Source organism: Nothoprocta perdicaria, unplaced genomic scaffold (assembly GCF_003342845.1).
Source record: "Nothoprocta perdicaria isolate Ctin4 unplaced genomic scaffold, notPer1 scaffold_25, whole genome shotgun sequence".
Taxonomy (NCBI): Eukaryota; Metazoa; Chordata; class Aves; order Tinamiformes; family Tinamidae; genus Nothoprocta; species Nothoprocta perdicaria.
The window spans coordinates 4,100,214-4,207,195 of NW_020455477.1; the positions used below are offsets into that span (position 1 = coordinate 4,100,214).

At 37.4% G+C, this 106,982-nt stretch overlaps 1 protein-coding gene across 1 annotated transcript; it reads right to left on the bottom strand.

Annotated features, from left to right (window-relative positions):
- Positions 1-15,635: 15,635 nt before the first annotated feature.
- DNER (delta/notch like EGF repeat containing) lies at positions 15,636-105,265 on the bottom strand. Its single transcript, XM_026040075.1, has 13 exons — positions 105,011-105,265; positions 69,288-69,584; positions 63,361-63,455; positions 60,805-60,971; positions 52,533-52,678; positions 45,926-46,079; positions 41,198-41,311; positions 35,844-36,068; positions 26,671-26,793; positions 24,598-24,711; positions 23,373-23,504; positions 18,508-18,754; positions 15,636-16,577 (listed from the first exon to the last, which is right to left on the bottom strand). The coding sequence occupies exons 1-13, from the start codon at positions 105,263-105,265 to the stop codon at positions 16,466-16,468; spliced, it is 2,181 nt and encodes a 726-aa protein (XP_025895860.1). The 3' UTR covers positions 15,636-16,465.
- Positions 105,266-106,982: the final 1,717 nt, after the last annotated feature.

The window sequence follows — 106,982 nt, forward strand, 5'->3', positions numbered from 1 at the left end:
GGGGCCCGGGCAGCGCCGCTCGCCCTCCACGTGCGGTAGCGCCGGCCCCGCTGCCCGTCCCTTACCGCTGCCCTCTGCCACACGCAAGCGAAGACCACGGGAAGGGTTGTGCTCACCGCTCGGGAAGCAGAGCCGGGGTCTCCGTGCTTCTGCTCAGCGAGAGGACTCCGTGTAGAAGCACCCTGAAAAGCAGGAGCAGCAGGTTAAAGTCTGTTGCCTGCAGTTGATGTGTTTGTTTCCAAAAACTGACTTCAAAAATTTGCCTTCCACCATCTGATGGCAATCCTGTCTGCATCCCACAGAGCTCGCCCCTGGGTGTTCCCTCAGAGAGGTGCCAGTGGAGGCTCAGCCTCTCCTGAGCCTGCTCGGGGCGGTGCTGCAGGCGGGGAGGGCTGCTCTGCCAGCACAGGGCGAGCTGCTGGCCGAGCGAGGAGTACGGGGGCTGGGGGTTTCGAAACGTAGAGCACCAAATGAGCGGTCTCTTGGTTTGGCCTTCAAAAGTTGAGAGATAGGGACTCCAGAAGTGACTAACTTGCTGTGGGGTGGGAGCCGCGTCCCAAGAGCAGCAGAAAGGCCGGCAGCAGGAGGGCCCTGCTCCGCCATTCCTGAAACACCAAGGGTATCGGCACCTCGGCTCTTCGTACGGCCACCTCATCCATGAGGAGCGGAGCTGTGGGGCTGCACGCAGCCCTCCCCATGGTCACTCACAGACGCCCTACTGAGCCAGAGTATCCTGTCCCTATTTTTTCCTGGAAAGGTATCCCTGGAAGAGGTGAGCGGGGACAGTGTGTGCGCACAGGCGCCGCTCAGCGCAGGGAGCCGGACACAGCCGTGGCTCCGGAAACCTTCCATGGAGCGTGGGCAAGCGACTTTGTGTTGTAATCTTAATAAAATGAGGTCATTTGTACTTAGACTTGCTAATGTTTTCATCTGAGCACAATTTTTTTTATTGGGTATCTGGGCCTTTCCACATTAGGTAAGTTATGCACCCAGCCAGCAAATCTTTTGCCTTTTCTTAAATAAATAGCGTGAATTCATATTTCCAGGATGTACTGTGTTCCAGAATGTCCTTCTAAGAAGATATAGACATTTTTCTATTAATTTTCCTTTTACTGTGCCAACTTCTGGAGTTTTTTTTCTTGTAAATGAGTTAGTATTAAGATAATTCTTTCCAAAGACTGTCCAATATTACATAGGTTAGTCACACGTCCCTCAGTCTCCTTCCATTTCTAAGAGGAGTATTTGATGCAATAGGACCAATTACACTTTTATTAACAAAGTAAATTTGAAATGCTTCCAGTGACTTCAGGATATTTACCTCTTTTTAAAGCTCTTAATTAGTCTTCCTTTTGGATCATCTAATATAATGTGTTTATAGTAACATCTTTTCACGGTGACTCCTCTGCATTTAAAAGCAAAAATAAACTTCCTTTTTTCATGTAGATATTGCCTTTTTAATTAACTAAAATTGTCTAATTGTGAGACACCAATGAATTATTAAACTTAACAAGCTCCATTTAGTTTACAGGCATTACTATGGCTCACTGAAAAATATTGCTACAAGAATCATTCTGCTGCTTAAATGCCTCTTCCCCAAATATTGTGCAGACTTCACAGGTTCCACTTCCAAGATCCTTATTTTGATTATGCAAGTTTGCAAAGTGCACACATGGGTCATTAAACACTTTTTTGTTAAGAACTCCATTTCCCTTAGTTTCGCTTTTGCAGAAGAGTTGCCTCTAGCAAACCCCCTACTCTAGGGGAATGGAGTAGCTAATTTAGTGTTCTATAAAGTGCGTTAATTAATAGCACACTTCCAAAATCTAAACCTGCTTATTACTTAGAAAGGGGTCACCCCAAGCAAACACAGCATAAAGGAAGGGTGTCAGATATGTCTTAATTTGCTGATACCTTTCTGAAACAGTTTGGTCCCTTTGCAACCCAAAATAGAATATAAAATACAGTAAGGAGTTCAAAATATTTTGTATTAGAATATCATTATATTTTAAGGTGCAAGTTAACAATGTGGGATGTTTGGCATTTAGTAGACGCATTTGCATCTAAAGATCTGGCTGTTTATCCTATGGCTGTGAACTGCCTAGAGCACAGTTGCTATTAAAGCAGCAATTTGACAGCTAAGATGTTTCATTCAAATAACAGCAAAATGCACACTACATATTTCCAAAGGTTCTTGGTTTCCTTTCAGTATTGCGTTTTGGTAAATTGAAAAAGAAATTTATTCAGCTACTTGCTTTCTCTATAATCCCAACAGAGTAGTACCATCTATTTTTAGGTAGTTGTATTTATACTGATTATTTGGATGCCTTGGGATGATTCTGTAGATTTGAGAGCACAGTTTCACCAAAGCTAGTTAAGCTGAGCCCAATTCTGCTAGCTTGTGTCTGACTCAGTAGCCTCTTTACAGGTATTTTAAGAAGGAATAGGGAGCTGCTATAAACCTGAAGCAATGCAGTGCTAATGATTTGTGAAATTGATACAGCAGTGGGTATCCCTGGGCACACGGATAACTCAGACTCTGGTGGAGGATATTCTGCAGTCTAGACGAGCTGGGCTTGCAGGATATAGTGATGTCCTGATTGCAAGCTGGTTTGTGAAGTTCTTGCTAGGGTTACTATAATAAACAGGTATTCTTAATGGCCTGTTTTGGTGTCAAGAGTGATTTAATTTATGTTTATCTCATCTGTGGTCACTATCCTGCTGTTTTCATTAAGTGCCAAAATAGCTACTTCACCCAAAACTATCTTGGAAGATGATTTCAAAGCTGTCTTGATTTATAAATGAATACAATTATATAAGTAGATTTAGTGAACAAGGAGTGACCACACTTACATGATGACTTTTTTTCCTTCTCGTCTCTTGCTGCCATCTTCAGAAAGGAAGGTACCTGCTCTCACTTTCTACTGGCACCATGCTGGTCCTACTCACAGCAGCAGCACAAAGAGAAGAATAACAGAAATTACAGTAGTCAACAAATGCAGCATGGAGTACACCAGAGAGGTTCTGTGATATTTAAAAGGCTCCAGCAGTGCTGTGCAGGACAAATGCACAATAATGACGAGTGCAGTGCATCTCTTGCCCAGTGCTCCCATCACCCAGTTCAGGCAGGTCCCTTTTCACCCATGATATGCTGGGGATGGAGCACAGCAGGGGCTTCCACCTCTGGGGAAATGCTGCATCGGCCTCCCGAAGCCACCAACCTACTCAAACCACAGCAATAGTATCTCTGGGTTGTGCCAGGTCCCTCAGCCTCACATGTGCCCCCATGACAATGACATTTCACAGATACTTTCTAGGGGCAAAGTTTGCTTGTACACACTCAAAGAAGTTCAAGACCAGCTCTTAAAATACCAGTAAATTTTATCAGCAGCAGAAAATACCAGAGGCAAAATCTGGTAGGTCGACACTTACCAAGTGCTGACATCTTTGTCCTCTCCCACGACCTGAAGAAGTTGCAATATGTGCTGTTAAGACCCCTTTCAGCTCTGTGGATCCATGATTTTCATATCTTTTGTTTTCTTTTGTGTGGATTACTTCTGATAACTACTAAATACTTATCTATGAAACTTCTCCACAATGATATTCTCCACAAATACCCCACAGCAGTTTTACAGCAAGATAAATCTTTACAGCTCCTGTCCATGATTCTACTATTAGTTGCACAGATGAGACTCTATGAATTTCATTTGAATATCTTCTGATTTTTAGTGACATAAGCAAGAAGAGAATTGTGTATATACTTAAAGTGTTTCTAGGAAGAACACTGAAATCAATGGAATTATAAGAAAGAATAAATAATCAGGTGATAAACACACATTCTGGGAATTTTATACACACTAGTCATTCCCTTATACTTAAGAAAATTGTCCAAGAAAAAAAGCATTTAACACTCTGTGATCAATCCTGTTGTTTGTAGAGCATCATTTCAGCACGAAAGCTTTGGCAATCTGTCATCTAGATTTCACAATATTCTGCTTTATCTGTGAAAATAGAAAGTTTACCAGGAAGTACACTTCCTATTGCAGTGCTCTGGCCCCACTGGTTACTCATAGGCACAAGGAGGGGGAATGACCTATGCAACCACTGTGCAGATGTTCACCCTTCCCTCACTGGAGCAGAGGGACATGAAGCGAGGGGACAGTCAGAGCTGCTCAAAGACCACTGGACATATTCATGAACACAAAGTTTCTTTCATAGCTAAAATAGAGGTAATTTCAGCATTACACCACAGAGATCGGGGTAGAGGGTGCAGCAGGATGTGACACAATAACACCAATATTTGGTAAATGCAACTTCACTTTCTGCCTCCACCAAGTGGTGCCAATAAAACTGCCACAAAGGTCTGACTGTGCCAGAGTGCACCAAGGAGCAGAAAATCCGACACGGTAGGACAAGGATACAGTAACACCTGCCTCGCAAGGACTGCAGATGAAAGGGTGTGAGACAGGAACCAGGGAAGTCTCTGAGGATGAAGCTGTGCTCCAAGACCCTTGAGACCTGGTCAAGGTGGAATGTTGGGTACATCACAGAGGTCATTCATACAGATTCACAAACTGGCCAGAGCAGCCTGAGGAGGTCCCCGCTGTTTAACAAGATCTGAGGCCCCCTGAGCTTGTGGGTACCAGCATGAAGGCAGAGCAGCCATGACGGTATGAAGCTGAGTCCATGAACATTTCACACAAGGTTTTACCAAGTTTTTAAAGGTGAACTCCATAAAGATGTAAAATCTCTTCATTCCTAGAATAAGCAAAAATGCCTAACAGAAAATTTGTTAGCCTCAAATGTACTTTAGTTTCTGCTTCTCTTTCATCATGAAGAGCTCCACATTACTTGTAACACAGCTACGGTCATGTGCTTTGCTGGCTGAATGAGAGTATTTGTGGCACCTCGGGGGACTTATTTCAAGCTAAAAGCAAGAGGCTGGTGACACAGTCTGCTGCATGGCGGGCAAATGGATTCAATGAATCCATCACCCAAAATGACAGTGTCATGTGGCCAAAGTATGTTTTGTTGAAGTAACATATCGCAGTGTAATGTGATTTACTCATCCATTATGAGAGGCTGGATTTGCATTTTTTTTTAAGTAATAAAAATAGGCTTCTTAAGGTATTTTAAGAGTTGTATGCTTTCCTCTTTGGGATATAAAAAAAGGAATACAGAAATGCCTCCTCATGCAAGGGAAAGGGATTTGCCAGGTATAGCAGCAGAATATTAAGCAGAAAATTGCACTCATAAATCACCCCTGACATTGAAGTCTGAGGAAGAAGGATGCAAATCAGAGGCAACACATAAAGGAGAGACAATGAATTCTCAGAAACCTCAAGGCTGAGCTGCTTCCGAATGAAGAGTGCATTTAACTGTTAATTCGAAGCCTTATATTTCCGTGTTTGTGATTTCTGCCCTTCTTGAAAGGCATTGCCAGGTGGAAAGAGAGAATATTTTTATGCAAAATCAGGGTTTCTTGAGAAACAATTGAAAAACATGAGCAGAGTCCGCCCTGCTGTCAGTTTGTGGCCATAGGGAGCTTTTTTTTTTCTTCCCCCTTGTGTGCAGGAGTGCCCTAATAACAAAATGGGAAAATGTTAGCCAATTTGTATAGAAATTTTATACTGTATTTCATAAATGTTTAAAATATCATCAAAGCATCAGAGTATTTACCATTCAATAATCTATTTCAAGTGAAACCTTTCAAAATTAAGCAACATCTATCAATAAGTATATCACAGCTGTGAGACATTTTAATTTAAACCTAACATGCTTTAAATCTTGCATGTATTAAAATATAATAACTCTTCAAAGTTACCGGGAATTAAGGTATGTCCACTGAATCATAAAACTTCCTCCCCTCCCCCCGCCAGGGGAAATTATGCAGTGGTGGTGAAAGATGAAGGCAACCTGATAACTTCACACCTAAGTCAGTGTTTCAGAAATCTCCTCTGGGTTTATCTTTATCTTGTGCAGGGAATGTGGGGAATAGGGAAGGGGGGAAAGCAGCATACTGAATAGTAGAGATAAAATTATCTGGCCATGTCTTTTATATGTAAAACAATTTTAGATTCAAATTTATGGCAAGACAAAAAATAATAGGCACAGGTGAAAATAGATCAGTCCTTACTTACATTAGGTTTTGCCAGGCTTTTTGACAGATCAGTTCTATGACATGCAATTGCCAAAGGGAAAAACAACTGATACATATGTTCACAGTAAAATAATAGGAGGTATTGGTGTCATGTTCAGACCACAAATAAGGCATCATGAATATCACATATTACATAAAAAATTCTTGAAAGAAATTATTCCACATCTTGATGGTCATGACTGCATGCCTTGTTCACATGACAGATACAATACAGCAAGCCAAATCATTACAGGCTGCTCCACAGAACAGAAACAAACACCATACAGTAAGACCTACAGTCAAGAAGGTTTCATCATGCCAGTAGCAATTGCAGATCCCTGCAGCCTGTGCATGTGTTGCATTGCCCCCTTGCAGTACAGCTATTCCCCATGGGACATGGTTCCCCCTTCCCAGGGGTGTGCAGAAAACCTACATTGCCATGGGAAAGGACCTGTCTGCTCTCTCCTCAGGAACTCAAATTTTGCAGTGCACATGTGACTCCTGAGTAGCTTTGAGGCCACCCACTTCTCTCTTCACTGCAAGTCTGCATCCTCAGAGTGGATTGAGGCACATGTTAAAATCAGTCCTCTATGAAGCAATGAGGTCTACAGCATATAGGAGAGTAACATTTCAGAGCCTACCACACACACATGCCTGGTGGCGCAGGCAGACTACGACCCAGCAACAGCTGCAGTAGCCAGGCAAGTGGAAAAGAAGGACCAACCTGGTTTCTTTCTGCTGGCCAGCCTGTCTCTCCTTTCTGATAGAGGACAAGAATGCTATCTGTCACATTCCCAGGGACATCCGTGACAGAAATGAGAAAGCCTGGGCCAAGCAATATCCAAAGGGAATGCTCAAATCCAACCCTACATGCAAGAGCACGGCCCAGCATCATAAAGCAGCAGCCACCTCACACCTCCTCCTGCCTACTCAGCCACATTACACCCATGGATACTACAGCCTCACCTCAGGTGCCTCTTTTGAAGGGTCTAGTTGAACCTGGTCTGGCCTTGAACTTGGTCTAGGTACCTGAGAGAAAAAAATACACTCCTCCTCGTTGATTTTCACAAATTAACAAGAATGAATTCACTGCCTGAAATGAAAGAAGGCTTTACTAAAACAAACCAAGATGATCACTTTTAAGCAAAAACTTCTATAGTGGTCAAGTATATATTTACATATGTGAGTGTATATATACATATTATATATATGTACACATAGACATATACATTCATACGTTTACATATGTAACTCTGAGAGCTGGATAAAATGCAGTTACAAGACCTACCATCAACTCTTTTTTTTTTTTTTTTTTTTTTTTTTGCTATGCCCATATTTGCATTATGCCTCAAAAGAGTATCATGTACTCTCTGGGCTGAAGCTGCTGGTAGATAAAATCTTCGTATTCCTGTTCCAGCTCTCCTTTGGGATTGCTATAGAACAGGTTTACCCTGTTGGAATTCCAAAATATTAAGCAGCAGCTTAATATTTTTTATCTCCCTGTATCCTGCAAGCAGCTGAGTTGGAACATATGAGAAAGGAGATCTGTTGTGGCTTTTCCTTCTTTTGTACCCACTGCAGTGAGGTCAGGGTATCCTACGCAGTCACTTAGGTAGTTTTACCTTTGACACATCTGTTACATCCATAGCCTCCTATATCAGTGAAGAAAACAGACATGGGTGGATATTTATTTTGTTTAATCCTTTTGTCATTTGAGTTGTGTTTTAAACTTTAACAAAAAAAAAAAAATAGATGTGCTCTATCTAGCTCAACACTATAGAAAATAAGCTGAGTTTTAGGAGAATGAAGAAACTATACATTGGAAACATTTTTTCCAACAGGAGCCAAAGTTAACCTCATGAAAAGTGGCTAGAGCAAATGGAGCTTCGTGATGCCTGAAATTGGTCTCTTGGCCCTAATATTCATTACCAAACTGTTTTCTTGAGGCTTGTAGGTGGTCAGGTGGTCTTCACTTCACAAGCTCAAGGGCATAAGATATAATTAACAAAAGTAATTGCAAGTAAATACACTACTATATTTCAATTCTTTCAATATTAGAGTGTATGCTAAATCATCGGATTGGCCCCCTTTTTTTTAAAACAGCCTTCCTGGATGGTGTGTTAACCAATTGCACAATGGCAGAGAGCCTAAGCAAAGAGCATGAAACGGTCAGCAGCAGAGGTCTGTGGGAAGATTGCCTCGGCATTCAGAGACATGTTGATCATACTCTTCACACTGAACATGATTTTCTTGTTAGAAATTTCACATGTACTAAAACAGTTTATGTAGGAAGTTTGGGGAAATTTTGTTTTACAATCATGGACATATAAGAGGGCTTTCACGAAGAGACTTCAGAACATTTTAAAGACATCCATTAAGTTCTGAGGTTCAAAAAAAGGCACATTTAGTTACACGTAATTTGAATTTAGAGTAAATTGCTACCCTGTGAATCTAAGAACTGTGCTGACAGTCACTTAGCAGGTCAGTAGGAGACTCACAATTAGAACTTGAGAATCTCTTGTGATCTCCTCCTCCTGCTGCTGTAGAGCAACACTTGCAAAGCTGCTGCTTCATTTGCAAATGGTTTTTACTCAAAATATGGAAGTGTTCCAAGATACCAGTCTGGTATCTGAGGAGTGAGGCTCCCCTTCTCCCTTTCTTGTGGATAAATTCCCATGTCACATCCATATGGTCTGACTATATTCCACTTACTGCTTTCATGTTGCATCGGAATCATCTTGTCCTGATGTTCTGACATAAACACGTCATATCCTTGTTATTATTAGAAGCTGTAGATACTTTCTTCCCAGGAAGAGCTCCAGGCAGTCCTGATTTTATATTTTTATGTCAAACATCCCAAATGGGGCAGAAATGCAACTACGCCAAAAAGCTGAAACTTTTTAACAGAGAAACAAAAGGAAAAGAAAGAAAAAAAAAACAAAGCAAAAAGCTTGAGGCCCCAAGCAGGACGTTCCTGTAGGCTACAGATCACTACTGCTGTTAAAGCATCAGTTCCTGCAACATTCAGGCACTGAACACTACAAGTCCTATTAAGTAGTGTGATGATGAGATACTACTGCCCAGATGCAATCCTGGATGCAATGTTCCACTGAAAGAAGCAATTGTGGTAAGAAAGAAGAAGAGATTTAGGTGAGCAAAGACCTATAGAGATAGGTGCATCAGGAGAGAGTCACAGGTTCATGCTCATCTGCCTTGGCAAAAAGATTCACAGCCAGGGAGTCTTCACTGACTTCATTTTATCTGTTTTTCTTGCTTGTCTTCATTTTTGTATCAACAGATGCAGTTTCTCTGTAAGATGCTCATGTCCTAGAATGGCAAGGTGGGAGATAACAGTATAAACAATAGGAGAATAAAGAGGATGATTAGCTTCCTTCAGGACAGATGAATCAATGTCCACTCCAACTGTTATGACTACAAGTGAGAGTCTAGTATTTCACTGCCAAACTAATTGTAATTGCAGCTAGTACCTGCCAAAATCACTTAAGCTGCATAAGCTCTTTTCTCTCTCCACACAGCAGCTACACATATTTAACTCAGGCAACTTTCATCTGTCTCGTAGACTCAGGTTTCAGTCAGATTTAATTCAGAATAGTTCAAATCCACAAAAGTCAATAAAAAGCTGTGTGAATAAAACATTCTCACTGACTGACATGTATGATCACATGCATCATACACCAATTTGCTCACACAGGAAACCAGAAGGTCTGCCGTAGAATGAGTCCAAGGTGTAAGATACTGCCAATCCAGGTGACTGTCCTTCTGCACAGCACTCCCAGGAGGATGTCACAGTCAGCTTCATAAGACCTCTCTGTTTTGCTGCAAGCAGCTACCTCTCAAGGAAATGAACCAACACACACATAAACAAAACAAAATAAAAAATGAGGCTGAAGGGCATTTGCTCAAGGAGACAGCATTAACTGCAGACTGATAAATAGATCTTGATCTGTGGGACACTAGCAAGAAGTCCAGGGTCAGTGAGCTAAAGCAGATTGTTTCCTTTAGACTCTTTCTGACCTGATCTGTTATTGAAGCAAACACAGCAGACCAGCTTATTTTCCTAAATTATTAACTTTGCTGCCTTTTCTGTTCAGCACATCAGATAAAGAAGTTTATTGAGTTAGCTTATTTATTTACATTCCTTTGCCAAAGATCTCACCAAACAAAGCCTATTTGATGATTTATTCTTTCCTAAAGAGGAAGCTTATTTACAGTAATCGCCTTATCATAAACTCCTGAAAAGAAGGATTTAGAACTGGAATTCATAATAACAGAACAATCTGACTTTTCCAGAGAGGTCATTTTTGCTAATCATTTTGCACTGAGCTCAGATGGGGCTGGATGTGGCATAGCCACTCTGAAATATTGTTTGTTTTCACTGGTTGATGCTCTTCCCCCTCAGAAGAAGTTACTTTTACCTAACTGGAGCTCTTCCAAATGCTGACACTGAAAGAAAGGATACAAGGGATTCAAAGCCTGGTTCCCGCAGAAGGTGCTCAATAGGACAGAAGTTGTCCAAGCATTCCAGTAAGCAGAAGGGAAAGAGGCAGGTATTGCAATGACAATTTCTTCTGAGCAAGCCCTCTCTAGTATGGATACAATAGACTGAGAAGGAGCTTAGCGGGGGCCTAATAAGAGCTCCTTGTAGTCTACTCATCCTCCTAAGTGTAACAATCTGGCAGCAGCAGAATTCAGTTTGCTCTGACTTCAGACTTGGGTCAGTGCAATCTCTCTGATGAGAGATTTAAGGTGGACATGAAGATGGCTCAGAGCCAAATTTGTCTCAGGCCATCGCTTCTCCCACCACATTCTACAACTACATAGTGTTTGCAGATGTTCAGTCAAAGGTCTTGGGAAACAGAAGACAGACGTGCTGAAGAAAGGACAAGAACAGGTCATGGAAAAGATCATCTTGATGGACAGCGTATGCCTCTGTCTACTGCAGGGTAGAGGCCTGCTCTGCAAAAATTGAACTCAAAATGGAAGGGAATCTCAGAGAAATTTCTTACAGGGAAAGATTTAGCAACAGGATAGGACAAAATTTTCCCTCATAACCCAAGGAAGGAGGAGCTATTTAATTCCACAGCCATCCTCTCATAGAACAATTTTCAGTGATGTTGAACTTACTCCTCATAAAACATCTATTATCATCAAAATAGAAACTATACCTCTTCATATATGTGACATCTGTTCAAGTGTTTCTCAGTAAAGACTTGTCAGAGAAAAGCTGTGGTTTCTAGAAATCAAGCTAAGACAGTCACAGCAGTGCTATGACTGAAGTTTCACTCTAAGAAGCTTTACTGAAGCAAGCAGTGTTTACCCATATTAAATATCTCTGGTCAGATTTTCCTTTGTTTTTGGAGACAGAGACATCCCAGTTTTCCCCAAGGATATCACAAATACCAGCTCCAGATTCCCACTACTTTCAAAGGGATTGAACATGTAGAGACTTGTGCCATTTGAATCAGCAAGTACCTAGATTTTATTCAGCTTAAACACCTTTTTACTTCTCTCTTTCTGTAGTTAGCTGCATGTGCAGCAAAGGGAACAACAGCAAAACCAGACTTGTAGTATTGGTGCAGGATTTCACCCAGACATGGATTCACAGTGCACCTGGTTAATCATGGCAGGGGGTGCCTCAGATCTCCTTCCAAATGCTCATAAATCACCCGTGCCTCCCCCTGTGCTCCCCCTGCTTCCCTGGCCATTAGCTTCCATCTGAGCCTATCATTTGATTAATCTGGGAATAGAAACAATGAATGCTGAGAATAGGGAGAGCTCACGCAGCCTCCTGCTGGATGCTTCCCTGAGCTCCCAGCTGGTTCAGAATCACTTCCCCAAACCTTTCACTCTTTGTCTGCTTCACCAGCACAGCAGCAGGGCTCCTGCTGCCTGATATTTGTAGCACAGAAAGGAGAAGTGCCCGTGGCCCTCGCGCTCCGCGTGCCTCGCTCAGACAGCGGCGCTGCTGCTGCCGCCTGCCCTGGCCTGGCTGTCACTGCAGGCCCGGACACAGGGACACGTCAGGATTTTCCGTACTGGCTCTCTCAGTGGACAGTGGTGCTTTGCTTGGCAGCCTTCTCCAGGGCCAACATTGTATCGTTGCCAGGCCACAGCGCTGAGGGAGCAGCGCGTCGCGCGCTGTGGGGAAGCGGGTACCCCCTCATCAGGGCGGCCCTGCTTTATTCACACGCTAGCTGGACCCATCCACACTGGAGCTTTTCACCATGTATTTGGAAGAAAAAGAAGTTTGTTAGCACCAAGGGAGAATGGAGTTCCTGCTTCTAACCCTTGTACAAGGTCTGCTACTACAAGCAGGCCAAACCACTGGGGAAGCACGGGTGGCAGGCTGCTCTCTCCCAAACAAGCACCCAAGTCAGGCAGACCTCACCTGAGGCACCCACATTGCCTAATGTGGGGTATGTACATGGCTTTAGGCAGCACAGGTTTTCTAGCTCTCATGCTCAACTGTTCCCTTTGGCCTTCTCTTGTGTATAAGCACCATACCAGCCCAACCTCATGGAAAGGGAGGCTGTCTTCCTCCTTTACATCATCTTTTTCCTGATTTGATATAAATAATGCCATTTTTCTGTTAACATGTGTATCACAAATGTGAGCTATAGCTGCATGTTCCACAGCAGCTCGAGAAGCAGGCAAGAACAGATACCTGTGCCAGGTTTACAGAGACCCCGGCCTGGTGTTCCCCAGCAAGAATGGGGCCAGGAGAGGCCAAACCTGGCAGGTCATGTCATAAGCGCTGCAAGGGAACAGCAGGTCCGGAGGCTCAGTCCAGGCACAGGAGGAGCTGGATGCTCTTAGCACTTGGCCAGGGAGAAGAGCACATACAACCACCTCTTTTTACACCTGATTTGCAGCAAGAAACATGTATTTGCAGCAAGAAACATACCATCTGGTAATAATATACCAGATGGTATTTGCTATACAGCTCTATTTGCTCCCTATATAGAACAAATGCACTCTGATTTAGGAAGAACATATGAAAAAAATGGTGTTCTTTGTCTGCCTTCACATTTATCCTCAGAAAGGCATGATGTAGCATATAAGGAGAATAACTGACTTGTTCTAGCAGCTTCGCAGCTGGGATTAAAAACTCAGGATGGGTTTTGTGCCCTCCAGGTCTAAGGGGCAGTCCATCTGGCAGGCAGCGTGGTGCCTCACAGATATCTCTGAAGCGCACAGATCCAGGCACAGCGCGTGCACAACATGCTGTCAGAGCTCAATAAAATAAATTGAAAGGAGCAAAAGTAATTTTCAAAGCACAATTCACAGGAAGCACAGGATGATTTACAGAAGCTAGAGGCTCCAAGCTGACAGGAAAATAGCTCCTCACAAATTACTTATCTTTCCGGTCAGTCACTTGAGAGAAATATAGAATGGTTAAGAATTGCTACTAAGGTGTGATTTGTATGCAGAAGGGCTACTGCTCACAGCAACAGCTCTCTTGCAAAATATGAACTATGAACATGTATATGTTTTCTAGAAAAATAGAGTGCTTGTTTCTATATTTTGTATAGGTTTAGAGCTTTTCAAAGATAAGCATTTTACCACTAAAAGGGTTAAAACATTTGAAAAATGAGTATTTCTTTTCTATCTAATTACCAAATCAGCTATAGCTCAAATGTATTTGCCCCTGTTCCACATATGAAATACGAAAAAGAAAAGAGGGTAATAGCTTTTTTTCTGACAGCAGTACTCTGTCAAGGGTCTTAAAATACACCTGTACCTGGAAGTCACCATAAACAAAAGTTTCCGTACCACAGATAAAGAAGTGACTTTGTTCCCATAGAAGGAAAAAAAAAAAAAAAAAGTGTATCGGGGTGTTAAACTAGTCAGCCACCAGAGTTGCCAGCACAAATTCTACCTTAGCAAATTGTGTCTTAGGAATGGAAAGGTGGCTTCTTCCAGCTTCTTTCTAGCTTTTTTTATTGTCTCAGATAAACTACAGATTACTACTGACCAGTAGTAATCAGATAAGCATCCATAGTTTAAACTTAAAAACTTAAACCTAAAAAGTTTAAACTTCGGCCCATTTCTTCTGTTCTTATTCTCCTGACATTTTCGAGAACCAAAATGTAACCTTACAATGAAATTTACATTTTAACAACATTAACAACTTAAAAAAAGAGATTCAACCTCTGTGACTATAACAAGAAGCAGTAATAGCAAACAAAATCAAGAGTAACATACCTGACGTGCTCTGTCCTCCTATGCAGTAAAGTCAGTGGAACTGCCTTCTCAGTTCCTTCCATTGTATTTGTCTTTAGTGGCTGATACAAGATCTGGAGATGTTGAATTGGCCCCAGAAGGGAAGGATTTCTGAAACAGCTGGTCTAGCCTTCAAATGCTATCTTGATAACCAGAGGGTTATCTTGATAACCAGAGGTTACCAATAACCAGAGTCTGGGTTTCCCAAGGGACATCCTTGCTCTGCCTGGAAATGTTGTCTGTGTGAAATATGAACATTTTGGACACATTCCAAGATCTCCCAACATTAAGAGATCAACCCAAGTTTAGCCTTTCACCACTTACCAATCTCTAATATAACAGTACTGACCACAGCACCATGCAACAGTATCTGCAGGAAAAACAAAGAAATAAAATAGAATCTATAGCAAAATTCATCTATAACGTGCAGTTTTGAGCATCCCAAGAGCAGGCATTTTTGAAAAAAATTAAATAAGACCTACTCATATCACCACAATATCTGTGACAGAACCTTGCTCTAACTTACAGCCCAGATTTGCATTCAAATCCATTCAGGAACAGGCTGGAGTTCATATATACTGGACTGCAGGACTGCATCTTCATTCCTGTGCTGTATTTGTCTCATTTTCGAAAGATTATCAAGAGTCTCACTTCTGAGAAAACATAAAATAATGCATATTTGTTTCTAGGTTCCATGTTCCACTATACCCTTCACCTCAAAATGAGGATCAGCTTTAGAGCTAACCAGACTACAGGTTTCACTGCAAGTCATTCTAAGCTAAAGCAAATAGGGACTTGAGCCTGTTCTCCACTTCCTTGAGCTCTATGTTAGAGAACAGCAGTCTGTCTTCTTCCCTTGCTTTAAGCTTGTTTAAGCTTCTGAAAGCTTAAACAGTTAAATGACTTCACCAAAACTTCACATAGTTCTCTTTTCCAAGCTAACTGTAGTCACAGTAACCTGTCTTGTCAATTACGTCTTAACAGCTATAGTATCTTCTTTAGGCATTATTTATATATAGCAGATTATATACTCAGTTTCTTTCAAATTTATAGACAACATTGCAATTTCAAATGAAGGAAAACAAAAAGAAGAGCTGCAATCTTCACTTGATAACATTTATTAAATATTTTTTTAAATGAGCGAGAATTTTAAGAAGCCAATAAGCAATCAAATACAGCCACAAAAAGAAAAACCCATACTGATTGTAAATAAAGAAGCACTATGAGAAATACACAATATTTAATGAAACTATACTGTACATTAACAACCTTTGGGAAACAAACAATTCAAACTAAATGCTTAGTTTACTCACAATATAAAAAACTTGAACCTTTAAAGAAAAATATAGATTCAGTCCAATTGTAGGATCCAATCCCATGTCCACTGAATTCAATGGAAGTTTTCTCATTGATTTCAATGTTTAGTGGATCATGCCATTACTTTGCCTGAAGAGGCACTTCAATTATTATACAAGGCTCAACTTGAATACTATTACAAAAATATCAAACATCAACTCAAAAGTATGTTTCAGCAACTTCCAGGAAACAATGCAGAAATAAGTTATCTATCCATGCACGGAATAAGGCAAAAGCTAATTCATTCAGATTAGGAATAATAAATTTTACTAGTTTCTTTTTCACAACACAAACATTTTAGACTTCTTTTTAATTAATGGATATATTATGTATCATATTATGCTTCACATTTTTCCTACCTCTACTGAGAAAGCTGGCACTGACATGTCAAAGAACTCTTCATTAATTACTGTTTTCTGTTCTGTAACAACCACAAGAAACTCATCATCTGGGTTTAGTAATAGTGTCTACCAAGAAAAAAGCACACACTATCGTAAGCTTATAGTTTATAGAGCTCAAGGTACATTAAAATGTAATCCATGAAGTTCACAAATTCTGTTTTAAAATATTGTTCCAAACTAAAAGCTGCAGAAAATTGGTTCTTAAATATTCTACAGAAAATTCTGAAGCATCTAACATTTTAAATTGCTTAGGCTTTCTTCTTAAAAATATTTAAATTAGGTTAGTAGCCCATCCTTTTGAAAAATAATCCAAAAAAGATACACTAGATTACAAATCTTTTGTTTTAATCAGTGTAACCAAAGGTTTGTCATCTGGGCTGTAATCTTCATAAGCAATTGGGGTTGCATCATACATTGCAGGTCGAGACTTCTTGCCAAATCTGGAAACAAAAGAAAGCTTTGGTGACAAAGAAGTATGAATGAGTGAATAACCCACTCAGTTACAGTGTGCTTCTGTAAAGAAACCTAGAGAACTTAAGTAAATTCTAAATTACACTGCAACATGCCAGATGGACAAAAGCTTACATACTTGAACTGGAATGTCCAAAATATGTGGATATCAGATGAAAATACTACTAGTAAAGAGACAGATCCCATAATCAAATCTACAGGAATTCTGCAACTGAATTCATCAATACCAGAACCTTTGAAGATTGTGGAAGTCAAGAGGGAAACTGATAGTTTCAAGGAGACCAGTATTTTATTTTAGAGATCACCTCAAGTCACAAACAAATAACAGAGAGACATGCCATGTTTATATTTGAAAATGCAACAATAGTGTGGAGAATTGAGTTGCAACCTGCAGATAAAACATGGAAAAATAAATTTGAAGTCTTCTCAGTTGATATCCACTCAAGGAGCACTATCATCATGCTGCTTTCTATTTGCAACATTGATGATATTAATAGCAGTTGGGATATTCCAATGCCTCATAAAGATACTAATCCGGTAAAGTTAAGAGTTAAGAAGAGTTAAGGTTAGAAGGGATCTCTAGAGATCATCTAGTCCAACCCTCGTGCTCAAGCAGGGACACCTACAGCATGTGGCACAGGGTGGCATCCAAGCAAGTTTTGAAGTTCTCCAAATCACTCTTTATCCTCACCCTACTCCCTCTCAGTAGATATTCAGGAGAATATATGGCAAGGTCACTTACAGTTTGACTTTGTGTATCTTGGACATATCAAAATACTGCTTAAGACAAATGTTGCAAAAACTGAAAATAATTCAAACAATTAAAAAGGAAAAATCAAACAGCAGTACTTTGTAGTGGACCTACATCTTGTCCATCCCCCTGCACATGCAGGGTCATCTAAAGCATGTGGCACAGGATTGCATCCAAGCGGAGTCAATACTGTGATGTTACTTGAAAGAAAAATAATGGGAAAGAAAGAAATGAAGAGAGAGAGAAATGATGAGAGAAACAAGTAATTCCAAGAGGAATTGTACTGGGTTAGTTTAGTCTAGGCCAGCAGAAATATAATTTTTTTTTTTTTTTTAAAAAAGAGGGAAGCTGATATATGCAATTACTAGTAACGGAGTGCTGATTAGTTATTCTCCAAATCAACTTATTAACTACCGTAAAGAAAGAAACAGTCTCTTTTAGCAAAGGAAAAATAGGTTGGATATCAGCAAAGAACTTTCTAAATGCATTCAAATCCTCTGGATGCTTTTCAAGACAATTGTTATTGAGGAGTTGGGTATAATTAATGTTATATCAGCTCAATGGACTGCAATTGAGCTCTTAAACCCCTTCCAGTCTACTTTTGTATTATTCTGACACCTGATGCCCAGGCTTGCTAGTGCTCTACTGAATTTAAACATTAATAGATTAGCATCTCTAGGAAAGAACAATCCCCATTTGAAGGTGAGCAAGGGCATAGAAAAAGTGATTTGAAAAGAATCTCATTGAATAGGTTGGTAAATTAATTCCAAATTCAGCAATTGCCTTTGCTATCAATTAAATACTCATGTAAACTAGTTAAAGAATATATAAGATAAAAAATATAAGATAAAGAATATATAAAATAGAGAATATCTCAAAAATGTAAGATATTTCAGGCTGAAGACTGCACCTTTCCCTCTTCACCAGTCACCCCAAATAAATTCAGAATAATTCCCACTGTCCCTGAGGAGGAGTGCTGAATTATCACTCTTCACTGAGAACAGAATGGGGATCAAAAAGCACAAGGAGCAATGATGTCCTTCCACAGAGAAGCAGGTGATCCTGTCAACAGCTAAATGCACTAAGCATGGACTGAAATTACATATCATAATAGACATTTTAGTTATATTACCATTCCCGCAACAAACCTGGCATGTCGGATAGAAGCAATTGCACTACTGAATTCACTGTCAATGCTTCTACAGTTGTAAAACTCTTCATAGGCTGGTCTGGAAGAGCCTTGATACTCTATACGGCTGATGCGACATATGCCCACAATCAGGATGATCAGCATCAGCACGAAGGCGACACAGAGAGCCCCGATGATGATGTACAGGGAGTGACGGGGCATATTCGTTAGACTCTCTGCCATATGCCCAGACTTCCACTGCAAATCTGCCAATGAGAAATACAAAGTTATCATTAATTAGTACTCTACATCTACCCAGCTGATAAAATTATTTTGGGATGTGTCAATATTTCTGCAATGACTTCTGAAACTCAGGATACGCAACTAACTTTTTCAGGCCTTGCTACGACTATGTTGCCATGCCTGGCGTGCAGCAGTTTGTACAACTATTCTGATGCTTCACCAATCTGTTCTATAGCTTTTTAAGGTGAGATGGGAACACTTGTGTAGCTTGATTTCCTATACTACTCAAATCATAGTGTGCCATCTAGTTACTCTTGCATTATATTTCACTGAAGGATAGGCATGACACTTCTCAAGAAATCTATTACATTTTGCACTAACACATTCCCACTTTACTCCTTCACAAGGATCATGTATACATTTCACTCTTTGAATAGTGTGTAATCAGACTTGACGGGTTTCAGTTTTAGAGAATGTTTGGACATAAGAATCCTTCTATTTAAAAAGAAAACTCAATAAAAATTCTCCTGTTTTCTTTCTTCTAAGGTCTATAGTGCCTTGGAGAATACAGAAAGGCAGATGCACAACCCCATGGAGAATCAGTACTTCAAGGATAAGACGGTCATGTCACAAGGTGCTGCAATACTGAACCCACTGGAGTCTTCCCTCAAGCAAAACTCCTCTGAGACTTCTCAAAGGGAACCTTAAAGGAAAGCTAATCTGAGAGAGGATTCTTGCGTTTCTTGCAAACCCTCTTAAAATATATTGCTGGTTGAGAAAGTTATTTGTAGCAGGTGACTGTTTCTTTTTCAAACAGACTTCTGCTTTTCACCGTCTTAGAAGCTTCCTCTTCTTCATGGCAAACCCAGTCTGGAACAAGGCTGTCTGGAACAGGGCTGTCACACACGCTCTGGGGATGTTCAGATTTTCTTAGAAGCCACCTCTCAGGGATTTTGGTGATGAGAGGTAACTGATTTAAACACTGTAACCAAAAGCTCAGTGGCATCTGTGGATAGAATCTCCACTTATGACAGAAATATAGATTATAGGTAGAAAAAAAATCTTTTTTTTAGAGGAAAGTTGGAACAACATGTAGGACAAACAAGGGCACAACTTGAGAAAATGGTTGCTCTTTGTTCATAATAGCAAAAGGCTGTCCTGGAGAACCTGGGACTTGTGCTTGCTCTTAGTCTGTAAATACGAGTGGAGTACAGGACTGCTTCTTTGTGATTTCTTCTTCAGAGATCAATAAAGTTTTGATTAGCCTGAATCATTCCGCAGTTTAATGTTCCTGAAGGGCTGTTGCTGCAGTTTGCTCGATGTGCAGAAAGGGAGCGAGTGCAGCTGTGCTGGGCCTGTTTGGAGGGGATGCTATTTTTGTTCTGCAGCACATTAGTCACACACAGTAGTTTGTCAGGTTGTCAGACCAGGCCAAATTCAGAGCTAAGGTACGGAGATATATGGCATGGCAGTTCTGTTGCACACTCCATGCCTTAAGTCAATGAACAATAAGGATATAAGGAATTTCCTCACTTGTCTTGCCCAGATAACAACATAAAGATTAACAGCTTATACTTCAAAAATTAAAAAGGATATATGACAGTTCAAATTTACAGCGCTCTCAGTTGTCATAGTAATGCTAATAAAATTAACTAAGAATTAGATTTCATTGAGCACCACACAGTTTGCACTGCAAACAAATCAATATCTGTAATAACAGCTCCTGAGTAACAGCATACCTCGGCTAATCTTGCTAAATATATTAACAGGCAGTTAATAGGCAAAGGTAATGATATTAACAAATAGCCATCAGACATTAAAGAACTTATATGAGATGTTTTATAAAGATTTTTGCATTGAACAGTCTGTTATCTTTTTGGTCAAACGCATTTCATTTTAAAAAGATAGTTCTCCTTATAATAAGGGTTGATCAAATCCTACTGTTACTAGTTAAAATTGCTAACCCTGAAAAGGACTAAAGATGACAGATGATTTAATAAATATCAAAGTTCTTTGCCAGGAAAATTAAATCCACCTCTTGACTATAAAGAGCTCTTGACAAGAAACTAAAGAGTACAGTTTGAAGGATAACTCTGAATCTGGTTACAGCAGTCCCTTCCAGCTGATCAAGCAGATCACTAGCGAAAAATGGGAACTACCAAGAATAGGATTTCTCCAAAAAAGGACTAAGTACCAGTCTCCTTTACAGTAATAACAACAACAACAAAAAGATAAAGATAAAATATGATCGGTTTAGTCCCTTGTCTCTGTAATACAAGCCTGCCTGCCCCTATTTTGGGCAGTCTGAAGCTTAGTTCAGCATGTCTTTTTCCAGTATTCAGAAGGATGGCTGAAGACAAAGGAAGCCACAGTGCTTCAATTTAAATTTTCAATATATTACAAATCATTATACACAAATTGCTGAAGCAATATGATGGAGAGATGAACAGATGAACATGAAGAGATTCAGTCAGTGAACTGAACAAAAATGCACTGCACCGTTGACTTAACTTCAATGAGCTCAGTCGTGCTGCACCTATTTATAAAGGAGCTGGATACGGCCTTTCTATTTCTGTAGGCATGATCAGAATTGGATTTGGATCAGCCGGTCAGTTCTCAGCTCAGAGAAATAAGTAAGCAAAAGAACTTCCCATGGATACGGAGCTCTCTCAAAAAAATCCGAAGATCAAAATGCTTTCAAATCCCTCCTGCAAAGTGATTTCTTTGGAAATTAATCCTTTTCTATTTGCATAATCCTTTATCTACCTGTTAGAAGCCAAGCTCTCTAGGAAAAGCTTCCATAGCTTTGGGTATAATCCACAGCATTGATTACAGAGCTGCATTTCTGTACTTATATCTGACTATTGTGAAGTACCATGGTAGTCCATAAGCAATACACCACGCTTTGGCAATTTGACATTAGTAGCAAGGGAATGCACAACATCTGCTGATGTTCAGCTTTTTGAAGAAACTACAGGTAACCCTTAAATTTTAAGTGTAATTGTTTTTTTCAAAATAAGCTTCAAAATAAGTGTCAAAAATATTTTTTCCTTGAAAAATATTTTTTCAATTCTGTTAACTAACTGAAAATTGAAAATATATTTTCAATTCTGTAAACCAATTCAAGAAAGAATTTTGGAGATTTTTTTTTTTATATTGCTACTAGTGTGTGTATGCGTGTGTGTGTGTGTATATATATATATATATAAACATTTATTAGAGCATACATGCATTTTAATAGATAGCTTATTTGGTAGAAAAAAACCCCATCATTTCAACCTCTTCAATAGGGAGCAGTTGACATGCACAATACTGTAGCATCTCTTTTCCAAAAAAAGGTCTAATATTTTTGGCTAAGGATCAGCCTTGCAGTTATCAATGCCATCTGACATTCAGATAATTCCCTGCCTTCTGTTGCAGCAGCCACAAGATAAAAGAGCAAATCGGTCAGAAGATGTAAAACAGCAAGCACCAAGCGCTGCTGTTTCTCCCTATCATCCTAACGCACACTGTGTTCATCTCACCATTGCCCATGTGTTCACGTGTCTCTTATTATGTAGCCGTGGTGCAAAGAGCCAAGCTTCGAGTGACACTAGAGCATGAGGGCCAGGAAGGGATCCCAGAACGTGTCACCGATTGCGTGGGGCACCTCTGCAGGGCTCACTAGGCAAGCCAAGCCTCTCGGCTCCTTTTGGTACCTGCCTGTTCTCTCATGTAACAAAGACATAACTGCTGCTACATGTAGGTGCCCCAGGAAGTATGTTCCAGGGATCGTTATTGTATTCTCAATGAATTAAAGTCCTCTCTCTGTCAGCCCACTATTTATTAGATAAGGAAGGCAGAGATGCAGTGCCTTGCTGATTAACCTGGAAGTGCATTTTTCAGGCATCACTAACAGCCTTAATGGCAAAAACTCATCTGGGCGCTGTAGAGCATGAACAATATAGTATATGTAGCATAACAATACAGTATATATAGCATACATAGAATATGCAGCATCATGGTCCTGAGACTTAAGCAGCATGCAAGGCAGCAGTGCGTGCCCTTTGCAGAGACAACAAAAGGGGAGCACCACCATCCCCTCTGGCCTAGCTAGCAATGCTATTCTGCAGTCCTCACGTTTGGCAACAGACTTTCATTCAATAGATTCCCAATGAAAGAGGATTTTTCACAGTAGGCTGGAGGCAGCTTATTCCTCCATGTAGAAACACTAACAGGACTACAGGTACTCAAAAGTCAATACAAGTCTGTCTATTAGTACCACGCTTATAGTGCTTACCCAAGGCAAGTGTAAAATAAATGTTGAGGCTTAAGGTCACTTCCAAAGAAAGGAAATTATTAGTGCCCAACTGTGAAATTGCTTGTCTGAAAATCTGGTCCAACACTCCTCAAAGCAGGTCACCAGAAACAGAAGTTTTTACTTACAAATCCTTTCAAAATATTATGGCATTAGCTAAAAATTCATTTAGCAGAATTTCAATAATTTACAGAAGATTCAGGATATCTGTGCACATAGATACTAGGAGACAACAATACATTTCTTTGCTATAACTTCTTATATGCAAAACTTTTAGGAGTTTTTATGACAACTAACAATACAAATATAAAAAAAAATGTATATATAAAGTTCTATAAACTTACGTATTTCGCAGTTTGCGCCAACCCACCCATGTGGACAGTGACAGGTATAACCATTGGGCTGATCTATGCAAGTCCCAGCATGGTGACATGGGTTGCTGTCACAGTCATTTACATCAATTTCACATTCTTCACCTTATATCAGGAAAAAATAAAATGAAAAAAATCTTCCTTAGAGTAGCTGAATTTGATCAGGTATGCTACCAATGTCAATCAATGTCATTTGATTTTCTTCTAACTGCATGATACCTTACAGCTCAATAACATCTTCATTCTCAGGATATCAAAGTTATTTCTTGAAGTGGTTAAAGAATAAGTACCACAGAGCCTCCAAGAAGGATCTTCATTCAACCATGCAGAAACAAAATCTGAAGTCTCAGCGACTTGACTAACCTCATTCAAATTGCCTCTCATTGCTTTAATCATAAACATGTTTGTTTCTCTAAGACAAATGGGATGTAACAATTTACCATGTATATTCTGAAGTGTATACAATAATTACAATTATAATGTAGATAGTCTGTAATGCAGAGAAACAGACATGGTACCAAAGAACGCCAAATCTTTTTTTTAAATTGCACTTCAATTAGCACAGAACTAAAAGCATCATTTTATCTTCAAAACAGTTATGGACAGATTCATCTATTGCTATCACACTGGATATTCCGTTATATGACTAACAAAGCACCAGGTTGTAAATTATCTTGACAGCAGATATTTGGATTATACCAATCATGTCAGTTTAAATACAAGGCAAAAGGATTTAACAGGCTGCTTCCTATTACTCTAAAAGTGTAAATTGATTTATAACAAGCACTTAAAGGCTTTCAGCAATTACATATTAAGGTAACAGAATGAGTTCTTTCCTCAGCTCAGAGTAACTACTAGGTCAAGGTTAACATTTTCCAGTTTCAATAGTGTCCAATTAGTATACTGGCTTACCTGGCAGTGTTCAAAGTGTTATTTTTAAAATGCAATCTCGTCTCAAGCAAAAATGCCACAAAGAATATTCAATAGGTGTTAGCTTAGTGAATTCTCTTTAGTAACAGATACTTGCTGCAAAATTTTGAAGTTCAAAACAGTTGTAACATCAATGATTTCTTGCTCCCACAGGACTGGTTATAATTCCGTAATGTTTGAATTAATTTATTTTCTTGAACAAATGCTATTTGGCATCTGGACACAATGAATAACAATTAAACATTCTGTGTAATTTACAATTACTTACCTGCATATCCAGGTGAACAAATGCAAGTAGCATTTAGACCTTCACTGTCACAAGTGCCACCATTCTGACAGTTGATGTTAACACAAGGATCTTTGTATAATTCACAATGCCTTCCTGAAAAGGTAAAATTAATAACTGCTGTGAACATTAACCATGCTGACAGCCTGAAATCAGTGTTTGCAATGTCTTAATTCCACCTGGATGACAGCAACGATGTGCACCATCAAAGCCCGACCGTCTCTGGTGACGCTCATCAAATGACAATTAAGATACTGAAGTCAGTGAGGTTAGTCTTTGTAAATCAGTGCTGTTTTAAGTCATATATGTAATGGTTGTTGAATTTTAACATACACACCACTCCTCATGCCCTCACCCACCAAGGCTTTGGGACAAAAGAGGTAGAAAGTTAGGACAGCTTCTGCTCTTTAACAAGACCTGGTGGACCACCTAGGGAAAAACAGTGGTATAGCAAAGCACAAGCTGATCAGCTAACTTTTCAATAGGATTTAAACAGTAATTGTCCTCATTAATAAATTTATGTAATGAATTTTAATAATGTAAATAAGCCTTTCATTGACTTTTCAGGAAACTGAGAAGAAATATTGTTTGATAAGACAATAAAAAGAGAAATCAATTTATTCAAATTTAGAGCAAAAAATGAACACTTGGGTCAGGTAGCTTCAAGCCCCTGTCTTTGATGTCTCATTTTCACATGTAAGCTACATGAATTCATTAGTGTTGCTTTGCAGAAGATAGGATAATCTGGGATACAGAATCAAAAGCACAGCAGATTGCCACCTGGGGATGGGGAAGGAAGATCTAATGTCACAGTTTCATGCATCATTTTTCCTGGTATAGAGGGACTGCAGAGGACTGCAGAGAGGGGAGGTCTGTGTTGGTACTGCTAAAACTGAAGCCTTTAGTACTGCCCGCACAGTAACATTGAGCCGAGGCCTGGAGCTCTATTCATCCCCGCAAGTCAGCACTGGAAGCGTGGAGCAAAGAGGGTGCCCTAATGGGCATGTGGTGCAAAAGGCTTGCAGGAGCAGCTGCCCTGCTGGCATCCGAGGTAGAATGAGCTCCTTGTAAGTCGGGTGCTGCACACGCAGTGCCTTCACTTGCACATACGGGAGGGTGAGAACGGAACAAATTCATAACATTATGGTTAAGGGCTCTTTAAAATGTCATGAAAAGCTGAGGGTCATTTCCTCACTGGTCTGCTGGAAGGATGGGACTGCTCTTTATCTGCTGTCAGAGAGCAGTGCAATCACCAGCAAGAAATGCATATTTAGCCTCAAGCAGCTGCTAACTAAGCATCACTTCTCAACCCAGATAAGTGTTTAATCTTAATGAGAAAATGCCTGGGTAACATTCCTTAAAACATAGTCATTCCATGTAAAAAGAAATTAGAAATATATATGAGTGTATATATATATATATATAAATTATATATATGTGTATACACATGAAAATTATGTGTGTGTGTGTACATATATAAAATATATAACAGCAATATCAGAGTTATTTTTAAAATCTCCTCAGCAAAATTCAGACAAAATAACACAATATTTTACCCTCCAAAGCAACATACCACAGAAAGGTGAAATAGGTTACTCAAACCGAAAAAAAAGAAATCTACTGCAAGATAAATAATTTTGTACAGTAAAATATGTGACTCTTTTCCTTTATTTTACAAATTCTAAAAGCAGATTCTGTTATAACATAAGAATGGATTCTGTTAACATGGGAGAACAGTCCCAAAACGACTACTTTTTCACATTCTAATATGTCTTTAAAACAACTCAAAAAGATGTGTCTAAGAACAGAGAAAAGCCATTTATCCTCTTAAAAGGCCATATATTTCTCACAGGAGCAACTACCTATACAGACCAGCTAAATCTGAACTTCTCACTTGAATAAAGATTTTGAAATCAAGATTGACTTTTCTTTCCTTTTACTTATGAAGATGGGTTATTACCACAGTGGAGGGTACTGCATGTCTTTGTAACAGAACCTACGATAAAAAAAAATTGCAGAAAAATTCCAAAAGTTGGAGGGAAGACCACATTTTACCTTCATATTCAGCAAGGCATGTGCATTCATAGCTATTGACAAGGTCTCTACAGGTAGCTCCATTTTGGCAGGGGGTAGAAAGACATTCATTATATTCCTCTTCACAGTAAAGGCCATGGTAACCTAAAGAATATGAAGAGGAAACACAACATGCTATGAATCACTTCACAGTAACAGCCCTCAATTAAATCCCTATAGATTGTAGGCAGATGTTTGCTAATCGAAATATACTGTGCAGATATGCGCAGACGTCAAGGACATCTGCTCCTTAGCTAAAATTACCAAAAACCAAACAAAAAAACACAAGGGAGCACAATGTACTGAAAGTTCTCAGTCACATCCAATGTGGTAAACAGCAGCGAGGCTGGAAGCCAAGAGGCAGATGACCAAGGCCACGAGTAGCAGTGTAAATTATCGCACTCTGTAAAATGGAATAATCTAACAGCAAAATATCCACCAGTTTTCTTGGAGACTCACAGCACCACAAATTTGCATCAGAGCGATGCTAATTACACAACAGCACTTAGAAAGACAACGTATTTTCACGTCAGTGCTGTAAAACGGTGCTCCCAAAGCACCGCAGGAGCATTAAGCCGCTTGATTTTCAAATTCCCAAGAGACTGGCAGGCATCATTGGCTGGTTAGGCAGCCAGAGAAGGCAGGAATGCAGAAAAGCTGTGAGAAGGGCTAAGGGCCACTTACGGGATCCTCTGTACCATGAGGTAAAGAAGCAAGAGTCAATCCACTTGAACCAGTGCTTTTCTCACAGTTTAGTGCATCATATGGATCACTGATCTTAAAATTACTTGAAAGGACTTTCTATATACAGTGCATGAGGTCAAAGCAGTACCTACTCATATTAAGTAAAAGCGTAAATTAGTATAGGGTAACCAAGGAAATAAGCAGAAACAATTCTAAAACATGTTTGCTTGATAATATTGACATTATTGGTAGTATCATTTGGTATTAAATACAAAGAACTTTTAAGCCTCATTACCTTAAGGACAATTTGACACTAAGAAGCTTATTTTACTCCTTATTTTATTATTTGAAGTCTTATTTGAAGCCTTATTTGAAGTCTTGCTGAATCATTTTCCCACTGCTCCCTTAAGGTACAGGAATTGCTAAGTGGTTCAGAACCTAAACAACAGCCACTTTCTATTATGTAAAAATACTGTATGCCTGTATTAAAATATACTTTTATCTTTCCCAAAGAAGAAACAAATATTTTTGTACTAAAAGATGCATCTTTCATAATGCATACACCGTTTTGGAAATTCTAGCAAATGACCAGGTAAACAAACTATTTCATTTTCTCCCACATCTACTGAGCTATTGTCTATGTTCCACTAACAACTGCAAGCCCCAGCATTTGCCATGCGGCATCGCGCAGCTTCCCCTGCAGCTGAGCAAGGCAAAAGCTGGGAACTTACTGGCAACTGCATCACCCAGCTGATTAACATGGAGAATTGCCTCGGATGCCTCAGGTTTGCGTTCAAACCATCTCATCTTCAGCCAGCCATGAAAAGCTGAAGGTAGAATCACTAGCACATACTATTGCCCAAAGGATACTGCCAAGGACGCTTTGTACAAAGTGATTATTTCCCTCTCTTTTTCCTATTGGGCTGTTATTTTACAATATTTGCCTGACTCTGTAAATAGAGTAGGGATATTTTATCTGTTTCGAATAAAACTTGCTATAGTCCTTCCAATCTGCTCAGTATTCTTGAAATTTCTGATGAAGGCCAATAGTACATATTAAAGCTGGCAGTTTCAAATAAGCCTTTACCATTTTCCATTCTAGTTCATCTAGCTTGGGAAGAAACAAGATATCCTTATGCAGTGCCATCTGTAGCCAATGTTCAAACTACAGAAATTGGAAAGTTTAGGAGAAAAACATGGGAGTTTCCTTCACAACACAGGTGTAATTAAGATAATTGGAGAACAAATATTTTGACCTGATTTTACACAGTTTTCACCCCTCAAAGGGAACCGACTGATAGTTCCTTGTGTGCAAAATCCTAACTATGCAAACATAGTGAGGGAAAAATATTTTTTCCCTCCACAAGAGGGCAGATGTCACCTACACACACTATTTCACCCTCACTGTCCTCACCCTGCTACAACAGATGGGTTGAATTGTCTGTGAATTTGGGCGGGGGGGAACACACACACGACTGGAGACATTATATAATTCCTCACAAGTATTTATCTTTTGTATTCCTGCTTTTTAATAATATGATGAATCAACCATGTTTTAGCTGCCATTTGTATCTTCAAAAATACTACATAAATCACTTGTACTTTTTTAATAAAGAAATCAAATGGATTGAAAGCATTTTTTGTAGATAACTTTAGAGTAACAGAGTCTAGTTACTCCTTCTTCTTCTAATACCAATATAAAGACTCCATGCTTTTATAGTGATAAGTCAAGCCAAGCGCAGCTCTTCACTCCTTTGGGGCTATACAGCTTGCCTATGGACACATCCGGGAAGGAAGAAACCATAGCTACATTGATAGCACATCTGTCCTGAACAGATAAAAGGATTTGACATTACAGCTTCAAAAAGGGCAAATAAACTTATTAAACTCTTTTTCTTTTCTCCATGTCATTACATAGTGAGTACTGGCAGTTTTGTGCATGCAAGCTCAACTTGCTCAACTGTCCCATTCTGGGGAGCTCTCTTCAGGGGCTGGGGAATGGACAGGGAACCTGAAAAAAACAAAACCCTAAAACACAGATGTCCCCACAGCAGACACAGTGACAGGCCCATCTGCTTCTCTTCTCTATAAAGACAGAACAAGCTCTGTTTCTGCTCTTCTCCAAATTCCCAAGGCTTGCCTTGACTGGATATTATTTGTCTTATGCTCCCTAGCATTAGGTGAGGTCTCTGCTTGACGGCTGTTTTAGAAACTGTTCACAAAGAAAAGGTGAAATGGAAAGCACAATCTGGGTCAAGAAGGCAACAAAAAAAAAAAAGTTACTGGCTTCAAGAGCAGCTGATGGGGTAAAACATACAAGACGGCTTGCACATCCCTCAAGAATATCAGCACAGCCAGGCTGGCAAAACGAATAGAGGGAGAAGATTCCTCTCCCTTCACAAATCAACAAAGAAGAAAGTAGAAAGCTCTTGGAAGTGTTTGAGATGCTACCTCCTCAGCAGTGATTCCCAGAGCTTATCCTCACTTAACATCTCAACAAATCAAGAGAGCGGGACAAAAATTCCATATTTGCAGGAATGTCTAGCGGGATTCAATGCAAGTTGACAAAATTTAAAAGACAGTCAGGAACTGACTGTTCTGTGAAAAGACACTGTAGGGGTCCCATTGGTTTCATGGATCAGTCTCTAAATGAGCAAACCAACAAATGATCATAAGATTTTTTTTTTTTTAAATCAAGAATAATTCTTGAACAGGTGATGAGCATAAAAACCCAAATGTCCAAACACTGTATTTCTTTTTTAATCTATAGAGGACTAGGCAACAAGGACTCAATTATTTAATGTGAACCTCACTGAAAGGTTTTATCTTGGCATGGTCTTTAGAACTGTGCAACTCTACACTGCATGACCCTGAACAAGGCAGATGAAGGCAGCCCAGTGACATCAACACAATTTCACATGTTTCAAGGATATGCTTACATGATTCCAACTGCAGACCTGGGACCTAAAAGGACAGTGAGCTTTCATGACAAACTAATTCACAAGCTTCCTCTTATCACCTCATTAAACTATTTATATTCTATTGCATTAAAACGCAGACAGTATTGAAACACATGAGAGGAAATATTTCATCCAATAACAAAAAAAAAACTTGCATTCAGGAAATCATTTCTGCTCAAGGTTGTTTACAGCCTTAGATTTTTCCCTTTCTCAGTTTAGTCTGTTCTTAGGAAAGTTAAGGCTGTAAAAAGTCTCAATATAATACAATTTCTTGCTAAGAAGTAAGGCTTTTCTGAAAACTGAGAACACAAACCCAAAGGATATGTCACCTGGAATTTACGCCAGCTGGTCACTTTTGGGGTAAGCATGCACACAATTAAAGGTTTACTGGTAAAATTTCATATGCAATTAACAAACACATATGATATCTACTGCTGTATGCATCATTGTATACACTTTTGAATTCCACATTTGAATATTTTATCTATATTCATCTTAGAAATGGCTTACACTTTTTTTTTTTTTTTCATTTTTGAAAAGGGAACATTCAAAAGCTGCCTTTCAAGGTAATGTCTACAAATTAGCTGTTCTGTATAAGCTATTGGATCATGTTTGTTACCCATGTTACCCAAAACTACAATTACAACAAAATCAGTCACTAACGATTGCTGGTGTGTGTTCTACAAATTTTGCAGATCTGCAAGTATAACAACTATCATTTATCATTTCTCAAATCTGCACAATGGTCAGAAAACATGGAAACTGAACTGCCTGCCAGGCAGGGAGACTATCACAGACCTTGGGCTAATTGGAACTGTTTAAAATTCCTCTCTTGTTTAATTTTTGAGGCAGAAGTAACACAGACAAAAATCCAGCTGACATTGTATGCCTGCTGGTAGAAATGGTGCATAAAAGAAGCACAGCATTCAGGTTGCAAAAAACGGCAGTCCTTCCCCTCCTTAATAGGAAATGTTATCCTCTCTCACACCTCAGAAAAAGAACACAGCTTCTCAGGACCAAATATAAAAAGTAAAATTGATGGCCTTTGAAGGTTTTAAAACAGCATGTTTCAGATATACTATAAAACTAAGACAGAAGACAGCTCTAAAATGTCAATTGGTAAAATTATTATTAATATAGGAAAGAATGTATAGGCTTGAAAAATGAAAGATCCCCATAAAAGAAGGTGGTATTCTGGGGGCTAGCACACTGAGGCTGAGAGGCTGGAAGCCTCAGGCTCTCAAAAGGCAGAGATAATGTCTTTCTTATCAATGTTTGGTAATATATTTATGCAGTCAGAATATTAGTATTAACCCTTGATAACGCTACCAAGCCACACACAAATTGGATTCATCCATTTCACAAATAATGGACGTAGAAGTGGCTGCCAAGGTGCCTGCAGGCAAAACTGTCAGAATTCAGCTTTGATACATCAGAGGCATAAGAGGATCACATTGCCTTTTGATGAAGATATCAAAAACGTGTGTTAGCCCATGCTCTAACAGCCCCTCCTTCAGTTATTTAGGAATTATAACCTAGGATCCTCAAATTTAGCTGTTAATGTGTACCTTATAGATAACTAAACAAACTGATAAAGCATGTGCCATGCTGTCTTCTAAATGCTGATCTACGAAGATGTTAACTATGTTTTTTAATTCATGGGGATAAAGTTTGAAGATAATTGCTTCAAAGGCTGCTGATATACTGTGACACAGAAAGATCCCTGAAAGACTCCCTCAAAAAACATCTTCCAAAAACCATAATGGAGAATACATAACAATGAAAAGAGATAAGAAAGAAGAAAAAAAGCAATACTCATTATTCTTTAGATGCAACCCCTCTGATTCAACCTGGCATTTTTTTCCTGCATAAATCAAATCACAAATCAAACTGCACAAGTCTTGTACTGTTCATATAAAAGTTCCCATAACAGAAGTGTAAGATTATTTTTATTCTTTGAGTGATAAAGATTTTTTGAATAGAACTGACAACAACGTTTCCTCAGGTGTTTAGGTGTTTATATCAACGTTTAGGTGTTAAATATCAAGAAAAAAAGAAGTTTAGTTTGCCAAGAATATTTAACTAGCTTTTTGCATTTGAAGTGCAAGCAAGGTGCATACTGGGGAAGATTAAAGCTTTCCATGTTTCCTTCAAATCAGAAATACCTAGTTTTTCCTACAGTGGAAGACTTCGGAAAGAAACCTCCTGCTGGACAGCTCCCAATACTCCAGAAATTGGATCCCCTTTCTCACTAGAAATTCAGAAGCATTTTTTCACACTAACTGTGAAGTCTAGAGTGGACTTACTATATCCTCTCACAGGTTATGCAAGGCTATAGTATCTCTTTTTGTGATTCAGCTTCTACACGTTGAAGCATTTGTTTTCTGACAGTTCTTTTCAGAACTTGTCAGAACATGCAGAGCACTGGTAGGCTTAACACAGTTCTTCATTGGTTTCTCTTTTGATTTAGTCAAATGTAGCTTCAGTCACATGTTAGAAACTGCTTAAAGATCAAAAGGTACAAACACTTTGATTGCTTTCCCCATTGTCCAGTTAGGAAGCTCATCAGCTCAACTGCTTCTCCACACTCTAATGATGCTCCTTAGCCATCCCCTAACTGCAGCTACTGTGAAGAGCTAGAAAAACAGCGGATTGATGTTTGAAAGCTTAACAAATTAACAAAATACTAAGTAGGTGGTCAAAGAATCGGTTAACACAACCACAATTCTTATATTCCTACTTGCTGGGTTTTTTTCCCCCTTTCTCCTTGCATTTTTTTTTTTTTTTTTTTTTTTTTTTTGAACCTCACATCTATTTTTACTTTCTACTCTGCTGGAGTCCTCCTGGGGTTGGGGAGTGAAAAAGAATATCTGAAATGAAGCAGTAAACACTGAACTATCAAATTCTCAGCTCTAACAATGAATTTAGACAAAGAGCACCTGGCAAGTTCAACTACCTGCAAGCAAAATTTATTTTTGTCAAACACGGAACTAATTACCAGCAGATAAGGATTCTAGTTTGTTCTGTTGATAAAACAGAATATGCAGGCTGTATTTAAATATGATTAGGCCTCTTGCTCTTCATCTTGGAACCTAATCCTATTGGTTAGGGGTTCCTTTATTATGCAGATCAAGAGTAAAGCAATAAAACACTTCAAAAAGGAAGACTGAAAATTTGTGATGAAGGACTTTTCATATTCATGACCTGAAATGTATAAAACAAACCACATGTAAGTACCTTGTACTCTGTCTTATATAATGCCATTCTTTAGCCCGGTTAAAAAGTGCCTGGACTATTTATGGAATAACCTGAGATAGACACATTTGCAGTCACCTGAATAATTTGACATATCTTGCCATGAAAATATACCTGCCCTCTAGTTTCAGAAAAGCTACTAGCAGAAGAAATTAGGACACTCTCTGAAAATCTGTCCATATAATGGATTTTTTTTTTAATATGGTAATGCTTCTGGATGGTTAAAAAGAAGCTGTTATGTGAGATTCTGATAATCTTGCTTGTGTACATTCATGTCTGCTGGATAGCTAGTGAATTCTGAAAATGCTAATATGGTATAATCTGCCATTACACATTCATATATTTTTTCCCTTTTATAAAAAAAGTATGTGACTTAGTTACAAATCTGCCAAGTCTACAACGCAAATTTCCATTAGGTTCTGGCCATTTGTGAATACTTGTCCAAAGAAAACTGATATTTCAAGCCCTTTTCTTGTTCTCTAAGTAACAATGAATGTTTTTGACACTTTGAAAGTGCTACTACTGTAGATTTTGCTAGAAATTCTCTCTTGAAACAAAATTGGTCCCTTCTAGTGGAGAAAATTCAGCAGCAAATGCACAAAAAGTGGTGTTTTCTGTACCAGCTAAACACAGATCTAGCAGAATCAATGCAAAGCAAGCTAGACACACTTGAAAAGTTACTACTGCTCATTGATGTGAGTTTGAAAAAATACCTTTGTTTTTAGGTTTTATAAAATCTGGTCAAAATATACTTTATTATTTTATCACAATCTCGAGGAGGGTCGTTTTGGTATATATGCACGAAACTTGGAGCTAAGATGAATGATACACAGCCAGTTTCTTGTTTCCAATGAAAGGATGCTGACTTCAAAATCAGAACACTACAAAAAGGGCATTCCAGCAACAGTGCTGCGAAATCACCCAAACAAGCTGTGGCTTCCCTCTCCAGAGGGCCAGCATCAGCATAAGGAATCTTGCTGCCCAGCAGGATTCCTTATGCTGAAGACTTCATAATGCTGACACCTGTTCTTTTCACATTTGCTGATTTAATGAGTGATGACTTATTTTCAAAAGCTGATCCACTGTTCTTATAAACAATACTTCACACAACATACTTTACACAATAGTGTCAATGAATATTTTACACAACAGTTTCATAAACAATGAACTGCACTTTAGGCGGTTTCAAACTTGACTCTACATCTGGAATTTCCTCATGCTTCAGTTACTCAAAGCAACACTGAAGCACTTCAAGACAAACACATAAGTTGATACTACTTTCTTGGGTAACAGGAAAACGTCTGGATGTTGAATGTAGTAACATTCAGACTAGAAATCTTTAAAAGTACTTGTCTATTTTAGACATATAAATATAGATAATTTTGCAAATGGCCTGCTTCCTCCAGATCCTACTAACTCAGGAGGAAAGGAAAAAGAGACGGAGAATTGTGACTGGTTTCCCAGAAGCCAAGGCAAGAAGCAGAGAACTGGCAGAACAGCGACTGGAACTTCATGAAACAACAGGCCCATAACAGTGCCATGCATGTGAAGAGCTATTACCTATCCTTTTTCGCTGCTTAGTTTATCTTTGTACTGTGAAGATATTTTTCCTCCTTAATTTTTGTTGTTTTCAAGTATAAACTTCAGAGGAAAATATTGTTTTTTAAAAAAAAGAATGTAAGAATTTTTCAAATATAAACAAAGATGATTTTATTTTCACTTTATAAATGTTTTCATTAGTACAAAATACGTGGTCATATTTTCACAGAATCTGAAGGAAAAAAAATCCAATGTAGTCCTACATATGCCATGCATCACTCTTTCTTCAGAAGAGTTATCTTGTACTTTCCACTCCTTGTTCAATTATCAGTTTCACATTTTCCATTCTCTCAGCCAAATTTTGTAATTTCAGGGACACTGATATCTTACCTTACACGGATTTATTCTGCAGACCATGTTTTTTTAATACATCTGTATATATATAAATGTTTATATATGTATATATGTATATATGTATAATGTTTATATATGTATATATAAACCAAGTCACATGGGACTCGGTGGGTATTTTCAGTGCTTATCCTACAGTTTCTGATTTTCCAAATGGAATGTGTAGCTTTCTATTATTAAAGAGAAAGAACATCTGATCAATGTGTTTTATAAACTGAAAAGAAAAAGTAATTTAAAACTATATACTGCAAGCTACATACAGGATATTTTCAATTAAAATTTACAACATGTAACTGTGGTACAAACCAGGGATGCAGAGGCACTTGTAACTAGTTCCAATACTGCGACAAATGCCATGTGCACAAGGGTTCAGAGCACAGAAGTCAATCAGCTGAGCACACACAGGTCCCGTAAATCCAGGACTACAACTGCAGGAGAAGGCAAGTCTATCTGCATAACAAGTTCCATTGTTCTGGCAGGGAGATGAAGCACAAGGGTCTATTTTTTCTTCACAAGAGGTTCCTAAAAACCCTAGAAGAATTAAACAACTTTGGTAAGTAAACATTTTGGCACATATACAAATTTAATAACTAAAATAAAGCCATTAGCATATCTAAAATTATACACAAAGAAATAGGTATACTTCTGAGGAAGTTTTTTTTAAACAAAAATGTAGAAAAGAATATTTGAACAAATTACCATATGCTACCTATAGTCTGTGTTACATACATCATACTGTACCATAAAATATATCAGAAAAGCACAACTGAATTTAGCAGCCTACCAAACAAAAAAACAAATTGTTCTTTGCATTGAAGTATAATCTTTTAATGAATATTTGGTTCATTCCTGCAGACACCACTTTTCCCGCTCAACAAAACAAAAATGCCTGGTCACTATTCCCCCGAAGACCCCTTTACTACCCCTTTACCCTGTGTGGTAAAGCGGTGCCTAAGAGCTCCACGTCCTCATCACTAGGAATGGCAAATTAATTCCAGCAACAGCCTGCTGGCAAACTGAACAAACTCACACTGAATTGTAACATCCCAAGCAGACTTAAAAGAATCTGCAAAGACTTTCAACTCTAACTACAAGGAGATCAGCCAATGAATCCCGTGAAGCCTCTTCACTCTCTGAAACTAGACAAGGTCACCCTGTGATTCGCTTATGCTGTTTCCCCTGTCCCTTCAAAGGGCACTTGCTGGCAGATGGCTAATGTTTCAAGTGACAAAGCACTTCAAGAACATACACAGGTTCAAAATACACTAAAACATGTTGCCCTTGTACTATCTTTGACTGCACTGTGAAATGTGTTTAGTTCATTCTGGAAGTTCAAATCTTGTGTATGCGTTAAACATCTGAAAATACAAGAATCTAAACAGTAGGTACACAGCTGAATTGAAGACCTGTCACTTTGATTTCTTACTCCTTATCTAAATCAGTATCAAGAAAATTGTTGGAAATACAACACAAATCATACACTTAAAAAGTAAAGTCAGAAGTACATTGACAGAAAGCAGAATAAAATGCTGGAAAAAAAAAAGAAATTCAGGTTCCTATTTATCTGCAGCTAAACAACCTCTGAATTTTTCTTCAGCTGTCTAAGAAAAGCCCTGCATCTAGGTCATTACTGGTATAACACAGACATGACTAAAATGTCAATTCTACCAGTGATTTACATACATATCTGAATGCAAAAGTTCCATAAAATGGATCCCTAAAATGGATCAGGCTAGGAGTCAAGGACAGTAGGAGCAGTAAGTTAGGGCGGTATTCTTCATACAATGTTACAAACCTTCAAGATGATGGCAGAAAGCAGACGAGGAAATGTTTTCAGGGATAGAAAGGCTTTCAGTAAAAGACATTTCTGAGCATGATGGGACTTTAATTACTTACCTACTGAAAGACCAAGAGTCATGCAAAAAACAAGGAAGCTAAAGATTTTCTCAGGTTTCCATACAGATGCTTTTTATATAGTCTAGGGAACAACCAACTTGCCTTGCTATCATGTTGGATCTAGTTCCAGTAAATACATAAATGTGAGAAGTTAAGTCTGTGAAAGCTAGGTCTACTGATTAATGTAATATGATGTAATATAATGATGTAATTTTGTAAGGTAAAACAGAAACTTAGCACAAGGAACAAATAATTAGAATGCAGTTTTAAAACTTGGACTGAAATTCCCCCTAGGTTCATCTTAAAAGATGAAGAACAGAGGCTAAACTGGTTAAAGTATTGAGAAGACCTTTAAAAACAGAAACAATTTGGGAAGATGCCAGGTAAAAGCATTAGATTAGCAGAAAGTACTAGTAACTCAACAGCTATAAAAAAAATTTTAATTAAAAACAGTGTTCTTCAGGCAAATTAAATTTTATTATGGCAATATGAAGAATTCTGCATTGTATAATCATCACTAACCTTGGGAAATCTTATGTATGCAACAGCTGTGTGTCCCACTTTCACATAATCAAGATAATAAAAAGCTTTATTGCATGCAAATCTAAAGAAGTTAAAAATCATATTTTCAAGATATAATATGGGAAAAGGCTTTTACATCAACAGTGAAGCCCGGATAAGATAAAAATCGTGAAACTATTTCTAATCCAGGCAACATCACTGGCACTCTGTTAATTAAAATGCATGGAGCAAATGTGCATTTTCTAACTGCTCTTGCAAATCAACACTAACAAATCACTAACAAATCACAACGTATTATCTTCTTTAGTTGTCAAGCTGTGCACTTTTGAAGCCAGAGAAATCACAGTAAGAACATTCATAAATTTGCTGTTTTCCACTTACAAGCAGCTATTTTAGGGCACTCCTGTTCAGTGTGTTGCCTGGCTATAGCTACCTGCAGCTAGTGAAATTAAACTGGCAACAGGAAAAGAAAATCAGTTCTTAAGAGCAAATTCCAAGTCACCCAGAAATTAAGATACCTAATTTTAATATTGTTTGCCCTTTATTTTCTTCTACAGAGTGGCTACAAAATCCACTATAGTTGGTGAGTATTTTTCAAAAATATATTAATTGGAACAAACAGATTTCTATCACTTCTATCACTGCAGGTACAAAAACTAACAAAAATCCCAAGAAGTTTCAGGCGCTTAGTCAGGTGGATGCTTGCCAACTTTATCAAAGATTAATTTTTTGCTGTAACACTGGAGGTAATTCCTCTGAACATATCACCAGGATATTAAAATGGTTTGCAACAGCACTTCAGAAATATCTTGCTACAGAAGGTTATTTGTTTGTCACTAAGGAGTGATCTACTCTGTTTTCTAAATCCCAGCTTTGCTCAAAACAATATTTCACTACTAACCTTTTTTTTAATAGTATCTTATAAGCAGACTTCCCAAATGCTCTTCAAATATCTAAAGCACTCGGAATATATACATATTATATAAATATCGATTGTTTCACTTTATCAACTTGTCAACTTGCCTTTCTTCACCACAAAATGTAATTTTAATTACGTGTTCAATGAATTTAGTAATTGTGTAAGAAGGGTCTGTTAATTTCTCTGCCTCACAGGATATACTATAGTTACAGCCATTTATTTCCAATATTCTGCTACATCTGTTTTGAATTATTTGAATACTGAATTCCACTTCAAGGTGATTTCAGAATTTACAAAATTTTAGTACAACTTTTCAGTTATTTAAAGAAAATGAAGTAAACAAACTTCTAAAATGACAGGCAACATCCTAAACAGCTAACATAGAAGGCATTTATGCTACTGTCAATACAGAAGTATTTAATATACTGCAAAAGCATAAGAAAATCAGAGCAAATATTTGAAAGAGTGATATGGATATTTACAGAACTATTCTTAATATAAACTTCAAATAGTCATTAACATACTTTTACTACATGTGGATTTTTAGGATCCCTATAAATTTGTTTACAAGGTATATCCACTATTATTATGAAATAATAATTTCTTCCCAATAATTTCTTCTACATCAGTATTAAGATTGAAAATTCTGAATAAACTTACTCATTGTTGTACAAGCTCTTCATTATAGATGTGAGAGTAAAATAAAATTTTCTCTTTAAATAAGTTGAGTCAATATTTATTTCCTAACATATTCCTGACATATTAAAAGCACATACAAGATATATACATACAAAATGGAAATGTCAAGTCAAACCATACAGTAAATTAGTTTTATTAAAGGACTCAATACAGTAAAATGAGTCCTTTACAGTAAAATAGTCTAAAGAATAATCATGAAATGTTCATATTCAATCTAATCTTTTCCAATGCCTCACAAGCTCATCTTCCATAACTTCTTACATGCTTCTTCCATAAACCACAGATCTCATTTATGAGATATAAATGTACCATGTTCAGATCATTCCTCATTATTTCCAACTCATACTTCCATCTTCTTTTACCCTTTTCTGTCCATCCACATTATTATCTCCAAGTTCTCCACTCTTTCAGTTTCTATACACATACGAGCTCCTAGGCTGACTTTCCCCCACTGTGCTGAATTAGCACTTTAGAAAGAAAGGCCTCTTCTAAACGAGCAATTACGATTAAGCACAGCAGGATAACAGCAGCTGAGTAAGAGACTCACTTAAATTGGAAACAGATAGTACATTTTTTTTTGAAATGGAAAATTTTAAAACATTTTAAAAATAGCAAATCTGCAAGTTACTGAACCTACAATTTTCAATTAGCTATTCTTTATTTGCAAAAATAACGAAAGCTCTTCAAAACCCAAAAGCTCTCAAAATATGCCTCCGTGGTAGAGGATAATGCCTGAAAAGACGACAGAAGAATTGGGGCAAAGGCAGTCATTAATAAATTCATACAATGCATTTTATTCTATGGCATCTAGAAAATCAACCCGTTTTCTCTATCCACAAAATAACTGCTTTCCTGAGGCTGTTAGGATCAGAACAATATGGAAAAGTAAGTTTTTTTTTTTTTTTTTATTGAGCCCACAGCCTGCTCCAGGGCACTAGTCTTTTCAGACAGATTCTAATCTTAATTATAAGTAATAGAAGACCTCATAATTGAGAGCATCTACTCCTGAAAAATGTTTCAATGAGCAGTTTAGACATCTGCCATTCCGGTTAGCAAAAAAAAAGCTAAACTTCAGCATCACAGTGTCCTCATTTCACTCCGACACGATTACGGTGTTTACCAATGAGAATCACTGAAAAGCTTTCACGTAGAGAAGAAAAGCAGCCCAAACAGAAGGGAGAATGAATTGAAACTTCAGGGGATTGAAAATATTCCTTTGGCTTTGAATTATTACATACTTTTTAGCAAACTGACCCAGATGTAGCAATACCTAAATAGAGCAAGGTGGGCAGCTTCTGTGTCACACTTTCTGGATAACACAAAAGACAGGACACATTCAAGGGGCACTCACACTCTCCCTCAAAGGCTGTAGCCTCATTTCTACTGTAGAGATATCAGGGGATGGAGGGAGCTTTTCTGTTCAACATATATGCTAGAACATTAAACTCCAGACATGCTTTATGTATGACTGCTGATGACACACAGATTTCTCATCTGGAATTTTATTTACTAACAATGTGTCCAAGACACAGTTCCAAATATATTTCTAACTGAAAAACTAGACTTAGCACAGCCCACAAAACAGCAATTCATATGAGATAGCAGATAAGTCATCGCTCTTTACCTTCTGGACACTGACAACTGAATCCGTTGATATTGGATGAGCAGGTACCTCCATTCTGGCATGGCTGCTGGATGCAATGATCAATCTCCGACTGGCATAGTTCTCCAGTGTAACCTACAAAACAGCACACAGCATTCAGAAAAAGAAAAAAAACAAAATAATATTTATCATTAAATGCATTATTCAAATAGTATTATTACTTTTCTTCAATAAAATTAACCAAAAGTAAAAAACAGAAGACAGTACAGTCCTTTCATTTTTTAATAAAATGAAATCCTTTGTAAGAACCTATACTTCACTAGAGAAATCTAAATATATAGCGGAAAACTCACAGTGAATTGTATTTCACCAGCAACAATATTCTGATAGCGCTAGTGCATCAAGGCTGGAGATGAAGCAACCATATAACCAATAGCACCATCCCTTTCGAGCAGTGTTCAAATGTATCCTGAATGCCAAGTAAAAAATCTTTAAAAAGGAGACTTTAAACAAGACTTGTCTTTCTGAATTATTTGTGCATATGCTGAATGACTATCATTTGTTCCTACTTCTGGGCTTCAGAAAGGGTGTTTATTTTAAGTGGGAGCTGTGAAGAACTGCTCAGCACAGTTGCAAAATCTGCCAAATAAGCTTTTCAAAGTTCACAAGCTACAGATTGTACTGCACTATGTGACAAAGTTTGCTTTGTTCCGTATGTTTGAAGTCTACACAGCACATGCAAAATAATGAACATACCAAATACAATTTAAGTAACTAAATACTCCAAACTTAAATTCTAATACCTCTATTAGTACCATAAATTACGACTAGCTAATACTGCAAATACAGTGCTATACAAAGGTTAACTAACACAGTGACTCCAAGGAGCAATAGAGGCCAGGCCTAAACTAGGATTTTGCTCATACAGGAAAAGTTTCTTATCTTCATTGAACAATTCTTCTTAACACAGTTAAAATTAGCACTTACAAGCTTGCCTGTCAAGATAATACTTACATCTGCTCAAATCCATTGATGTCACCATGAAGTAGATCTAAACATAGATTCTCATATTTAGAGTTACTATAGTGCTACTCTAAAAAATGATCCATCAAACTTTCCTTTCCATGTACCTTAGTGTTTTTAAATGATATGGAGAACTACAATCCTATTTTCTGCAATGTGAATACTCGGAAAGAGATTCTATCTGGATTAATACCAGTAAGTCAGCTACACTCATAGGAAGAATGAAACAAAAAAAAAAAGATCTCTACTCTTGTGAAGCAGTGATATTCCCTATTTTTAATGATATCAAATTATCACAAAATTTATGAACACTATAATGAAGAACTACAGAAAATTGTGACAACTAAACCTTTTCATCTAGAGCCTTCATATTTTTCCAAGTGTTCATATTCAGGCAATTTTTTTTTTATGAAATATAATACAACAGTGAATGTGTTTAACTCATTTTTTCCATCTTCAAACTGTTAACAAACTTGTAAAAGTTAAAAATTGCACTGGACTTCAATGTGTATCCAAAGGAATTCTGGCACAGAAAGAGATGAATGATGGTGGTGATTGTGGTGCTCTGAAGCTTGTTAAAAGTATCACCTAACTTCCTGTCTTTGTCATAATAGCTTGAGGCAAAATTCATCAGAGATAATATTTTATGTTATGAAAATAAATACGTTCCATCTTATTATTATCATCTAGACAGGTATGCTTTCTCCAATTAAAATAAAACATTATATGGGAACTTAATAGCAAATATGTGTGCTCTAAATTATGTGTTTCTAAATAATCACCCTAGAAAAAAAGGTTTGTTGGTCAGATACATTTTAAAAATCATTTATACCTATTGAGATTTTGTTCTGTTAAAAATTTTCATAACATTTACTTGTGACAAGATTAGAATAACATGCTATCTTTCATATGCTAATTGCTCTAAAATTTGCAAATGAAGGCATCTACAATAATTACACTTTTATTTTCTGTTTTCTGTAATAATTTTTTTTGTATGCAATGAAGCCCTTTTAGAAACTTATAATTAAATAAAAAAACTGTTTTCCCTGTCTTTTATACACTGGCACAAGCCTGAAAAAAATGAAAACAAATGTATGCATAGAAACGCCAGCCTGCTGAAGCTATCAGCAATTAAGGGAATAATTAGAGACATTTGCAATTAAAAACAAAAAGAGGAAAAAATATTTTAAAATACTTAAAAGCTAAACTTACACACAATGTAAGGTGCTATGCAGCCCCAACACTAGTTCAAGCATTTAACTATACTTCGCTTACTGAAGATTACAGAGGAATTCAATCACACTCACTCATAAGCAAGACCTTTGCATACGGAAACCAAGTTCTTTCATTTAATCTATTGTAAGCTTTATGTTACACAATAGGAGGTAAGACAGCTTCTGTTGAAAGAAATGCTCTGAGTTTTGACATATACCATTTGTTTTTTCCAGTAGGATCTGAGAAATTTTCTAGGAAAAAAACAATTTTACATGGATATATATATTTCCAAACAGATATAAGACAAATATATTTTGTTCAAGAAATTGGCGTGTACTGTTTCCTTTCCACCACGTGACCTTTCCCGTCACCTCATGGTATCAACCCAATGCTTTTTTCTACACGAGTCAACACATCACCCAGTTAGCAACTGAAATGCCTGTCCCTAACACTGACTACGTTTTCAGCTCACTGGGAGCTTTTAGACAACTGGACAGCCCAAATTTAAAAAAATAAGTTAGCACTTGATGATGCAGGTATCTGTCAAAAGTGTTCTCAGAGCATGCAGCTGTCTTTTTTTCTGGCTGAAATTGAGCACTTAAGCTACTTAAGCACTTTTGAAATAATAAGTGCATATCCATAGCTTATAGCACCAAAGTCAAAATGAATTTTGCCCTAAAATGCTTCTGACCAAAGAGTATCTGCAGACTCCAGATGAGAACAACTCTGTTATGGGTACCTGATACAATTTTGCACTGCTTAACTTTCATTGCCCAAGATGAAACCACGTGTTTCTGGACCTGTTCCTCTTTTATAGAATGTGGAAATTACACAGCTTTTTATACCATAGTCCAGTCTGGTGTACTTCAAGGCAGTAATCCTCTTACTTATAATAAATATACACCATGATCATAATAAACAGAAATATTTAGGCATTTAAATCATTGTACCAATTGTATAACATTTGCTTTAGCAACGGACTATAATTTGCAATCTCACAGGAGAAATCACAGACCTGACCTGAGTGTAATAACGGAAGGAACAGCCACCTTTGAGGCTCACACATAAGCAGGAAGGATATTTCTGTTCCTCTGCAGAACTGAGCTGTACAATATTAGAATCTTTATGTTTTCCCAGCAGAAACATTCCTAAGCGTTCTGGTAAGCAGAAGTGTTTCCCCTTAAAGCTTTCTTCACCAAACTAAACACAAGAGTTTTAATAGAAAGTATATACTGGCATTATTTTGTATTTATTTTGATGTAGTGAATTTGAAAAAAGAAATTTAGCCAAATAATATTTGATGTAGAAGAATTTAAGATATGTATCTAGGGACAAAAAGAGATAAAAATTGAGGTCAATAAAAAAGAAAAACAACTTTTTATTGTCCACTTAGAAATTATATGTCAAAATTCCAAAATATTCTGAATCAACTATATTCAGCATGATATTAGAGATACAAACTGTTCAAGCTGTTCAACTTTCAGGATTGCTCCACTATAATCTTTCTCTCCTTAAATGAACCTTGAAGTTAATATAATTTAAATCATCACTCAATTCTATTTACATGTACCATTATATTAGCAGCTGAGCTATTTGCATATTTACAAAATAGAAACAGAATATATATGTGCAAATAGTGAATTTATGATCTAATTTCCACAGCAGATTTGTTAGAAATTCAGGTCATTATATAAAAATCCAAATATAAATCACTTCTTTGCTACACATTAAAGGTAGTCACCCTATGTAAAAAGAACTAGAGATGAAGTTCTAGAGGCATAACAAGCACATTTGTAGCAAACTCATTGTTTTTTCCGAAGGAATGAAGGGAATTTGTCATGACTGCAGTTGTGAACTAGGAGCTGACAAAACAATTAGAGGGCAGTACACAACCATCATATTTAGTTTATCTTTTTTTTTTTTTTTTTTTTTCCTCCAATTAAGATGTCTCTATCTGACCAATTTTTAAAAATAAATCCTCAATCAATTCCCCAAATTACTTGGGTAAGTCTCTGCACTTTTAACATGCTTGCAAAGTTCAAGTTCGTTTTGAGGAACAATCCATCAGTTACAGAGTTCAGAGCAAATTTTTTCCATTTGGCTAGTGCATTTGAAGAAAAGCATTTACCAGGTACAATGAAGACACAATTGTTTAAAGGTTAGTTCTAACGCATATTTATAATTTTTTTAAAAAAATCAGATTAAGGAGAATTTTATTTTAGGCAGCAAACTAAATCCTTTTCTTTGCATCTCTGACTGTTAAAGTTCTATTAGATATGCATAATTCACTCATTAAGTTATGGCTCAGACTGTGGCAGTGTGCTTCCAATGGCATTGTTCACAGGGGAAGAATATTTGATCCTTAGGTTCACGTATTTTTATCTTTTGTTTTTTCCTTTTTTCCCCCCTGCTTTGCTAATATTTGAAGATGCACAGCTCACTGCTCTGCAGAAGATATGCGCAGAATGTTAAAACAAAAATGCATTATTTAAAATGTAATGTAAGACCTACCAGTCGGGCAGGTGCATGTGAAATTCTTTCCATCATGTTTCTGTATTACATCTGTGCAGGTTCCATTGTTCTGGCAGGGCTGCCTTTGACAAGCATCAAATTCTTCACATAGAGCACCCACATACTCATCCTCACAGTCACAGAAAAAAGTTGCCTAAAAAGAAACAGAATATGCATTCACCATGAATTGGCAAAGACTGTGTTCTCACCAAGAACTCTACTAAACAAAGACGGGTTTGTTGGTTTTCTATTTATAGCAAAAGCAGTTGCCACAAATATATTACTACAAGTGTATGCACAAAAGCTGCCCACTAAAATAATAAATTTGCCCCAGTCCTTCAGTTATATTTTCCATGATGTCGGAGAATTTCATCTAAGCAAGTTGGAATCACACCTCTAATATACAAATCACTGGGTTTTTTTTTTTTTCTTCTTTCCTGTTCCACAAATTGAATTAATAGAATGGAATAATTGCTAAGATATGTAACAAGCAGTCCTGCACAAAGGCACCACTCTACGTGAAGAGCAGGGATGACAGCCCAGAGCCTTACTTCAGAAGTTTAAATTAAACCTTAGACACATCTTCAACTCTGTTAAAAAGAAGCCTTCATCTCAATGTATTTAGTATATTTCATAAACTCACCATCTAAAAAAAAAGATCAAATAGCACAATATCTGTTAAAGGCACCTGATAAGGACTTTTCATAGGCATAATACGGCATTCTTCACTTTTCTTGGTAATAAAATCATTTAAAATTAGTTTAAAAAGAATCATTAGACCTCTAAAGTTGGTAAGGAAATCTTGTAGGATGGAAGACTAAGACACTCTTACCTGTAGTACGCATTTAGATTAAATAACTTATTTTATTTGTTCATTAAGCACTAGATGGCAACATCACTCACTCTCCCATACACTACAAAGCCAAATCAGCACGGGCGAGAACGTGTCCTTTCCACACAAACATTATAATGCAAAGTACAGCATGCACATGGCACTAGCAACAGAGATGGGTTTAGTATTTTATTTGCTATTTTTACTTGTGTTTTCTTTATATGAATAAACAGCTGCGCATTAAACAACAATAACAAATAACAATCCTCATACAAATAACAATCCTGATACAAATAAGGACTGTACTCCAAAAACTCAAGATAATATTCCTTCTAAAAAAATACTGTATTGGTTGAGCCTAAACAAGGATTCCTGAAATACATCTCCAAGATGCAATGTTATAAGTGTTTTATTTACCAGGACTGCTAAATACACAGTCTGTGCATGTTCTGATATTTGTCCAAGAGTGCTCACAGAAAAAGCTCAAAATGTTAGCAATGACAGGTTTCCAAAGAAAGCTGCAGTTCAACTAAAAGGCAAGACAGACAGGCAAAACACAGACTAAAATATTATAATTGTATCCAAAAAAAATACTATCCTCACTTAATACAATAACTTGCTCTAAAGATAATTCATACATGTGGCACAAATAGATAGCACTTTTGCCCAAGAATTCAACTAGAAAAATATGCAGTAAATATTTGCACGTTTCCCTATGGTATTTGGGGAAAACACATCAATTCATAGTAGTAATCTTCAGAGTACTAATGTACAATGGAGTAACAAAAAAAACCTCAACATTTATGTTGGCTAGTGCTCCTTCATAAGATTTAATCATTTGTTCTTAAAACTAAAAACAGTTATTAAAATGTTGAGTATTAACATATTTAAGCAGTGTAACAATTCACCATTGCCTCAACAACATTTATTAAATATGCAATTACAAAAATGCCTAGATAATATAGATACCTTTGTAAGAGTGTAATATACGAGAATATTTTATCTTAAAATACAGTTAACAAAATGGGTTTTGAAAGCAGTCAAGGAAAAGCATTGTAGCACATTAAACTGAAATGTCTAATGACAGATAATAGTTCTGAGGCACAGACAAGTTATTCTACAGAGAAGATTAGGTGTCATCTTTTTTATTAGGCATGTCATCTTCGCTTTTCCCAAAAGATAATATTAATTTTTTTCTTGACTAAGTGACATATGCTAGCATATTTGAGGAAAACTAAATGCAGAAGAAACTACACATTGCCATAATGCTCCTATTAAAGTCATTATCTTAAAATTCCCAAACAATAATCTATTAATAGACAGTTCATCTATGTATTTTACTTGATTATAGAGTATGAATCCCTAGGTATAGAGAAGGTATGTATCATTTTAGATGGTAATAAAACAAATGGATTATAATAATTTAATAAACCAATCCCAATCTCTGTAGGTTATTATAAATATAGTTGGAATGTAGTAAATTTATATTCCTATTTTACATAAGGAGAAGTGATAAAGTGCTCATCAGATTCTAAATTTCAGATTAAAGAGAGGCCATAAAAGTTCATCATTTTCCTGTAACAGAGACGTCCTTAGGATGACCAGAACAAATGAATTTCCACTCTTCTTTTGTTGAAAGGCAACCAGCATTCATTGCAATCAATATAGTAAATTATTATGTTATATTGTATAATAGACACATACATCATACATATTTACATATATACATATATACACACACACACACACACACGTATATCTCAAGTGGACCTTCCCCACAAGCTTCTAGCCCATAGAGAAGATGTGTGAGTTACTGCTACTCAAACGGTTGCACATCAATGCAGAAGTAGAGACTAGTTATTTTTGTGTTAACCTCAAGGGTTCTAATTCCAAACAGAAACTTTGTATTTGGTATATTCTGCTCTTTCACATTTAAATTGGTGAGCTGAAGTTATGTGATGATGTGCACTACATGGACTAACCAGAATTATGGCCCTTGGACCCAGTCGATATTCAGAACTTAAATGAAAATCCTATGCAGAATCAGAAATTCATACACAGACTTTATGTATATATTTGCAAACAAATATAAATTAATATATAAATACATAAATATAAGTATATGCACATATATATATATGTATGCATGTTTGTGTGTAAATGTGTACATCTGGGTTTAGTACCAAAGTTTCTCCTTTTCATTCATGGATGATTTCTTTGTGGATCTGCTGTAAAGCTGTGTATATAAAGGTGAAGTAGATATTCATGTCATGATGATGCCATGACCAGTATTATCTTTCTGACACATTTAACTGCTACTGTGGAAGAAATCCAAGCATAGCAGCGAAAGAGAGGTACAAAGTTCATACAAAGAAAAGAATGGTATAGGTTATCACTTTGACTCAGCATCATCTCGCTTCACAGAACTTAGAAAAAAGTGGTGAACTTATGTTGTTCTCAGTGACAACAGTAATTTATAAAAGAAACTGTCATTAAAATTTTCAATTTTTATGTCTACATTCTAAAAAAATCATCTACTTAAGTAGAAGCCATCTTATCTTCAACTAGTAAGGAATGAGTTAGGATAGAGTTTACTTGGTTATAGTTTTACGTGTTCCGCTGAAAACAGTATGCCACTACAATTATACTACTGAAGATCGCTAATTAGAGTTAACTTTTCCATTAAGCAGATGTATTCCTGTATTCTTTATCATTAAACTACATTTGAAAGGAAACTATGAACTACATAAAAACACAAAGACCATCATTAATCTTGGCACTGGAAGCAATGATGATGGCCAGTGTAACTCACAGCTGATTCACAGCATTAGCCTTTATGCACGCTCCTACAGAACTTCCTTTGCATCCTGGAAGACTAGATAGCAAAAACACAATGAATTATAAACAAACAGCAAATCACAAAAACCACATTGTAAAACTAAAGAAAATTAAAGTTGCAAGCTTGCAAAAAGAAATGTGTAAGATGGGGACACTTATACAATGGTTGCTACATGTTCATCATGTAATTTGAATGGTTGTTTGCTCCATCATGAGGGAAATCATTATGGCATTTTAGTGACTGTCTCACCTAAGATGAGTTAACTGGCAAAAACATCCTGCTTAATGAAAGAGGCATCTTCTATTTTTAACTAAAGAGTTTTTCACGCTCTGTCTGAATCCATTTCCTGGGTTAAATACTATTATAGAATCACAGAAATATAGAAGCATAGAATCATTATGGTTGGAAAAGACCTTCAAGATTACCAAGAGCAACCATAAACCCATCACCACCATGTCTGCTAATCCTAAGTGCCTCATCCAGACTGCCAAGGATGGTGACTCCACCGCTTCCCTGGGCAGTCGGTTCCACTCTTCACCACTCCTTCCATGTAGAAATTCTTCCAAATAAGTACCCTGAAAGAAACCTGGAGCAACTTAAGGAAATTTCCTCTTGTCCTACAGTTACTTTAAAGAAGAGATCAACCCTCGCCTTACTACAACCTCCTTCCAGGTAGTTGTAGAGAGCAATAAGGTGTCCCCTGAGCCTCCTCTTCTCACGACTGAACAACCCAGCTCATGCAGTCGCTCCTCAGAAGGTTGTGCTCAGGCCCCCTCACCCACTTTGTAGCTCCTCTGGTCACACTCATGGAACTCAGCTTCTTTCTTGTAGTGAGGGGGTGGAAAGCTGAGCACACTATTCAAGACACTCCACATGGGCAGCAATGGTTATCACACTCTGAACCCTAACCCTACCCAGTTGTGTAAGTTGAACCTGAAGCCAGCAGTCCCATTGAAGAGTCAGAGTCAAAAGTGTCCCTGGGATCAGACGTGGCTGTAGTGCTGCATGTCCTTCGCCACACCCATCCAGCCCTACTTCAACTCCCACACTTTATGAAACAAAGACAAAAAGCATGTACATTTTTTATTTGAAAGGGAGAGATATCAAGGATATTGCTCTTTCTAGCTTTTTCTGATTACAATGTAATAGAGGATGCCTTTTAAATAAAGGTCTGAACACGTTTTTCTATCTGTCTCATAGCTTCAGCTACTGACATGTCAGTTAGCTACAACATAGCATAGGATATGTCAGAAACAGTACCTCAATCAATTTTTATTACAATCAGGTTCAAAGAAAGAACTGGGTGGAGAAATAACATGAAAAATTCATGACTTCTGTCCATGCTCTGAGAAAACGAAAAACAGGCTGAGTCTGCAGGAGGGAAAGATCTTTTCCACTAACAGTTCTAGTTTTATCTTAGGAAACTTTCAACATCAAGATTAGAAGTGGTGATGTGAAGGTCCCGATTTATATATTCTGGAGTGCTATAATAGCTTTCTTTTCCTGCCATGAAGCCAAATTGTCTTCTCTTTTAAAAATAATTTCATTTGAAAGTAAAATCTTGTGTCTTCAAAACTTATAAATCATGTTTCTCTATTAAAGGCAATATCTAAGCATCTTCTTTAAAAACACAGAATGGAGACATTAAAGCCTCCACATGGATACAAACATTAACATCTTTTTTCTTTGTCATATACCACATGGAGTAAGAGAAAGAAATTGGAGACATAAAAATGGACAAGTAATGCAGAAAACAGAAAATTAAATAAGACCATCAAAGCCTTTAACTCTTAACTTGACAAAAACTGGAAAGCGAAAGGCATTCTGTTATGTCATTGCATATAGTAATTTTATGTATTATTTGCTTAAATCAAACATAAAACATTGAATTTCTAAAAGATGTCAAATTCTGCATTAACTGGATTATGAAGCAGCACATTCACATCTGAACGGACTGCTGTTGTATATCAGCCAAGTGGCATGGCAGGGTAGCATTTACTTTTAAAAGCATCTTGCAGTAATTGTGTTCACACATTACCTGAGGCTTTTTAAAATTTCACTTCTAAGAAATGAAGTCGCTCAATTATTCCAGATGTTAGCACTGTCATGTATATATAGATATTGCAACAGATTAATTATTGCTGTTACATTCCCAATGGACATTTTCTATCAAACATACTTATTGTGAATTTAAAATCAGAAAGTGGTAGCAGACGAACTACCACTGAATTCCCTAAATATGATGAATTCCCTATGCTCGCAGCAGGCTCACAAATGTTCATATTGACTCAACAGTTACTATGGCTTTTATCTCCCAAATGAATATTAATAAAACCTAAGATCAACTGCACATATTTGTGCTGAATATTACCTTTAATCCATGAAATAAAATCAACATATATAAAAGGTAATAGAGAATAAACGATCTCAGTAAGGGAAGGTCAGTCTGATTTTGTAAACTCATTGTACACGATGAAAATTCACTACATTCTCCTCTTTTATTTTTTCATGTCACCATATAATATACAAAACAATATCACAGGGGCCAGGAGAGCTTTTATCTCCATTATAGTCTCTCAATATGCTATATAATTATTTAAAGAAAAGAGCTGTACAGTGAAAACTAAATGGATATGCTCTCTACCCTACTCAGACAAAGGCAAGGCAATTCCCAAACATCCATACTGTTCAGACAGTTCCATGGCACTATTCAGTAACTGTGAATAAGCGTAAGACATATGAAGAGAGAAAGAGAGTGCTTGATTTCTATAAATGACAAGAAAAAAAATTATTATTTAGCAACATCTCTAGACTTTTGAAGCCTATAGCACAGCAGCAGGGAATGCACATACTCAAAGCATCAAGTACATTTAGCCCCCATTTCTGCGACCACGTAATTTCCACTCTAAACACCAATCTCAATAGGTTCACCTTACCTCACCGGCTTGTGTGATACATTTTCCTTTCCCTGAACACTCGAAGCTGTCCGAATGGCTGCCCACAGGCAGGCAGGTACTGACTTTCACTACTACAGTCAAGCGTAGAGCCACAATGCATTTAGTAACCGAATCATTCAAAAAACCTGGGGGGGTGAGAAAAAAAAAAAACTTTTCAAAATTTGTGCTAATGTGCTAATACACATTAATGCTTTCTTATAGTTAGACAAACAAAAGGGAATTCAAAGGAACTGCCAACTGAGAACATCACTGTTCATATTTCATAGAGACATTTTGAAACGTAATACCTTTAAATTAAAATTGAAACAGAGTTTGGAAACATGTTAAAATACTGATATTGACCAAGAGAAAGAAGACAGACCAATAAATGAGACCTACCTTTAGGGCTCTGATCTACACTATTTTGGAAAAAAAAAATTGCTTAAGATAATGTTTAATTATGAAGTACCTAACATTTTTAAAAATTACACTCTCATTTGGCTAACTTCTAAGAAAAATATATTTTACTCCTCTAGTTATATTTTGATTAAGCCAAATTCAGCTTAACCATCTAAAATGTAGGTGAACTCCCTTATAATATCGGTAATATTGTTACATAATGTTACAGTCATAGAAACATGGTGGGATTATACTTTTCTTCAGAAATGAATACTGAGAGATTAAGGAAAGAAAAATACTGGTTTTAATGCAAATATCCTTAATATTAAAGGGAATGACAATAAAGAGAGGCCGGACATACATGACTCAGAATGATTTTCTTGATATTTTAAACTTCAAATTCTAGAATCCATTAACTGCTTGAGTCTCAAAGGATTTCCCAAAAAGTAATCCATCTTCCTGCACTGACAATATTATATCCACTCAAGGGAAAAAACAAATCGTTACAACACAAAAATTTGTAATGAACAGTAATAAAACAAAGTTTCAAGAAACTGTCTGTATTTCAAGTGAATTATCTTTCCAAAATTGCTGCTATGGACTATTTGCATTTTATATTTGGAATAGTGAAGTTCATTAATGCCAAAAATTCTATAGAAAAACATAAAGACAGCCGTTCTTTGTTCTTAATTTTTAAATCTCATTTTTAAATGCTGCATTCTTTGAACAGCTAGTTTATACTAGGAACACTGACCTCCTAAACTGTAACTTCAAAGAAGGAAAATGTCATATCCAATATAAACGTCATGAGCTTGATTATAACCTCTAAGAGGTATTAAATATTCAAAAAGATTAGGTGACACATATTAGGTATAGTTGCTAATATCTAGTGGTCTGTTTTGGCTATTGAAGATTACTGTAAGCTGATGAGCAAAGCCAATTTGTTCCAGCCTTAATACATACCACACTTTTACCCATCTGTTCAAAGATTCAGCAAGAATTTTCTTCTTTAACAATAGAAGGAGATTGTCAGAGGTCATCATGCAATTATATGTGAATGCTCAGAAGAATGTGGTATTTAGGAAATGTCTTTGGGTTCACATTCGCTTGTCTGAAGCAGACTGTTACATATTCTTCAGGACAGTTCCCTAAAGGAATATTAAATCAACCTTCTTTGTACTTTGACTCTTGTTACTATTTTGGTACCAAAGTCCTTAGGCAAACCAATGAAAAAAAAAAACCATTATTCTCACTGGAATGCCACATTTTTTTCCTGAAATTTCCAATTATCTCAACTAATTTCCAAAGACTAGGAAAAGAAAAATACAGCTATTGATTTTCCCTCCATAGTGGTTACATACAACTTTCTGAGATCTTTAAGCTTTAAGGCCCTGTCTGATCTTCAAGTTCTAATTTAAAGGTTCTTCAGATGAGAGAGGGAGAGACCGCCAAGGCGCCTGGCCACTCATTTACAATGCAGCACCAGTCTACAAATTTTTCAAATTATTTTTAGCCTAGTTTCCCAAGAAAATGAGACAGCAGTGGGATGTCTATCAGTTTCCATCTGTTCCCTTTTTCTCCTTCAACACTAGCCCACACCAAAAGCTTTTGAGGTCACAAATCAACTTCAACATTTTATAAAAGCAGTAGAATTCAAAGATGCTACAAAAGTTCTTACAGCTTCCTTGCCCGTCACGGTCCTTACAACTAAGGGGACTGGTAGGTCAAAATGAATAGGAAAACAAAAAGGGCCCAAGAACAAGCTGATGTCATTTCTCCATGCCATGTAAATAGTACAGTCAGTTCTTCACTAGTAGGACAATGGAACTACAGATATATTCAAATACAAGAAAAACAGATACTATCACTGCTTCCAGCCCGAAGCTGTGGCGCTGGCTGGGTGCACCGCACCTCCAGTTCATGGGATCAAGTGCCATAGTGAAGGTATAACCAGGGCAACCACAGTTTCACTTCCAGAAGCAGCTGCCACCAGAGCACCCTGAACTGCTGTTTGTGAGCCTTAGGAGCCAGGGACAGAAGCTACCCAGCTACTTGTTCACTCACAGTTAATGGCAAGTCAGAGAAATAACCCAAGTTGTCAAGGCCACTAAGGCCTATTAGATCTCCCAGGACCCTGACACCAGTGCTGTTGTATTGAATTTCAAACAACAGATCAGAAATAAATTAGCCTCCAAATACAGACTAGAAAAATAACTACCCAGAGCTACTTGCTAAAAATACAGACAGCTATAGATAAAAAAGAACTGTGAATACTATTTTAATTAAAAGTTCTCTGAAGAGTAAACATCATGTAACTTAAAACACAATATTTCAAAAAAATCTAAGTAGTCTCATGACTATTACATCTTCCTACAGTTCAGAAAAGGCATATAACTTGATAATGAAGCACAGGGAACAATATTCTTTTTAAACATAGCCTTTTTGCAGAGCCTAATGACATTTTACACAGTGTTTTTGATTTCAGCTTTTTAATTTTTTCCCCAGAAGTCTCCTTAGAACAAGTCGCTCTGTGCAAGTTTTCAGGCTATCCACACCCTGCTGCTGCTATCAATTATTGAGAGGACATTTTCCGCCAGACCAGCTCCTGTGCCCAACAGCCCAGGGAAATGATCAGAGTTCATCCCTCTGCTTCCCGCAGCCAGGCCCTCTCCAGCAAAGCACTCACGTGCAAATGAAAATCCCATTAACCGGAGCAATGTGCACCAACCTGTGCAAGTCACCCCCCAGCCTGACTTGCACAACCAATTCCCATCACGTGCAAGGTAGCGAGCCACAGCTGGGCAGCAGTAACTACACGAACACCCGCTCCGTGGCATACGCAAGGCAGAGCTAACTAGCGTAGCCCACAGCGAAAGCAGGTTCAGTCAAACGATGTCACTCATCCCCTGGGCTAAGAGGTCACACAGATGCTCAGCTGATGTGTGGCAACTTGTTAAAGCTAGAGAGCCACTTGATTACGTGGCTTTCAGAGAACTCCAGTTCAAACACTTGGTATAATGAAATAGAATTGTCCTATTGTAAACATTATTTCAGCACACAATAAACCCCAGTTTTTCAATGGATATATACATTAAAAGAAGAAAAAACTCAGAAAGCATAAAAGGGCACATGCCATCTAAAACGTGGTTGTAAACTTGTCTCCTGGCTTTTCCTTTCTTTAAAAAGGCTTGTTTTTTTTTTTTTTTTTTTTTTTTGTGGAACTCAAAAAAGCTGCCTGCTTTATCTTACCATAAAGATGCTGTAGAATGCATTTTTCAAGCAAGTTCATAGAACTATCAATTTGATTTAGATGAATACTTTGAAATATTCATAATTACAGTTGAAATATGCATTGATCTAAAGCTTTATTACAGCTGCAGATTACACTCCAGATGTTTCAGTTTTTCTTTGCCACAACAAAATAAAAGACCAAAATAAACACTGTAATAGAAAGCTAATGCTAGAAGATTCATTTTCCATTCAGATAAAAGTATTTTGCTTCCATTCATATTAAGTATGTCAAACCTTCTGCTTTATTATCTGTGAGGTCTTATCAGAAAAAAATAGCAATTTGGTTTCTAAATTTCTTTTTATTATTTCTTTTTTATAATCAGACAATAAACTGAAAAAAACTAATGTAGCAATATCTCATGAAAGCTGGTTTTTCAAGGTGTATCTTAGAAGTGCTAAATAAAGCAAGAGTCTTAAAATAAGTAATTTGAAGTCACTAACAGACTTTTTTATATGATTTTAGGTATATAAAATTTTCTACTGTATTACCAATGCAGAAATTGAGACAAAATACTAATACTTCCTAGTGTGTCTGTTTTTTGTTATTTTTCCAAAGGATATCTCATTGTTTTTGCTTCAGCACTAGGCACACTAAAATAATAAAATTTAAACTCATTTATCTGGGAAGCTGATGAGAAGCAGGTTTGGCCAACATAAACCACTGGAAAACCTGAAAACTTGACAGCATTAAGTGAAGCAGTGATTGCACTTTTGTTGTTTTTGGCAGGGAAGGAGATGGGTTGCATGCAAATGCATGCCAACTGAATGCTCCACATAATGCTCAAAACTCAAGATAAACACCTCTTACCTCTTAAAATTTAAGTGATAATCATGTAATAATTAACAACATGTATTTTTATTATCTGCTTTTGAAATTCATCAGAAATAAATAACATAAGCCATGGTGTTTTTTTATTGTCAGTATAATTGGACTGTCGAATGTTATTTGCTACAGCGAAAAAAATTGAACAGCCTGAAAAATCAACTCAACAGCCAGAAAAATCAGCAGCCAGAAAAATCAGCATTATAAAAATCATCCATTTTTTAATGGCATATTTAGAAAAACTATGTACAGTTTTGAATTCTAAACAATGAAATGCATATTATAGTTTTATTCATGTTAAGGAGAGATGGCAAGTGTCACATAGAGCAAAAATTAAAATTAGAATCCAGAATACTAAATTAATAACCAAATATCCCAAGTTTCTGTGACAGCTGGATGAAAACATCTCATTCCAGGAGCAGCATAGTATTTTGCAGAGGATACAGACAATCCTCTGTAAGCAAAGTATCTCCTACAGCATAAACGCTTATCCAAGCAGTACTAAATCAGGCCAACTCTGAGACCTGCTCTAATGTTACTTCAGTCCAATTACCTCCAGGCAGAGTGGAAATGGTGCCAACTTAAACTGTCTCTCATTCTCATGAGTATATTCTGAGTCATAAAGCACAGAAAACTTCCCTTACTGAACAGCTATATTAACTTAGCACAAGAAGAAACTAACAAATTCATGGAGGGGGAAAAAAAAAAGAATGGTAACCAATCACTATAAGACTTCTAACCACATAAGCATTGAAAAACATAAATATTTTAATGTTGGTATAATGTGGTTTGTTTGTGGTTTGTTTTTGGACAGCAGAACGGATATTTTCAGAATAAATAGTTTTCAATCAGATAAAATTTGGGTAGAAACATGCATGCAACAAATTATAAATGATTTTTGAGAGAGTTACTGCACAAGCTGAAATTACACTAGAATTACACTAGAATAATTAGAAATATCTACAAATAATTTCAGTATCAGAAAATTTGGAAGAAGGATCAAGCAAAATAGATAGGTAGATGAGAAGAGAGCAGTGAGTATTGTCTAGGTTGACTTAAAGAAGGCTTTTAACACTGCCTTGCAAGACATTGTCAGAGGCAAGCTGAAGAAGTACAAGCTAGATGAGCAGATGAGCAAGGTGGATGAAGAACTGGCTGACAGGCAGAGCTCAAAGGGTTGGGATCATCATCCAAAGTCTACTTGGAGGCCTGTAGCAGCTAGCAGTGATCCCCAGAGGTCAATACAGAGTCCAATGCTGTTCAACTTACCCGTAAATGACCTGCTTGAAGGGACAGAGTGCATCCTCAGCAAGTTTGCTGATGATACTGACTCAGGAGGAGCGGCTAATACACAAGAGGACAGTGTTGCTGTTCAGAGGGACCTTGACAAGCTGCAGAGATGCGCAGAGAGAAACCTCAAGTAGTTAAGAAAGGTAACTGCAGAATTTTGCACCCGAGGAGGAGTAACACCATGCACCAGCATAGGCTGGGAGAGCAGAGCTCTGCCAAGAAGAATCTGGGAGGCCTGGTGAACAGCAAATGGACAACTAGCCAATGTGCCCTTGTGGCCAAGGCCACCAATGGCATCCTGGGCTGTGTTAGTAAGATCACTGCCAGCTGTTTGAGGGAGGTGGTCCTTCCCCTCCATTTTGCCCTGGTGAGACTGCATCTGGAGTGCTGTGTCCAGTTCTGGGCTCTCCAGTGTACAAGAGATATGGAGCTACTGGAGTGAGTCCAGCAAAGGGACAATAAGATGATTAAGGCTAAGGATCTCATATGAGGAAAGTCTGAGAGATCTAGGACTGTTCAGTTTGGAGGACTGAGGAGGGATCTTATCAGTGTAAATAAATATCTAAAGGAAGAATGTAAGGAGAATGGGGCCAGACTGTTCAGTGGGGCCCAGTGACAGGATGAGAGTCAATGGGCGCAAACTGAAACGGAGACAGTTCCAGCTGAACATATAGAACATTATTTATTTAATTGTGGGAGTGACTGAGCACTTGAACGGGGTGTGGATTCTCCACCCGTGGACATATTCAAAAGCCATCTGGATAGGGATCTGAATACAGTCATGGAAAACCTACTCTAGGTGACCTTGTGTAAGCAAAGGGATGAACTAGATGATCTCTAAAGGTCCTTTCCAACTTCAATCATTCTGTGAAAATTTAACAAAAATAGACAGAAGTATAATTAAGAATCTCCAGAAAATCAGTATTACATAACATGAACAAGATTATTAGCACAGTGTTTATGAAGTGCACTTGGCCTCATAAACATCAAGGAAAAAGTGCTTTTCCCCTCCATGCCAGAAAGAACACAGTAAACAAACCAAAGTAAAATCCCAGCGACAAAGACAGCTGAAGACAGGTAAGTAGGTTAAGGTAGCTCTATGAATGAGTACGAGAACATCCATTTTAGGTATCTAAATTAACAGTCAAGGCCATATGGCATCTGAAGTCTGTAACGATTTCCCAAAGCGGCTGGCCCCCTCTGTTTAGGACTAGTCAATAGCTTATTGCCCAAGCTATACATTTAGGTAGCTATCCCTATGAATGCATGACATTTGCAAAATAGCCTGATTTCAAAAACATTTTACCCAGTTTTACCTAGTTGTAGTTAACACTACAAGACAAAAACGAAGTTTTACTCCAGAGAGAGGTACATAAGAAGAGTTTCAACTGCAAAACATCAAATGTAAAACTAGACTGGATGGGGAAGCTGGGGAGGCACTGTGAGGGAGGCAAATAACAAAGAAAATATAAGGGACTAGAACATTTATTGGAAGGAAATGGCTATCACTAAAGAAGAGCCACTGCTGAGGGCAACTGAATGACTACACTGATAACCCTCAAGCTATATCTTTGCTAAGTGACAACTCAAAATTGAGAAAACATGGCACTTCTGCATTTGGATTTTTCTCTGTTGCAGATCCACATCTACAACTGAGGCCAATATTTCTGCATCAGAATGCTTTTAACAAGTTGCTGAATAACAATTTGTGGTAGCTTATACTTCATTATAAGACACACAACATTTCAAGAAGATTACAATAAGTGCTGCTACCACAATGACTTTGGTTTCATGTCTTAATTACAACAAACCATCTGGCCAAAAAGCTCTATTTAATTAAGTCTATTGTGTCTGTGCATGAAAAATGCATTTAAATCAATATTATTTCCCATGCTCTTAAAAATAACGCATCAACCTACTTTCATTCCACCCTTTTCACAAAGATGCTCAACATTTAATTGCCCAGCGAAACATGCAGTTTTTTTCTCAGATTTAATACTTACACCGACAAACCTGGAAGAGTGGAAGTGAAGAATAAATATTCTTACAAGATCAGATTTCCTAACATTATTTTAATAAACTTTTAAAATTTATTATGTACGAGTTTAGGTTTCTTTCCAAAGTATTTCATGATAAAATATTTAACATAGAAAGCCTTTAATATTTGGAAGTGTTTACTATAGCCTTTACTAAAAACCTTACAGCTAATCAAAATGAAATATATAAAACACCTTTTATTATCTAAAGCTGTCAGCATCCAGATTTTAAAGTGGGTAGTGCCACGTATGTAAGTATTTAGTGCCTCTTGTCTGCTTTGAATGAACAGAATTCCAAACATGGTTTCACTATCGCATCAGGATCTTTGATCACTAGCTAAAAAACCTCGTTCTCTAGGAGTTTCTCCAAAGGTTGGGTAAACCATTGACTATCCCCTTCAACTAGCAAACAGAAAACTAGCACATTACTCACCAATAAAGTAGTTGTGTCCTAATGCAAGCATTTCTTCAGGAAGAACAAGTCCACCAAGTGCCTGGAGGAGAGTTACACTTCTGCCATCTATAAGGGAACACTGCTTGAATCCAGTTGTTGTCACTTTCCATAGCAGGATAAGAGAAGCTGTAGCATCTTGCCTTATGCTATGGAAAAAAAGATAAAAATAGCTATACTGAAGAAAAATGGCATTAGAAAGTACACCTCTGTGAAATAAGAACAAAAAGGAAAAACTTAATACAACAAGTATAAAACTCAGAAAAGGCCAGATGCACATAAACTGAGTTTCTAGCTTCACAAAAAAAGAAAAAATCCCAAACACTATCTATGGAAGCAGGGCAACTTGCACATTTTCTCCCATTTTCAATATCTCCACAAAATAAAAGAACTCAATATTAAGATTTACTAAATTAATGCAATCATACACACACTCCATTTCTAATACTTGAGGGACAACATCTTAATGTCCAATAACAGTTTTATATAATCATTATGTAACACAATCACTGCTTTCTTCACTGTCCGGATTCAAGGCTTTTCACATATTACCTCCCTTCTACAACTACTGTGCTGTCACTTTCTGCAGCTGAAACATATCCAGCCCTCTTGTTCACTGAGGTAATTATATTCCACACTTGGAGACTGATGTTAGTAGAAATCTTCATTTGTTTGATATACTGGATTGAACATTCAGAATAGTTTATTCTTGTAAATCAAAGGAGTCATTTAATGCACCCAAGGTCGCTGATTCTGTAGTGATTTCCTAAACAAAGACAGATTGGATAAAATATGATAATCTCTAACTGCATATATACTCTCAACCCCACAGAGTGGTTTTTTTTTGTTGTTGTTTTTTTGTTTTTTTTTTTTTTTTAAGCAAACACTATATCTATATCCGTTTTTATTTTGTCTCAGAGCACTTTTTCAACTCACCTCCATAAAGAAAAAAATAAAGTTTGGCATGTATCTGGAAAGTTTCAAAATATTTGCATTACTTTCTTCTGAATGAATTCCAAATACACTTGAAATCCTCCAAAAATTCCAACACAACTTTATCCAAATGCAGAATACTAGTAATTTTTGCGTAAAAAAAACATTCCCATCACAAGAGCTGACCAGCTCGCTTTGAATAACAAGTTCTGTTAATGTGAATGCAATAGAAAATAGTTCACAGTTTAGTGACACCTGACGGCCAAAACAAAAGAAAACTATTGAACTGAAGTTATTATCCTTACATAGGTACATAGCCATTGAACTGGAGATACTACACATGCCATTAACACAGGACTTGAATGAAAGGAAGAAAGACATTACAAGTGACCGGGAAACTGAGCTGCTTCAGCTTGTAGACAGTCTAAACACACAACCATCTAACATGAAAAATGGCCATGGCTTTCCAGCCCGCTCTGCCCAGATTAGCTGTCAAAATAAAACATTACTCAAGGCAATACAGTATAAAAAATGACCAAAAAAATGTCTGCATACTCTGTAAACTGCTTTTAAGCGGAACCCTCCATCAAGGGTTTTAAATACAGCTGTAAAAACTACTAACTTGAATGTATTCTAGTTTTCAGGAATAAGCAGCAGTTATTTGCTTACAAATTCCAAGCAGCCAGAGCAGCCTTGGCTTCCTTACTGAGGTTGATAAAAGCTAATCAATGAACATGACTCAATGTTGCACAGGAAGAGTAAGACAGCTCCCCCTTTTAGCAGGCCCTGCTCCGATCTGTCTGCAGCCTGTCTGCTTGCATCAGTTTGTTTTTTCCTGTGAGCATGGCCTTTCATAACTGAAAGCTGGGATTCTGGCAGATAAGATGACAGCATGAGAAAAGTAGGATAGCTGGGGAAAATCTAACTCTAAAATAGCAGCAAAGTTGTGAGCCACAGAACAACTATGTTTGCAGGTTTTTATTTGAAAAAAAATCCAGTAATAAAACTCCTCATGCCAGCTGATGGTATCAGACCTTTCAGGGAAGTTAGACTTGGTTAATTAGAAGTTACAGAGCGAGCATTTGATGGAAAAAGGAGCAACACTGAATTTAAATTCTTTAAAAATGTGAATTGTATGACATATACAAAAATCTTACAGTTGATAATGACACTCAAAGCAATAAACTAAAACTGAAATGCAAACATAAATAATATATTTATATAAGCAATAAGAACTACTTTCCACCAGCGAGCGCAGCTTGCAGATTAAAGAAAAGAAGTGCATGAAGTAAAAATGTCATACTTTCTCATGTCAAACTGACATCTTCAACATGCCTTTCCTAATTCCTAATGTGTACTGATGACTTGGAGACAGTTCTCATGCTCACATCTTCTAAAGCACTAAAATACATGAGGAAAGTTACAGCACGCAAAGAGCTGTCCTGGCACCACTAGATGCCTGCAGGCTGTCTAATGCTCTTTCCCATACTTTAAGTCATTTGACAAGTCTGGCTATCTGAAAGATGGCTGTCTAAAATACCCAGGCAAACTGACTGTAAAATAAAACTATTTTTATATTCCATCACATATGACAAATACTCTTACTTTATTGATGTGTTCTGTGGAACTTCAAAGGAGATAAGCCGGCCTCCAGCAGAAGTATTGGAACTAGCATTTCCACAAGCTACATCTGGCATTATCTGGAAAAACACCACACATTTAGTCAACACTAAATCACAAAATATGACCAAACAAAACAAGAAATGCTTTTTGTTTAAACAAACACACACACAGACACAAGTGGTAATCCAAGATTCATCTTCTAAATTTCGCTTTCAATTTCCTGAAAGAGATACCTGAATCTTTCAATATTACTCTCAAAAATACTCTCCCACTCTGCCCTAACAAGATCCACTACTATTCTTTCTAACTGTAAGATTTTTCCAAGGGAAATGGATAATCTGAGCTTTCAAATGGGGGAAAGGAACACAGACATAGATCCAAAGACATTTTTACATGACTGTATGACTGCCTTTACTATTTTGGTATACTATTTGTACTAGGTTTGAACTAGGAAAAGTAACATATGAAGACTCCTTAAGGCTACACTTCAGCCAGGATACATAAATGCAGCTTTTCACTGCTGAAAGTAGTTTCCTGGAAGTGTCTGTAGTATATGAATTTTCACAGTGCATCTCTTTGAAGGCTGACCTAATATGTATTTGTAATTCTACAAGGCCTTATTAATACTGTCAGACTAATCCTGAACAGCACAAAATGCAGCCATTTACATATGTTTCTTTTGTATCTTGTGAGCTGAAAAAAGAATTACGCTTTGCTACCTGCAAAGGAATCCATACGATCTCAAGCTTACAAGTGGCCTGTAAGAGAAATGACAAAGTTCATCTGGGTTTATGCAGATCCCAGTAGGTCTGTTAACACTGTAGTAATGAGCACTTTTGAATACCAGCGAGCACTTTGGAACACTGGAACAAGCTGCCAAGGTATCAGGTGGAGTTTCCAGCCTTGAAGATACTCAAGGCCCAGCTGGGCATGATCCTGGGCAACTTGTTTTATCTGGGCAGGGGCTGGATTGGGTGATCTCCAAAGGTGCCAACCCCAACTGTTCTGTGATTCTGTGCACACAAGAGTTCCTGGATTATACAGAATTTGAGATAAAAATAAACCCCTTTGAGAAAAGCAAGGTTATGTTCTGGGGTGATCTCCCATGAGAACTAGCACCATTAAAAAGAACCTTTCATTTCTTCAGTAGGACATAAGCCATCAGGATGAATGTATTACAAATAATGCTTTTAAAAACGCTAACTCTTTTAAATCTTCTTCTGACACTTTACATACTAATTTTTAATTCAAAAAAAGCAAGTTTCATAACTTGCAGTTCTGCCTTTTCCATCAGGATAAGGCCCATAAGATTTCAGCACTTTGGGACAAGAATTTTATTTTCTAAGCAATAGAAAATTGCTATCAGCATTCCTTATACAAGGGGGAAAATATTGTGGGGGAAAAAAAAAAAGAGACTAGATCCTAATTACAAAATCTTCAGCAGCTATCTACAGAGAAACAAGAAAGGAGAAGGATGAAAATAAAATATAAGTTAATAGAATCAGAAGAGAGGGATTGACTACTTCCTTCTTGTAGTCAAGATGACAGGCAACGATCCAGAATCATTTCTGGTACAGAAGTAAATGCTACTCACACGGGACAGAAAGAAAGAAAAGCAGTTCTCTTACTCTCTAGTACATTTAAGCCATTAGTTCCAAAAAAATCTAGTGCAAGATGCTTTACCCCAACGTTGAGTTTATTTGCTGCTACTCTCAAGAGTTTCATATGGGATGATTCTTGAAAAAAAACCAGAACAGAAAATAAAACCCTACTTCTAACACATCTCAACAGCGGGAGAGGAGAGCAAAAGCGTCTGGAGTAGGAGTAGTGCCTCTCTGAAGAACACCAAGGGAAGACTGACAGACTGCATCCAAAAACAGTATCAAATGAAGAAATGTTGCCAGTTATTGTAGCACTTTAAATTTAATGCAAGTCGGCAAATCTACCCAGCCAATTTTATCACAGGCAGTTTGTGTTTCCTCACTCATCTGAGCTAAAGTCACTTTGTGGAGTCAGCAATCATACTGTAAAAAGAATCCAGTAGAAGAAGAGAAGTTTTACTGCAATCCTCTAGATAGCCCTACTAAAACAGCATTTCCTATAGAAGATAATAATATCAATATTATATGAAGAGGTATACGTTTCAGCAAGCACAGCAAGTTATCTTATGCAATGACACTTTCTCAAATAGATTAGCTAGGTCATAATTTTAGCCAGATGCCTTCTTGTCTCCAGCTGGCTAAAATGAATGACTTCACATAACCATTCAATCCATGTTAGTTCCTTGAATGAGTAATGACCATTTCTTACTGCAAATTGTATGGAGCTGTTTTGAACAACATACACAAAATTCGACATAGTCAAATATTTACACTCAGACTATGAGTTCAGGTCGTCAGAGAGTAAGCTAGCATGTAAATGTAACCTTCATCAATTCAGTTCTGTGATTCTCAGGAACTTTCAGGTGGAATGATTCCTGAAAGAGTAGTTAAGAATCTAGATACTCTTCAAAGACAGCACCAACGATCACCAAATAACAAGAACAAACAAAAATGATTCCCTCTCCTCTCCAGCATTTTATTTACATTGTGCAGAAAGTATTTCTATCATAAAGGTCATAAGAGAAGTTTGATTTTAGGAAAGCTAGTACACTAAACATCACCTCAAAAAGAGGTCAAGAAATCACAAAACAGTAGATCTTGCAATACAAAAAAAAAAAATAGGGGCAAAAAAGGTTGGAAGTTATGCTTTGCAAGCTTTGATGAAAGGGAACATCTTCCTGCTAACACCTAAACTTTTAATCTTGAAGCCACCTCCAGGAAGGCTTGTAACAGACAAGCAAATCTGCAGCCCCTTCACTTTCATGGAGATCAGGGAGACAACGTCTTAAATCAGCAACTGGGAACCTTCGCTTCCACAGAAGTCCCTCTCTCTTGCAGTGATTTTCAAAGAACAGAAAAATCACTATGGAACAGTAGATTGCGGAAAATGCAAGTCCCATCGAAACATCTTAAAAACATATAGCCACAAATCATTTACAAGTGTTAATGATGTGATTTGTAATTCTGAAATACATATGCTGCATTTCTCAGATAACAGAAGACACACAGAAGGATGGAACTATTACAATACCAACTTATAAACTATCTGTTTAAGCTGAAATGCTTAATTAATCTATCTAAAATGAAAGGCAGTTGGAAATATTACTAATACATTAAAATAGCAGAGCACAAACTGAAGAATACACTAGGGAAATTTGACACAGGATAGCTTTAATTGATCAGGACATACAGGGAGGACACTGTGTCCAAACTGAAGAATAAAAGCAGATCACTGTTTGTTTCTGCTCCAATACTCTCTCTCCAAGCTCCACACTCTTTGCCTGGCATATGTTTTACTGAACAATAATAGATACAGTAGAGGGTATTTTAAGAAAGCTCTGTTCACCAGACTTTGCCTAACGTAACTTCCACTGAAATAGGACACTGTCCAAGTTAGAAATACTAGTGTAACTACTTGCACTCTAGATCTAATCTGTGGGTCATACAATATCAAACATATTGCTCATATAAGCCAATTTTACTTTCAGCAGTTTATTTAACTAAAGCTAAAGTAGCCACATGAATGCATTTGCTTGGGCCAGCAAATTATGTTGAAAATCAGAACATTTTCACGGGTTCAAGTCATGCCTGTTCCATTTCTTGGCTTTGGAGCATGTGAATATACCTCAGAAGAATCCTACTCCGTCAAATAACTTAAAACTGATGTAACTGGCATTTTATGTATTTATTTCTGAATAAACTCAAATGAAGCAACTTTCCTCTACAATCTATTTGCTAAGAAAGGGATGTCAAAGATTTTAATTGTCTAGTGAAATTAAAACATTCCTTCACCAATGAGTATCATTAACCATAATGCTCATTACTAAGTTGGCATCATGAAGTAAATAATTGATAATTCATTGTTAAGTTTATGAATGCATGTACTTCCCACCTATACTTGATTTTCACATGTAAAGATTAATATTTACTTGTAACTGGGTAAAGCTCTTCTAGTACTTTTTTTTTTTTTTTGATATTAGAATCTCTGTAAGGCCCTTGACATCTGCTAATAAAAAGAATGTACAAGCAGTAGAATGTAGAAGTCATTTCTTAAGGTGTGTTGTGTACATTCCTGTTGTACTTCTGCCAGATAATGTAATTTGGATTTATTAAAAGTTATAATAAATATTAACAATTCTTTAACTGCTCTGATACCCCTGAAAATACATTGTTTCATCCTCCAACAATTTTCTTGTTCTTTCAAAGATGACTCTTTTGTCCTTTTCTCTTTCTTTATATTTGTTGTATGTCATTACTAATATTGAGGCAAATGTGAATGTTTTATTTTGAACTGACTCCCTTAGCATAGTGCGTAGTATGATTTACACAAGTAATAATATACAAAATATGAATGAGGTCTACGTAAATCAAACTATGGAGCTCTTGGCAGTCAAGTCTGAGCTATCAAAAATGTAAATATTTCTCATAAAATTGATTTAAAGGTAAATTTTTATCTTAGCATGTGTACACACTGTAATACCATTTGGTCTTGTCTATAAATGGACCAGACATTGCAAACCATCAAAATGAAATCTGCAACATATTTATGATGTAACGCAGTATTTTGTAAAAGTAAGAATTCAATAAAAGACTGGGAAACTGCAGGCACTGTGCAGCTATCTACTGTTCCTCTGAAAATAACACACACACTTCCTCTAACTTTCTAGGCATTTTCTGGGTGATCTATAACTGGCAAGTCTGAGATGCTTTCAATCATTTCCCTGCCAATGTGGATAACTAAAACTGAAAATAGCTATTTAAATCCCAGCATATATTATGAAGTATAAAAAAGACTGACTGAATTCTTGGAACTTCTGGCCAAGATAAGAGACAATAAAATATTTCTACATGGCAAAAAATAAGTAAATGTTCACCTTGAGGTTCTCTACGAACAAGGATTAGCTACATATCATTTTAAACATGGAGCTGTGCAGAAAATTATGACAAGTGAAGGTAAAGTTTTAAGATGGACAGAAGAACTAGGAAAGCTGAAAGTTTCAAATGGGAATTCAAATACAGAGCCCCCAAACAGAGCTACAACTCAAAGGGCTATAAGCAAATACAAACGCAAATCAACCAAAATAACTATTCAAAAATATTTATTTTAAATTTTTACTTCCCAATTTTGGAACAAAATAAAATAAAGTTTCCTAGAGCTAGAATGTCAAATTCCAGGACAGCCCATGCAGACCTGTACCATCTTATTTTCTCCAAAGGATTTTGAATTAAAGGTAGAGATATTTAATGAGCTCTTTTAATGAGCGTTCACTTAAAAAAAAAAAAAGGTACTCAGACAATTTTCCTAAGATTATTAATAATAGTGGGCTTAGCTATTTCTCCTCCACCATGCATTTCTACAATTGTGTACTGTATTACATATTGACTGCTATTTTTAATTCTCAAGTAGCCACGTTTTCTTAACACTACAGAGATCCACAAAGCAACATGGGACTGTAACTGTTAATCAGAAAAAAAAAAGTTAGAATTACTGCTGCAATCTTTTGATTGTCTTGAATTCATTTGATGGAAATATTTGAGGTGTTTATTTTTTTCATGAATGACCAGAATAAACAATATTATTTCATTTCAAAGAAATATCCAATATGATGTATGTAAAAACACAACCTCAAAAAGGCCAAGCTTAAACCTGTTATGCTTAACAAGTACAAGTCTGGCTAATTTTACTGGAATATTAACTCAGAGATCCTATCTTCAGTCCCTAACACTATATGTAAAAATGACAACACATCAGTGAGGACTGTTAGATACTCCACTGTGTGCATTTTTATTTAAACAAAATATTCTCACCTCTATTTCATCCCATTTCAGATCTACAACTTTCTGTCCAGCCTTTGGCTGCCATGTGGGTAGTGTCACAGTTGCTCTTGAGCGAGGAAGCACAATGTCGGGCTCCAAGGTGGAGGAGACCGGGCTGCTTTGCCTGGGTGATGACGACTCTGTCCGTTCAGAGACTGTCGGGTTAGGAAATGGGCGCTCACAGTTTGTCCCTTCGTAGCCTTCGCTGCAGACACAGAGGAAGCCATCACTGCTGGCACTGCAGTTTCCATGGTGACAGGGGTTGCTGGCACAAGGATCTGAAACAAACTGAGGGGAAAAAAAAACACCATGTGGGTCAATTACTGCATACAGACTCATGCCTGAGCTTTGTTAAAACTATAAAAGCCAACATTTGTCTCCTAAAAACATTTATGGACCAAATTCATCTCAAGTATATCTTCAAGAAAGTAAATTCAAAGGATTAAAGAAGTGTGTCAATTAACGTGGTTCATTGCTCGTTACTGCTCCCAGATCATTTCATGCTAATTCACTGTTGATACCATCAATAAATCAAAGCAGCAGACAAGAGGGGAATGTGGCCACTGCTCACACTGTGCTGCTTTGCAGAACAGCCACCGAGTAACCTCCGTAGGGGACACACCACCAGCTGGAGCAACACGCTGCTCTCCCAATACAGAGGCACGGGGCACAGGCCGCGCGCTGACGGTCAGGCGCTGACGCGCAGCGGGAGGCGGCACAGCCAGCACAGCCGCAGCCCCGGGCACAGCCCGTTTAATTGGGGACCCACTACACTCATTCCTCTGATGCTAGAAACTTTCAATCAGCAGTGGCTGGGACAAAAAAAAAAAAAAAAAAATATTTCAAAGACAGCATCAGCATTTGTAATAAATAACAAGATCAAGTTCTGCGATGTGGGAAAAAATCCTGTCGTATGCTTGCCTGCTTTCTTCTCATTTCTAGCTTAAATTTATCTATAGCTGGCTGATACTCCGTTTGTATGTCATTACTGACCTTTAGGTCAAATATTTCTTCCCTCTTCCATGCTGGCATTCACATCCATAATGTATTTAGGGAATATATATCAACAAACTCTTCCCAAGAGAGCTGATAGACTACCCGAGCTACAGTCATGGCTCACGGAGGAAACTTCCACTCACATGAGCGGAGCAGCAGTTGAGGAGCTTTTCCCAGCCTCGCTCTGCCTTCAGCAAATGCCTCAGTGCTTGGGTTTGTCCTGGAACTACTTTCCCCAGGGCTGGCAGAGGAACGTTTGCCTTAGTCAGACCCACGTCAAACGCCAGAGTCATTGTCGTCAGCTGAGCAATTAATATAGCCAGGCCACTCCCTTCATTTGTCCTCATATTACAGTGACAACCTACCATTGAAAAGAGATTTTTTTCTTAGGGTGCAAAATTCATCCAATTATTCTTGTGCTAAAAGCTACGCAGTTCTTCCCCGTATCACATTCCAGTCCTTCCCTGCATGAGCAATGCTTTCTATTATTATATTTCTTGAAAAAGCACCACTTATCTAAGTGTTTACTAATGAAGATCAGCATCCACTTTTTATTGTAGTAACACGTATCACTACTACTTTAATTTAGCACGACCAGTAGTCTTAATTCATTCACCTTCTCCACACATCCATCACAAGATCTTAATATGATCCAGTTTATACTTGTGCTCATTAGTTCTTGTATATTTTCAGCTCCAACTTGCTAGCAACACCAGAAAGCTTTTTATATGCAAGTCACTTATAAATTAGTTGAACAACATTCCAGAAATAACCTGGAATAACTTTCCTATTAGCTTGGTTTATATAAAGCAATATTATAGCTGGCCTTGCCTGGAGGTTCTCCAGACCCTAGCCTAGCCTATTGTAATATTTTTGGACAGAAAATAGAGGACATGCTATTGTGAAATTTCATTTTGAAAATAGTTAATAATGAATATTGGATTTGTGCTGATGAAGAAGAATTAATGCTAGAAACCATCCACAATATATCGTCAACTCTGTTATTTACATTGCAAGGGCACATATCTCAATATATTTCAGGCAATACATCAGTGTCAGGCCCCAATATATAAATACTTAAATAAGCAGTTTAAGTATACATAATACTATCTCAAGTCAAAGCAGCAGGACTTTTTATGATGCAATGGGCTTATGTTCTGAAGTTTATCTTTCTTCCAAATCAACAGAATATATTAGTCCTCAGATTTTGGCTACTAGCTTCACTTCTTGATAAAGTAATATTTGTATATGATAGGAATGAACAGTTACCAGGAAGAAATACAGCCTAGTTCTGGTCTATAGTTTGCAAATTATATTTTCAGGTTGTTCACATCGCCAAGAAGCAGAGATTTTCATAGAAGTTTCCTTTTTCTTAAAGAATATTGGGGATAAAAGGCTTTGAAGTGTGAACAAAGCTCTGTTCCAAAATTTTTTGCAACAATTTCTCATATTCTAGTTATTTAGATTGGATTCAATTTGAATTTCCAAGACATGCAAGCCCTCTTAGTGTTGGCTGAGCTCCTTACTTATTATTCTGCAATTAATCCAAATTCACATTATCCTTTGATTAATGAATCAGCACTAATTTGATTTCAAGGAAATTTAATTGTTCATCACACCCAAGTGTTATTATTGGCAAACTACTGTAATAAGAAAGGACACAACATTTCCAAATAGTCACCAAGGTTATGTTTTCTGCCCTTGGTCAATATATCTTTTTACCAGCAGAATAACAGAAAGGGCTCAGCGCCTTCCTTCACTACCAGCTGTTGCAGACTAGTTGAGCCACAAGGGTAAAGAGGCACCAATGACACCCACCAACCCCCTGCTCCACACACCAGGCACCCAGGAGCACTTTGGGCCTTGTGAGTCTCCACTGCTGTCCCCATGCACTCCAGGGAACAGTTTAGTTCACATGAGGATTAAAAATATATGAGTGGAGACAGAGAACTTCAGCCATACTCTTCATCATAACTTAATTTTATAACATATTTCACCAAAATTTAAGACAGCCTTCCTTTTTCTTTGTTATTACTAATACTAAAGCTCATTTTTTCCTTTCAAGGGGCTTATCAAAACTAATGCTTGTTGTACATGTAAGTTTTCTGCAGAACTGAAAGTTCATTTTGATTAGCAATTACAGATAGGCGACAAAAATAAAACTGATTAATTTATGCTACACTTGATGTTTCTATGATCCCTCTAGTCATCTCCTAAATCACTGGCAGTAAGAGGGGGGCAATCACTTTGAAAAACAACTTGACACAGTGAACAACATGGCTATTGTAGAAAATACGGGTAGCAATTGGATGAGGTTTTTAACCAATTTTGAAATGCACAGGACAAAGTTAAGCAATGTCCTTGGTCTCAAAACTGAGGGCAAATGCTAAGCATATCACGAACATACAGTTAGGAAAGGATATTTTTTCAGCCTTTCCTTGGAAGTTCACAGTACTTTGAAGCAGCGTAGCACAGAAAAGAGGAAGTATGCAGCAAGTATCCATAGAACCACTAATTAAAAGATGAATACAAAATAATCACTACTAAAAATTTCCAGATTTAAATTTTACTTTTGAAAAAAATCAGCAAGTGTATCTGCTATAGAGTTCTACTGTTTTTCCCCCATATGTCCATTTAAAATTCTGCCTGCATTCATAAAATGCACATTGCCTAAACAGGCACAATCAGCAGTTGCAGCACCTCGCTAACAAAGCAGAGCTAAAAATTGTGAAGACGCATGTCCTTCCAAATGCTACTTCATAAGCCTGGACAGCTGTAAATTTTGCAGTATTCTTCCCAGTAAAGTCTTAAGATAGATTCATATCAAGGTGCACTTGATACTGCAGCTAATTTTGCAAAGGCAGACTGAGTATTAACACAGCTACAGCATAAACATTAGGAGATTTTTTTAGGAATCACACTCAAAAGCACAGATTTTATTCCTGCTATGCCAATCAATCCCATTGTTTCCTAAGGTTTTTGTTTAGGATAAAACTCTGCAAGGCGGGTATTATCTGCTAGATCTTTTTGCCGCCACTTTTTCTGGATACACCAACTGCACCATATAATGCACAATGCATTCGATCTCCCCTCCCCTAGAAAACTAGCTTTTGGCTGCCACCTACAACCACACACGACAACAAAATGCCAGCCTGCAACATAGCTTCAATACAATACAGAAAACCCAGAATGAGTTCAGTCCGCAGATTAGAGACTCAGCTAATTAAGTTTCCAACAATCTGCTAAAAAGACAAAGCTGCCCCAACAATATCAAAGTTGGATATTTTATACTTATGTTCAGTAGCACTCACAACCTTCAAAGCAGTTTTCAAACATTAAAACTCCAAACCAAATCAACAAAAACAGAGACCGATTCTTCAATGGCTTCCTGAGAGATTTTTTCAAGCTACACAATAAACTTTTGTTTTTCACATCTGTAGACTTACTATGGCTGTTTGGGATTTTGAGAGTCAGTCTTAACGAGGCAGCACAGGACAATGGTCCTGCACCTACCTTGATGGAGAAATTCCCTGATACAAAAGCAGGTAACTTGTCCCAGAAGATCCACCATCCTGGAAGAGGAAATGGATCAGACAAACCAATTCCAAAGTAGGCACCAGGCATTAAAACTTAGCACCTTATGAAAACTAACAAGTTATTTCTTCTAAGACGGTTGGAAGTATCACATGATCTCTGCACATTCATCCATTTGTGAGAAACAAAAGAAATAAATGGAAATGGTCTATATAGCAACGGCAACAAAGATTATCTAGAAACATAATCTCTTTGAAGGAATAGTTTGGTTATATTCAAGCTATTTTTTAAGTTTCTTCTGATTCAGTTCTTCCCACAGGGATGTTTTGAATCCCATTCTATTAGGCACTGTATATCAATGCAAACGAGGCAAGGAAACAAAAGGGAACAGAATGAACTGAAACAGAAAAATCAGATGCTCGAAGAGCGTCCACAGAAAAAGCACCGAGAGGAGTGTATTAACAAATGCATTTTCTTTTATTTTGAGGAAAACTGTCTTGCTACTCAGTGGGACTAAGCAAGACACGTGGGTTCAATTTCTGTCTCTCCCAGAGGCATCGTGTTCGACTTGAGAAAACTCAGACTCTATTTCTGCCTCTACAGTTTCTTAACTGAGAAATGGAGCTTTCTACTTTCCTTCTCACATTGTCTGTGCAGCTGAACTAGAAAGTATCTTTTTTTCAGGTTGGGAAGCACAGAGCCAGATTGAAGATAGGAACTCAGAAGTACCACTATAATACAAGTCAAAATAATAAGGAAATTAATCTCTGTATAGGAATATAAATATGTAATGTGTACCTATTCAGTGCTATTAAAAATATTTACTACAAGTGAAATTGCATACATCGACATCAGCTTTCTCTTGCAGACTAAGCAGACTAACTAGCCCTTTGCCTTAATGAGGCAGTGGCCCTAGGAGGAAAAAAAAAAAAAAAGCCTCTAACACAATTAAGTTTCAGGTTCTAGAATGCAAAGTTGTGGTTGCACAAAACCCATCATTTCTCTACTCTTGTGTAAGTACCACTGTATAACATAACAGACATCTGCAGGACTGGCACCTTTTGATTCTAAAGCAGTCCAGTATCATCTGAGCTCTTCAGAGCAGATGACAGCTCTTCAAAACTCTTTCTTTCCCTGATCCACATAAAAAGGCAGATATTTCTCCAGTGGGATTTGCACCTTCCTTTGAGAGAAATGAAGATGATCACGCAGCAAGATTTGGGTTTCTATTCTCAATTCTGTCACGCAGCTCATTCAAATCCTCCCTTCTGTGCAATCCACCCTGTGCCAGGTGAAGAGGCACTGCAGGAGCTTGACCCGGCTCCCAGCAGGAATCACAAGGGCATCGCTGCCCCACGGGGTGCCGCTGCTTCCCTGCACCTTACTCGGATGTCACTGAGGCCATACAGGAATGAGAATGCTGCCATTTCACTAAAAAACAATTATGTGCCTGTATGATGCTATGTCATACTAAACAGCAGCTATATACTATGGACTACATCAATGCGGGCCCTGAGTATCAGAAACTGTAAGGAACAGGCAGGGGAACTGGCCAGGCCAGAAAGTCAAAGAAATAACACATTATAGGTAGCATTAATGCAGCAAACAATTCACTTTCAATTATCAATAATTCATTAAAAGCTGCAACACAGAATCAAAAGTAACCAAGATTAGAAGACTAATGCCAAGCATTGCATCATACTGAAACTATTATGTAAGCAACTTCTTTCTAGAAATACGCATTTAATGTTTTGTTTTAGCAATTCCACTTAACTCCCCAACATGAAGATATCAACAAATCTAATGAAGGGGAGCAGCTTCTATCAGATAATTCAGGACATTATTCTTACCTTTAAAACAACGTTACCCATGAGCATTTAGGATTGCTTCCAAGCTGCCATTCTCATTTTATGGGTTTTGAATATTCAGGGTAACGAAATTACCAGTAAATGTAACAAATGGGTATACAGCTTTTTCTTTACTAAATGAAGTAGCAAAAAAAAAAAAGCCTAAATAAACTGTCTGCTTAAATGAGAACCAAAGTATGGATGCTCAAAGCTATTTGAAAAGCCAGCAGACATAATAAGGCGACTTTAAACACCACAATAGATGTAAAAAATAGAGCTCTGGCCCTTCACAGAGCAAGCTACCATAGGTAACTACTTTGCAATACCTATTTTTGACACATTCCCTCCTTCAGGCGTTCGGCAGTTACTACAAAATAGAGCTCACTGCCCTTCTCCCTCACCAGAAGAAAAATACCAACCATAGAGTACTCGCTTACATCTACGGAAGTAAGATCTTACACGCTTGACGTAATTCCAGGGCTCATAGCACTGCTTGATTTAGAAGTTTCAGGTTTGAGTCCTTCTATAGATGAGATATAGTTAAAAAAATATAGTAAAAATAAATAAATAAATAAAACAAGGAAGCTAAGCAGCTTCTCTTGTCACAAGTGATTAACTCACTTCTTTGTCTTTTAAAACACAGCTGGAGGCAGTACAGAGAAATCTGCAACTTCAACCTCCTTGCACCTGCATGCAGTGAGAGATGTCAGCTCACCATCTTCCCCAGTTTAGGGAGTTTCAAGCCAACATCTAAATCCAAACTCCAGAAGACCTTTTCATTTGACTTTAACATGTAATTGCACTAAATATTTGAACAAAGTTGGGAACAGAGATAAGAGCAGAGAGTCTCTCCACTCCTCCTTGCTTACACACTATCACTCACTCATGCTGACATCTATTCTCACCTCTCTCTCTCTGGCCCTGTGATTCTCGCTGTGTGAAAACAGCTTAAACTATGACACTTTATCTCACATTTCATGACAGGCTAAGAGTGAGATCAGTTACTGTACAGCTGCTAACAGGCACTAACTTGTTAAGATGACAACGGCAGCATATGCTTGAACTTTTAGAATAAGCAAGTCTTCAGATAAAGGCCTAAAATAAGCCTTTATAGTCTCTACTTCAATGCAGTTCTACTTTTAACCTCAACTGAAACTGTTCTTTTTTTTTTTTTTTTTTCCCTATCTCTCTTTGATTTTTTTTTTTTTTCAAAATCAGTCAATGAGTTTTGGGAGGGTTTTTTTTTATTATTTTTTTTAAACTACATTTATCTCATCACCCAAAGCACCTTTAAGATTCTTCTTAAAAATAATAAACTTGTCAGTCACTTTGCCCCACAAATGATACAACGGCAGTTGCCAAGGGTTTAATCACTCTAGTCTTCGCTAATACCTTCTCTTTAATGTTAGGGTTTGTTTTTTTTTCTTGTAATTTCAGTTTCTAGATGACTATTACAACTTTTAGCTATAAACACTGAGTTATCACTTCTTTAATGCCCAGGTCTCTGTCATCCTGCTAGAAAAGGTCAAGCAGGAAACTGCCTCTGCAAGCTCAGGCGCAGGGAAGCGGAGCTCTGCCCTCCACTGCACCGCCCTGCAGCAGCGGTGCCCCATCGGAGCAGCCGTCCCGCAGCAAACTGCAAGCAGCTCGTCATTACAGAGAGCAATGCATTTACTAATTTCCTTCTTGCAGACATATGAGAGATGACTCATAGAGGTCCATTTGTCATAACATCTTTACCCTGATGTCTCCAGGATGCCTTCTATACATCATTGCTCAACATTATGGAAGATAAATGTAGAAACGTAAGATGAGTTGTGGTCCAGTAAACAGTGCTCTGCAACTCAACTCCTCTTCAGTCGTTTTACATCTGTCCTAAAGTGGGTAGCTTTGCTACCAAATTCATTCCAATATTAATGATACTTTCTGGAAGAGATATCAGGATTTGCTCCCCTCTCCCTCCCAGATGAAGGGGAATTTAAAATGCTGCTTTAGAGCATTAATTACTTTTATTTATATTCTCTCTTTCAGTTGATCTAAACCTTGGAATCCACAAAATCCAATGCAGGACTCTACAGCCCATTTTACTAGTGCTTTAGAAAACAGGACTTTAACCTACACAAATCCTCCTATGAAGTGTCTTCAGGAGGTTATATATCAAATGGCCTTTTGTGTGTCAAACTGCACTGCAAATACACTATCATTTTCCTGTCTACTATGAACCCTAGAGACAGTATTTTCAGCAATATCATTTTACATCTTCTTCTCCAACTGCACAAATTTCTCTTTTGATGATTTACAATCACTGGCATTAGTCTGTATCCATCTAAGTTCAAACTTAGGTCATGGATCTTTCCCTACTTTTTTTTAATTTCTCCAAGTTCTTTATTGTTCACTCTAAATGGTTTCAAATCTCAAACTTTAGCAGCATACCCAGTGCTGGTGGGTCTGGCCCAGTCCCTTAATGTTTCACTGCTATGAATTAGGTTAATCAACTTCTGAATTCAGCAACACTCCAGGGCATCTGAAAAATCCAATGGCAATTACCAAAACTGCAGAACTTTGATGACAAATAAGGAAATACTTCCTTTCACCCAATTTAAATTTACTGTAATTTTATTGCATGTCCCTACTTCTTATCCTGCAATATATGTTACTCTCTTCTTCATATTACTCCCTATTTAACAGACTCTTGCCCTAATTGTTTTTGGAAAAGAAGTAGATAAGTCCTAGATATTCAGAACCTGTTCCATATACCTTTGTTGCCATGCTTTGTCCTTTTCTGAGAAAGCCAGCAGGTATTAGAGAAGTGGGCATCCTTTGTATTTATGTATTGGCAAAGTGACATTATGATGATGAAAGGACTAGAGGAGAAAAACAGATAATCAGAATAATAAAACCTACTGCCAAAATGGGCACTATTTATCATTTCCTATCAACACTACACATAACTGTGTCTCTCTTTTGGCTCACTCTAGTCAAGGACAAAATTCAGGGTCTCCCCTGGGTCAGGCACAGACTCTTCGCAGTCCTATGGGTCTCTGTTCTTCTGCACAGACTAAGGCCCCATGGCCATGACCCACAGCAGTCAGAAGGTAAAGGTTTACAGCTCTGGTCCAGAACCGCCTGGGAAACTTCACATCAAACCAAAGACTATCATTCCTTCTGGAAATACAGGGAGCATTGCAAAAGAAAAGGTTCCTAACTTGCAAAATGGCAAACAGCGACATTTGCAATTTTGCAATTTTTAAAGTCTTCACCTAAATCAAAAGGGTTTTTTTTACCTAATCTTTCAGTTATTTTCAAAAATTATTGCATAAGGTAGAAGGAGGATAATTTCTGAAGCAGGAAAGAAATACTGGTAGAGACACTCTAGAGCATGAACAAGAGAAGCTGAGATGAGGATCAGGAGAGACAAAATATATTGTGGTGGCAGAACAAAGAAACATCAAATTATTCCAAACATTTAGTAGCAGACTAAGTCAGATTTTCTAATATTAAAGTGCATCGTGAGTTTAGTATTTCTTTTTTGTCTATTGCAAGACACTGAGTTGCAGATGAAATAAAAAGGGAGAGATGGCTAGGGCAAAGAAAGAGATTTGCACTGCAAGGATAGAAGAACACAAGTCTCTTACATAAGATTACTCTAGCATTTTAAAAAAATGAGTCAGCACTAAATATTTGCTAGTCTTGGTATTGTCTCTTTAACCTAAAATCCCCACCTAGACATATGTACTTGAAGCATTCACCTATAAGATATTCATGTACACATGAATCATTTATGAAAAATACTAAAAAGGGGCTGCAACATAAGTGCTGCTTTCTGAAATGCTAAAGAAAAAAAGGATAATTCCCCAGTCTACAGGGAAAAGTTGAACTATAAAGCAGTTAAAGCCAAAAATTCATTATTTATGCACATAAATCATATAAGCTTCCCCTTAGTACTTTTACTTACAAGATTAATAAGCCTCTTTTTCTCTCTGTCCATCTCCCACTCCCTCACTCTTTGTTACTAGAGAATGAAGGAAAAACTGCTGGTAGAGGAAACAATAACACACGAAGCCAAATGCTTTCTCCATTGTCCAGACCATATTAGGAGGCTTGGGTTAGAAGTCAATCCCAATAACTTCTTACTATATTTAGCTTTGTAAACTCTAATCTCTCTTCTGAAAACGGCTGAAGATAAAGCATCCCTTTGCAATCCCATAATGCGCTAGTTTACCAGATCCATACAACTTTCTCCCTCTTCCAGTGATCAGGTGCTTAATTCCAAGCTCACCCAGAAGGGTAGCTCTGGCAGCAACCAATTCATTATCCCAATGTTCCTATATCTGATTTGGAGAAACACAAGTCAATTTTTGTTATTTGCCCTGTTTGTGCAATATCACCTAGAATTCCAGAGCCAAATTTAAGTAAATATAGAAGGAAAACCATGAGCTGATCGTAAGACTATTGCAGGCACATACTAAATCTTCACAGTCTTTTCCCTCAAAAGAAATAGGTCTGAGTTTAATGGCACTGAAATGATGCTCAAAGCCTTAGGGCCAGAGGGATATAAGTATCATCATGTAAAAAATACTCCTATTGTTATCGTCTATTCTGCTGAAACACTAGCTTGCTGTGACAGCACCAACAAAAGGGAAGAGTAAATGAAACATTAAATTCTCATTTAAATCAGATATATCTTTTTTGCTCATTACTGCTTTCAGAAAGTTAGAAGTCTGCTACTCTGCCAGCTTTTGCTGCATTAAACAGAAGAAGGCAAGAGATCACTAGACAGTCTACTACATACAATTAGGGCATTTCTAAAGCAGAGTGTCAACACCTGCATAAATAATCAGTGAGAACAAATATACAGAACAGGCATACACAGCATACTTCTTTACACTCAAACCTGTCATGTTGCTAAGAGCTTCCCCTTCATTTAGTCTGATACCAACAACAGCCTACCAGGAATGAACTAGTACCTGAGACAGCTATACTGGAATCCAGTGACGAGCTACAGTCAAGTTAAAACACAACTCAGTTCTGGCCAGCTACGCTGGCCCTGAAGGGACTGCTAACACTAGAGAGAGAAGCCTGCAAACCAGAGATGTTTTATCACATCTTTGCCTTCCTGACCCTGTAGGAAAGAACTGAACTTGAAAAAGGTGAGAGACAGAAAGGGAAGGAAAAAGCAGGTGGATCCTGCACAGGCTTTGTCATATAGCTCTTTTGCCAAGGTATTTTCAGCTTGCTCTGTCACACTTCTGCTATTCCTTCTATGAGCTTTTACTCAGGCAAGCTTCAGAGTTTGTGAATATTGCACTCAAAAATGATAAGGACAAATATTTAACAATTTCTTTTTAATTCATTATCTCAAATGGGATTTGAATATTTAAAAACCATGAAATCCTTCCCCTGAAAACCAAGGTAGGAGAAAAAAACACCTTCAGACTGTCTGAATTGTGACTTTCCTGCTGAAATGTGCAAACCCTCCCCAGATATTTACATACTTCTTAATTGCACATAAACATATCACATGCACACACACAAAAATTAGTTACATGGGGAAAACAATCAATACGATTTAGCTGAAATACAGCTAAAATTATTAGTCTCTTATCTAAGCAACCAAAGCTGTAGAGATAGCAATAAATCCTTTTAGTGCCATCTACCACCTTAAAAAGAAAGTCACCCTCAACCACAAATGTGTAAACAGATGTGCCAGGCCAATATCTGGTAACTGAGTGGCAAATAACACAAGCACACTGAAGCATCATCCTGTCCTAAATTTATTTCAGATCCTTTCCTTCATTCAACATGTATAAAATACAGAGAAAGAGAAAAGAAAATCAGTTTTTTAGATGACAAACCATCTGGTACAATGCCTGAAATGATTACTGTTTCCTCTAGAATAACTTTCCAAAGTCTGGTGACTACTCCTATTTTCTTATTTCATGATAGAATTAGCTTGGAACAAAACTGCATGCTGAACTGCTGGAAATAGAATTACATTTACAATTTAGGATACGCTCTACTGAAACTGTACTTGTTCTTTTATTTCGTACAGGAAATTTTGTCTGCTGATTTATTACTGTACTTCATTACCAATTCTTATTAGATTTCAAATTTGCATTGACCTTGCAAAACAAAGCACTAACTATCATCACATTGAGATTGCTTTTGTTCTTTTTTTCCCCCTGTCTTGTTTTCTTTCTTCCTTTAAACACAAAGTACCATGTTGCTAAATCCATTCTACCTATTTAACCGTCTCGGCTTATTATAGAAAAATTGACAAAACAGAATTATCTCTTTATCACTTTCCAGTAGATGCATTCTTTTTCTTCTGTATCTTCTTAAGATCAGCAAATTCAATGTACTGATTTTTTTTTCCATTAACCTCTTAACTCCCTGTTCTGCTTAAACAACTGCAATCTTTCTTTCATGTATATTTATCACACGAAGCTCTTGCCAGATTTGGCGTGAAGGTTGGGATAGAAATGCTCATTACCCTATTCTATGCACCTGGGAACCAGACGATTAACTCTCTCAGTGATTACTGTCTGGGACACTGATTAGCTTGCATGGGTTTTCCAGCTATATCAATCCATCTAATAAAATGTATTGCTTTACTTACAAACCCCATCCCAACTATTATCAAATATTATTTCTTTTAAAGGTCAACTGGACTGAAGTTGCTAGTTAAGCACTACAAAAATCAAGCACTGTGACAGAACAGGACATCTATTAAGAAAGTAAGTGATAAGGCACCTAAGCAATACGATAAGAAAGCAAAGTTTAACCTTGAAGACGACTGACATCTTGCAGCTGAATGAATGCCTAAAACACATTCCTAACACACATGCAGCTTCATAACTAGATGACAGAAGTTCTCTTGATTTAGCATCTGAGGTGTTTTCTACAGTTTAATTAAGTCAATTTTTTTTTCCACAGAACAACAAGCTTTGGATTAAGATTTTAGTTTCTCCCATTTCTCAAATATGCTCTTTCTACTTTTGCAGTGCCAAAAATATTTGGGATGCACCTTGAGGATGAGAGGCCTCTATCAGACTTGACCTTTTACTGCACCTGCTCTGCTTATGCTTGCTCATCTCTCTCTGCTTGTAGTATTCATCCTCCCCTGCCACCTCAATCAAGTGGCAAAATTTCTCTATCGCCTTGTTTAACTAAACAGGAATTGTGTCCAGGCACAATTCTTTGGTAGCAACAGAACACCTTGGAGTGTGGCTCAGCAGTTACGGAGCACGGCACTCGCAAGGAAAGGTTTCTTAACCTCATTCTTGAGTCAAGAAATGTTCATTTCAGACACTTCCTGCTGCATCTCTTTATACAGCTGCTGTTCTGCTTTTGGCCGAAACTCCCCTATCCTTCTTCACTCTTCCTCAAAACTAAATTCTTAAAATATGTTTTGGTAAGAAAATGGGCCTTTCTACCCACTCATTATAGCTCCACAAGTATCAACACATTTCCATTCTAAATATGTAGATACGGTCTTACTTCATTATATCAGTATTTGAAATATGAAGTTTATATTCATGACTCTTGTGTTTTAAAAGAAATGCTGCCTAAGTTTTCCCAACATTTTCCTAGATAAACCCTATTATTAGGGCTAGTTAACTTTACTTTAAGCAATACGTTATTTATACTTATTTTAAAATACTTATAACAACTTTTTTTTATGCAAAGCCCTTTCCCTTTTATCTTTCAGATTTAAAGCAGTATAACAGACATCCATATATACTTCATCACAACATAGTGTGGATTTACATTTTCTCTGCTTACTGTAAAGATTCTATAAGCTTTTGAAGGATGAGACAGAATGGATTTTTTTTTAATCCTCTCCAAATTATTTAACACAATTACAAGCAGGGATTACTTGAAAGAACTCTCACAGCTTGAGCACTTCAATATTCTTTTGCCTTGCAGGCTGCAGAACCATAAATATTTGAACTAGCTTTCGGAAATCAGCTTTTAACCTTCAGTCTACTTTTAATACATGTAATACCTTTTAAGGGTATTTAATAATAAAAGGGCAATACAATGCTCCTCAAAGAGGCTCAGAAAATATGTGACTTACAGCTTTTCGTACTAACTTAAAATGCAAAGCGAGGGCTCATAAGAAACAATTCAATGTCCTATTTCTCACATAGCAGCACTGATTTAGGCACCCAAATAAGCTGAGTGCAGACAACGCAAATCAGCTCCAAACCTTTGCCCTTGCAGAGGACAGCCCAGAAGGAGAGCGCTCAGGTTCATGTTGCTCAGAGCCAGTGGTTCTGATGTTCTGGGTGAAATCTCACACTGGGAAAGGATAATATTTGAATGTCACAAGTTTACCTCAAATTCCATTATACTGTGTTTCACACTGCACATGCCTTAACTCCAGTGGTAACATTTCAAGTGTTCCAACTACTTGTACTCACCAGGAAATCAAAGAGAAATATCATGATACAGTCCTCATTTTAATTATTTATCTATTCTGTTTATACATTTCACTTTAATAAGTACTTACATATCTATTAGAGTAAGCACTTAGCCTAAGTTTACCACAACCCAAGTGAGTGCCTTGCCTGCTGAGAAACACATTTCTTCAAGCTCATTTTCTCCAGGATACTTAATTTCTATTGAAGTAGAAACTTTCCAATGGATGGAACACAGTCAACGTAGGTTAAGTTACATCCTTGAGTTACAAGTATAAACAAAGCAACACTTGACTACTGCTCCCCTACATCCAAAACTGACATCCCAAACACCTGACAGTTAGACACATATTCTCACTCTCTCCTTGCTAAAACCTGTATATTTTCTTCAGAAAAGTTTGTTTTCAATAAACTACAATAAACACTTTATTGCAGTTTTTATTTGTAGACATACACACTTATCAGAATTCCCCTCTTTCCTTCCGCTGCCCTAGCTGGTCATTGTTTTCAATAGCTTGCAACTTTCAGCATGATGGTCTACATCTTTCATTGTACTATTATAAAGCTAATGTGCAGAATACCCAAACCTAATCTGGTCTTCCAGTGCCTAGTTCACTAATGATCTGCTAGCATTTCACTGAATAATATTTGGATCATTTGTTAAGTGGATAATCATCACTCTGGAATTTGTCAAAAGGACTAAAGAAAATCCTGAAACGATGAAACTTACCTACTTGCTGTGTGCAAACCTCCAGAGTAATTACATAGGCTGCAGGGTATCTCTAGCTGCTAAGTACTACATTTCTAAGTGAGCCAGAAGATGCTAAAAGATAGATAGGAGAAAACCTTACCAATTTTGTCTCCTAAAATCCTCCTGCATAGTGATCATCCCTGCAAGAATGTTTAATATTCACTAATACTTGTTTTCAGCTGGATTATATGGGGAAAAAAATTGGGACATAGGGTGATCTTCCCCATTTTAGATAACTCATATCTCTTTGGTTACAGCGCCTGTATCTGTGAACCTTGCAAATTATCTTGCATCCAGAAACATAAAGCCAAGGACCATAGTCTTAAATTATAATTGGAGCTTTGTTAATCAAACTTCTGAATAAAAGTTTTACCCAATTAGCTCCCCGTTAAACAACAGAGTTACTGGATTTGCACAATTTCTTTCCAATCGCTTTGCGTTACCTCGCTGTTGCTCTTGGGTCCTTGTGGTGACCTATAAACCGACAAAGGCTTCTTATCAGGACTCTGCAGCATCCAGGACTGAGGAAATCAAGCCAGAGCTCTCACTGTACCCTGCAGGGGAAGTGTTTCTTTGTTATAGGAAAAAAACGGAATAACCTTACAAGGGCTTTGAGAACAGGGCTTCATAAAAATGTGAACTTCTACTATATAGAAATAAGCAACAATGGAAAAACTCACTGAAAAGTTAATGCCTTTATCCTCTTAGCCTCTTCTAATCATAGAAACATGGACAGATCATTTAAACTTCACACAATCATTCAGGAGCAGTGTCGTTAACAGATTTCATGTGTTTATTGCAGGGGGGGTGAGAGTCAATGCTAACATGGATGCTTTCTATTACTTAAGAGAAACTATCATCAATGCAGATAATCCCTGTACTTGACCAAGGAAACATGAAGATACACTATTTTTCTATCTCAAAATAAACATGCAATAAGATTCTGTGATTCTGTGAAATAGAGAAAAGGAAAAACACAAGACTCCTATTGCTATTTCCAATTTTTTATTTTAGCCCTATTTCCTTTTTAGGATAACTTAAATTATTACTTTGTTTCCAAATTGACAGGCTGAGATTTTTATTTTTGTGTAGCCAGGAAAGAACCATCAGAGAAGCACAACCTACGGCAAACACAACGTTCCCTATAAACACTTCTTAGTATTTGCATGTTAGAAGGAGAGCAGTAACCTTGACTTTACCGCCGGAACTGATGATCATAGATTTAAGATGACTGTTCATTATCTTTTAGATTTTATTTTTACAATCTCAAAGTCTATGTAGCCCCATATAGTCTTCTAATAGATCTCTGGGGTTTTAACTAGCTACAGAAGTGATGTCTTTATGAGGATTTCTTAGTTTACCAGGATTTTAAATGTCTAAACAAATCAGCATTCTTATTCAGGCACCAATCTGAAATGACTTCACCTGACAGCAAATCCAACATTTAGGCATGCTTTTCCATACAGGTGCCATCACAACGCTCAATTGTGTCAAAACAATTGAAGCTAGTAATTTCTTCTTCAGGAAAACAAACAAACAAATAAATAAACAAATAAATAAAAGAGTAGGATGAGTGTTAGCTAGCACTAATTTAGTAGACCTATGAACCCTTTCTGTAAGCTATACCTAAGGATTACATCTCCATCTTGTCTAAGCGAATACATGTATTTCATATCTTTTCCATTCCTTCTACATCATATATCTTGAAAGTGTCTTGAAAGATATTCTAACATGTTCACTCTTTCAGAACAAAATAGTAGCGACAGCAGCAACCTAAAAACATCAGACTTTAGTCAAGACAGCCTCATGACATGTTTTTCTTCATAATCTTACACTACAGTGTAAATGACTATGTCCTTCCATAAAGCATTGAAAGCCAATGTTTTTGTGGCTCAGAAATATATACCAGATTTTCATCTATATTTTCCCATTGTATTTTACTTACAAAATGTTAGTGAGATGGTCTACAAGAAATGTCTATTTCATTTTAAACTGCATGACCCAGGGAGAAGCAAAATTTTTATAACACATTTGCCAATTAATATACATAGAACAAAAAGCTGGGATGAATTGTTCTAGATACATCTGCTACTTGTAACCGACATATGTCATTTGGACCAGAAACACCACTTTTCAGAAACTGCATTACAGTAAAATGACATTAATCTGTATTTGCTATGATGAAAAACATACTACAATGACTCACTATTTCTAACGTAAGGAAAGATGGCTTTAACAAGAGGGTGGTCTTTCTCACACTGAAGTTTGTAATTGCTACTCCTCTCTATAGCAATCAATCTGTTAGTTCAGTTAACATGATGCAGGGCATCTCTTTGTTCCTTACCTTTATTGTAATCATAATCAAAATGTCTTTTATAACAATTTTACTCCACTAGGAGACAGATACAACAGCCAAACGTTTATGCAGTAATTGCCAGTGAGGGGAGAAAAAAAAAAGTCACCCTGATAACAGGCTGATAACAGAGATGACCTTCTCCTGCAAACCAAACGCTATAAGGCTATTTGCACTTTATTTTCACTGTGACAAAAAAAGGTTCATATGTGACAACAGGGAAATAAGTGTATTTTTCATAGGACTTCAGTGTATTATCTCTTTTTTCAGAACGTACAGCTGCACAAAAGAAAAAACACGGACTACATAGCCTGTGCACTCTAGATACAACTTGCACATAAATGTTGCTACAGTGTAACTCACCCACGTCTGCATGGACAAGTCTCAGCAGCAAAGCACTTCCAAAACAAGGGTACTTACCAGCCTATTTATAGATCAGTATCTCCAAACATTTGCAGACATGTAAGTATAATACTTAAGCTTAACACAGAAAGAGGATTTTCAGGAGAATAGTCCTTGTCTGTCTGTGTCTCCCTCTCCCCCACTTCCTCTCTCTCTCTCTCCCTATTATTATTATTATTATGATTAAACAAGGACTGTTTAACAACATTGAAAGCCCTAAATATGGATGGGGGGAAAAAAAAAAAGGCATCAATTTCTGTGGCAAATACATTATGATTATTACATCCTTAATAATTTTGCTAAACTGAAGCCCAAAACTTATTCCAGCAGAAACTGCAGTATTTCTTTTCAGTTCAATTCTACTTTTCAATTTCTGTTTTCAGGATATTAAGCAATTATTTTGATTGCTGCCTTAACAGTACGACACTATTCTGCATTACAAACAGGAACTGAATGTTAATAACTATATTTACATACATTTATTAATGATAAGACATGAGCATTCCTTAAACTTGACGAGCAGTAGTGCAATTCCCATATAGTAAGGTAGGTTCCCATGTGGACTGTGGAAAATGCAACAGCTTAAGATAAATGACAGTGGCTGCAAATGAGCTCTTCTAGGGATTCTCATCATTCATGGCAGGAAATAGATAGGAGATAGGAAAGACAGATATTGTAGATTCTGCCCATTATAACCAGCTATGCTTTACTTCCCAACAAGCGTTACCTTCCTGACAGTGTGAAGATTGATTCTTACTGTATGAGTCATATTCCTCTAGTTGTATTTGGATTTGAATAAAGGCTTTATTTTCTCTACTACATTTCAATAATCTTAATAATTTTCTTTTCTCTCCCACCTTCTTTGTGTTCATGGCATATTTCGGAGATCTCTTGTCTAAACACTCCCTTATGTGGTAATGGAACTGAGAATCATTAGTAGTCGTTATTGAACTGTCTTGTCTCCAAAGCAGAAAGCGTGGCTCGCACTGCGAGAGCAGCGTGCCAGGAAGACCGCACTGCCCCAAAAGAACATTGATCAGCTCACGAGCAAAAGCCAAAACAAACATGCTATCAGGATTCAAAAAGTGATAAAGTCTTGACCAAGTACAAAAGACAAGATACAAGTAATATGGGTATTTCAGTTGAAGCACCTTTTTTGTATTTTTTTTAAAGTACTTCCATTAAGTTTCTGTTGAGGATGCTTCCTGGAGGAGATAACAATTAAGGAAATAAGAGAATAATGAGAAATGATGTCCCTGTAACAACAGAACAGATTTTTTGACTTGTATTTTTCAAGGCAACATAGAGGCAATAATGTCCATATTTTCCATCTCCATAAAAGCTTTAATCCACATAACTCTGCATATTCCTGCACACACACACAAAAAAAAGATAACATGAAAAGCATTGAATAAGTACACACTTCCACATCTACCCTACATTTTAGGTAGGTATGAAGTAGACTGCTGTGTGTTTTGGATGAGCATAGAATAAAGGGGTAGCTTGGAACCCTGCCTCCTTTTGGAAAGTATGTTTGCAAATTTGGAAAGTATGTTTGCAAAATGGTCATATAAGACATAACGAACAAATACACAGGAAACTGAGTGACACCTGACTGAATTAAGTGGTGGAAATACATTAACCACCAGCTAGTATTTCACTTCAATGAAGTGAAGTAGCAGAGACAGGCAAAGCAACCGCAAATGCGGTTAAATATTTTAAACCAAGCAAAAACATTTTCATAGCATGGTTTGTTACTGATAACAATGAAGAGTGAGAAAATAAAAGGGTTTTTTTTTTTTTTTTTTTTGGTAACAGTATTATCACCACTTTACAGGGATGTTATTTCATCAGATAAAGCACACAATAGAAGACTGTTAAAATGATACATTTTGTTCATTGTTTTATCACATTTCAGCCTTTCACAACATTGTTTCACAGTGTGGTACAGATCACTATACTTGTCAGAAAATTACTCTGCTACCATTACTCAAACTTACTTCAAAGACTGCACAAACACATTTACTTACTTATTACTATCATTATTTAAGTTCAAAATATTGCATTGAGCTATTTTGTAATCTTGTGTACTTTTTAGATGCTTTTCACATTTAAAGCAGTTGCAGCCACATATTAGGTCCAGAGTTGCCCATAGGGTATATCTTCACACTGCAAGAAGCTATGCAGTCTGATCAAAAACACGGCCCCGCTGCCGGGAGGGATGTGGGAAACCCAGCCTCCTCTGGGATGTTGCCTTCCAAGCACTAAGCAACCAAAACAATCTTTTCTTTTTCAAAATGTAGCAGCAAGCATATCATTATCAACTGTATGGTCTGTTCCTTTAATAAAGCATTAAAGCTATCGCTCATCCTATTTAAATATCCACATAGTACTGAAAAAAAAATTGTACAATATAGCAGCAGAAAATGGAATCTATAGCGAAAAGAAATACTGCAGTAACTCAAAAGCTCCAAAGCTCTATTTGAGGATAGCCTAGGAAAAATTACATTTTGTTTTCCAGCTATTATACCAGAGAATAGCTATGAAAAGAAAGCCTAAATGCTAAAGTGCTGTATTTTGTATTATGTCTTTAAAGTCTGCTAAAACTTTAATGAGCTGGAATCGAGAACATGTGACCCTAAATTGAGAGGCTGTTAAATAAAACATGTAGGAACATGCTCAAAGCTTTCATCTGAAATTCTATTCTATATTTGGAGCTTAAATGTCTGAAGAATTACCTCAGGTAACCAATGAAAAAGGTCTGCAGATAAAATTCAGTAGTTCAGGAGGCAAAACACAGATAAATCACATTTTGAAATCCAACATTCCTTTCCAAAAGGAAGTAAGACTGTAACCAAGCAGTTAAAAAACAAAGTTAAAAAGCCAATGGTTTACCTAATTCAAAATATTTCTCTCTTTATATTTAATAGCATTTAGGTCTTAAACTGATGTCCAGAATAAGCAGCCATTTGAAAGAAACACATATTAATGTGTGTAATGTGTGTGTGGGGGGGGAGAAATAAAGAGAAAAAAAACTCTTCTCTTAAGCCTGTCACACTTGGTTCTTTTATTTATAAGAAATTTCACAAAAATACTATCTCCTGATGCACCTTTTACTACTTTGCAACTGTGTCATAACAACCACAACCCTAGCCACCCCTAGCCAACACTGGGGAATATTGTTTCAAGAGGCTGCTCTTCCAGTATTAGACTACTCATTAATTAGCTGATCCTGTCATATGACCCAAAACATGTGGGAGATATCAAATCCTGGCAGTCTGATACCAGAGGTAATAGAAGACACACTTTCCTAATACAATCCGCATGCTCCATGAAGAACAAGCCAACACAGCATTGAACAGCCTTTGGTCACGAGCTTAACAGCTTCAGACACTTCTTGTTAATTTTCCCATCTGGCAGGGACTTAGTTTTTCAGAAAATAGGATGCTACAAGATACTTAAAAGGTCAGTAACAAAATCGTTACAGTAACTTTGAAAGCTGTTTTAGGAAGTGCTATGCACTTAAGAAAGATAACATCAGTAGAAAATCACCAGGTGATTGTTACTTTCTTGTTGGGAGAGTTATACTTAAAGCAACAAAATACATTGTCTGTGCGCTCGCATTACTCTCTGCCAAGCATAGATGTTATCTATGCAGCGAGTAAAGAAATTTGAGAATGATGCCTTTTAAAATAATACATCACAGGTTCTCCTGTAAATAAAGAGACCCAACACTAAAGATGATGATCAAGTCAAGGAAGAAAAATGAGTCTAAATACTCTGAACCGCACTTTATCAATAAAATGAATGATATATTTTGTTTTACTATAGCATACTTTTTTCTACTTAGTCTCTATTTTGTTAACTTTTTTTTTTTTTTTTTTTACAACTATGAAAAAAGTATACCACTCAGATTTAAGGCAAAACACAGAACCCACAAGTACTGAAAAAGAACATATGAAATAAAAAATCATTTAAATTGCAGTACTTTCACCAGAACAGTTCCCTTTCAACATCAAGTTCTCAATCAGATTGATGAGAGAGTAGGGAGAATTTCTTTTTCTGTAATGCAAATAATCAAGGATGACAATCCACTTTTTTGAATAAATAGTTAAGATATACATTTAAATCCAATTTCTACATAATGCATAATGTCACACTTCTCCATGTCTACTGGAATTACATCACATGATTGAGAATGTAATCTAATGAGTACTATGGATAAGATCACTTATTTTTTTAATGAAACCAAATGAAAACCAAATAGATCTTACCACATCAAAAACTCCAATAGCTTAAAGATATCCTTATAAATTAAAAATATACTAAAATCAAATCTAAAATATAGCTGGCAAATTCAAGTAATATTGAAGTATCATCAAAGTGTCAAATATACTTAAGGACAGAATTACTTCTAGAATTACTTTCAGACGTATCATCATTTTGGTAATTCTGGCCAATAAGCATTTCTTAGGATTTTTATTTAAGACATAATACGAAACAAGACCAGCTAGCTTTAAAGACAATAAGGCAAATCCAGAAGCAAGTTCAGACTGATGATCAATTACTTCCAAATGCTTAGATATGAAAGAACTAATCAAAAGAGAAATGCTAGGAGATATTAGAAGCGGCACTATTCTGTACCACTGCTCTGGCTGAGAAGAACAGAAAAAGCCATCTGTAAGACACTTTTGTAACACCTTCCAGAAACTGCAGAAGTAAAGCAACTCCCTTATCCCTAATTTCTTTTCAAAGATAACATGCACACCAGTCATTTCAAAAGTGAATGAATCATCTTACATTACTATTAATAGAATAACAATATGTTATTTATTATTAAGAATAATTAAAATCACTTCCTTGTCTGAACTTATCACTTTAGAATTTATTTGCATTCAGTCAACAGAGATTTAAAAAGTTGCAGCTGAGAACTCAAGGCACAGGTAGAGGTGTCAAAAACATGGTCAAAATCACATATCTCAGTTGAACAGTCAAACTAAAATAGGCTACAGAATGTTAGAAGAGATGCAAGACACAAGTTATTTGAATTTTAAGAAAGATAGAGTGGAATAATATAAATAATTTTTAAGTAAGCAATAATTTATTTTGTAAACTAAACAATAGATACAATAAATGAGACACAAGACTTAGAGCCAGAGACAAAAGAGCACACCTCAGAAATAGAAAAACCTTAACCCTAGGTATCTAATGTTAAAGTTCAGCTATTCTGTAAATTGGGGGGAGGGGAGGAATCTGTTTGCTTTAAATAAGCATAATCCAGTTCCCTATGCATAAAAATCCTTTAATTCCTTAAATATAAACCTGCTGCTCTGCATCTCACTTGAATGATGGAAGAGCAACTGTGTCGGAAAGTATTTCCTGGGCTGAAACACTGTGATCAGCATTGCATTACTGCAATCAGAGACGCGGTTTTATCTCCGCTGATTTTCGGCTTCCTGAGGCCGGGAGCAGCACAGCAGCAGCCATCAAGGTTAGGGGACCGCCGGGCAGTCGCCTAGCAACCAGCGGCCTTGCCCAGCAAGGGCAGCTGCACTGCCTCGCGCACGGCGGTGCCCGGAATGGAGCGCTCTTGACGCCACAGCTCTCTCCTGATAAGGGCTGCAGAAGGAACTCTTCCCGTTGTCGGTGCACTTTTTGTCCTACATTGTCTTTTCTGACAGGCACCAGATTCAGCCAGGGACATTAATTTGCTTTTGAATCAACTGCAGATCTACTGCTAACCAGGCTGGTACCAGTGCTGCTTCCAACCATGTGGGCAGGGCTATTGCTCTTGCCACACCAGAAAAGCACAAAAATAGCAGCCTAAATGACTTTATTATAAAATGTGAATCTATAAAATCTGATGGGAACCTGTCCAGTATTCAGCAGTTAACTTACCTACTACTGAAATACCTATGTGCAATCCAAGAAATCCCCTTTGTACAGAATAACTCTACATCATTATGTCTTGCTTTTGTAGGTTCTCTGTTACTTGTTTTTTCTACTTTAGACTCTTCTGTGTATCCTACAACAAAGCTGCACAAAAAGGCTTTGCAGAAATATAACTTAACCACTTTGCACGTGCACTGGTTAACTCCTGGCTAACTCAGCCAGTTGAAAGAAGAGTTGCTGATGGGTTCTGTCAGCCCAAGAAAAAGAGCTGTCATCCCTGAAATAAACCTATAGCTTTTAATTGGACTCATGCCGCTGAAATATCAGTCTGTCTTCTAAAATTAAAAAGCATGTAAAACTTATTTTTCAACATTCATTTGACCAAAAGACTTAAACATATGGCTATAAACAAGGCAACCATCAACATGAAGAGTTGGTTATATTTTAAGACTGCAAGAAGAGTTACTTAAGGGACTGCTCTACAACTAGAGTGCTTTTAAGCAGTTCTCCCAAATGATGAACTACAGCTGAGAAAGTTTATTTCATCCAAAAAAAAAAAAAAAAAAAAAACACTAGGTATTCTGGTCCAAGACAGGAACATGCAGCTTCCATTATTTATTTCTCCAGCTCTGAAAAAAACAACGCAGAGGGATTTCTGTGGAGAAATCCAATTGTTCTCATCACATTTTATTAATAGATGGATCTATTTCTAATAACAAAAGAAATAACTTTGTTTTCAGAATTGCATATAAGCGCAGTATAAAAATAAATGTATAGGCAGGATGTTTATTACAAGAATAAGATGATTTTGGATTTCTAAAGAACAGAGTTTTTAATTATGATTCAAGAAGAACTGAACAATGATTTGCATTCAATGCTTTTCATTGTGATGCAGTAACCATTTCATTTAACACTTTTATTTAAATTTTAAAAGCCAAATAAAGAGATGTATTTACAAATAATTAGCTATCCATATTCAAAATGAATCCTTAATTTCTTAGGGCAGATTTAAAAGAAACAAATCTTTAATGAGTAGGACATATTTTAGCACAATCTCACAGACCTAAAGCTATTGAAGCCTGATGGCAATTCTGTAACTCATGTCTGTCTCACATGTCTTAATCTAACAGACACCTAAATGCCTATCAGCCTCAAAACTGTAATTCATGTACACTTTTCTTGATCTGAACTGACATGAAAATTGAAATTGGAAGGTTTGTCCTAAGCACATTGTGGAGACATGTTGATTGCTATCCATATACTCAAAATTAAAGACATCTGCTGCAAAATTCTACAATTATGAAGACATATTTTTAGAAGTATATTTGAATTTTGTTTTTTAGTTCTTATTTGTAGCTGTTTTCCTAAAGAAAAAAAATAATGTGCACTCCTTGGTAGTCATTAAGAACAATTTTTATTACAGCTATTATAGCAAGTTATAGCTATTATAGCAAGAAGGAAGTTCAAAGCTTCCTTCTAAACAAGGCAGATCCAACCTAAACAAAGTTATTTGTCTAATTATTTAATATATACATACTCTAATTCCTAAATTTTGCCTTCAAAAAAAGGCAAATACTATCTACTAATTAAAAAAGAAATGCTTAGACGCATTTTATGCAGCTCAGAGCTTATTTTAAATCCTTGAGCTCCAAATCACTTCAGCCAAACCAAGTTCCCTATGCTGCTGCATCCAAGTTGCTGCTCTTTGTGTTTTCAATGTCACTTAAACAGTAAGTTTTATTAGCACAGCTGTCATTCATGCACTTCAATGGATTGCCTCATATACAAATAAGATACAGATAAATCACTCATATGTCACACCAACAGAAAATACTTCATATTCCTAAATCAAATGCAGTCAGGACTTGGACCATGCACAAGTTTTCTACACAGTGCAGACTTAATAATCACATGGTATATGCATAATCAACAAATTATCACCCAGTTTTGGGGAGGCCTTTATGATAAGGCAAAATTATTATAAATATTAGTTATCTGTGCTTTCTGTCTTGCCTGCAAAAGCAGTTAAAATATTGTGTTGCAATGGGCAGTTATTTAACAGAGGGAAGGGAACGTTGATTTTTATGTCCTACCAAGTAACTCATAAAAACCAGAAACAAGAATTATTCTGTATTTATTCACCTTAAAGAAGTTCCTTTGTATATTTTAGGACCACCAAGAAACCCAAGTGTAAATGAAATAACTGGTTCTAAAGTTTCTTTTTCTATAAAAGGAATAAACAAATGAGTATATGTCTTTTCCATGTGAAACAAATAGCATATTGGAACCTCAAGCAATCCTTAAAAAAGGGCTGGTTTTAAGCACGCTCAATAAAAGCCATGTCCTTCTGCACCCTCAGAAAGATCGTTAAGCGTTTTTATAATATTCATCCAGTACATTTGCATTACTTTCAAGAGCCAATAGTCAGTCAAGTTTTAACATTAGAGTCCTGTTACAGTTACATAAATTAAGTCTTAATTTACCCTTCCTTCAATTAAACATTTTAATTTCCCAGAGGACTCAGCACCATTTTCTTCATTTGTCATATATGCCATTATCATACAGTATGTGGTAGTATTCTTCTTAAAAAGAAGAATAATCAAGGATATGGTCCTACTAACCCTACCTATGGCACTAGTCCTCTTGTAACTCATGCCTTTGGAATACAAAGAGACGTTCAAATGACAAGGTTTCATGGGTCTCCACAAAGAACATGACCTTGATGTCCCACAGTGACAGCAAATGTTAGAAAACAACTGTCCTGCAAACATAAAGTGGAATTAAGATTCTTAGTGCGGAGAACAATTAGCTTTTAAGTGACTAGATTTCTAGATGGCCAGCTTTGCCTCCTTTTATTCTCATTTAAATCTGTCTGAAATAATATTAGAAGTACACGCATATGAGCAATCATAAATTATTAAGAGTGGTATGTCTGTATGGAAATCTAAAGCCATATATTTTGGTTTGCCATACATTTAATTCTGATAATAGTTATTTAGTAATTCACTTGAGTATAATATTTTTTCCAGAGGATTCTGCCACGCACCTTTAAACAAAAATAAATACATAAAATGTTCATGAAGTTTTAAAGGTTTGCTGAACTTAAATCATAAATCATTGGAGCTGAATTAGAAACATAAGAACTGCCATAACAGATCATGGTAATAGCTACTGTCCTCCCTGACAAAGGCCACTATCAAATACATCAAAGGGAAATCAGAGAAACATGCTCTGTCTGGAAAATTACAGAAAATTACCCATAGATTTTCCTTAGTCACATTAGTGATAACTAGCTGATACCCTGAAGAATTTAACTCTCATTCCTGTTTTTATAAAAACATAGGCCTTACCAAACAAAGATAACCTCTGTTCAGACTCTTCTCATCAGTCTCTGCACAAGCAAGAACTGTTGTTTCTCCCTGGTTATTCAAATCCTTCCACATCCAATCACCCCCACTACCTTTCTTTGGATCCTATCTGTTACTGCTCTCCTCTCTTTTTAAGTAAAGTTACCTGAATTTTATTTTAAGGGATCATCTACTATTCATTCATAGAAGAGTAAAGCATTTTAAAAGGCTTCTGTCCTCTGACAACATTATCTGCCCATCTTTAAACTATTCTTTTCCGAGCACTCATGCACGGTGAGAAGAATTATTCAACACACTGTCACTTGAACACAGTGGCCTTTCTCCCAGATAATCACCATTTGTTTAGAATACGCATGATTAGCTCAAATGATTCCCTCTCTTGTGAGTGTGTCACAAAAAACAAACCTTCAATTTTATTAGGTCCTCTAATTTTTCAGTACAAAGGACCACATAGCCTGGCTGGACTGAAAATCAGGCTAGTAGTAACAGAAGGGATCATATGTTGTTCCTCTTTTCACAGCTACTAGTCCTTGAACTGCTCAAAAATCTTATCAAACTGGCAATTTGGTTGCTGTTGTAACCAATACATCAAATACAACAGCATCCCTGAGATCATTAACATTCAGTGACCTTAACACACAGACAACCTTACTTTCACAGTCAAACAGAATCCTCTTGCTACCTTATTCATGAACATCTTATCCGTAAGCACATCTTTGCTACAGAATACTTTAAAAAAAAACCTGATGACTGATCCATCACCCCTGCTTCCAGTGGAAAAGAGCACTACAAAGCTAAATTAATCAATAGAATGATAGCCCAAATACCTTGTCAGTCAAAGAACAGTCTAAATAGTAGGAAAAAAAATAGTAAGGAGTTTTTTTTCCCTTAAAGTATATTCTGTCAGGCCACTGACAGGTAATTCAGAATCTAGCATCTTAATAAAATAAATATAATGCTTCCTTGCTTTTCACTCAACATTCTTAAAGCTTTTGCATGTACTCACAAATTAACTTTTTGAACATCAAGCATTACCTCAATTTATAGGAGAGAAATACAGGTAAGAAGAAAGTAGAAGACTTGGCCAATGTGATTCAGCAAGGCAGTAAACAGCCAGAGCACCAAGCCCTTTTCTTCCAATTCCTTGTCATGGTAATTCCTACAAGAGATTGTCCCATAGAGTTTACAACTCTTTAGTAAGGTTTACATCCAGATATAACACCAAATACTTTAGCATAATTACACTTACAGCACACTGGGCAGTTGTAACATGAACCAAGGCAAAACTGAAAAACACTATGAAGGGCCACATATATGGCTGAACTCAAACAGATTACATATGTGGCACACAAGTCAGTTTCTGAGTGCTAGAGGACATCTATAGAGGAAATGGTATTCAAGGAATAAAATGTATTAAATACATTTCTTATCAAGTAAAAAGTCTTTCTCCTAATATACATCTTGACGCGCATTTCTCCATTTAAAACAATGGAAAACTGAAAAGTGTATTACACTTTAAGGTATTTTTCCAAATAATACAGTTATTCATGAATAGCGTTATTTCATATTGTCAGTTACAAGTCTTCTACCAGAAGGTATTTATTCTGTATACTTTATTCTTGTATAATACAAGTTGACAAAACTAAAAAAAAATTATCCTACTGCCCAAGATGCAGAGAACTAACTTAAGCCTCTTAGTAAAAGATGCTCTACAATGTAGAATGCACATACTAGATTACTTTTACCTTCAGATCTTGACCTAAGTGTCGATAAGAAATCTTTAAAGAACTTAATCGTACTCTTGCCAAATAAAGTGTTTTCAGCTGGCATAGATGCACTTTACATAAGGATTCTTTCATTTTGGGACCACCGCTACACAGACAGACATCTCCAGGGAGGATACTGTGTTCAGTTCACCTATATCAACTGAAAATAAAAATGTAATTATAGGCATCATTGTGGATAATGCACAATTATCCTCAAAAGAACAGGCAAACTATCAGTATGCACACAGAACGAGATTCAGCGAAACACAGAACAGGCTCTACCTTTTAGATTAGCCAGCACTCACCAGGAATAGTATGATTTATTTAGTCTATTCATCTCAAAAAGGTCACCACAGGAAGAGAAATACATGCTACAAGCAGAAGAAGGGAACAGAATAATTCACTTCTTAAAAGGAATAAAGAAACACATTAGGGAAATTCAATTAAAATGAAAGACAGAAAAACAACATTGGTGCAAGCTATTTTTCTATGTAATTAATAATATGCTGGAACACAAGTATATGAAAACCAAAAAGTTACTAAGAATAAATGAGGCACCTGACATGTAACAAAAACACATTCAACAGTGGCAGAAAACGTTAAAAAAAAAAAAAAAGTTCATGACAATTAAAGCTTTCGTTCTGTTTAGGGTTAAGTGGACACTATTTTCAGAAGTCCCATGTCTGCCTATTGAAATAGAATCTCTTGCATCCCATCTTAGTTATCTGGACTCCCTGTTACATAAACAAACTGAAAACATGCTAAACCAGCTAAATGCCACCTACAAAATTATTATTCTTAAACTGTTACTTGTTCTTAGAAGGGCAGTATGTGGAAAATTCAGTGACAGCCCTCAAAGAGAGGAACATTTCATCCTCCTATAATACTGAACAAAGTCATACAGTGCCATTATTATGAGCAATATTCTTTCATTTTTGTTCCTTGTCTACATTTTCTTTTAATACAATATACAGTTAGGTATTAAGTATGTAGCATTAAGTAGCATTTTAAAAACATTGCAAGAAATTTGCTCAAAGTATATAAAAAATGCAATGAAATATGGCATAATGAAGCATCTTAGTATAGCAGGTATTCTTCTATCATATTACTTCATATCTGATCTGATTCTTTACCAACCTTGAATCAAAAATTATCCTGCCAGCAATAGGTCAAGAAGTAACAGATATAAATTAAAACACAGGAAGCTTTATCTCCATATGAGGAAGAACTTCTTTACTGTGAGGGTGACAGAGCCCTGGAACAGGATGCCCAGAGACATTGTAGAGTCTCCTTCTTTGGAGATTTTCAAACCCCACCTGGATGGGACTCTGTGCTACATGCTCTAGGTGACCCTGCTGGAGTTGGGGGCTTAGACTAGATGATCTCTATAGGTCCCTTCCAACCTCAACCATTCTGAGACAAATAATGTCACACATACCATGGAATTTTTGAAAAGAATAGTTTATGCTATGTAGTGGTCTGACCAACCTCCAAAAATAAGTATTCTGGATGGATTTGAAGAGAGTATTTGAACAGATCGAAACACAGGCTGCAAAGGTTCACAAGGGTTTGTGTGCAAATAATAATAGCCAAATAATAACCCTTATATAAATTGAGAAACTTTGAGGTTTTTTCAATTTCATTCTACAGAAATTTGAACAGTTCAGTTAGATCCCATGATAAAAATCATAGTGCAATTCTTTCTTTATAGCTTTGAAAATTGCTATATTACAGTTCTCTTGATCACAGACATCTGCGTGATAGGCTTCAAGGGAAAATGCTCATCTAAAAAACACAAATTTCTGACCAGAAATGTAGTTCTACTATGCTTACAGGAAACGGATATTGTAACAACTAAGATACATTCAGTGTTAAAATTATTTTTCACATTCATTTATTCATTCTGTGTTGTTGGTATATATATATATAGACACCATATATATTTGATATATAGTTCCACTGCAACCAGAGATAACAACATACATGGATCATCTGGACAGAAGTCCACCTCCAGCTCACAAAAATTCACACACAACAGATAATATCTGCATCAGACATGCAATTGTTACTTTAAGAGAAAAACTCAACCATGACTATGAAATGGGAGCATATTGGTTTGTGACACAAGTTTATCATCTTTCATCTTTTCACTGGCTATGTGTGGGAAGAATCCAGGTTCATCTTCTCTACAATCACTCATGAGGTAGTTGAAACCTCCTGTTTTCCAGGAAAAATAAACTCAGCCCTTGCAGTGTCTTCTCACATATGCTATGTATCAATGTAAATAATCTAATTCTGCAACTTCCAAGCACTGCAAGAGTTAGTTGGCAGGAGCCACAGTCATCCACAGAACTTGACCTAAACTCAATCCAATCTCTCAAACCAACAAGCCTCTGAGGCACCTGCTCACTGTCAAATAGCTGACAATCAAATATTGCTAAAGAAAGTCAAGACACCAAACGTCACCTAATAAAACACTTGCATCACAATGACTGCATAAAAACTAATTTCTCTTTCATGAGAAAATAGAGAATGGGGAAAGAAAATAGCATTTTAAAAATGCTAGAGAAGTCCTTTTGAATTCAAGGATTGTTTAGAGGTCTTCCAGTAGGAATGCCAGCATTGAAGAGAAAAAAACAGGAATTCATCTAGATAGTGACATGAAGGTGAGTTAGTAGTTCAAGGATGTCCAGGTAGCCAGCACTCTCCAGAGCAAAATGAAATAGCCTAGCCAAAGAATCTTGTAGTGCCTACTCAGAAGTACTAGAGCACTGAGTCAAGAAACAATAACCCTCCCCTGTGTAGCAGAGTGTGCTAAGACTGAATTTTTGCATTCAACATTAAGCAAAACATTGTCAAGCAGGTACTGGGGAAAGAATTCAAAGAAGAAGAAACCAAAAAGAAATAAAAACAGCACACAAGGAAGAGGTAGGAGGCACAGAGTTAAAGAACAGAAACCATAATATTGCAGAGTGTAAACGATCCAATAAGGTGACAAAGGACCAAAATAATTTCACTTTATTTGGATGAATAAAAAACAGAAGAGAATTAAGAACAACTGCTGCTGAAATTCAAAACTGAAATAACTTCCTAAAGGTTGCAAATGCACAGTAGCTGATAAAACAGCAAGAAGTTTAGCTTAGGTAGAAATTTAGCAGCAGTTGTTCTTAATTCTCTTCTGTTTTTTATTCCTTTTTAGGAAGGATATTCTTCCTAACTTAGAAGATGATTTTGAACTTCTGAATCAGATCAAAAAAAAAAAACTGAGAATGCTTTGAAGCAATTTAAAGGATAAAGACATTATTTTAATGTAGTTGAATGACCAAAAATACATTGTAAGAACAAAATCAGAAAGAAGATAATTTACTGTGTATCCACATCAGTTTTTATATCAGCTCCTTTCTTGATTGTTCCTCTCAATGAATGCATCATTTCAAGCCCATTTTATACAAGTTTTCTGAAACTACAGAGATAAAATATTTTTTATCTCTGTAGGATGCAGAAACCTAATCATTACCATGTAACAACAAATTCTTCCCAAGACCAAAGAGACCTTTCTGTTAATAAGAACTTAAATACTAATTTATAAGGGCTTTTACATCAGTAGTTATTCATTCATTCTCCCAAGTGGCAGGTATTGCCATCACTGTCCATCTGACTAATCAAAGGCTACACAGAAGAACTGCAGACAATTCACAGTGCCGCTTCCAAACTGGGTGTGTCATCTGGGAGATGATTGGAACAGGTTGCCCAGAGAAGTGGTGGAGTCACCATCCCTGGCAGTGTTCAAGAAAAGTGCAGATGAGGCGCTTCAGGACATGGTTGAGCAGGTTGGGTGTTGAAGGGTTTACAGTTGGACTCCATGATCTAGATGGTCTTTTCCAACCATGATTCTCTCACTCTCTAAGTATTGCAAGAGCTTGTGATATGACAGTTTTATTCTTTGCCACATTTTGCACTCCAACATTAGAATATCAAGAATATCAAAAAGAGTTACAGTAAAAACCTCAGTAAGAAAATCTCTGTGTGATTTCCAACTGTGACTGCGTTATCAGTCGTTCCACATTATGCACTTGGCTGTGTCATTTTGACTTGTAGGCACACCTCTCTTCACTCTACACCTCAGTGCACCACAGCCGAATCGCAGAACTGTTGCTTTCAGCACCAGTTTCCTGAAAGTAAATCTGTATTTCAGGGAGGTGGATGCCCTAAAGAAGTCCATAACCCAAACTTGCCTTCTGTGATTCCAGTATTTAAGTATGACAATTCCCATTATTTTTTCCTCCTAGTAGTCCCTTCTCTGGGTCTAACTGTTCAGCAACAACCTTGGCATTAAGGTGAAAACAAACATCCTGTCTAAAGAGACGGGTATGCACCTCGATTTAGCCCTTAGTTTCCTCATTTCTGTTAAGGGTTAAAAACCCATATATTTATTATTACTGAATACAAATTCTCTAACCTGCTTGGTTTTGCTTTTCTTTTTAGGACTTTTTTAAATTGTTAGGTGTTTGAAAAGCAGCACAGTTCAAAAGTTAATGTATTTGCACAATGTTTTGTTCATTTCCTACCTAGATAAAACTAGTAAAACCTTCTCAAATATAGATATAACATCATTTTTATATTATTTCTTTTAAAAAACATCCTGTTCTCTAGTTGCAGTTGCATTTCAAAAAGCAGATGAACTTCTCATAATCAACTAACGTCCATAGCTCAGTTGCAGACCCAGTAGCTAAAACTGATGATCACTTGTTCAAAATTCCCTTGTAAAAGTTATTACTCAGTATTTCATTAAAAAAATGATGCTGTAAACCTCATGTTAGTTAATAAAGACATAATTGCTGTAAAAACATTACCTACCTCTTATACTAGAAAAAGAATCAAAACCAGTGCCCTAGACACAGACGCAATAGTTCATAGTCGATATGATACCAGAAAGTTTTAGAATTAAGTTCGTAAAAGGGTCATTGATCACAGATTTCAGACGCTAAAACCTAGTATCAATATAGAGAAACAAATCTACCACTCTCTCTCTTTTTGAGAGATAAGCATAATAAACGCCTATGAGGGCAACAGTTAAAATTAGCCAAAGGCAATTCTATCTAATCCACTTTAATCTCTGATTTTCCAGAATCTCATTAGTGTTAATATTTTCACTTTCATTGTTAGACTAAATCAACTAAAACATTGAGGCAAGCACAGAACTCAGTGCAAGGAACTTCTTTGCAGTAACTTCCACGTTGACTTACGCATTAATTTTTCAGTACATGCATTAGCCTTTTCATCCAATCAATAGCTTACATTTAGCACAACACGATCAAGGAATTGTAAAAAGTAAAAATCAGTACAGGTTTAGTTGAATTCATTTAGTTTTATGTCATACCCATTTTAGTGGAAAGCACTGTCCAAAGAAATGGGATCAGATCCATATATTCTTTTGTATGTTACCACCAGAGAAGATAACACGTTGCATCATACATATATGCAAGAAGTAAATGTCCTTGTCCCTGCATCTTTTCTTTTTCCAGAGACACCCGAGATAACTTTGTGAATTTCAGAATGCAGTTACAGAGATTTTTTCATCCTTAGAACTAGAGATAAAACTAATTTTACACCAATCATGACACGACAACCCAGATTAATTCAGGTTATGCTGTTCTATTAAATCACAATATGACCAAGCACATTAGTGAGACGTGGGTGACTCTCTCTCCATTTTTATTTTAGGTACGCGGCACAGGTACGCGCCGCTCCTGCCAAATACAGCACCAGTTCAAGGAGCACCCAAAACGTGGCGGCAAACGTACCTAAGCCACCACAACGACCGCAGCCAAGGAGATTTACCACCAGCATTGAGCACACCACAGCGGCGGCCGTCGAGGACCGTCCTTTTTACCTTCAAACGGAGCCGCCCGACGCGCACACGAGGGGAGCGGTTTCCCCCGCACTCGCGGGGCTGCCCTTGCGAGGCTCCTTGCGCACAGACCCCTCCGCACTCGCCCTCCCCGCAGCCCGTTAAGGGGTTTAGGCTCCACCAGGCTGAAATGCGGAGGGGGGAGGCTCCCCGCGGCACCGAGGGAACCGAGCAGGCTCCGCTACCCGGGGCGCTAGGGACCCTTCCACCGTTGAACGGCACTAACGGTTACGCACCGGGCGGCAGTTAGCGGCGGTTAACGGCTCCCGCGCGGCGAGCGCAGCGGGGGAGCAACATCCGCTACACAGCCCGCGCGCGGCGAGCGGCGCGGAGACAGAGGGCGGCCGGCGGGCGCGTGGCCCGGGGCCCGAAGGCGCAGCCGGGTGCGGGGACGCCCAAGGGCAGAGACGGGCACAAGGACGCGGCGGGCGAGGCGGCGGCCCCGGCAGGCGCCCCGGGCGCGCCCCTTACCTGGCAGGAGGCGCCGCTGACCCCCGGCGGGCAGGTGCAGCGGTAGGCGGCCTGCGGCGGCTCGAGGCGGCGGGGCGCGGCGGGGCGCGGCGGCGGCGGCGCGGCCGAGCAGGTGCCGTTGTTGCGGCACGGCTGGCTGAGGCACGGGTCCTCGCCGGGGGGCGCGGCGCTGGCCGGCGCGGCGGAGCCGGCGCGGCGCTGGGCCAGGGCGAGCAGCAGCAGGAGCAGCAGCGCGAGCGGGGCGGCTCGGGGCATGGCGGCGGCGGCCGGGGCTCGGAGCCGCTGCGCTGCGGGCACCGGCGGCCACGAGAGGAGGAGATGGAGGCAGCGGCTCCGCGGCTGCTCCCTGCCCCCGTTGCCCGGGCAACGCTCGGGCGGGGCCGCGGCGGGGCGGGGCCGCTGCCTCGCGGCCGGTAGGGGGCGCCCGCGCGCGCAGCGCGGCAGCCGTTGGGCAGCGCGGCAGCCGTTGGGCAGCGCTGCTTTAAAGCTGCATTAGAACCAAAGCACGAGCAGGGAGCGTTAAAAGTGATGTCGGATTTCTCCTACTGACAGGAGAGGCGAAAAAAAAAAAAAAAAAAAAGACTAGATAGCATTCAATTTCTGCATTTTTTCCTATAGTGTTTTTTTAAACACAACTGATTTTTTTTTAAAAAATCGACTTGGATTTTCAAATCCTATCTATTTTTTCTACTTTTACTGCCTCTAGTTAGTACTGAGTCGCACGGACTTCCACACAGGCAGCATATCCCACGCACTCGCTCTCAGCTTTTATTCGTTTGCTACTACGAAAGGGAGGCTTTTAAATCCGTAGTAGTAACTAACGACTTCTCTAATCGCCGTCACGGGATTAAAGGAGAATAATGACGTCGTTGAAAGCAATGCGTTAAACTTTCCGTAAATCTGATCCCAATAAGCCTGAAACCTGCGTCATTGTCAGAGATAATTGGCAATGCTAATTGAACTGAGCTGCAAACTCATCTGGATTTTTAGCAGCCTGAATACAATTAGATCTCCACACCCAAGCTGAAAAAACTGTCATTGCTTTTCCATTACCTCACGCGACTTTTTTTTTTTTTTTTTTTTTTTACCTTCCCTACCCTCTCCCGCGTGCGTCCCGTGCCACGCCGGCTCCCTCTGCTGGCTTCTTCATACTTCGGTTTCCCGTTTCACAGTTCAGAGTTTCCAGTGTCACAGTTCACTCAAGTAGGTCTGATTTCACTCCCCAGGTAACAGAGGGTTCTGGTGTTTACTGCATCATATAGACACTGTAGTAATACAGATCAATGCATAAACTCATGTAAAACACATGTGAAAGCTTCAAATGAAGTTGCTCTGTTTTGCAACTGTCCTCTCCTTAAGGTTACTATCCACTAAGATGGGGAAGGGCTGTTAATAGTTGTACAGATCCGATATTTCCATTTAGGCATGGAAAAAGTAAGTTAGGCAAGATCAACATTTTCAGCCTCAGACACAACACAGATCGTTTGCTGCACTATTACGCTGATTCTGCTTGGTACTGTGCAATGTATGTTATTAATATCAACTGAAAGTTAACGGAAGGAGACTCAGGAGTTTCAATGCTTTAGTGCCATCTGCAAAGGGAGTGGATGCTCAGCCAGTCAGTGTTGGAGTTACTGACAGCCTGTTAGATATTACATTCAGTGTCTCTTAAAAATTTTTGAAAATAAAATTGTATTTTAAGACAAGTTCGGGAAGATTTTCATTGAGCCTCCCTCATAAATCAAAGAATCTCCCCCAGGTACTTTATGTCAATATTGTAAGACAAACATAAATGGTAGTTTGTTTGTTTGTTTTTAAGACTCCAGGCAGTGAAGAGTTTTTCTCAAAAAAATTAAGCCTTAGTTTTAATCTGAATATATCTAGCTGCATCAGTCATCCTTTGGATCTTATTTTACTTTTCTCTGACAGATTAAAGAGCCATCTGCTTCCAGAATAATTTCCTCTGCGTAGC

Excerpts from the sequence above, each read along its gene's own strand:
- DNER (XM_026040075.1), bottom strand. The coding sequence starts at position 105,265 with ATGCCCCGAGCCGCCCCGCTCGCGCTGCTGCTCCTGCTGCTGCTCGCC. Across the intron at positions 41,312-45,925 it reads CACATGCACCTGCCCGACTG|GTTACACTGGAGAACTATGC; the intron begins GTAGGTCTTACA and ends GCTGTTTTGTAG. Across the intron at positions 24,712-26,670 it reads ATGCCTTGCTGAATATGAAG|GAAGGCATTGTGAATTATAC; the intron begins GTAAAATGTGGT and ends TTACCTTTTCAG.